This window comes from Solanum verrucosum, unplaced genomic scaffold (genome assembly GCF_900185275.1).
Source record: "Solanum verrucosum unplaced genomic scaffold, falcon-dt-bn FXZP01000251.1, whole genome shotgun sequence".
NCBI classification, from domain to species: Eukaryota; Viridiplantae; Streptophyta; class Magnoliopsida; order Solanales; family Solanaceae; genus Solanum; species Solanum verrucosum.
The window spans coordinates 778,840-923,018 of record NW_026020453.1 but is presented as its reverse complement, the minus strand read 5'-3'; the positions used below and the strand labels follow the sequence as shown (position 1 = coordinate 923,018).

General features: G+C 32.9%; 12 protein-coding genes across 13 annotated transcripts; 8 read left to right on the top strand and 4 right to left on the bottom strand.

The window, feature by feature from the left end:
• Positions 1 to 16,108: 16,108 nt before the first annotated feature.
• LOC125808623 (probable transcription factor At5g61620) lies at positions 16,109 to 19,271 on the top strand. Its single transcript, XM_049488297.1, has 6 exons — positions 16,109 to 16,409; positions 17,871 to 18,082; positions 18,340 to 18,393; positions 18,473 to 18,523; positions 18,656 to 18,760; positions 18,939 to 19,271. Exons 1-6 carry the CDS (start codon positions 16,109 to 16,111, stop codon positions 19,206 to 19,208), a joined length of 993 nt encoding a protein of 330 aa, XP_049344254.1. The 3' UTR covers positions 19,209 to 19,271.
• Positions 19,272 to 25,041: 5,770 nt separating this feature from the next.
• LOC125808617 (oleosin L-like) lies at positions 25,042 to 25,699 on the bottom strand. The gene has a single exon (XM_049488293.1). The coding sequence runs from the start codon at positions 25,693 to 25,695 to the stop codon at positions 25,249 to 25,251; it is 447 nt and encodes a 148-aa protein (XP_049344250.1). The 5' UTR covers positions 25,696 to 25,699; the 3' UTR covers positions 25,042 to 25,248.
• A 25,373-nt stretch (positions 25,700 to 51,072) lies between these two features.
• On the top strand, positions 51,073 to 68,588 carry LOC125808621 (uncharacterized). Its single transcript, XM_049488295.1, has 8 exons — positions 51,073 to 51,165; positions 53,545 to 53,728; positions 54,219 to 54,432; positions 56,864 to 57,030; positions 65,019 to 65,143; positions 66,360 to 66,420; positions 66,881 to 66,929; positions 68,255 to 68,588. The coding sequence occupies exons 2-8, from the start codon at positions 53,576 to 53,578 to the stop codon at positions 68,323 to 68,325; spliced, it is 840 nt and encodes a 279-aa protein (XP_049344252.1). The 5' UTR covers positions 51,073 to 51,165; positions 53,545 to 53,575; the 3' UTR covers positions 68,326 to 68,588.
• A 1,739-nt stretch (positions 68,589 to 70,327) lies between these two features.
• On the top strand, positions 70,328 to 73,187 carry LOC125808616 (acid phosphatase 1). Its single transcript, XM_049488292.1, has 3 exons — positions 70,328 to 70,731; positions 71,581 to 71,790; positions 72,806 to 73,187. The coding sequence occupies exons 1-3, from the start codon at positions 70,346 to 70,348 to the stop codon at positions 72,981 to 72,983; spliced, it is 774 nt and encodes a 257-aa protein (XP_049344249.1). The 5' UTR covers positions 70,328 to 70,345; the 3' UTR covers positions 72,984 to 73,187.
• An 895-nt stretch (positions 73,188 to 74,082) lies between these two features.
• LOC125808622 (uncharacterized) lies at positions 74,083 to 81,120 on the top strand. The gene is made up of 5 exons (XM_049488296.1): positions 74,083 to 74,332; positions 77,125 to 77,266; positions 78,157 to 78,383; positions 80,064 to 80,321; positions 80,700 to 81,120. The coding sequence occupies exons 1-5, from the start codon at positions 74,135 to 74,137 to the stop codon at positions 81,012 to 81,014; spliced, it is 1,140 nt and encodes a 379-aa protein (XP_049344253.1). The 5' UTR covers positions 74,083 to 74,134; the 3' UTR covers positions 81,015 to 81,120.
• A 611-nt stretch (positions 81,121 to 81,731) lies between these two features.
• Positions 81,732 to 83,182, bottom strand: LOC125808618 (uncharacterized). Its single transcript, XM_049488294.1, has 2 exons — positions 82,789 to 83,182; positions 81,732 to 82,516 (listed from the first exon to the last, which is right to left on the bottom strand). The coding sequence occupies exons 1-2, from the start codon at positions 83,180 to 83,182 to the stop codon at positions 81,732 to 81,734; spliced, it is 1,179 nt and encodes a 392-aa protein (XP_049344251.1).
• A 4,529-nt stretch (positions 83,183 to 87,711) lies between these two features.
• On the bottom strand, positions 87,712 to 89,884 carry LOC125808634 (B3 domain-containing protein Os01g0234100-like). The gene is made up of 7 exons (XM_049488308.1): positions 89,849 to 89,884; positions 89,708 to 89,761; positions 89,376 to 89,410; positions 89,134 to 89,284; positions 88,851 to 89,057; positions 88,538 to 88,628; positions 87,712 to 88,454 (listed from the first exon to the last, which is right to left on the bottom strand). The coding sequence occupies exons 1-7, from the start codon at positions 89,882 to 89,884 to the stop codon at positions 87,712 to 87,714; spliced, it is 1,317 nt and encodes a 438-aa protein (XP_049344265.1).
• A 957-nt stretch (positions 89,885 to 90,841) lies between these two features.
• Positions 90,842 to 99,100, bottom strand: LOC125808624 (8-amino-7-oxononanoate synthase). 2 transcript variants are annotated; one of them, XM_049488299.1, is made up of 11 exons: positions 98,840 to 99,100; positions 95,718 to 95,857; positions 95,512 to 95,619; positions 94,484 to 94,722; positions 94,363 to 94,404; positions 93,937 to 94,024; positions 93,478 to 93,611; positions 92,741 to 92,829; positions 92,287 to 92,437; positions 92,133 to 92,201; positions 90,842 to 91,198 (listed from the first exon to the last, which is right to left on the bottom strand). In XM_049488299.1, the coding sequence occupies exons 1-11, from the start codon at positions 99,054 to 99,056 to the stop codon at positions 91,069 to 91,071; spliced, it is 1,407 nt and encodes a 468-aa protein (XP_049344256.1). In that variant the 5' UTR covers positions 99,057 to 99,100; the 3' UTR covers positions 90,842 to 91,068. The 2 variants fall into 2 exon arrangements, with proteins under 2 accessions (XP_049344256.1, XP_049344257.1); XM_049488300.1 differs by lacking the exons at positions 95,512 to 95,619; positions 95,718 to 95,857 and having other exon boundaries at positions 94,484 to 94,700; positions 98,840 to 99,057.
• Positions 99,101 to 103,884: 4,784 nt separating this feature from the next.
• Positions 103,885 to 108,804, top strand: LOC125808633 (uncharacterized). Its single transcript, XM_049488307.1, has 3 exons — positions 103,885 to 103,947; positions 106,308 to 107,821; positions 108,108 to 108,804. Exons 1-3 carry the CDS (start codon positions 103,885 to 103,887, stop codon positions 108,802 to 108,804), a joined length of 2,274 nt encoding a protein of 757 aa, XP_049344264.1.
• A 5,563-nt stretch (positions 108,805 to 114,367) lies between these two features.
• Positions 114,368 to 123,432, top strand: LOC125808644 (autophagy-related protein 3). Its single transcript, XM_049488316.1, has 9 exons — positions 114,368 to 114,671; positions 115,124 to 115,194; positions 116,301 to 116,417; positions 116,505 to 116,671; positions 117,614 to 117,699; positions 117,810 to 117,861; positions 119,027 to 119,092; positions 120,297 to 120,424; positions 123,079 to 123,432. Exons 1-9 carry the CDS (start codon positions 114,511 to 114,513, stop codon positions 123,173 to 123,175), a joined length of 945 nt encoding a protein of 314 aa, XP_049344273.1. The 5' UTR covers positions 114,368 to 114,510; the 3' UTR covers positions 123,176 to 123,432.
• Positions 123,433 to 127,827: 4,395 nt separating this feature from the next.
• LOC125808643 (stearoyl-[acyl-carrier-protein] 9-desaturase 6, chloroplastic-like) lies at positions 127,828 to 130,175 on the top strand. The gene is made up of 2 exons (XM_049488315.1): positions 127,828 to 128,427; positions 129,624 to 130,175. Exons 1-2 carry the CDS (start codon positions 127,828 to 127,830, stop codon positions 130,173 to 130,175), a joined length of 1,152 nt encoding a protein of 383 aa, XP_049344272.1.
• A 6,494-nt stretch (positions 130,176 to 136,669) lies between these two features.
• LOC125808650 (uncharacterized) lies at positions 136,670 to 142,915 on the top strand. Its single transcript, XM_049488321.1, has 15 exons — positions 136,670 to 136,782; positions 136,890 to 136,973; positions 138,479 to 138,552; positions 138,644 to 138,677; positions 139,651 to 139,709; positions 139,815 to 139,929; positions 140,043 to 140,080; positions 140,546 to 140,643; positions 140,724 to 140,779; positions 141,107 to 141,380; positions 141,470 to 141,621; positions 141,938 to 141,994; positions 142,404 to 142,469; positions 142,560 to 142,634; positions 142,802 to 142,915. Exons 1-15 carry the CDS (start codon positions 136,726 to 136,728, stop codon positions 142,820 to 142,822), a joined length of 1,260 nt encoding a protein of 419 aa, XP_049344278.1. The 5' UTR covers positions 136,670 to 136,725; the 3' UTR covers positions 142,823 to 142,915.
• Positions 142,916 to 144,179: the final 1,264 nt, after the last annotated feature.

The window sequence follows — 144,179 nt, the reverse complement described above, 5'->3', positions numbered from 1 at the left end:
CTTTCTGGGCAGCGACGTGGGACGACAAGCTTGAGAACAACTTCAACACCGACTTCCAAACCTCGAGCAATAAATTAAAAAAAAAGATCCAAACCAATCTTAGCTGAAGACCCTTTTAGAACCTAGAACTAAAAATGCATTCAAAATTTCTTCAAGCGTAAAGTCAATTTGTTCAAGAAAAAGTTTTTCCCTCTTTTTTTTTTTTTTCACTTGTACGTAAAGAATTATTTATAGGGGAAGTTGGGGCGATTTAGGTCGATGAAAATTGGACGAGGGCAAGGGCAGAAACGAAAATTACCATCCAATCTTTGATTCAAATTTTCCCAAGGACCAAGGAACTGTTGCTTGTACAAGATTTCAATCGAAATCCCCTAAAATCCGGATGAAAAGATCAAAATCGGCGGTTGTTGCAGAGCAGGGTGTGGGAGCTGATGTTTGTTGACGCGTGAGGGAGAAGAAAACATGTCATGCTGCTGTCTGGTTCACACGAAGAAGAAGAGAAAACGCAGGGGTGGGGCATTCGGCTACTGTTTGCTGTTGTTGTATGTATTGTATTGTTTTTGGTTAATTGGGAATTGTTGTATGTATTATGCTGCTGGGAATGGGTTATTGAATTGAAGGGATTTGGGTTGGGTTTGTATTGTATGTTGGGTTGGGAATTGGGAATAAGAGTGGGCTGCTGAATGGGTCAATGTTTGGGCCCAATTTGGTTGAAAATCGGCCTAATTGTGGTCTTATATGTGGGGAAAAAAAAGAAGCTTAGATTGGAATTTAGAATTTGGTCCATTGGATTGCAATTATAGCCATTGAATTAAAGACTTAGCCAATTTGAGTTAATTAGTGAAATCGGCTAAAATTTATATAAAACGAATTAATATTAATTAATTAACGAGCTTCTTAATCTTAATCAAATAAAATAATCAATTTTTAAAAGGTTAACTATTAATTAATTAAACTAATTGGCAAAATTTAAAACAACACTAAAACCTTTTCAGACGATTTTTGAATATTTATAAAATATAATAATTATATACATAATCATGTAAAACATATATATTATCTAAAAATTATAAAATAAGTGACAAAACTATTTAAAATAACTTGCAAAACTATTTTTTAATTTGATTTAATTGTAAAACTAATTATTTTAAAACGTTTAAAATTGAATAAACTCGATGATTAATCTATATTGTGGATGTCCAAAATTGGGTGTCAACAACTGTCCCTCGTTTGACTTGGATTGATGAAAGAAATCTGAGGCAAATGAAATTGACAAATCCAATTTTGACCGACTACCTCTTCATCTTTTGGAAAAGGGATTTGGCACAGGCTTTAGGAATTATAGCTGAACCCCGAAAATATGTTTCCTACATATCTCAAGCTATACGAGAAGTCAGGTCACTTGTTGTTCGATACGCTTGATTTGACGCACAATTTTGAAAGAATCCAAGGTCATCCCGATGTCGGATTATGAAGATACCGGAATGCTTGGGAATAAGATTTGAGAGCGAATGTTGGAATACAGTCGGGTTTCAACATTGATTCTGCCTACATATCCCTCAACCTAGGGCATCAGGCTGCTTGTAGTTCAACTCAATTGGTTGAAAAGGAAATCTATTATGCAAGATAACATTTGGTTTCGGAGAAGCGACAATTTTTGAATATTCATAAAATATAATAATTATATACATAATCATGTAAAACATATATATTATCTAAAAATTATAAAATAAGTGACAAAACTATTTAAAATAACTTGCAAAACTATTTTTTAATTTGATTTAATTGTAAAACTAATTATTTTAAAACGTTTAAAATTGAAGAAACTCGATGATTAATCTATATTGTGGATGTCCAAAATTGGGTGTCAACAGGTGTGAAGTGCACCACATTCATGGCTAAGAGGTTGCAAGTTTTTTTCTTCATACTCGACTTATTTGTCACTCTTCCAGAACTAAAGGTTATCTTGCATAATAGATTTCCTTTTCAACTGATTGAGTTGAACTACAAGCAGTCTGATTCCCTAAGTTGAGAGATATGTAAACGGGCTCAATATTGAAAACTCGATTGTATTCCAACATCCTCTCTTATATCTTATTTTTGAGCGTTTCGATCTTTTCATAATTCAATATAGGGATAGCTTTTGAATTCCTTCTTAATCGTGCATCAAATCAAGCGTATCAAACTACAAGTGACCTGAATTCTCATATAGCCTTAGATATGTAGAAAACACAATTCTATGGCTCGTCCATAATTCTAAAAGTACGTACCAAAATTCTTCTCCAAAAAATGAAGACGTGGTCGGTAAAAATTGGATTAGTCAATTTCATTTTCCTCAAATTTCTAAAATCAATCCGAGTAAAATGAGGAACAGTTGTTGACACCCAATTTTGGCCCTCCACAATATAAAATCAATCAAGGAGCTTCTTAAATTTCAAGCGATTTGAAATACTTGACTTTATAAAATTCAAAATATTTTCCAAGTCATTTTAAGTGGTTTTGTAAATTTTATCATTTTTAAAATAATAAATATATTCTTTATATAATTTTAGCATATTTTATAAATATTTGAAAATCATCTCAAAAGATTTTTCCATTTTTAAGCTAAATATTTTATTAATTTAGTTTACTTTGAATTATAGTCATAATTTTGAGTTAATTAGTTTAATTATCTTATATATGAGTCAATTATTTTACTTTGCTAAAATTAAGAAGCTCGTTAATTAGTTTTTAATAATTCATCTTATTTAGATTCTAGCCGAAATCGCAAATTAAATTTAATGTGACTATACCTTATTTACGATTTTAGCCATTTTCTTTCACCTCTGTTTTTTTTAAACCTTTAAAGTACCAAATCTTGGACTCATTCACATAATCATCAGCCCATCAATACATCAATACAAAAGCAGCCCAGACAAATCAATAACAATACAACAGGAACAAAACCAGCGTACAATAATACATTGCAACACCAAACCAGCCCAACTACCCTTGACCTGGCCACTTTTCAATCCTAAAATAGACCTAATGCATTCAGCATACATACAACAGCAGTACCAAACGACTAAACCTATATACGTCTTCTTCTTTGCGTGCAAGCAAGCAGTAACTCAATACTGTTCCAGCAGTACGATTCCAGCAACCAGGCACGCATTTTTGTCCTTGTTAGTGTGAGATCTCTCCACGTCGCTCGCCAAAGACATGGGAATCGATCCTAACCGTCTGCCTACCGTTTCCTCTTCCAGAACTGGTCCGAATTTCTCAGGAAAGGGTCTCTCTCAAAAAGGGTGAAACTTTTTTCAATTTTGAATCCCTAATGGGCCTTATCCTTATGAGATTTCTTCCCTTTCCCCCAAAAAAAATTAACCTAGTTTTCTTCTATATATTCTCTCACTTTATTCATCGAAAGTGGGGGATTTTTTTTCGATTGGGAAAATTGAGAGTCAAAAAGGGCATTTCTTATGTGAACAAAAATTTTGATTTCTTCTTAGCATTTTATTTCTGGTCGCTGAAATTTTTCCAGGATCTTCGGAGTTCTCCGGAGTCGTCGGTGAATTCTCACTATCTTCTGCTCACTGTTGTCCCGATTACTGCTCCAAGAAAGGTAAACTCAACTTCCCTCTTATCTGTTCAATGTTTTTTTTGTTTGGCATCGTGTGTATCCATATTCTCGTGTCTCTGAAGACTTGTGTGCTAAAATTTTCGTTTCCCCTGTGTTGTGGCTGTTGGACAAGTGTTTTATTTCAGCTCTAGTTAGTCTGTTGTAGCTGTTATGGTTCGATGGGGGTTTCTTTCTCGTATACTCATAATGTTAACTTCAAAGGTTTGAATCGGTTCATTAGCATCCATATTTTTAGACCTAATGATTGAAGGTTTTGGGTTAGTTTGAAGTTTAGTATAGGTCAGTGATTTAGTTTGCTTAAGTTTTGAGGGTTTATTTTGTGTTGAAAGACTCTAGAGGTTTGTTTCGTTATCATTACTATATTTGTCGAGTTGAACTTGTTATCGATTTTGTATTAACCCACTTTATTCTATCTAAGCGTCAGTTCCTCTTCTATTTGTTATGAGTTGTTACTTGTTATCGAATTTTAGATATTTTAAAGGATAAAATTAGTTGACGCAGCAGCAGAATGCTGTCTTTGGGGAATGTCCGTATTTATTTTTAGCTTAAGATAGAGTCAAGTGTTCCTTCGCCTCTCCGTTTATATCGATTCAAGATGTTTATTCCCGTTTCATATTTAAATTACTTGTCTTGCTGCTACTAGTAGAGATAAGCCAACTTTAGTTGAAGATCCTAGTTTGGACAATGCTTGAGCATGTTATGTCTAGGTTTGTATTTTTGTTGATTTGTCCCTTGTAACTTTGAAACTCACCAGTTTTTTTTTTGTTGATATATCATATCATGTGGATTACGTTATAAATTTTCCAGCATGCTTCCACTTCCTAAGATTCCATTTCATGTTCCCTTTGAAAAGAGTTTTCTTATTCATTTTTGTCTTGGGATCTGGGAATTGTTGATTTTTTTATGGTTTGTAATGTTAACCGTCCATCTTCAGCATATAATATATTAAGCGAACCCCATTTCATTTCCTTACTGTATAAGATTTTGACTTTTCGTTAGAAAGTAGTAGCTTGATTGATCAACATTTAATCATCAATATGATTTAGGGCTAATTTGTGAATTTGCATTCTTTTCCAGTTTGTGAGTTTGTTGTAAAAAGTTGCCATTAGTCGCATCATTCATCTCATCGTTGCCGGCACTAATACTTTGTTATTTTTGTTCACATGTGAAATCTGTCCGAGTTCACTACGAACTCCTATCTTCTTCCCTTGCATTTCGAAAGAGCCATAAAGGCTAAATTTCCCTTTTCGAGTCAGCCAGCCCTTAAAATCGACGAACAGGTCCCGACGTCGAGAATATGCAACGGATTGGAGAATTGAAAATTTGGGCCAAAGACCCACTCTTTATTTCAAAATTATATTTTGTTACTTTTGGACCTAAGCCTACTTATTTGCTATTATATTGTTAGTTTAGAACAGGTGCAGGTGACTCAAATGGGTCTAAGGTCCAAAACGAAATGGGCCCAAGTATTGGTCCAGGCAGACAGAACACCAAACTTGGGCCCGAGTTTCTTCCCTCTTTATTTTATTGTGTTTGCGTGCTTGTTAATATTTACCGCTAACTTAAGGTCAAAAAATTCAAATCCCCGAAAGACGCTCATTTTGATTTAACAATTTAACTAAATCAGTCATCTCTTAACAAGATTTAAAGAAATAATTTTGCAAGATAGCTCACTTAGATAATATTTAAATATTCCCCCTTTTTCCCCTTTAAAAATAGTTTTAACTATAAAATAGTCAAATTCTGCAATGCAAGTTAAATTAAATTATTTTAGCCAAATAATTAATCATCGGATAACCGCGTATTAGCGGGCATTTCGGGTGCTTTAAACCCCTTTCCGAAATGCTAATAAGAACCTCGAACCCCTTGTATATTTTCAATTGATTTCTGTTTTAATCGGTTGAAAAAATCAGTTTTCTTAATTTCACCTTAAAAATTAAGTGGCGACTCTAAACCAGTCCAAAATATATTTTCCTAATAAAACATCAACATGAAGTAATTCAAAAGTGTGTGAGGTTAGTGTGATTCTTGGTTTAAAAGGTAGTCTTTCTTGTTTTGTCATAGGGCTAATGGAACACATAAGGTTGTTTGGCTGAGAACTTGACAGGGATGGTGGAAATATCTCTCATTTTGACAAAAGGGACATTCCCCAATCTATTATGCCGCATAATGTCTACATGATTTCCAACACATGGTTGAGAACTAGAAGTACAAGAGACTAGACATAAAATAGAATTAGATACATAAGAGTCAAATGTCAAATATGATTTTTCTTTATTGAGAATAGGAGTACATTGCTTGTTATCTAAAGTTTGAATAGACTGTCTGTTACTATAGTTATTGCAAGAATTATTTGGAATTACACTACTACATTTTGAAACATTGAAAGAGTTCTTCAAACAACTTGGACACAGGAAGTAGAGACCATCTTCTGCACTACCAATCACCAGAGGCCTCTTCATTGAAGGGACCTGCATGAAACAAGAAGTTTTGGTGAAGCTAACAGTGTATTTTGAGTGTGCAGTCAGAGTATGAATAGAAATCAAGTTATATTTAAAAGATGGCACATACAGAATTTTATCTAAATTGATCATGGGCCCTAATGTCACACTACCAACTTGAGTCACCTTAACTTTGTATCCATTAGGCAAGGCAACTAACAAAGGATATGGTAAAAGTGTGGTGTTGTGTAGTAGAGATATATTAAAAGTCATATAGTTTAAGGCTCCCGAGTCCAATATCCATGAGTCGGATTTGTTTTTGAAACAATTACATAACAGTTTTCCAAAATCAATAGAGGAAGTGCAGACTATGATACATGCAAAATCAGTTGCTGGTCCATTAGCAAGGTTTGGATTGTTGTTGGATCCCTCATTCTCATATTCCCTGTGGAATTGCTGAAGCATGCCTTGAACATGACCATTTTGGTCTTTGGTAAGGCTCACATTGAACATCTCTTCATCTGATCTTTTGCCAGGTGTGCAATTAGCATTTGCTACAACATTATTGCCAGATCTTTTGTCGTTCCTTTGATTTCCCTTACGAAAAGTATTAGGCCTCGGAGTTGGATTGTTTCTTTGATTTGGACTTGGGGTATTTGAATTAGTTGGATATCCATGGAGTTGATAACACTTCTCAATAAGATGACCAGTCAGGAGCATAGTTCGTCTTGTAGGATGAAGAAGGCCTGACATTTGATGAAGAAGGCCTGACGTTTCCAGCATGTAAAGTAGTAGCTTCTACATTAAAATAGTTAAATGGCTTAATTTCCCTCTGGTGTTCATCTTGGACTAACAGAGAAAAAGCCTGAGCCATAATAGGAAGCGGATTCATCATAAGTATGCTCCCACAAATAACTGTGTAGATCTCGTTCAACCCTATGAGAAATTGGATTAACCTTCTATCTTGTTCGGCTTTGTGAACAAGTGCCTTTGCTCCGCAGGTGCAGTTGCAAGTGCATTGAGCTTTGGCATTCAAAGTACTGAGCTCTTCCCAAAGCTTCTTCAATTTGGTGTAGTAACATGTGATATTAAGAGAGCCTTGCGACAAGTCGTTAATTTCTCTTTGGATCTGATACAACTTCGCACCATTTGTTTGTTCATATCGATCTTCCAATTCTCTCCATAATTTTGCAGAATCCTAGACATATTCAACACTATCAGCAATTTCCTTAGATAGAGAATTCAGGATCCAAGAGGTAACGATATCATCACATCTCTCCCATTGTCTGTACAATGAATCATTAGATTGAGGGTGTGGGCAATCCCCATTAATGAAGCCCAGCTTGTTCTTCACTGAAAATGATCTCAGAACACTACGCCTCCAGGAATGAAAACCAATTCCAGCAAATTGAACTGGTACAAGCATTGCTCCGGGATTATCAGAAGGATGCATATAGAGTGGGTGATTGGAATCAATTGTGTTGCTGGTGGAACCACCAGATTGACTAGAATTTGTATCATCCGTCATAGATGAGCAGAGAAAGAAAAAAATAGCAGGAAAAATGAACAACAAAAGAGATCTACGCAATCGCAAATCAGATCGTAAAAGGATGAGTACCTCAGAATCGAGATTGCTCTGATACCATATCAAAATTCATGCATTACCAGCACTGTTCGAGTTTGAAACAATGGAAGCTTTGATTACAATATGTAATGAAGAAGAGTAGAAAAGATAACTTGTAGAATGCAAAGCATAAATGATTCTATTTCATCAGTGAAGTATATATACACATCAAGTGAAGTATATATACACATCAACTGGAAGCTTTTAGACTATTACATTTTGAACTAACTAACTATACACATTGAATACATAGGCTAACTAACTCTCTAACCAATTCGATAACTAACTATGTGTGCTGTACAATGCAATACGTGAGTTGTGCAATATAATACTTAATAATTTTCATACTCTTTACCATTTGTCTTATATTTTTTAAACTAGATTCACATTATTGTGAGGTTAATCGTGGTTGAAATAAGTCAAGTAACTAACTTATCTGTGACCATTTTTCAAACAAATTACCATGTATCACATTTTAGCCCACTATAAGTTTAAAATTAATTGAACTAATTTCAAACAACAGAAGCATGTAAATTATTATATGAAGAACATAATAGAAGATATGATGTCCCTCAGGATCTTTTCTAGTATGCACATCCATCAGGGAACTAATCTTGGAAGAAAAATAGAAGCATGTAAATAATCATTATATGTGATCATTTTCCATCACAATCTCAAGCTTTTGCCTGCTATCCGGTTCGGGCTAATTGTTATCATCGTCCTTCATAATCTACAAACAGATAAAAACCCCAATTTGTTTACTCTTTTGAACTCTATAATAATAATAAAAAAGGAACAAAACCTAAAATGCGGAAGAGAAGGGAAAATGTTTTCAAAAATGGTAAATACCTCGCTATCGGCAACAATACGATGATATTCTTTTAGAACATCAGAGGTAAGGAAAATCTCTTTACGAATCATGGTATCACTTTTTAGTTAGAGTTGTTGGCATAACAAAGCTTTCCATTCGAACAGAACTCGAATTCTAAGAACTTGTGGCCGAACTTTCCTTTATCACCTACATAGTACCTCAGGTAGAATTCGACATTGTCTTCCGATTCCGTCATTTCTCCGATAACTGCACTCCAATTCTAAGAATTTGAATGTTTTCCACTCCTAGCCGTTTTGGATCAAAGTAAACTACAATTCCCAAACAAAAGCCCACAACTTTCCATCTAAAACAACATAAACGCCTTTCAAACAGGCAAAATATACTCAATTGTTTCAATTTATGTGACACGTGAAATTTCGAGATTCAAATTTCTAAATTAAACTGTGAATTTAAATATACGAGTCTTAATTCTTTTGAAATTAAATTTATATATTTCAAACTTATAGATCACAATAACTAATAATTTAAATATAAAAAAGTATTATGGTCAAAGGAAAACATATTTTGAATTTTGAAATTTCAATTATGCTGACATAAATTGATATAGAGATAGTACAAAATAATCTTTTCAGCCTATATAATTGAAAAATAATCATTATTACAGATTAGATAAGAGCTATCTTAGGAGAAAAAGGATTGTGTATGAACAAACTAATCTAAGTTATGAGAATCAGCAAAATGGGATACAAGCACCAACAAAACATACTATAAGAACAGATAATACACAAGTAAAATGGTGGCAAACCAAAAAAATACAAGATTCGGTAACAACAAAAGAAATAAGGAGATTGGTATTAAATATATTAAATTTTACATTTACAATTGAAGTAATAAAAACTGATAAGAATGTTATTGCAGATTACATATCACGACAAAGCTACTCAGACTGAGATTGAGGAAGAAGATATAATTGAAAAGATACTCAAAGTCATTACTACACTTTGTACAAAAGTGGATAGTATGGACAATGAGATACAAAAGCTAAAGACTAATGAAGATAATCTGAAGTCTAAAGCTAGTCAGCAGCATAACTATAAAAATGCAGAGCTACGTCGATCGAAAGACGGAAAAAACCCAGAGCTAAAAGGAGACAATGGGAAACTCCTTAAAACCCATAATGTTTGTTTAAATACAGTTGCAGGTACAAGCAAACAAGTTAGTGATAAACAACATAAAAATGCGAACTTAAACCAGCTATTCGAAAAGCCATTTACCAAAAGGACACTTAGACACATGTTTATGGAACCACAAACATCTACATACGCAGATAGTTTACAAAACCAAAATGAGAAAAAGACATATAACTACATCACACGAACCTATATTGAAAATATACACAAAATCCAAACTTATTTAAACCTTAACCCCAGATCAACTATAAAAGAACCAAATCAGGATTATTTGACACAAAAGTTACAAGGATATAACAAGCTAATTGCACGGCCAAAAACTAACGCTAATTTAGTAAGAGCATGTTACAACTATGGACTGTTGAATATCGTATACACATACGACGGAGAAGAAGTTAGTGGAATACCAGAACTACACAAGGCATTCATCATATACAAAAGAGTTACAAAAGGAAATTTATTTTATATAAAATTCTATACAACACCAGCGGAGATATTATACGAGGAAATAAAACCTCCAATACAGGTTATCAAGATAGGACTAACTAAAGATATGATTATACCCGAGGACATCGGACAACAAGAAGAGATATGCAAAATAGAGATACCAAGTTTTTATGCCAACAAAAGAATAATTGGTATATCAACTATTATACAAGAATTAGCAAACAATTATTTAAACGGAAATGTTATATGGAGTTATTACTCGAGAGATCAATTAATGATATATTCAAATTCAAGAGAACTATGAAGAACAGATATGGATGAAGTTCAGCGATGGATCTTATCATTATTAAAACCAGAGGAACGACCTACGACAAGAGCACTAAAAGCAGGATTTATTTCAACAGAGTTATTAACCAGATATTGCAAACTAATTGGACACAAATACCCTGATCACATATGTTCAAAGTGTAATGGATAAGATAACATAATCCAGATGTCCAGCTGGAATAATCAACGAGGAAAAGAAGAAGAAAACAAGAAGGAGAAGATAAAAAGACAAGAATGGAAAAACTTATGTAAGTAAAATAATGTAAAATAGTTGCAAAGTTGTAAAGTAGTCAAATAAGTACGTAGATAAGATGTAAAAAGTCAAAAAGTCATAAAAAGAATAGTGTATAGTTTGGTGTGTGTGTCATAAAGTAGGTATGTGTCTTAAAAATAGTGTGCAAATAATGACAAGTGTATATGTACATTATTAATATGTCGTAAATAGGATAGTGGTAGACAAAATAAGAACTATTCATGAATAGTAGTAAATAGTAGTCATGAATAGTAGTAAATAGTAGTGGACAGATGTAAAAAGCGTATTAGAGTGTGTATGTCTATATATAGACTCAGTTGTAAACATTGTAAGACAGGCAATGCCTGATATATAAAACACTATTTTCAAAAACCTCTCTACAAAAATTTAGTATTTAGATAAATGGAGCAACAATTTGAAATCCAATCAGATATTTCAGATAGCATGAATAAGCAAGAAGCAAAAGTATATTGTTCAAAAAATATGCAGAACTAATTTCATATATTCCTGAATATCATATATATGATTGAATAAATTTATGTTAGTTATTATGTATTAGAATTATTTGAATCATGATTTCTAGTTTATTAGCACACTGGAAACAGGGAGAAAACTTCTATATTATGTCATCATAATGTTGAAACCGGTAGGCGAGGAAGCCGTTTAGGGGAGTAAACAAAGTTGAGGCGCTGATAAGAAGGAAGTATCCGCTAAAGTATGATGCTAGTAGTGACAGGAAAACATGATAAACAAATAATCTGGTTCATAATGATCTAATATGAATTTAATCAATTATGAATATGGTAGGAAAGAATAATTTGAAATAAAAAACCTGCATGATAAAGAACATGACTACATACGTTCATGATGAAATGATAAAAAACTATGAAACTTTAATCTTATATATACTTAAAGATATAAAAATAATTGAATTAAGAAGAATCATATGGGGAAAAATATTTAATGATGACGAATCAGAAGTTATATTGAACCAACAATGGTATGAAATAGACTTACATGATTTAGACTACGAAAGAATAGAATGGTACGATTTAGAAATAAATTCAGACTAAAATGAACTACGAATATTAACAATATTGGGCAGAATCTATGGAAGATATCAAACTGTTAGAACAATTAATTGAAGAAAATTTATATATGTACCAAAGAACCCAAGATATGTTATACCTAGAATATATCATAAATAATATTAATGAAATACTCAGATTAAACCAACTATCGGAAGAATATTACAATAAATATTATAACATTTTACCATAATTCCGCAAATACAAAAAATAATATTAAAGAAATATCAAGATTAAGACACTTAGCAAAAGAATATTATAATAAAATTTTTAAAATAAATTACTCACCTACCACACTACCACTTCCATGAATCCCTCAACTACCAGTTCCGCACCGAAAAATGGTATCACCAAGGAACCGAATTTGCAATATTAACGAGCATCGAACTAAGAGACCAAGAGAATGAAACGCGGGAGCATGTCACCTCCTTTTCGTCTTCAACTAAGGAAAAGCAGGGAATTAGAAATCAATCACCACCACAAGGTAGGAGGAAAGAAGAGTACTCACAAAGATCCTCACAGTTGGAGTACTGAGTGAGGTATCTTCCTAAACTCATACATCCATATCGGGTAGTACACCTTCAAAGAAAATGGAAAATTCAGCAGGGAATTGAAAAACATGAAGGATCAGAGAAGAGCGGTACAAACCTTTACAAGTTGCTTGATAATGTGATTGGAGAAGCTCACCTATGGAGAATGTTAATCACCCAAAGGAGGAAAAGGAGAAGAATATTGTTAGAGGTCACAAAGAGAAGCATCTTCCAAGGGGTGTTGGTCTTAAGACAATGTAGAGTTGGAAGTATCAAATTAGGAAATCAATACTTAGGGAATTGTTGTTTTATATCTGAATGGTCACTTTTGGGCCATTTAGATTGGATTGTCTTGATTCACTAATGGACTTTCTTGGATCCATTAGTTGATTTTAATAAAGGACTACGAGTCCAAATTTGCTTTTAAAAAAATTGAAAATTTCAAAAATATTATCCTGAAATTCATTTATAAAGTATGAAATTCCATAATAATAACTTTTTTCAAGACGAATCGAAAAATTATTCCTACATCTTAAACAGGTTAGAATCCTAAATTGTTCCTATCTATTTCCCAAATTGTTCATACATCTTAAGTTGTTCCTATCTATTTCCCAAAAGAGTAGTTGTTGTTCCATTTAAAATCACCTTTATTATTCTTTCCTCTTCGATATTTTTTACTGGGGTTGAATATTGGAATGTTAGCCATCATAAGTTGGTTTTTAAGCATGGAGATGGCGGGAAATGTAATGCTTTAAATAAGTTGCTCCACATTTCATATTTTCATTTTCTAAAAATATAAAGTTGGTATTTTTAACCATAGGACAATCTTAATAAAAATCCAGTCATTTGATTTGCAATCTAGAGAAGGACACCAAAATGTGTCAATCAAGTGAAGAATGAAATAATCGGGATTTTCATCACAAAAGTTGTGTTTTTTATAAAGTAAATGAGAGTATAAAACTTCAATAACAAGGAAAAAGAAGGGCATCGAGTTAGGTATTTGTTGCAATTCTTCTAATTGAACTTTTGGTTATTATAGAACCTTAATTGTCAATTATTCTTATAGCTATCTTTTATATCTTTTATCATTTTTTTGCATTAGATATTGCATCAAGTATTTCCATACTATTTTTTTCTTTCAATTTCTGTCATTACATGTTTGGCCATTAATTTACTTTGTTTATTTTTGTATTTTTTTAGTCATTGTTTTCTTTTCTATCCTAATGTAATTACACTTCTTTAGAGCTTAGTGTCATGGACTTAGATTTTCACTAATGCTCTGTGCAGCACTTGACAATTCAAGAGGTTCTTAGTACATTCAAAGATATTTTAGTAATAGACGCAATAAATTAGTGCGCTAAAATATTTTCTACTCGCATTGGCTGCTAATGTCTATTTCTTGTTTAGTTGCAATCTGTGGATATTTCTAGACCCAAAAATGCCAATTCGGAGCTTGTGGACTTGTTGAAGGTAATTAGAGTTTTCCCAACTTCAGAAATCATTTCCCTGATTCAAATATTTTGGGCTTGGTTCCTGATGTACTGCAAAAGTTCACCGAAAATAGTTATGGTGATGTGGTGAAGCCAGAAATCTAATTAAGAATGTTCAAAATTAAATAAAATATATTAATAAAAAGTGATATTTGATTTTTAGTTAATTTTTTTTGTAATTCTGTTTCAATCAACTATACATCTTTATATAAAATCACACGGAGAGAGAATACGCTATATTTCATAAAAGTTCACTTATATGTGCGTTTGTTATGAAAAGAATTAAGGGGTTTTCATGGCAATGAAATGAGCGGAAATCATAGGAGATAAGAATTGAATTTCACTAAAAATAGAAAATATCACATAAGTTTTTCTAAGTACATGTGTTTGTGATCTTGTAACCTTAAGTAACTAAGAGAATGAAGAAAGACATTGTAACCTTAAGTAACTAAGAGAATGAAGAAAGACATTGTAACCTTAAGTAGAATGAAGAAAGACAAAGAGAGCTTTTAAAGAAGGTTTTTTGTAATGCTTGGAAAATGTTTTACAGCAAATGAGAGTTCTTCTATTTATACTACTCTCCTAGGAGCTAAAGTATAAATAAAAACTACTATGCAAGCCCCTAGTTATTTACAAGATAGTCTCCGTTCTAGAATTTTTAGTAAGTCTAGAGAATTCTAAAGTCTTTCAAGACATTTTGCTAGGATATTCTAGAGTCTTCCACAAATATCTCCAAAACTCTAGATTTCCCCCCTTTAGGCTAGCTCACTTATGCTTTAGTTTTAATATAAGTTTTATGCCTAAGTGAGATGAAAAAGTGGCGGGTCCCCATAAACATAGCTCTATTTCTTTCTAGACTCCAGTTATAAAATTACATCATCTATGTTGATGTTGTTCGTAAATATTTATTATAGAAAATACTTTTTAAAACTCATGTCTATCCTATATTTCCACTTAAAAGGTGGGGGGAAAATCATGAATTTTACTTTATATCCTCACGATTTGGCAAAAGATTTAATTTATTATTTGAATTTTATTAATTAATTCAAGTTAAATTATAATTTATTTAAAGATACGATTATTTATTTTTCTAAAAAAAATATTTATCTTTTGAAAATTAACTTTTACTATAATATATTGACAATCCCTTCAATTTACCAGTAAATTTCTTTTAGACATTCGAACTATGACTTGATTCAATTGACAAAAATGTTTTTATTAGACGTTCTCGATTTGAATTTTGGGGAAAAGATTTATGTGTGTTTTCAAATTATATATATCTATAAATATAACTACACTCGTGCCGTTAAACAAACACTACGAATTATAATTATATAATGACAAATAAACAATTTTTTGTAATAATTAGTTTGAATTTATTTAGGTTATGTATTACCATCCTAATAATTACCTAACATAGGATGATCGATATTTTTATGGATGACGCTATGCCTTCTAATTTTATATCCATTAATCATGTTCCGATCCCAATTTATTAAGGAATAATCTTAACCTTATTTAATACAAACATGGTTTAAAAAAGAAACTAAAAATTACTAGTTTGCCATCAAGAATATTTAAACAATATAAGGTAAGTAGTAATTTCTTTCTTCATACGCAAGTAACACTTAAAAATGTATTAATAATTCTTTATTTCAACAGAGTCCACGATTATCCATATATAAATATATTTAGCCTAGATTTTTTTCCTTTTATTTCCCTAACCTAAATTACAAATTTTCCTTAGATGCATGTTTCTTCTTGATTGTGTTAACACAATTATTAATATATTTTCTAAATATATCTTAAACCAAGATTCAAAAAACTTTAAACTAGATTATAAAACTTGGATTACGGACTAAAACTAAAAGTCGGCAATTTTTTTTAACTAACTATGATAAATAAGGAGTTTTACTTCAGCAGTATCCTATAGGATTTGGTTACATGTATATATCCGATAGAATGATAATTATGAAACTCCTAAAGAAGTTTAAATAATAAAAGAACCAAAAATCTATTTATGCTAAATAGAATACTACTTATATATGTAAAGAAAATAAAAAGGTAAGGGTACAAATTATTTTTTGTGAAAAGTCAAAGTTAATAACTTACACGGCAAAATCAGTGGTGTAACCTATAAATATGCACTTTCTCTAGTTTTATATCCTCTTGTATTGCCAAGAATTCGAGAAAACCTCGTCTACTATGCTTTTTTTGTAAATGAAAAAAACACAAGACATAAAAAAAAATAAAAAATGGTGAGTATGGCGAAAGATGCAAGGAAGTGTTCACATTGTGGACACAATGGACATAATTCGAGAACATGTAATTCGAAAGGAATTAAATTGTTTGGGGTTCGAATCGACGATAATATTACTAGTAATAATAAAAATCGTCATAGCTTTGTTGATACAAAGATGAAGATGGGAGATTATGAATCTATAAGGAGGAGCAAAAGTCTGGGAAATCTAGAACATGCCGCCGTGAATTATGATCATAACGGCGGTGTTGAGTCGGGATATCTTTCCGATGGGCCAATTCTTTCCATCAGACATAGAAAAAAGGGTTAGTCAATCTTCACAATTGAATTAGGTTACTTGTTGTTATTTTTTTTCACAATTATGTTACTTGTTGTTATTAACTTCCGGTGGGTAAATTGATCATTCACACACACAAAAAAAGGGTTGGGTTAGTCAATCTTCACAATCTTATGTCGTATAATCTAATTCAGTACTATCTCTAAAGTTTGGCTTTAAACTTTCTTTTCTTTTGATTGATATATATAAATTGAATAGTTATAAGTCTAGGGCCATTCAAAATCGAATCAAAAAAAAGTTATTGGTTTATCAGTATTTTGATAACGGTTTTGATTTTTTTGTTATCGAGTTATGTGTTAACCGATAACCCGATAGTAAATTAAATAATTATATTTATACCATTTTGTATATAAAATCCTTGACTTAGAGTTTGGTTTCGTTCTTTTATTTTTGGTTGTCTCAGACACTTGGTTATTCTACAATGTAAAAGTGTTTGCCTTTTAAGCAAGATGTAACTTGCAAACTCATGTGCATGGTTCATTTGGTTTGTCACCTTGTTTCTAAGTGATTTTCAATATTATTTTTTTTGTTAAATCTTAACGGTTAAACCGATAACTATCAAAAACCAATAAACTGATAAGTCAATATCTTAATGGTTCTATAACGGTTTAGCATCTCTACAAACCGATAATCAATAAGCTAAACTGATAAACTTCAAAACTGAACCGAACTGACCAATACGCATATACAATGTGGGAGCGGTAGGATATATGTGGATACAATGTGGGAGAGGTAGGATAAATGAGGATACAATGAGGGAGAGATAGGATATATGCTAACATGTGAATTGAAACAATATAAATTTTCAAATGAAAAAATTATAGTAATAATAAAGTTAGAATAATAAAACTTAAGTTTATATAATGATATCGAAATAGTGATATTTGATATTTTAATATAATTATATTAAAATAGTCTTTATAAATTTTTATACCTAAAAATAATGCTACAATTAACTCAATACTGTTTCAATTCTATTATTAGCATGATCTCATATAAAAATTAATATATTTTATATCCAAGAATAACATATATACATAGTAGTGATCTTATGCTTGTGCATATAACTAAGTATACTTCGAGTCTTTAGGTAGCGCTTTACCTCACTGTGTGACTTCTCGGAGCGAATCTGAATTTAATCAGACTCTGATATTGATATTGGCGCAAATCTAAATTTAATTGGACTCCAATATTAATATCACACGATAAAACCAAAAATAGATAATCTTATGCTAGTACATAACTAACTAACTATACATGTTAGGTGTTAGGTGTTAGGTGTTATGTGTAATTGAAGTTCTTATTGTTCTATTTTCTTGTATATTTTGTTCATGTTTTGGTTATTTTGATTTTTGTTTTTGATTATTCATGTCAAATAGATCAATTATTCTATTTTGTGTGAATCAGTATTCTATATAAATTTGTTCAGGAACATGTTGGACTGAAGAAGAACATCGTTATTTCTTAATTGGATTAGAAAAGCTTGGAAAAGGCGATTGGAGAGGAATATCCAAACATTATGTACCTTCCAGAACTCCAACACAAGTAGCTAGCCATGCTCAAAAATATTTCATTAGAATGGCATCAATTGAGAAGAAGAAACGTCGCCCTAGTGTGTTTGATGTGCACTTAAAAGAACCGGTAATAGTTTTTTCTTTCTTTTTGCATTAACTGTAATTTAAAATGTGTATTAATATGAAATTTGATTAATTTAATTTAAAATTCTAAAATATTTCTATATATACTTTCTTTCTTCTTTTATATAATATAAAGATGTTGTACTCAGTTTTACAAATATCAATATTTTTAAAACAAAAATAAAATTATAATATCCATTATGAAAATTGTTGCCCCCTTGAGTTCCTGTTCCTATTTTGATAGTATTTGTAAATTTGCAGAATTCACAGATTCCCTCCAAATCTTCATCTTATATTCCTGAAATCTTTAAGGAGGTAAGTTTTTATTAACTTAAGTAACAAATATTACCTATGATTAGCTTATTAATTTGAAATTATAAATATTAATGCACAGACAAGTTCCCCGTTGGAGCAACTATTTGACACCTGCCAAATTAAAGGACAGGTACGTATATATATATTATTATATGCTGTTGGAGTAATTGATTTCCACATTAATTATCGAATTTGAATTATATACACTGTAATTTTATATGTATATAAGTTAAACTCAGAGTTATAACGATACTATTTGCAGGCTAGCAAAGGCATTCCTAGTGCAACCCGAGAAAGGCCCCCACTTTCACCGTCACCAATTAGTAGACCTTTTGGAGTCCCTAATTTACCCCACATGCCTTACGTGGTAACATATTATTTCCTTACAAAATTCTTAGTCTATATCACTATAATGTCATTTGGCATTGCTTCATCAAAACGTCGTTTTACATATTTTTATGTATAAAGCTCATATATAGTCCTAAATTTAGTTTTGTTTACAAGTCAAATTGTGACAATATGATACTGATATAGTACGTATGTAGGTGGGAGTTCCTCGGAATATCCAAGGCGTTTCATCATCCAAAGTAGGACCAACAATCTCATGGATTCCGGTAGTGAATTTTCAGAATCAAAGTCGTGTTCATCTTAGAAATTATTCACAAGGTCCTCCTCCTTTTGCACCTTTTGTGGCACGGCCACCTATTGGTGTATTACCTTCACGGCCACCACCTCAAGTTCAATCTCAAGCAGGCCATTCTACTCCAATGACAACAAATAAAGATGGTGTTAACATAAGTATTGGAGCTCTTTGATTTTGAAATCATATTTTTTGATACAAGAAAATAAATATCTTATTGTTTATATGACAATAAATATTAGTTAGGCAATTTTGGGTCGTTATTCTGCCTAGCTAGCTACTTTTTGTTTTAATTTGTTGAGGTAAAGAGAGTGTGAATTTTGCAGCGATTTAATTAATTATTTGAAATCATGTTCGTAATCTTTCCAATGTTTCAATATAATATTTGTATCGTTTTCGTTTTGTTTATATTTTCCATTTCTATGATGCAAACACAAATAAAAACTAAATGGATAAAGTCAAAAGATTCTCTTTTTATTTTGTCCGTATCTTTTATTTTGACACTTAAAGTTGGATATGTTACTATCGAACATTTAAACAACTCAAAATATGTATTTATTAGATATTTTATTTAACTAACAGTGATAATTTTTAACCATAGGTTAATGTGTTATACATTTGTGTATTTTGATCCAAAAATGATTAAAATATTATTTATAAGAAGAAGGAAAAAGAAAAACTAATTTAAACCTATTTAACTAATTCAAAAAACTATTTCAACAATTTTTTTTCTTTTTTACTATTTTCTAAAGAAACGATCATTTTCCCACGATTCTTGAAGACAACTCAACCCCAAATCTTCAACATCATTATAATATTCACTACAACATTTTAGGCTTTTAGTCTCGCCGCTAAAGTGTGGCCTAAACTAGCGAAAAGTGTGATCTTTAATAAAAGGCTATGTCTTTTTACTTTTGGCAACACTTTTTCGGAGGTGGCCTAAAGAGGTGTAACCTTTGACTTTAGGCCACACTTTTCAAGTGTTGCCATATAAGTGTAGCCGATAAGGTACAATGACCACGCTTGTAAAATATCATTAGCAACACTTATAAGGTGTAACCTTTTCTTATATATATACTCCAATTTATAACTAATAAGCCACACTATTGACATTCCTATAGCCACACTTTTGAAGTGTGGTAATATTGTCTAGAATTCTTATAATAGCTGTAGTTTTTAATCGGAAAATAATCATTCTGGTTTGCATTTATTTATTAATCACATAATTATATATAAATGATCTTAAGAAACAAAATTAGCTAATAAATAATTTAAATGTATAGATTTGCAATTAACTTCGAAAAACATGTCTTGTACTACACATACTTAGAGATAGGTACTAGCAATAAATTCTACACAATCAAATTTATTTAAACATATATCACAATAGTTCAAAAACTCTTTATCGTTTACTTCAATAAATATAGTTGACTTGTGGCCACTATTCAGATTTGATCACCGACATTTCCCTACACATTCAAAATAAAATTGAAAGTTAGAAAAAAAAAATCATGCTCAACACTAGTCGTGGTTAATCCCATGAGAACTTTAAAAGAGGAAGAAAAACATAAATTATGATGGAAGAATCAATTTTAATAGACTAGTACATCATGTAAATACCAGCACATGACAGTTGTTTAAAATCAAATATCACATCATAGTAGCTGAGAGAATCATACCAATCAAGTAAATTAGAATTATTGATCTTTCTGTCAATTACATAAGCATGCATTCTTGAAGACTACTCTACCCCAAATAGAATGTTCAAGAATACTATTCAACCCCAAATGAAAAGACATCTCAAAAATCCCATAAATTCTTAAATATTTACAAAAAAATATGAAAATATCAAATCTCAAAAAAGAATATTGAAATACGCTAATAGGATTTGAGAAATTTCTTTTCTCAGAAATATTAATTTCTCAAAAGTATTTCATTAGAATGACATCAATAGATTAAAGACGAAACGACGGCCTAGTGTTTTTGACGTGCACTAAAAGATTTGATAATAATTTTTTTCTTTCTTTTTTGCAATAATTGTTTGATAAAATTAGTCAAAATTGAATAAAAGAACTTAAAATATCTTATAGTAATATTATTGTTTATAGTAATATTATTTTTTATAGCAATATCATTCTTATAATGATAATAATTAATTTGTCTCAATAAGATTTTTGTCATGTATTCCTGATATATTTACCTTAGATCTATTGTAAAAAACTTTATTTACTCATATGAAGATTTGATTATTTTAATTTAAAGTATTTTTATGTTTAAAAAATAGACATTCATTTTTTTATGAAGATTTTGTACTTTTTTTTTTTTTTTTTTTTTACAAACATCATTATTTCTACATAAAAATAAAATTACAATATATCTTGTGAAAATTTGTTGGCTTGTGATTGCCTCTTTGATCTGTTGGGTTGTATTTTGATAGGATTTGTGAATTGCAGAATTCACAATTCCTCCAAAACTTCACCTTCTATTCCTGAAGTCTCTAAGGAGGTAAGTTTATCATCTTGATGTCACAATATTTAATAACATACCATTAGTTGCTTATTACTCCCTCTATTCACTTTTAATTATCACTTATTTTTAAAATAAATTTTTATTTTTACTTGTTACTTTTGACTTATCAAAAAAGAATAATAATTTTTTTCGCGTTTTATTTTCCTTTTCTATGATGCAAAGACATGTAAAAGCTAAATGGGTAAAGTCGCAAGGGGTCCTTTAAATTTGTCAAACATTTTTCATTTTGACATTTGAAGAATTTCTCAACATTTTTCATTTTGACATTTGAAGTTGGATATGTTCATATCGAACATTTAAGTAACTCAAAATATGTGTCTATTAGAAATTCTTTTGACGAACTAGAGATATTTTTTAACAACTAGCTAAAAGTATAAAATGTGTATAATGTATTTGTAAATGATATGTCAAAAATAACGAATTAAATGAAAACCTATGATATTTTGATCGAAAAATAATTTACAATTATAAGAAGGAAAAAGAAAAACTAATTTAAACGTATTTGACTAATTCAAATAAATATTTCAACAATTAATTTTTCTTTTTTACTATTTTCTAAAAAAAAATCAGCCTCCAACCACCCAAACCCCGTCCCATTTAAGAAGCAAGAATAGGTTTAGATTGAGAATATTAATGATTCATATTAGGAAAAGGTATTACAAGGATGCCTTCAAGTGAAATCTGAAATGTAACAAAAACAGCAAGTGAGAAGCCAAAACCTTGAAAGAAACATAATTAATTAAATATATATTTTCTTTAATTAGTACACATAATTATTAATATTAAAAAATTTATATATTTAATTTTTTCCTTTTTAAAAAAAATATTTATTTCCTTTTTACTTACTTTTTATTTATTTTTCTCATTCATTAATGTAAATATCGAAATTTTATGGGGCTATGCAAGACGTATTCAATTTCAATTGGGACTCTACAAGACGTTTTCAATTTCAGTTAGATTCAACCCTACTTCATGTCTATATAAAAGTATTATATTCAATTGAAAAACAACTGAGTATCCATAAATAATTTTTTTAATATTTATATTTTTTGGTATTCATAAAGAGATCAATAAGACATTAAATATGTCTTTCTCAAAGAAATCTCAAAAACTCCATAAATTCATGAGATATTCCTAAAGAGATCAAAATATGGTCTCTTACGTTCGAGAAATACGCTACTAATGGCCATCGAATTACGAAAAAATCTTAGGAGATAAGAATCAAGAGATAAAAAAAATTGTACCCACTTTATTTTATTAACGGAAAAGGGCCAAAAACACCTTACTATTTGTAAAGGTTTAAATTCACCCTTCATCCATCTATTGGACTAAAAATACCCCTTAGTCCACCTTTTTGGCTCACGTTTGTCCTTAAATCCCTTAAAACTAACGACCCTTTTCCTTTTTTTTTTCTTTTTTTTTAAATTATTATTATCATTATTATTATTAAATGGTGTTTTTCTATTAGATAAAATTAAATTCCCAATTCATCATACTTTTTTCAACCCTCCGTGACTCAATTCTAATTAGCATTATAAAATTTATCCTAAATCTCTATCACCAGCCGAACACCATCTTCTAATCCAGACAAAAATATTCACTATAATTCATTCCATCAGAAAATTTTGATCCCGTTTCAGCCGAGTTTCTCATGTTTGCCATTTTTCATGTTTCACTTCCCCTAAATGATTGCTATTTTTTGAATTGGATCAATCATCAGAAAATAGCATAACGTTTGCTATTTTTCATTCTATATGACTTTTTCCATTAATTTGTATTTGCATTGTCATGGAGTATCAACTTCAAATTTTATTTAAATATTACAATAAAAGAATGGGTGGCTGTCCAAGTAAGTAGGTATGGCAGAAACCTTGAGTAAGAAAGTTCTGCAAAATGGGTACGGGTGGATTGGATTTTTTTAATGTGTTGGGGATTTAATTTTATCCAATAAATATAAATATATGTCATGTAATAATAATAAGAAGAAAAGGAAGGAGGGCCATTAGTTTTAAAGGATTTAAGGGTAAAATTAACCAAAAAGATGAAGTGAGGGGTATTTTTAACCCAATAGATGAATGAGGGGTAAATTTAAATTATTTCAAATACTCCAAGTGTATTTTTGACCTTTTTCATTTTATTAATGAAGTCATGTCTCATATTTTATTTGTAATTGTAATTTATTTTCTCACTTTAAAAATTGTTGCAAATGATTAATTTTTTTTATCTTAGCACTTTTAGTTAATTTATAAAAATAAATAGTAATTAAAAGAATTAAAAGCAGAAAAAAATAAATCAAAACGGTATAAGAATATTTACAAAAAAGTTGCAAGATTGTCGCACCAATAATTCATTTATTTAACAAGATAATGCTTCAACTTCTAAGACTCCTAGATATAAGAATTGTTATTCACAAATTAGAGAACTATTCAACTTTCTATATGGTTTAAAATATTTTAAATTATTAATTATTATAATTTATAGACTTTTTATATAATTTTCAAATAATAAATATTACTCCCTCTTTTTCTATTTACGTGTCCTTCAAATATTTTAAGTTGTCTAGCCAGTAAAAATAAATTGCACCCTGTCTAATTATTTAAAAAAAAACTTATTTAAGTTATACAACTTAAACCCTCACCTCTTTATTATCTTGCAAAATAATGAAACCACTTGTGTTAAATTAGTGAGGGAAAAATTAAAAAACAAATAATAAAAAAGAAAATGGCACAAAACAAAAATGGTTAAATATGTAGCACATTAATGTTCTCATTAATTAATTAATTGTGTCGTATTCAACTTGTTATGATTTTATATATATGCAGCCATTTAATGTTCTCATATACATAAATGGACCTAATACTGAATGCCTTTTTTGCACATGAAATCGTTGGAAATGGATATGAAAATCACGAAAGTGGCCTTCTTTTTATCGAGTTTCTTTCCTTATACTTCGTTTCAATATTATTTTTTTTCATGTATGTTCCAACTTTGCCCTTGTTAAATTTGAGAAAAAATGCGAGTTCATTATATCTTGCAAGAGAAAATAAAGAGGATAGGCTGTTTTTTTAGGCTGTGAATCATAAATAAATAAATAAATTTACAGTAGAAAAAACATTTTATTATCGGTTGTGTTTAAAATTAAAAATCATAAATCAAACACGCAATACAGACAAAAACGAAATGACCGCCCTACTTCAGATAAACATTAATTTATTTACTCCCTCTGTCCCGTATATTTAGATGGGGAACTTCTAATTTGGGAAGATAATTAAAGAATCATTAATAGTTTAATTAAACTCTACTGTAATTTGTTATTTCAATATTAATTGATTATAAGGGTGAAATAGAAAAAGTATACGTAACTAATTTTATCTTAATTTAATAAATAATTTAAGTAATATTAGTAAGATGTGATATTAGAAAAATATTTTTTAGTTATCCATCTAAGATGGGACGGGGAGTATTAAGTTTCTTAGATATACAACTAAGTGCAACATTTATTTCAAATTTTTAAAAGAGAAACTTTTACAAAATATATATTAATGCCGACTCAGTCATGAAGACGAGCCTCATAGCAACAGTAGGTACAACACAAAAATTAACAAAACACAAAAGCTGAAAGAGCTTACAAACAAAAACATACACAACGCATTGAATAAACAAATTTAAGTACAACTTATAGTAGCTCAAGTCTGATGGGTTCCAGTGATGTGCTGCTGCCCAAACTCCTGAGCCTTATCTTTCATCTCCCCAGCTTTAGCAGCCAACTTATGCCTTGCTTGCTCCAACTGATCTGCACCAGGTGGTCGCTTTCCTGTCACGTATCGATAAATCCACGACAACACACTTATCGCCGCTACGCCAAATCCGCCGGAAGCCAAAAACCCTGAGAACAACAAAAAGAGAGTAATAACAGCAGGTACAATCACCGGGCTAAAAATCACCAGCACGGGAGTCGCAATAGTGAGCGCAATCACCGTTGCAGCTAAAGTTAACCCGGAAAGAAGAAGAAGCGATCCACCGGCGGTAACAGCAGTAGCTGCCTTCACCATCTGGTGAGAACGAGGCTGCTGCCCAGCTCCGTGGAGGAACTGGTGTTGAGTATGTTGGGGTTGCCCATAGTAATCAGCCATAATTGATGAGATTTTTTTTGAGTTATGAACAAAATAGGTATGAATTGAATTGTGAGGATTTGGGGGAGATGGATTATATAGAAGGGTGGAAGGGGCACGTGTTTTGTCAAGTGTTATAAAAGCTAAACAGGCGGCCATTGCATGCAATGAGAATGCCTCATTTTGGGACACGTATAATTTTTGCTCTACTATAACCGTTGCGGAATTGGACAAAAGCATTCAAAAAACACTTTAATTTGCATGTATACAGTAAAGTAATTTTGTTATGCTTTTTGGACTACTTTTTCTGTTTTTACCGATTCCTTTTCGAGTTGGCATGGTACGGTGTATATTGAAATTGAAATTTTTGATATTGCGATTTGAATATTATAATATTTAGTATACATTTTTATTAGGCTATACTATCATAAATAATTTTTTTAGTGATAATATTATAATTTTTCCGTCCCATTTTATATGAGATACTTTGACTCGGTACGAAGTTTAAAAAAAAAAAGAAGACTTTTAAAATTTGTGGTCCAAAATGAATGAATAATGATAGAAATTTGTGTGGCTGTAAATCATTTCATTAAGATAGACATTTTATAATTAAATTGTTACTTAATATAAAAATGTGTCATTCTTTTTGGGACTAACTAAAAAGAAAAATAAGTCAAATAAATTGGGACAGAGGGAGTATTATATTTAGTGATATTAATAAATATGATTATGTGAATTTTAATAACCACACAGTCTTATAAATGTCACTCCTATTGAAAAATTTAATATCTCTGAATATAATGAATTAATTCAATTATCGCTAATTATTATTATTATAATAGTAATAAATATATTAGTATAAAAAGAAATCTATTACCCGTAAATGTTTTTTTTTTGTATTGTAATGCTACTAGACAGCTAATCTATTCTAATGTAATGCCAATATTAGTAACAAACAATTATTTTCATCACTCCAATTCGTAATTTATTATAGATAATATAAAAATAATTTTCGTGTTTCATAATTTATATTTAAATCTTTTCGTTTTGTTTGTCGGGAGAAACCTATTTACATGTTAATTCAAATGGAGATGCGTAGATCCATATGATTTATCAATATATATACGCCAAACAGAGATCAAATTGAAGACGGTAATCTAGTATCTAGTTTGAAGTAATTTGGTATTATGAAAATACTGATTTAAATATCCAACTAGTTGTGAAATCATAAATTTATCCTTTTTCATTGGGGTGTTCTCTTTCTTTTTTTATTTTTTATTTTTTCAGTGTAATAACTTTTTTATAAATTAGCAAGGACTTTTATTATTTTCTACGTTTCTATTTATATGTCGTTCTTACCTAAAAATAAATGGTTCTTAATATTTATCATTTCATAAAGATGATGCATAAACGATACTACTATTTTCTTATTTTACCCTTAAGAGTTATTAGCCTTGAAAGTATGATTTTTGATTAATATTGAAAAATTAAATATTAATTCATGTTTATTGGTCAATTTAAATAATCAAAATAAATTAATTATGTTCATTTATTGAAATTTTGACTTCAAGAGAATATTAAATAAGGATACAATAATAAATTTTACATAATCTTTTAAGGAACATGAAATCTAAAATTATGACATATAAATATGAATGAGTAATTATAAGCCGCAGACAAATTTCGTACGTGTCTAATGAGGAGTTCTCGATCGGTCACCCTTTATCTTTTGCCTATTACATTTCTTAGTTGACGTTTGATTTCGTGTTTTTTTTTGGTTAGTTTTGTATATTGGCAAGAAGGATGAGTCCTGCGTGTTCAAGCCTTCCACGTATGATTTAGCGGTCAAATAAAGTAAATAAATAATTATAAAATTTTAAATTTAAATTTTTAATAAAGATAATATTATTAGGTGATTTATTTTTATTTGTTTAAAAAGTGGTAAGAAGCAAAATTATTTGATAAATATAAAGATAAAAATATAATGAGTACATAATAAAATTAATTGAAATGAACACAAGCTAATTTGAATACTATGCTTATAATTTTGTATTTTTGGCCAAAATACGAAACAATTCCAATAACACGATGTTTGATCTAACAGTTGAATGTGCAGCAGTGATAGAAAGCAGTGGTGGAGCTAGAATTTGTCTAAGGGGTATCAAAATATAAAGAAATAAAATTGTGAAGAATCCAATGAGTGTTGATATGTAATATATATACATAAAATAATATTTTTATTTTAACTACACAATGTAATTTTCCGACGAAGGGGTGTCGGTCGACACCCCTTAACTATATGTGGCTCGGCCACTGATGGAAAGTAACAAAGTAATAAATCCAGGTTGGTTCGGGTTTCTCAAATATCAAATCAAAGTGCTTGTGTCGAATTTTTAAATTTATGAACCAAACCAAACTAATAAAACTCAGGTTTTTCAACCTTGGCTTTTTTCGGATTGGTTCGGATTTTTCAAATACCAAACAAAACCATTGTGTCGAATTTTTAAATTTTTAAATCAAACCAAAGTAATAAACCTCAGATTTTTTCGAGTTTTTGGATTTTTCTGATAAAGTATTCATACAACTATGTAATTAACTTGTACTTCAAATATTTTTTTTAGTCTAACCAAAATACACCCATCTAAGGTGTTTCTTAACAAAATAACACAAATATGATATGGGTGATGACACTAAAATATTCAATAAAAAATAATAATGAAATCGTATAAAATAAATATTGCAAATTGATAAGTCATAATGAAAATGATTATAATTTAGAAGTACTAAATCATGCTAAAATAAGTCTAATAAGTATTAATTACATAATTAAACATTAAAGAAAAATTAAAATTAGGTTATGTATTTTAAATGTCTAAACCAATGTAAAACTAAAGAACAATTAGTCATCAGTATTGTAATTCTTAATGTTGAATTAATATATTTTGTTAGCATTAGTATTTATTTGATTTTGAATTGAGTTTTATTAGAATTACTAATATCTATAGACTATAACTTTTACTGGACCATTCAAAATTCTAAGTCTAAAAAAAACTTGAAAAAATATGTTAAAAGATAAAAATTATGAAAATGTATAAGTAATATTTAGAAATTACATCAAAATAAATACTTTAATGTATAAAATAAATTTTAAAAATTATATATAATATCGGGTTGGTTTGGTCTCAGGTTGACTTTTTTTAGTTAAAACCAAACCAACCCAAATATAATCGATTTTTTTTCCAATACCAAACCAAGTCAAACTAAATCATTAGTCCGATTTTTTTCCAGTTTAACTCGATTTGTAATTTGACTTAATTTTCTATTCAATTTTGTACACCCCTAAAAGTGATAACAAGCAATTACAAGGAAGAAATGACCCTTCTATGATTAAAATTTAAAAATAGTAATCATTGATCATAATTAGGCTGAAAAACACTATATAAGAATACCTTTTCATGGGCAAAGTTGTTCATCTCCATGTTTGGAGTTCACGGAGACAATTTCTTACCTCCTTTCGATGGCGGGGATAAACTCTTAGCCTCTATCTTATGGGTGTTCGAAAAACAATAATAGGCACTATAATTGAAGAAAAAAATAGCTTTGAGGCGTGTAGTCACTTTTTTTAAAGAGAAATTGCCCATATACATATTGGAGAAATACGAACAATTTTCTTTGGATACAATATAGTCTTTTGTTTATACATGCAAATTTTTCTTAGGCTACTTCTACAGAGTCTTTATATTTATAGATATTAAGAGATGACTCTTCATAAGAGTCATGTTCTTTCATAAACAAATGACTTTTCATAAGATTCATGTTTTTTCATGAACAAATGACTTTTCATAAAGGTCATGTTCTTTTCATGAACAAATTACTTTTCAAAATAGTAATGTTCTTTCACGAATATATATATGTGTCTGTTTAATTTAAGACCTATTTATATTACAAATTAAAATAACCAATAATGCCCCATTAGTTTGTAATATTTCTCATAATATCATGCACAACAGAGAGTATCTATAATAGATTTGAACTTTCCGTTAGTGCAAATACTTTAAAGTTCTGACGAAGCAATTGATATCTTAAAAGCTTTGCATCACAACTTCATTTGTCAAAATTGAAAATATCACACACACATAATATTATTGTAGCTTAGAAACTTCAGTATTTGCTTTAGCACGTTTATGACAATGTATTGATTGATTTCATGAATATTTACAAGACCAACCCTTTAGATCTTGCTTGAAGCGGCACAACTTCAATATACATATAGGTGAAATTAGCTACTATATCTCTGTTACGGTAGACATTTATTGATCTCATTAAGAATTAATTCAACCTCTGTGTAACAGTCTGCATTATAGAGTTGTCACTATGCCCTATTATTTCAAGCATTTAACAACTCATCAACTTCTCACATAACATTGTGTAGTATACTTGAATCAAGGCTCTAATAGAGAATGTTTTTTAGCAACACAAAGTAACTTGTTATTACCCGTTGAACTTGTATTGTTAGAGTGTATACTAACTTAAAATTGGGTTCCTATCACTAATTGTGTTTAGTTTAAGAATTTTAGCCTTATTTCTTCACAGATTTATCATACTACATCTTCTTAAACTAATATTACCAGATTAATATAAATCATAAGAAAGTCTTTCACATAAGGGTATCACCAATACATATGGCTAGATTTTTTTTAATTGTATATTCATTTAATGGCTACTCTTAAAGAAACGTCATTATCTCAATAACTTAGAATAGTTGCATCAATTGTGATCACAATATTTCAAAATCATATTTTTTTTCAGCCTTTTCATTTCTTTTCAAGCATTTATATGTTAAATATAATCTTATTCCACTATGAAATTCAGGTCTATTTTGATGCAAAACTTATGACATCTTCTTACATGTTACAAATTCAATTTATATGAATTTTATCATTATCATTAGAAGATTTACTATTTATAGACCAACACGCCAATTCATCTATGTATGAATGGTCATATCTATATAAAAGGTATCTTCTATTCGAAACTTTTTTTTCATGAAAAGTCACAATATTTGGGTATATTTTCATCTATTAAATCCCAAAGAAAATCTTATTCTTCAGTTAATTAAATTCAACACAAATTACATATTTCAATCTTTTTTTATGAATAGCTTATGAACACATGTTTTTTACCTTAAATTTAACATTTTTATATGGTTATTTTCGTAAGTCCAAAATAGAAAAAAATTATGTCTTTGAAATTATGTTGCTTAAATTACATGCTTTATTCAAGATGACAGAATTTGTTATGATCAATTGCACCTTTAATCTTTTGGTTCCACATATATATGATGCTTTCAGATAAATCATTTATTATTTCAGTCTCAGATTTCAGTATTATTGAGTTATCCAGTATTATATAGTTTACCCTATGATTCAGCTAGGAATATTATTTGACACCGAGTAGAGATAGGGATGAAGGTTCACCTGTCAGTTAGGACTGAGTCCTTTAGCATCAATTTTGAAGTCTCAGAAGTATGTATCAACGTAGGTTTTAAGGGTCACCCGTCAGACTAGGACTGACACCTTAATTCCTTTTGGACATCAGCTTAGTGAATTCACGTTAGATATTGTTCGTATCCTGGCAAAGTACATAACACTCTTCCAGCTTGGGTACATATTGGAATCCATTTAGCTCATGGAGTATGTCGGTTAATAGTATCTCCCACGGTTCAGTCGCACGTATTTGATGACCTTGAATTTTAGTTTACTTAACACATTGTTGAATAGTTACATGCTTATTACTTGATTATTGCATCAACTCATTTATTTCAGTTTTATATTTCGTTCAACATCTTAGATTTATCATATTCGGCTTGTTAGATTATTCTATTTAACTCACATATTCATTACGTTCAAAGTACTGACCGCATACTCTTTAATATATTATTTTATAATATGAGTTCAGACACCCAATATCCATCTCACGGTTAATATAATTTTCTATCATCTCAGCAACTGAACTTGGTGAGTCCTCCTCTTTCAAGGACAAGAGCTACTGTTATTTTTTTATGTTAATAATTTAGTTTCAGATAGTTAGAGTTAGTTGGGGGCTTGTCCTAACAACTCATCTTCGTAAAGGATTTCAGACAATCAGAAAGTAGTTTCAGGTTTATGGTTTGTTCAAACAAATTTTATTTTGACTATTCAATTATTTTGGATTTATCTTAATTTAATTTTCACAACAATTATATTTAGTTAATATTTTAGTGTCAAGTCTAGACCATGCATTAACTTGGGTTCATCTATGACTCTACGCACCGTATTATGGCTATAGATAGTCTCGAATCATAACACTTGAGTAGTCGCGACCCAATTTGTTTGATTATGATAATTATTTCATGTTTCTCTTGTTATGTAGCATTTACATTATTATTGTAACATATAATTAACAAGCTTGCAGAGTGGAGAAATAAGAGGAAATAAAATCTCATATAATAGAGTTAATTTCTTGGAATGTTATACCTAATATCAATCCGAAAAATTCAAGCTTCATCGCACAAGCATATAATTATACACTATTTATTTGAGGATACAATAAATTACAAGCAAGATTATATTTGACTTTGGTGAATCATTTTTATACCCACTCCTTTTTTCAAAATTTCTGTATGAGATAAATAGTATCACCTTTTTTATTCCTACCAAATTCTACTATGAGCACAACATGAGTTCCTATCGCTTTTCCTATGTTAATATTTATTTTTCTTCTTCCATTTCTTCATCAGTTGATCCTATGTAAATTTCCTAAATTTTAAATAAGATCCTAATTGACGGAAAAGGATAAATGTAAAATGTCCATTTATGCTTGAATAAACTAAAATAAACAAGAACATAACAAGCAACAAGTACTTTTCTAATATATCATTCTATGCTCCTCTTGTCGAAATCTTTGTGTCCATCTATTTTGATAATCATCTACATCAAAAAATGATTTTCTTGGTACAAAATTTTCAAATCAACAAAGTAATAAAAAAAGAAAATCATTAAACAGAAAGTAAGATTATTCTAAATTTCTGAAATTCTTCCCTGAATTCCTAGCAAACTTCCCGCCATCTTTTTACACTATTGTATGTGTGATTTTGTTTCTGAAATCTTTAAAATTATTGCTAAAATTAATTAAAAAAAACTGCCACGAGCAGTAAAAAAAGAAGGAAAAATACCATAAAGATGATTTTTTTTTTAGATTCAACAATCCTAACAATTACATTTATCACATCAGCACATAGACATTTGCAATTACATTTTTTCATTTTGTAGTGATACTTATTTTCTTTCACAATTTTGTGTTCTTTGACAAATATGTATGTTATTTGAATGTAAGATAGAAATCATTTATTTTTTTCTAACTTTGTCTTATTAATAGCAAATCTTGATTAGTGGTGAAACATAGAATTCAGTAATTATTGTTTCAACGGAAAATGGTCAAAATTGCCCCTGAACTATATGAAATAGACCATTTATACCCTTCGTTACATTTTGGGATCAAAAATGCCCCTGTTGTTATCCTAAGAGACCACAAATACCCTCAAGAGTTAACACCCCAATTTTTTGTTGACGTGGCAAGCCACGTGGGACTAATCCTTCCACCTAAGCGTTGCCAACTAGGATTTACTACAAAAGAACTAGACCTTTAGCGGCAACAATAGTCGCCACAAAAGCCCAGAAAATCGTCACTAAAAGTTTTTAACATTAAATTCTAATTTTGTGTTTTTTTCTTCATTATTTTTAAAAAACCAAATATGATATCGATTAAGTAGGAGTTTGAAGACACTATATGTTTTATTTTTATGTCATATGTAAATGTATAAAATGTACAATGATGCATTATATATATATAGTAGGAGATTTGAATCGAGAAGTAATTTTGATTATTTTTCGTAATAATATTGGATGTTTTTAATATGGATATTGCAAGTTATTTATTTTAGAAAATTAGGTCACAATCGAAAATTAATTATCATATTTTTTTGTTGAAAAAATAGGTTTTACTAGCGAATGGTTGTTGGAGCCTTAGTCGCCACTAAAAATCACTCATAACCTTTAGTGGCAATATTTTGGGATTTTGAGGCGACTTTGTCGTCACTAAAAGTCAAGTTCTTTTGTAGTGAATCTTAGTTGGCAATGCTTAGGTGGAGGGATTAGTCCCATGTGGCTTGCCACGTCACTAAAAAATTGGGTGTTAACTCTTGAGAGTATTTGTGGTCTCCTGGGATAACTGCGGGGGTATTTTTGATCCCAAAATGTAATGGAGGGTTTAAGTGGTCTATTTCGCATAGTTCAGGGGCAATTTTAACCCTTTTCCGTTGTTTCAATAGTGATATAACTTTCGTTTGTCGTTTAAAAGCATAAAAGACATTTATTGCAACGATAGCATCGTATACTCGACAATATTTTTTGATTATGTAATACAAGCTTTAATTATTAATAGATATCAATAATAAGCAATGCTACGTTTGATTTTTATTAAATTATTTGCATCTCCACTTCTTTCCCCAATTATTCTACATAAGATAAAATTGAGTTTCTACTTATTTTTCTTTCTTAATATTTTTTTCTCTTCTTCAATGTTTTTAGTCATAAGTTGATTTCATCCAATAATCTTTATTTTAGACCAACTCAGTTTAACTTGTCTAGTTACTATCGTCGTAGTCTACTCAATCGATTGATATAATAGAATTTTATCGCAATTTATATTCTAATTTTTATTTTTATTTTACACTACTGCTTCGTCAAATTTATTTGGTTGCGATAGTTATTTTTTATTTTTCTTACATAATTGTCCTATTATATTTGAGTAGTGATCTGATTGTCATTTATTTTCTTTTGTAATCTTGAAATTAAGATAAATAATTAAAAAAATAATCAAATAAGCAATAAAATTTTGCATTAAATATCAGTTCTAATAAGTTGCACATCTGAACAACGATGTAAATTTCAGAAATTCAAATTCTACACCACAAAAAAGATATCTGAAATTAGTAATTCTATAAGGGGTCGTTTGGTTTGAGTACAAGTTATGTTGGGATAAGTTATATTGGGATTAGTTATACTGGGATTAGTTATCCTGACATTATTTCTTATTGATTGTTTAGTTTGTTGTAGTAAAAATAATAACCATTACATACTTCCTAAAAATAAGTGGTTTGATTACAAAAATATCCTCTTATTTAGCTTTTTGTATATTTTTTTTGGTAGAATTTTAGTTAAAATCAAATTTAACTACTCAATCCATCCAACATAGAAAATCCACCAGTAACCCATTTTAAAACTAAATCCAACCTATTCACATGGTCCTACCATTCTTGTCTTCCTTGATCCTCTTCAGTCTTTTTACATATGAGAAATCAAGATTGCTTGAAAATAGAACATGAAGGCAATTGCACCTTTTGAATATATGGAAGCAGTATTTTTCTCATAGAAGTAGAAAGACATCCCAAATAATGAACAAAAATTACACTAGGGACTATCAAAGAAATTCACATCAGAATTTGTTAGGAACCAGAAATGATCTTATTATCCTGCAGCAGAAACATGCCATAATTAGAGATCATATATTTAGCTATACATTTATCGATCGATTCCTTCAATCTTGTCTTCGACTTCTGAGTATAAGCGCTTGAGTTTCTCAATGTTTGAAGCGACTTCCTAAAAGAATTTGGATTCGTGTTCATTAGCCTGTTCAACATCTCTTCATCTTTGATGAATGTTGTGTTGGCTTCTTCATACACCCAATTGTTAACTTGGCCTGAAGTTGCACTCCACCCCCACTGTGTTGGTCAATCGCTTCTCAATCTCACAAACACCCTCGTAGCCAGTGGACAACATGCCTTCATACCACTTGGGGTTCAACAACTTTGTCCTTGCATCTAGCCTCACAGTCTCAAACAACATACGTACCCGAATCATCACAGATAGAGGCATTAGACATGAAATAAAACAATCTCTATCAACTTAACGAGTTAACATTTTTCAAGTTATCCATCAAGTGATAACTCACCTGAGCATTAGCAGTAGTGGCAGCAATGTATGCACTAGGCTTAATTCCATCCTTCCTGAGGTTCTAAACGAAGTTGGTTGGGTCTGAATCGAAGTAGTGACTAACATCTGTGAGTAAAGTTTCTGATAAGTCGAGGTTCTGGAACATGGCATCAGTTGTGCTTAAATCCATCTAAAAAACTTTCCTCTTCTTCATCATGCCAGCACCAGGAGCATCAATGTCAAATGCACGTACATAAATATGTCAAGAAAACCAATTTTGGCACATATTATAAATGACATAAATAAAAAAAAAATGGAATCTTGATAAGTTCCTACATACATAAATGTGTTTAAATAATATTTTCTACACACATTATGGAAGACAATGGATCATATTAAAAGACAATTTCATTAGTTTGACTTCCAGACAGTAGAAGTAATTATAATAGGAATTTGTGTTAACTCATAATCAAATGAGATTCTATGAAAGTTACATTCTTAAAATTTGATGAGTCAAAGTACTTGTAGTAAGAAGGTGACTCCCTTGCAAAATCTGCCTTATGATGATCCAAAAGCTCGTCGAATCGGACCTAAAATAGAATAACATAAATAAATGATAACTCTTAACGGGTTAACAATTAAATCAATAAAGAAAATAAGTAAATCTTCTAACCCAAGAAGATTTGCGCAACAATGAAATGACATCATTAAGATATCCATAACAACAATTATGACAACACCTATTTAGTCAAAGTGCATCAGCAATGTCAATTTTGTATACAAGCGTTGAGCCACTGGACTATAGCAGTGTTTGAAAACATGAAGTTGTGACATTTTCTAGCATTAAACAGAGGCACAATCAGGATATACTTCTGTTTGGAGAACCCTCTAATTGTGCAAGATCTCTAAACAACTATGCTTAATCAGTAAAAACACTCTAAAAAATGTTCAACTCGTGAAGTAAGAGAACTACTACAGGTAGCCCAACTAAATTGGATTTGTGCTCAAAAAGTTTTACTTTTGAAAATAAAGTGCTTCCGATAAAAAACAATTCCATAACAAAGCTTGTATAAATTCAGTTATGAGGGAAGACATGATAAGTTCATAAAGCTAGGCTAAAGGATATAAGTTACATATCTACCCCGAATGGGTATGTGCATCACAATCTCTTCACAGACTCGTACAACATTGAAATTTCCTCTTCAGAACCTCAAGGAGTACTTTTTTCACCAATTACAGTAAGCCCTGCATCAAAGCAACAGAAAAAACTAGCTCATTTATCAAAACTGAAACAAAAGCCCTGCATCAAAGAAACAGAAAAAACTAACTCATGTGGCAAAGGAACAATAGGCCTAGACTAATAGAAACTTGTATCTTCATAGTAACCGAGAAACTTGATCAAAATTGCAGCAATCCCTACAACAAATCAACCAAAACTACAACTAAAACAACAGCTAAAGCGAGAGTAAAATTTTAGAAATTATTCACCAAAATATTTGTTAAAACTGAAACAAAAGCCCTGCATCAAAGCAACATAAAAAACTAGCTCATCTGGCAAAGAAACAATAGGCCTAGACTAATAGAAACTTGTATCTTCATACTAACGGAGAAACTTGACCAAAATTGCAACAATCCCTACAACAAACCAATCAAAACTACAGCTAAAACAACAGCTAAAGCGAAGGTAAAATTCAAAATTGAAACAAAAGCTCTGCATCAAAGCAACAGAAAAAACTAGCTCATCTGGCAAATGACCAATAGGCCTAGACTAACATAAACTTGTATTTTCATGCTAATCGAGAAACTTAACCAAAATTGCAGCATACAACAAACCAACCAAGAGTACAACTAAAACAACAGCTAAAACGGGAGTAAAATTTCAGTAAATATTTCACCAAAACACCTGTCAAAACTGAAACAAAAGCTCTGCATCAAAGCAACAAAAAAAACAAGACCAAAAACTAGTCTACCATAGCAGAAAAAATGAGACCAAACCTGTAGGGAAGCAACATAAGTAGCTGCACAAAAATTGATAACTGGTAACAAACTTACAATAAACTTAACTTTTACATGAGAGTTAATCTATTTAATAGATTTTACATATACAAAAGATTCTAGCATCCCCGTGACCTACATTAGTCATACACAAAAGAGTGTGAACATAACTAGAGGATCAAAAAATGGCACTCCAATCAAAGTTTGAAACTGTTAGTTAAGCAGAAACTATCACACTAGTGCCACCACTTATATACACAAGCTTATCATACTTTAAAGTTTATCATTGATGACCATGAACATCATTGTCTGGCGCTCAAGCTCACCCATACGTAAAACGATTTCCATATTTTTGACATCTCCACAGATAACCTTTTTAGCTTTGATACGTTGCTCTATGGTGTACAAATCAAATGTAGAAAATTCAATGATGGAATAAATTTGACCACGCATATCATAGTGGTCACAATTTCCAATCTTGTCGATCAAGGAATCAATTCTTTTATCTTGGCTTTAATTAAAGTTTTTCATAACTTCCGCCATACTCTTGAGAAATTTTTTATTAACATCTTCCACAACCCTTTTTTTTTTCTTGCCTTTTTCTTTTTCATTGGCACTAGAAGAAGATTTTTTAGAGTGGTAGTAATCTTAGTTTTGTATTCAACCTATTGAAATTTATATCTAAGAAAAGCAACGGATTTCAACTTACTTGAGGTCAAAATGAAGAATTATCAACAATACTACAAAAACTACATGAGGCTGAATCCACATCGAATCTATGAGAAGAAAGTTGAGCAAAAAGGTTGAAGTAATTATCAGGATAAATTGAGATAAACTGAGACGATGTCGAAATAAAAGTTTTTTGACACAACATCAAGGTGTTTTAAGTTTGGAGAATAGTTACATCTAACTAAATCGAACTTCAAATCCAATATGGTAGAGGAAGATGATCAAAAGAGCTTGGACAAGAGGATTCACTTCAACAGTAGTGTTCTTCAACTTTTCACTTTCTGTTTTTTTTTCTTGTTTTTGTCTTTATAAATCTCCGTGTAGATATTTTTAGTTTATTTTTTTATTTTTTTGGTGGATTATGCACTTTGAGAAAACTCACATGTCTTATACATTTTATTCAATTTTTAATATATTTTGACCTATGTGATCTTTAATTTAAAAAAAAAAGATATGAAAAATGATATTTTAATTTTTATTTAATATTTTAAATATTTGTTCGTTCTAAAGCTCGATACGATTCTACTTGAGTTTCAAGAGATATTGATAAAATTATTAAAAGTAAATTTTAATATCGTGAACTGAATGTAGGAAGTAACTTTGATAAAATATAACAAGTATATATACATATAGTCAATCACTTGAAAATTTGATACAAATATATATAACTTTTTCTATATGCTTTAAAAGACTATTGTAGACAAGAATAAAATATGTAATAGGTTGCAATCCTTTATCTCCTCCATCTTCATCTTTTTGAGGTCAATGTGTCGAATGAGTCAATATTAATAGTTTTTTGCATTAAAAATGATTTTCGTAGGAGAATATATACAACAAATTAATTAATTAGAAAAAATAGACAATTAAACACAAACTAAAATTGTAAAGAATTATAATACTAAACAATTTATCGATGCTGCAATCACTTTTTTACATTTTGTAGAAAAATTTACCGCATTAAACCTTGAATCTAACACATAAAAAGCAACAGATAAATTTTCGCAAGTATTCACATACAACAAGTAATAATTAAACTCAATACCTATATTTTGTCGCAACTGTAACACAAAAGCCAACAACTTTGAAAATGAGAAAACTTTAAGAGAAAAAAAAAAACTTGAAAATGAAAGAACTTAAACAAAAATTACAAAGATAAAAACTTGAAAAGGGAAGACTTTTACAAGAAAAAATAAGATAAAAAGTTGAAGAAAAAACAAACAGAGAAAGAAAAATGAGAATACGTTGTTACTTGAGAGATAAATTACGACAATGGTGAAAAAGACATTTTGTTTGCTTATTACAAAACATATATTATTTTTTGTTTTGTCCTTTTGTTTTCTTGTCTCGGTGTCCTTTATTTTCATATAAGTTGTCTAAATTTTAAACAAGAAAGTTGATTCTATTACAAAAATATAGATTTAAATCAGTATGCTTTAGAAGACTGTTGTAAGCAAGAATATAGAATGCAATAGGTTGCAATTGAATATGATCTTTTATGTAACATCTTGCACCTAGAAACGACTATAAAGAGTTTAAAATATGAAAATATTGATTTTTGGAAAGAATAAGGAAATCTGGAAATTTTGTCTAAGTTAAGAAAGTGAGTTTTGGCCATTTTCAAACGGCCATAACTCCTAGTTTAGGAGGAGTTAGGAGCAAATCTTGATATGGTTGGAAGCCCTTGGAGAAATATTTCCAACGCCGCCGAGATTGCACGATTTCGACATCGTATGATTGAGATATGCCTTTCGAAAGTTGGGTTGTTGGATTGAGGAAAGTCCCAATCCGGATTTAGGGAAGGGCAAAGTAATCTTTTCTCTAATTAATTTCCTAATTTGATTTTAGGGATTTATTGGGGTAAAAACATGACTTAGTCAGTTTGGAGAATTGAGAAATACGCTTAGGGCTTGGAGAAGAGAGAAATGAAGAAAGAAAGCGAGAAAAAGGCAAGAATTCGTCAAGATCATCCAAGCTTGCGAGTGGAATTCGTCGGGGGTGATCCCTATTAAGGTATGTGAGATCTTTTTGTGTTGGGTTAGTTCACCCACACACCAACTTGTTTCAATCCAATTGTTTTGAGTTGGTTACATGTTGAAGTAGAATTCTTGTTGGTTGAGTTGTTGATGCTTGGGGGTGAGTTGATTCATATTTCTGAGTTGTTTTTCGAGTTAGATTGGTTGTATATTGAGGGTACAATTGATCCTAAGTGTTTGGGTAAGGAACTATGGAAGTTAGGAAAGTTAAGAGAGGAAGAACGGAAGAGAAAAATCGGAAGTCGCTGGGCAAAAGGGCTGGGGAGCCGCGCCTGCCAGAGAGCCACAAAAACTTCTCTGAAGTTTGGCCTCTGGAGTGTCGCACCAGCCAGAGCGCCAGCCAGACCTCTTTGAAGTTTGAGGGCTGGCGTCCCGCGCCTCTCAGAGCGCCAGGGACGCCAATTCTCCCCATTCGTTCCCCACTTTTCGTACTTGTTCCTAAGCAATGTACCTACGTTTTCTAGTTGATTCCAACACTCTAAGGTACATCTAAACATCATAAAATCATCCATAAACATGAGATCATGAGCCTTGAATCCATAATTCAATTCAAGGAAAGTTAAGATCAAAGTTAAAGAAGTTCAGAGTCAAGTCTAGAAGTTTAAGAAGCAAGTCAAAGCAAAGTTCTTAAAGTTTTCAAGGGTCTTTATTAAACGTTTTAAATTCGTTTTAAGGCTCAAGTTTCAAGTTAAGCAAAGAGTAAATAGTTGAGTTCATTTCTCAGAAAACTATTAGGGAACTAAGTATTCCCAAAGAGTCTATAAATGTTTTCACATTTGAGTAAGAAAAAGGGAACATCGATTCCAAGAGAGCTTTTAAGCAAAGTTTTGAGTAATTATCTCAAACCAAAGAAAGAAGTTATGTTTTTAAAAACATATGAGCTAAAGTATATTTTGGGAGTAGTATTGAGCACCGATATGGGAATGCGAGTTCATATTGACTCAAATATCCATAAACCATATAGTCATCATGGGTAGTAAATGATCATACTTTTTAGATGAATCCTTAAGATGCTTTTAGCATAGACTAGTGGATCCACTAAGTGAAGCGTTCTATATGATGGCAAAGTATAGGACAGTTCTGGTAGAATGGGCAAGACGTTGTATCACCACTTAGGCTTATAGTGGTGGTTATCGGTTAGAGAATCTCCCACAAAAGTTATATTACTTTCATATACAAGTAAAGTTTATATATATATATTGCATATGCCTTATTGCTTTATATTGAGTTCAGTTATTCATGAGTTGTACAGAGCCAAGGTAAGTGTTCCTTCTTACTCTTTTCAAGCTTAAGTTATGGCTTAGCATTCTAACTCGCATGCTCGTACATTCAATGTACTGATGCCAGTTGGCCTGCATCTTATTATGATGCAGAGACAGGTAACCAGGACCAGCATCCCGCATGCCGTTGATCCAGTTGAACACTCCATAGTCAGTGGTGAGCCTCCTTGCATTCCGGAGGACTCTGTTATTTTGCTTTCCTAGTTTTGTTTTATTAGGATGTTGTGGGGTCTGTCCCAACATCCATCTCAGTATTATAGAGGCTTCATAGACAGTCAGACAGTTACTATTGAGTCTTTCATCTATGTATTTGCAGATACTTTGTTTTGAGACATAAGTTGTCATTTTGGCTAAGATGTTATCATTTAAACTACTACATGAGTTTATTTTGTTGAGTTAAGTCTTCCGCTGAGTTAAGTAAACCAGACCAAGGGTTCGCTTGGGGCCAGCAATGATCTCCGAGTGCCAGCACGTCCAGGGTGTAGGCTCAGGGCGTGACATTTTATCTCCTTTATTTTCATCTTTTTGAGGTCTGGCATGACGAATGAATCAATATAAACAGTTCTGTTCATTATAAAATAATTTTCTTAGGAGAAAAATTCTATCAACAAATTAATTAGGAAAAAGAAAACAAAGTGAAAATGTAAAGAATTACATAATAAACAATTTACCGCATTAGATAGTGAGAGATTGCAATTACTTCTTTGATTTCGTAGAAAAGCTTACTGCATTAGACCTTGAATCAAACAAATAAAAAGACAATAAATAAATCTTCACAAGTACTCATATACAATATATAACATTTAAATTCAATACAATATTGTTTTGCAGCTGTAACACAAACTACAACAAACTTGAGAATAAGAAAACTTTAAGAGAAACAAAAAAGATAAACTTGAAAAGGAAGAACTTTAACATATGTTACAAAGTAAAAAACTTGGAAATGGTGAATTTTTACAAGAAAAAAAAAACAAAGACAAAAACTTGAAGAAAAAAAAAGAGAGAGAGGAATACAGTGTTATAGATGCATTTTTAGTAACAATTGGCTAGTTTATTTCCCTAACGTCTCTATTATTCATCTTCCCAAAACTCATTCGGATCATAACCCCTTCCTAGTCAAATTATCCTCTCATAATCACCCCCTTAGGCATCAATCCTTTAGACTAGAAAAGTACTGGTTAGACCACCCCAATTTTAAGGATATTATTCAATCTAGTTGGCAGAATAGGAACCTAAGCGAAGCAATTAATCATTTTAAAGATAAGGTTACCTCTTGGAGTAATATCACTTTTGGTGACTTCCCCCGCAAAGAGAAAAGGATTTTAGCTAGACTCGGTGGCATTCAAAAATCTCATGCTTACCCTTATAGTGTTTTCCTTCAGGAACTAGAGAAAGACCTTCTTAATGATTATAGTTACATCCTTAGAATCGAGGAAGATCACTGGAAAATGCGTTCTAGAATCAATTGGCTCACAGATGGGGATGCCAATACGAAATTTTTCCAACTTTCTGTCATTAATAGACGTAGACGGAATAAGATCTCTTTCTTTAAAGATGAGCAGGGAAATTGGTTTGATGATCACAATCAAATTCTCAGCCATACTTCCATCTACTTTCAACAAATTTATCAATCCGATCACTTGAGTTCTAACTGGAAAGATATTTGCTACTCTCCAAAGAGTTTCCATAATATGGATCTTACCACGCTTGACAGACCTCTTCATAATCTTGAAGTCACTCAAGTCATCTTTTCCTTCAAACCCTTTAAATCTCCAGACCCCGACGGGATTCATCCCTTTCTTTATTAAAAACATTGGCACATAGTTGGCAATTCTGTTCTCAAATACTGCCAATCAATCAGACCATTCTGACTCCTCTAAATGATACTTTGCTTTGCTTAATCCCTAAAATAAAAAATGCTAACCGGCTAAATTTTTTTAGACCTATTAGGTTATGTAACACCATTTATAAGGTCATCACTAAAATTATTGCTAATCGTATTAAACCCTTCTAGGACAAACTCATTGGCCCTCAGCAAACTAGCTTCCTTAAAGGTAGAAGAGCTTGTGATAACGTCATTCTTGTGCAAGAAATCATTCGATACACGTCTAATAGCAAATGCTCAAAAGTTAATCTTGTCCTTAAAATAGACTTGGAAAAAGCCTTTGATCGCATTGAATGGTCTTTTGTTTAGCGTACTCTCTTATTCTTTAAGTTTCCTCCGAAAATTACTACTCTTATCATGAGCTGCATTAGTACTCGTAGGATTGCCATTCTTGTTAATGGCACAAGAACAAAATACTTCTCCCCCTCCAGAGGTATACGTCAAGGAGATCCAATGTCTCCTTATATATTTATTTTATGTATGGAGACACTATCTAACTACATAAATCATCAGGTCGACCTCCTAAAATGGGGCCCTATCACACTCTCAAGAAAGGGTCCACCTCTTTCGCATCTCTTTTTCGCTGATGATCTAACTCTCACGGCCAAAGCTAACTCTAAATCTATCGATACTATTCATCGTACTCTCTCTATTTTTTGTCAGCTTTCTGGCCAAAAAATAAATACTCTTAAATCTAAAGCTTTGTTCTCTAAATCCTGCCCCACTTCCACTCGTGATCAAGTTAAACTATTGCTCCAAATAAATCAATCTGAAAATTTTGGTAAGTATCTAGGATTCCCAATCCTTCAGAAAAAACCGAAGCCTCAGGATTTCCAATAAATCCTGGACAATTTGCGAGGTAAGTTTACTACTTGGAAACTTAATTTCCTAAGTCAGGCAGGTCGCCTAACTCTCATTAAATCAACGCTAGATGCTATTCCTGTCCATATTATGCAATATTTTATCCTTCCTAAGCGTATATGTAATGACATAGATAAGATTCAACGGGAATGCCTCTGGGGCTCTTCTACCCAAAAAAAGAAATTACACTACATTAATTGGGATTTAGTCACGAAACCTAAACGCAACAGAGGACTGGGCATCTCGAAATCCTTGGATAGAAACCTCGCCAGTATAGCTAGCCTATCCTGGAGACTCCTCCCCAATTATAAATCCTTGTGGGCTTGCACTCTGATTAACAAATATGGTTCGAGGACCTCTCAGACTAGTACATCATTCATTTGGCGTAACATTTTGGTTGGAAGTAAGTTGTGCTCTAAAGGTGTAGCTTGGTCCCCAGGCTCAGGGAAAATCATTGATTTCTGGAAACATAGTTGGATTCCTGATACTCCCACAATTCGAACTTTAGTTCAAGGACTCTTAAACTATAAAGAGAATGTCGTCAAACTTTCTAATATCTGAAATAATGGCATTTGGAATTGGGATAACCTCTCTTTAGCTATTCCTAATGAAATTAATTAAGAATAGAGCCAACACTATCTCCCTGCGCGAAAATGCGTGTGACACTCCCTACTGGGCCCTCAACTCCAATGGTATTTTTACTACTAAATCTATTCGGAAATTGCTCGCGTCAAATAACGAAACTGACTACTCTTTCCAATGGATTTGGTCATTAAATACCCTCCATAAAATCAAGCACTTCTTATGGTTATGTTCCCACACCAGAACCCCTACTAATTCATATCTGCACCATTTAGGAATCATTACGGAATTCCAATGGTAGCTGGGTTTTTGGCTTCTGTAAGAAGATAAATGCCTTTAGTCACACTCTAGTGGAATTCCAGGCCTTCGAACTTGGGTTACAGTTGGCCCTTGATAGAGGAATGATACCTTTAGAAATCGAAACTGACGCCACTGAGGTAATTGAATTTCTGCACCATTCTCACCCCATTTATCTATCTATGTTGGATTCGTGCAGGTCACTATTGAGTAGGTTGGGGAATCTCATAATTTTTGCCAAGCCAATAAATTAGCAGACTTTTTGGCAAAAGAGGGTTGCAATATAAGCGTTATTAGTCATCTTGCTGTTTTGGTAGCTCCTCCGGAAAAAGCTAATATCATTTTGCGTGCTAATAAGGACGGAGTAGCATCTACTAGATCTATATCATTATCTACTTGTACTAAATTAGCAACCCAGGGTAACCTTAGTGTGATGGAGTATACCAATTATAATAATAGAGATGTTACTAATATAGTTACTACTACTAATGCTTCTCACAGCAGTGCTACTAGAGACGCTAATAGTATTATTTCAATTCCTCTTGTAATATCTTAAGTTTATCTAATAATATTATCCATGGTTACCAAAAAAATAGGGGAGAAAATTTATGAAAATGGGGGAAAGAACTGATTATTTGCTTACTACATAACACATATCATTTCTTTTATCTTTTGAATACGTCCTTGCATGAGCAAAATACAATTTGTTGTCTTTTCACATATCTCAATCTTCTCTTTTTTTTCTTCCGTAGATCCCATGTAAGTTCCCTAAATTTTAAATAATTTTTATTTGTTTTTTTTAAAAAATCTTAATACAAAAATATAAATATAATTTTTTGTCAGTATATGCTTATAAGACTTATATAGTTAAAAATACAACTTGTAATAGATTACAATCGAATACAATATTCTATCTTTTTAGTCTTCATTTTTTTAAGGTCTAACATCTCGAGTGAATCAACATAAACAGTTCTCTATATAAAAAATTGATTTGCTTAGGAAAAAAAATATCAACCAATAAATTAACTAAAAAAACAATTGAACACAAATGAAAAATGTAATCAATTACAATATTAAATAATTTATCTCATCAAATGGTGCAATCATTTGTTAGCATTTACTAGGGACATTTAGATTATTCAACAATCTTGTATTTCATAGCACATTTTTTTAATACTAAACGCAAAACATATCTTTTTTCCTATAATTTTCTCAAGTTCATAATTCCTATAATGAACAAGGAGACAATTTAAAAGAATAAGGAAATATTGCATTGAATATTCGTTTTAAAAGCTTAAAAATGATATTTTCATCTTTATTTAATAAATTAAATAGTTGTTTGTGCTAAAGTCCAATCCGACCCACTTGAGCTACATGAGAAATGTTGATAAAATAATCAAATTTGAACTTAAATATCTAGAACTGAATGCAGAAAAATAAAAATATGAGATTCCACAATACTAACAACTATACTTACTACATCCACACGTGGATACTTGCAATTACCAATTTTCATTTTGAAGCTATATTTATCTTCTTCCACTATTATGTGTTCCTTGGCAAATATGTATGTCATTTGAGTGCAAAACAAAAATAATTTATTTTTCTCTGACTCCACCTTATTAATGACAAATTTTGAATAGTGATGACACATACAATCAACTAATTGTTGATTTGATAATGGTTTAACATTTGTTTGTCGTCTAATAGAACTAATGACAGTTATTGCATCAATAGTGGCACATACTTAGCAATAATTTTTACTTACATAATAGAGAATATAAGAATAAGAAATATCAATAAGAGGTAATGCTATGCTAGAATTTTGTAAATTCTATGTATTTCCCACATTTCCTTTCCCATACTATTATGCATGATATAAATTAACTTATTATTGATTTTCTTTTTATCAATCTTCTTTTTTTTCCCTCAATTTTTTAATAATCGATTTCATGTGATAGATTTTTTTTCATTTAATCTTTAACTTAGACTGATTCTACTTAAACTGTCTTATAGCTAATATCGACTCAAGATACTCAATTGATTGATATAATAGAGTTTTGTTACATTTTACTTTCTATCATGTTTTATTTTTGCAATAGAGCACATATTTGTGATAATTGATTTTTATTTTTCTTACATAATCATCGTATTATATTTGAGTCGTCAACGGATCCGCTTGAGAAATCGTATTGTTCTTTATTTTCTTTTATTATTTTTGAAACTAAGACAAGAACAATAAAAAAAAATATTTAGATAGAAAATAAAATTTTGGATTGATATTTTAACATATTAAAAGTGCTAAAATCTGATCTGATTCCACTTGAATTGCAAGAGAAATGTTGATAAAAATCAACTTTGAAAATAGTCAAATGCCCCCCTAATCTATTAGTCAACTTTCAACTATACATTTACACTTTATGGGGGTCTTCTTACCCTCACTAAACATTTTAAAAGTGGAATATATACCCCTTAAAATGTCACACCCAAATTTGTGTTATGTAGTGATCTGCACACACCCCAGCCACCTAATATATATTATTTTTTTAGGTGAGTGTGTAGTTCAGAATTGACTTATAGATTTGGGGGGGGGGGGGGGGAGGGGGGGACATTTGGCTAGTTTCTCAACTCATTTGTGATACCTAAGTCTAAACAAGTAAAATTGACAAAAATGGTACTCCCTCCAACCCAAATTAAAGGCGGCGTTTTGGTGTTTATGAGTAAATGATATACACTTTGGATTATCTAAACTGTTCAGATTCATATCTCAAATAGGCGTATTCAAAATTTCGAGAGGTTGAGTTCACTGTTACAAAAAGGTGGATCTAATACATAAATTGGATAGGTTCACCTTTAGGTTTGGACACATTAATTATTAAAATAAAATATTTTTTATTTATTTATAGTAATTAATCATTTAAAAAATACATTTAAAAAATATGCTATTTTCTCAACTCTTTTGTGATACCTAAGTCTAAACAAGTAAAATTGACAAAAGTGGTACTCCCTCCAATCCAAATTAAAGGCGACGTTTTGGTGTTTATGAGAAAATGATACAAACTTTGGATTATCTAAACTATTTAGATTCATATCTCAAATAGGTGTATTCAAAATTTCGAGAGATTGAGTTCACTGTTACTAAAATGTCGATCTAATACATAAATTGGATAGATTCACCTTTAGGCTTAGACTCATAATTATTAAAATATTTTTATTTATTTATAGTAATTAATTATTTAAAATATATTTAAAAATATACTAAAACATTAAGCTCAAATTCACAAAATATCTGAAATAGACATATAATATCTCTCTCTCTATATATATATATATTTAATTAATCAAACAGATTCAACATATACTACAACATCATCATCATTATTGCAAGCCTTAGTAGATAGTTGTCATATATCTTTTAAATATAACAAATAATTAATAAAGTTCTAGAAAAGGACTGTTGCAATAGATATATAATATGTGAATAACCTATAACAAAATGGTATTTATTTTGCTATACGATAAATATATTATTATTTAAAAAAATTTGATACATATTATGATATAATTATAATAAATTGATAATTTAGAGTAAACCGTATATAATATGAATAGAAAAAAGTCATTGGTCCATTGGAAGCAGTGTTTTAAAAAACTCTGTTGGGACTCGCCTCGGGGCTCGCCCTAGGGCGGGACTCTAGCAAAACGCCCCGAGACTCAAGTGTGGGGCTTAGTTCTGTAAGACTTACGCCCTAAGCCGCTCGACTGTACGCCTTATGCACACCCAACGCCCAACGCCCAATGCTCGAGGCTCGCCTAACAGATCTTACACAAATTATGTATTAAAATCTTTAGTTAACATTATTGACTCTCACAATTCTTGAATAATTGTATGATACATAATAATTTTTAATCTATAGAGATAAGAAGATTGAGAATAACTCAAATAACAAGTTTTAGTATCACATATTTTCTATTTGGTAACACTGTGAAATTAATTATATATTACGTAACGTTTCTTTTATAAATACGTCACGAAATTTTAGTTTTTCACTTATCATTGGTCTTCATGGTTTTGTCATATGTCTAAAAATTATTATATTTTATTTGGCTATTTGAAAGTAATTTTATTTTTATTCATAATGGAGTGGTGTTTTTATTATAATACTAGTAAGACTATTAGGGGTCGTTTGGTAGAGTGTATTGGAGAAAATAATGCTTGCATTAGCTTGATGTATTATTAGTAACTTGTTTGGTACACTTTTCTAACCTATGCATACTAATGCTTGTATTAGTAATACACTCTATTGTGTATTGAAGAGTGTATTACTAATACCATCTATTTCTATGCATTAGTAATGCAATGGGTTCTAATGCATGCATTAACATTATTAAAGACACAATTGCCCTCAAAGAATTTTTTACATCCTTTCCACTATATTTGTGGACGGTATTTTTGTAAACAAATATTTTGTTTAAAAAAATTATGTAATGCATAATATTTTTAATACACCAAACCAAACATTGCACAAAAAAAATCTCATCATAACTAATGCAAGCATAACTAATACAAGCATTACTAATACACTATATTTTGCCTTTTAAAACACTGATTGGAAGACATCAATAGCTCTTGCCGATGTATATTGTTATACAGAAAAATGTAAAACAAGTATTAGTGGAGTAAGTTTGGTTACCCAATATTACTTCACTTTATTTTATTTTTATTATTTCTTATAGGGAAAATGGTCAAAAATGTCCTTAAATTATGCGAAAGGAACAAAAATACCTTCCATTTGTAGTTTGGTCCAAAAATGCTCTTACCGTCAATACTTTGGTCCAAAAATTCCCTTATGGTTACTTAATGGGTCAAAAATACTTATTTTTCAAATAATTATATTGTTTATTTTAGTTTTAACACATTTTTTTTCTAATAGTATTTTTTAAAATTAGCAAATGTTTATCTTACTTCAATTCAGAAAATAAAATAAAAAATGAAAATATTTCTTATTTTATTATAATTACTTTTTTTCGTTATGTAAATATAAATTAATGATGGATATACTATGATCTTATATATATGACATATATTATCTGTCGCAAGGGTACATGATGTTATTCTATTTTAATTGATAAAATGAGATTAAGAAGAAAAAAAAGATTTTTTACATTTTTATTTGTTAAAGTGATTTTAAAAGAAAGAAAACAAGAACATAGTTCTTTAATAATATTTTAATTACAAAGAAAATGTGTTGAAAAAGAAAAATAATAATATATGTATTCGAAAAATGACATTTTTGACCCATTTAGTAACTATAAGGACATTTATAGATCAAAATATTGACTGCAAGAGCATTTTTGAACCAAAGAATTGACGACAAGGGCATTTTTAAGCCAAATTATAAATGAAGGACATTTTTATTCCTTTTACATAGTTTAAAGATATTTTTGACTCTGTTTGTTTACTGTTAGGGGTATTTAAGGGCTTTCCATTATTTTTATCAATGTTATTCTTGTACAATGATGCTTTTTAGGTTGTACCTTTTTTTTAAAAGTAAAAAAAACCATAGCTAAACCAGATACTTTAAGGATATTTTTGGCATTTACATATTTTTATCTGTTATTGCCTTGTGTACTTTGTGAATAAAAGGTTGAACTATCTCATTTAACTTATTTATGACCCTCACTTCTGCTACTTATTTCACATTGCTGTGGTTAGAATCAGTCTCCTTCACATCACAAGTCTACAAGACTACTCTTTTCTCCATAAACTATATTGCTCTTTCTTGCCCAGTTTACAGGTAAGTTTCCCCTCTGTTTTTTCGGCCTTTTTATGTTATCTTGTGTTAATTTCTAATTCGAGATGTTTTGAATTTTCCATGAAATATTTGCTTTCTATTTTCATGGTTTAATCTTAAATTTCATCGGTTTCAGCTCTTTGAAGATATGATTTAATCTTAAATTTCATCTGTTTTAACTCTTTCAAGAGTTTGTTATATTAGGTACAACATCCGTACTTGCATAGCAGGTGTTTGTGAAATTGCCCAAAAGAAAGTAAAGCTATTTCTGGACTATAATAGAAAGTCTTAACCCAGTTAATTTTGTTTATGGATTTGAATATTGCCACGAGTTTCAATATTAGAATTCGAAGCCAAATAGGGAATTTAGGGGATGACGGAGGGTTCTGAAAGACGAGTAATGATGATGGTGTAGGCTGATGTTATCACTTTAGGCCTGTAAGCATTTCATTTGTTTGATTTTACGAGATGTACAACTTTAATGTTGTGCTGGCCTTTTTCTGCTTGAATTTTATTTGCAGTTGTTCCTACTATTAAGTTTTTCCCCTGTCTCCAAATTCCTTGTACTCAAGAAATAAATTTACTTTTTGTTTTGGTGAGATGGATTATTATATTTCTTGAAAGTTAAGCGCTTTAGACTAAAGCATTATCTTTTGGTTTTTACCTAGAAAGAAGACAGGATCTTCTTAATTGTGAAGATGAGAAGATATTTAGATGGTATGAGTTCGTTATGCTAAGCATGTATTTACTGAAACCTTTTGAATTACAATTTTAGTCTCCAATTTTAATCAAAGACCTTCTTGTACACGTCCTCGAGGGCGGTATTCATGTCAAAGAATTCTTGGTATAATATAGATACAAAATAATTATACAATGTTGAATTAATACTCAATAAAGTTAGAGTGTTCGTTGTTATTTACTGTGCTGGCGGGAGGTAACAATACTTAATGAAATAGTCGAGGTGTGTGCAAGTTGGTCCGAACACCACCATCAATTCCTCATATAAAAAGAAGTTAGAAACTTTACGTTTATAGAAACACAACCCAGAAGGTGATCTTCTCATATTTTCATGTAGGACAAATCTCTGATTATTTCCATTTCTTTGTGTAGATGTGGATAAATCATATGTATTCTCACTGTTGTATTACTACCCAAAAAATTAGTGAATTTACCATTTCATGTATTTTAGTTTAGTATATGGAATAATATGGATCATGTTAGTAAAGATTCTCAAGATACCACTGCCAAGTTCATATAAATAGTCAAGACATGCATAGGTATCAAGGTTGTGGTTAATGGTTCTGCACAGTTGCAGATGCAAAATAACCATTGAAGGAAGGGGTGGTTCCCTCCTCTCTTAACCAAAATCTGGAGTTCGAATTTGGTAATGAAGTCCCCTTCAGCTGGGAGCATTTTACCGATTTATGAGTTGATTTCCGTTACTAAATGCTAAAAAAGGTCTATCTTATTCCCTAGGAAAGCGTCACTCTTATTTTCATCTTTAAACTCCATCCGATTCTGCTTCTTTTCTCTTATTATTCTAATCCCACAATTGTAAACATTCTAAGTGGGTGCTTCTTTGTGATGACCCTCAACTAAGCGTTCATCGCTACTTTATAAAGTATGTACGCTGACATGAAAGAAAGTAGTCCTAAAGATAGACTGCTCTATTGATAGTTTTTGGGTCATCAAGATAGACTGCTCCTTTTGGTCAAGTACAGAATTAACCTCTTGTTCCTGAATTCTTCTGCTATAGCTTCAGTGGCATATCTTTACAAATTTCTGGTTATATGTGACTTGTGAAGGTGTATAGTGACTCCTTTGTATAAAAGATAATTCAATGGATTGTGTCAATAAGATAATGAGAAGAACATATAAATTGATCTTTGTGAAATGGCTGGAGGAGGCGGAGGAAGAGGAATGAATTTCTCATGAAGTATCATCTCCGTTTAGCTGACCGTTTCTGAAAACTGTTTTCCCTGGAGAGTAGTAATTATATTCCCCTTTCGAGGATTGAAAAGAATATGAAAGACTTTATGAATATTCTCACAATTTGACAGTTTGTTATGATGCTTCTTCACGTTTTAAACATAGTTTGTGTGGATTTGCTTCCCTTGGATCTTTATACTCGCGTGCATCAGTCATATTTTTGTGACTAATTTTGCTGGGTTTTGAAAAATGATCACAACTTCTTTTAAGGCATTTCCAAGGATAATCATTCCATCATTAATCAAGCTTTGCATTAGTAAGAAAAAATGTTAGTAGGAAGAGGATGAAATTGAGTTGATCTGCTTAGTTGTTTGATCATGTGTCTCAAGCTCATTTGGGAAAAAAGTACTCCCTCTGTAATGCCAAATAAAAAGAGCAGTGTCTAAACCTCAGGAAATCAACTATTGCAGCAGAGTTCCAAAGGATGTTGACGAGATGGAGCAGAGCGATTTCCCAGTTTGGTAGAGTCAACTCCGAATTGGGAAGACAATTGTGTTCTTTACACTGTCGAGATTATTCCAAGGTTGCCGCCGTTGCCGAGCCGCCTGCTGATAAACTATACAATGTTAATGACCAGGTTTTGACTACAGATTACATTTCTTGGCTGTGTTTGGTTTATTTGCGGCATTAATTTGATTCTTAAGAAGATTGAATCTCAAGTTTTGAGTACCTTATGAGTTATGACCATTCAAGCTTCATGCTACATTTGCTTGTTGTATACTTGACTAATATACTGTATAAAATTAAATGTGAATGGAGATAGTACATGAATTAGTTCTGTAACTGTTCCCTTTAGGTTGATGTTGTGTAAAATGATGTGGCTATCCCGCATGAATCTGGTGCTTGGAGTTTTAATCTTTTAGTTGTGATGCTTGCGTGATATATATAATTTCACTAATTGACTTTGATGTGCGAAATGAAAGAAGATACCTTCACTTAATTAAATTGTTGGCATTTATATTGAACAGAAATTTGTTGGATGTAATTTGTGCCAACTCTTATTTTTTTGGTAAGTTAATTTGTCCAACTTTTGAAGTGCTGCTAATTGACTTCGGTCACTTGAATAGGTAAATTTGAACAAGATGTTCTGGTCTAAGCCTCATTCACTGGCACTAGCACCTGATTCACAATTCAGAGTTGAAGATCCACAATACGAGGGCTTTAAGCGCGCTATATTTAAGCTAATGCTGTTTTATAGTAAGCAAAGCAAGTCCATTCGAGGGGCAAATGTTATTTATCGTCGTGTTGTTCACCAAGTTGATAGACCTGCTATTTACGATGGTTAGTATTCTCCTTGATCATCATTAGCTTTTGCCTTTTTCTATGTGTCCATGAATCACTATGCTTAACTTTATATTATCTTATAAAAAATGATAACAATGGTTCACATCTTGTGCTTTTTATTTTATTTTATAAAAAGAACAGTATGATTTTATAGTTAGCCTATATCTGAAGTGAAAGATGCAGTTTAGGGGAATAGTACACAAGCTGGTTGCAGATGGTTCTTAGCCTAAGTTTATTGACAGTGTCTTTCCTTTTTTGATGAAGTATTGTCAGTGTCTTTCCTTCCTCTAAGTGAATTCAAGTAGTTATTGTTCTTCAGGTGCTCTGGTCTTGAGGTGTGAGTTATTGCATTGAATTTTCAAACTGTTGCGCGTTAAATACCTCCTTATTCTTATTTTTTGACAAAGGTAACAATTTTGTGTATTAATATTTAGCACTAAAGGCTGTGGGATCCCAAATTTACATCATGGAGCTACATACAATTGCGTGTACTTAAAACAAAACTAAACTAGATCCTACTTCATCTTACAAAGGACCAAGGATATCTCTAACCGCTATAGGATCATCTACATACTCCGAACTACACCAATAGCAAAAAGTGATTATGCAGTTCATTTTAATCCTGTGTAAAGGACTACTACTACTCTCAAACCATCTCATATTTCTCTCCTTCCATATGGTCCACCAAATCACTGCTGGGACAATCCTCCATTTGCTTTGATCTGTACTGCCACTGCCTTCATTGTTCCAGCTTTCTATAGCCTGACTTGCTCTTTGTGGCATGGTCCAGTTTGTGCCCCTGAAGCTGGTAAATAAGTGCCACAGTTGTCTAACCACCTTGCAATGAAGAAACAGATGGTTGATTGTCTCTGCCTGTTGCTCACAAAAAAAACATCTAGGACACATATGTATTCCCCTCTTCATTAGATTCTTCTGTGTTAGTACCGCCTCTTTAACTACCAACCAAGTAAAGACTGTCACCTTATATGGAATTTTGACTTTCTAGATAAGCTTCCAAGGCAAAAATCTGAGTTGAGTCCCCATTTGATTCAGGTTCTTGTAGGCAGAGCTAACTGTGAAGATACCTTTGTTGTGATGAATCCACCTAAGAGAGTCTTCTCCCTCTTTCAATCCTCCAAAATGGTCCAGGGTGCCATAAAATTCAGCCAGTCTATCCACCTCCCAGTCTTGTATCCTCCTTCTGTATGTTAAGTTCCATCCATGGATGGACAAAACTTATTGCACAGTGGCCTCATGTTGCTGATTCAACAGATAGATGTCTGGAAAGAGCTGTTTGAGGCTGCCATTTCCTAACCATTTATCGTCCCAAAACAAAATCTTTCTTCCATTGTTTACATTGAATCTAATTCTTTGAAAGAAACAATGCCACAAATTTCTGATTGATCTCCATAGGCTAATACCATAGGTAGAAGTCACTTCCTTAGTTTTCCAGTGATCTATCTTCTCATACTTGGCCTGAATCACTCTAACCCAAAGGGCCTGCTCCTCTTTAGGAAATCTCCACAACCACTTCATCATAAGGCTTTTGTTCTGTTTCTTCAAATTTCTAATGCCTAAACCACCTTGTTTCTTTGAAAGAATTACAGTCTTCCATTTGACCAAATGAAATCCTTTGTATTCTTTCTCTCCATTCCACAAAAAATTCCTCCTTAATGCATCAATTCTTTCCTCCACCTTAGGGGGGAGAGGAAAAACTGACATCAAATATGTTGGCAAAGCATCTAAGACTGAGTTGATCAGGGTCAATCTTCCACCTCTAGACAAATATTGTGCTTTCCATCTAGATAGTCTTTCACATCTCTCCAGCACCCCATTCCAGATTTCATTGGATTTGCTTTTGTCTCCCAAAGGCATCCCCAAGTATACTGTTGGTAGTTTACCTATTTCTCCTCCTCCTTATTCACATTGACGATCGACAACCTTTTCACAGTATCTGGTTAATCCTTGCTATCATTTAAGTACGCCCACTCGTATCTCTTAAGACTTCACCCAGCCTGTTTACAGCATTCTTGCTCATGTTAATACTAGAGCCCGACTTCTTGAATATTCATTTTCCATGTGATATTTCAGGAAAATAAGCTGTTTGGGATCAAATATGTCTAATATTATATCTCTTTCCCCTGAAAATACTGTCATTTAATTAATTTGGATAACAACAACATGCCTAGTGTAATCCCACATGTGGGTCTGGGGATGGAAGGATGTAAGCAGACCGTATCCCTACCTTTGGACAAGCAAACAAATTGAAAATTGGTTATTAAATGTGACAGTCTGTGGTATTTCATTTTCATCTACAACCTTACTTTTCTTCTCCATCTTTAGAAAGTATAATTACCTTTTGTTCCCAGATTAGCTATGCTAATTAATTTTTTTGAGTTGTCTGATTGTGTATATATGTTGAATGCAGTATTTAGCTTGGAGAAAACATTTAAGACCACATTTTCCTTACTAGTTATCCATATGTGGCTTTGCTTGCGACGATTGAAACAGGAGGGTAAGGAAGGTGTTGAACTGGGACAGTACTTGTATGAGATTTATAATCATGATGTGGAGCTGAGAGTTTCTAAAGCTGGGGTAAGTTACAGAACCCTGATACAGAAAATCAACTCTATAAGCAAATAGTTCTTCTCGGCATTCTCTTTGTTTTTCACTTAGCAGTTTCTACGTGAAACATGATTCATATTTGAACTACTAATCTTGTTGGATATAGCTTGAATTTCTGGTTTTGCCTTTGCCATTCAATCAGAAAAGTCTGGGTAGTTATAAAGTTGTCAACTCTAAGATTTGGTGTTTCTTCAGAAAATTCTGGTTTGGAAGTTGAAATATATCTAAGCATAAAGAACGACTGTATGCCCTCCATAAAAAAAAGAAAATGATAGGAGAAATGAAACAAAGGAGGGGAAGAATGACGAACAGGATTTTATTTATGGGCTGTTGTGCTTATCCAAAAGAACTGTTGTAAGCTGTTGTATAACAAGCCTGCAGTGCTAAGCTGGGGACATCCATGATATAACAAGGCTGTTGTATAAAAAATTTAGTGCTTAAGCTGGGGCATCTGTGATCTTTCCAGACATAAGCTTCTTTCATATTAGTCTTACATTTGAGATTTTGGATGGTTATAAATCTAACAGATCACTTTCCTTGGTGAGGAGCTTTGATATCCTCAAAATGCTTTTACTTTTCATCTCTACTTTTTCCCTTTTTTCTGATGGGTGTTTCATTCAAAAAGACTGCATCAAGAAGATGGAATAGTTCATCTCCACTTTTTCTGTTTTCATCTACACATTTGATATGACAATTCTGGAGGGTTTTCTTACCTTTTTGTCTTTCAAGTGTTAAATTTATCTCAGGTTACTTCTCCCGCGCTGTAGACTTGTCTTGTCTTGAGTTTGATATAAAGCAAAACTTGATTCTATGTTTAAACAGAATTTCCATGGTCTGGCATGTTTCTTGCATTGCCCAACAAGCAGTTTTTTAAATTTCTTCAGTATAAGGCAGCCCCTTTTAATTCTTTTCTTCTTTGGAATAACTTAAATCACCACACCGTATCTGCTTCCAGAAGACAATAGCTTTAAAAGTTGATACTTTCAGTAAAATCTTGCCACCATATGTTAAATGTAACTGAATGATCCTCCATCACTGTCTCCCACTTGTGCTCCGTATTGTTGATAACTTTACGATGGTTGATTCTCCAATCTAAATCATCAAATTCACTTACCTAGGAGTTCTATGTTGAATACCCTCAAATCTCTATCCCGAGTCCCCCTCTCTTTCATAGAAGAAGTTACTAATTCCCATTTTAAAGGTTTGTTTCCACCTCACTGTTGTCGCACAGAAAATTTCATGAGATTATTCCAATCTTTCAACCACAATTCTCGGGCATTATGGACGTATAGTAAGTTGGGATACCAGACATAGTACCCTTGATAATGTCTCTTTTTCCCTTCTCGAATAATTTTTGTGACCTTCTCCTTTCAACTTTCTCAATCATTGGATTCTGTTCGACGTGTTTTTTATGATTTTATTCCTGTGTATTTCCAAGATGGAATTCTGTAAGTGTGATCTTTCTTAGTGGAAGAAATCTGCAAGGAATGGGGAGTAGGAAAACTATGAGATCTAGATTTTTGCAGAAACTTACAAAATTGGAAGATGAAGAGCTTAATAGTTTGTACTGTGATTATTGCTTCAATCCCTTTCTCGTTCTCACCACAACTCCAATTTGTTCATTACAATGGCAGACAACATAATTTATTTTAACACAGACGTCAAGTCCTTCGATATTACAAGATGGAACTCCAGTAACACAACTTGGTTTGATTGGGTAGAAAGAAGTAGAAAGAGAATGTATAGGATTACATTGAGCAGAAAGACAATGGAATGGATCTGTCACATTCTCAAGGAAGTAAGAAGATGGAGGACAAAAGACCAATGTTGGACTATTATGGTACCAAAAAGTGCAATGTACGCGAAAGGTACATGAGCTTTTTGTCCCTCAAAGGAGAAGCCAGAGAAGTTATTATTGTTCCTGAACTTACCATTAATGCAGGATGGAGAGACATGGCTTTCAAGATTGAAGGCTTCATGTACCACTCCATAGCGTATAGTCAAACAAAATTCAAAGCCAGTTATTCTGAAATATAGGGTGGTTAAGAGCAGCAAATGGCAGCATCAAAGTCACAAGGAAGCCATTGATAACATAGAGGGCTCACTAGGCAGAATCATTGCAGGATTATTTCGAGGAACTGAGATACCCACTTTGACTGATGTAATAAGATGGGCCTCTTCGATATGGAAGGAAGCATTTGGAGTCAATATCTTTGAAATGGCAGGGCATATCTTCCTCTTCGAATTCTCAAATAAGCACATGTTGGAGAAGATATTGCAAGGAGAATGGGCCTAGAAAAAGCTGAAGGTACAAGTAGAATGGTGGAACCCACTAGTTGGTTATGCACCTTCCCAACAAAGACGAGAAATGACCTGGATCAGAGCAATAGGATTACCTTGCATTTGTGGTTGAAAGACACCTTTAAAGAAATAGGTGATAAGTGTAGAGGATGTCACATAACAGAGGAGGAATGTGAGCTGAGAAACCATCTCAAATGGGCTCGAATTGAGGTCAAGAGTGAAGGACGAAGAATACCCAATGAGGTTGCCATAACTAAAAAGGGTTACACCTTCAGAGTCCCGATCTGGGTTGAGAAAGCCACAACCTTCAAGAAGGCTTCGGTGAAAATCATGGCGGAGACGGCGAAGACCAGAGGATCCCTAGGAGAGGCTTTTGCACAAAAATCTGATATCTATGCTCAGTGAAGAAGACGGGTAATACACAGAGGATAAAAGCCTCTTTTGACGTTATCAATCAAAAAGCTATCTTGACTACTGTTGATTGGAATGTGCATGTGGGGAGTGAACATTTTTTTTAAAATCGATCCATGTGAGGGAACGTGAGGTCTCCAAGTCAGGAGATAGTGGGTCAATCTAAAATTGGGGCCCAAACCCAGACACCATTCCAATAGAAGTTAATTAATCCACAAGTCCAACCCAGTTGAGAGTTACAAATTGATGAACTCTGGGAAAGATGTTGAGAACATCTTTCCCAGAGTTCACCATCGTGATAGAAACAGAGGACCTTTGACTCAGTGCTACAACTCCAGTCACAGAAACACTAGCAAAAAATTCGAAAAAAGGCAGAGATAAGTCTAGAAGAGATAGAGGGGGAATTAATGGTGAGGGAGGCACGGGGGACCGAGAATTGCAAAGAGCAACATATTGTGATTGGCAATTCAAGTTCAGATGGAGAGAGTTGGGAAGTGGAAGAAACGATACCATTAGCTACAGAATCAGCTGTAGCGGTCATCGAGAAGGGGAAAATCTCATCAGCATGAGTTTGACAAATCGTAATTAAACTTTGTAAAATGTTTGGAAATGATTTCAAAGGCCATGAAGAGGAAACGTTGGAGATCCTCATGCAAATTGATGCATGCAGGCAGATTAGGAGGATGGAGCCATCTATACAGAAATTAGGAAAAATAAATTCAAAGGCACCAATAAATTAAAGAACTTAATTTCTTTTGATGTCAAGTTCAAAACCAGTGAGGGCAGAAACAAGGGGAAATGGTGTGTACAGTCTGAATCATGAAGCTCAACTTGGTGTCTTGGAATGTTAGGGGACTAAATGATGGGGGGAAAGGAGGGTGGTGAAGAACTGTATAGAACAATGGAGGGACTAGGCTACTTGGAGACATCTAAGAGATAGTGAAACAAATATGAGGAGGGAGATGGGTTAAGTATGCTTGCTAAGAAGCAAGTGGTACTAAGGGTGGAATCATCATGTTACGGGATAGTAGAGTATGGAAGGGAGAGGTGCTGCAAATAGGGGTTCATACATTAACTTGCAGTCTTGAAGCCATGCTCCAAATCTTCAACTATTACATTTCAAGGGTGTATGCACCAAATTGTAAAGTGAAAAGAAGAGAGGTATGAGATGAGTTGTGGGCTGTTAACGGTTTTAATGGAGGGTCCTTGGGCAGTCTGTGGGGACTTCAATGTGTGCAGGTTCCCCACAGAGAAGCGGAACTGTCAAAGGAGGTCCTCTGCCATGGTAGAATTTTTACACTTTAAAAGACTTGGAACTTATTAATTTGCCACTAGAAGGAGGAACACATGCATGGTTCAAGGGAGACACTAGCATTTATGCATCAAGGATAGATAAAATTTTATTCTCATCTGAGTGGAGTGAACAATTCACCAAAGTGAAGCAGATTGCTCTCCAGAGATTAGCATTAGATCATGTGCCTATAGCCTTACACTATGGACCTTGGGATCAAACAAATCATATTTTAAATTCAAAAATTGGTGGCTAAACATAGAGGGATTTTCAGACAAAATCATGTCTTGGTGGAATTCTCTTGCATTTTTAGGGAAACCAGACTACATATTAGCCTATAAATTTAAAGCTTTGAAAGGTAAGCTTAAGGAGTTGGAGTATGGAAGAAAAAAGGAATCTTGTCTTTCCAAAATTTCAATTTGCTAAACAAAATGACAACTTTGGACTCTATAATTGATAGAAGAGCTCTAACAATGGAAGAGGCTGCTTTGAATTCAACAACCTTCTTGAAGTATGAAGAGCTACTGAAGAATGAAGAGACTTTGGTCATTAAAAAAAAGAGTGAAAGACTGCATGGAAGCAAAGATCCAGAATTTTCTGGCTAAAAGAAGGTGACAACAACACTAAGTTTTTCCACAATTCAGCTAGTGCCCATAAAAGAAGCAACTATATTGGCTACCTAGAAGTACAAGGGGAAACAGTGAAGAAACCAGGCAGAGCAAAGGAGAAGACATACAGCTCTGTAAGAAATTGTACACAGAAACAGAAAGGTGGAGACCAACATGGATCATGATAAACTGTCCTACAATATCAGAAGCAGAAAAAGTACCGTTACAAGTTAAATTTGAGGAACAAGAGGTGCTTAGTTGCCTAAAGAAGTGTGTTGTGGACAAAACTTGTGGCCCTGATGGGATACACCATGGGATTCTCCATCAAATATTGGGAAGTTCTAAATTATGACATCATGACTGCTTTTCACATTTTCCATGAGCATGAGATGTTTGGAAAGAGCTTCAATGCACATATGTTGCTCTGATTCCCAAGAAGGGGCTAATGAGTTAAAAGATTCCAGGCCAATTAACTTGATAGGTAGATTCTATAAGCTTTTGTCTAAATTGTTGACTAAAAGGATTAAAGGGGTGATGTATAAGTTGGTAGATTCCCAACAAATGACTTTCATCCAAGGTAAACAGATTATGGATGCAGTATTGATAGCAAATGAAGCAGTAGACTAAGTGGGCGTTTGACCATGAAAATAAAAATAAAAATCATTTATTTGGAATTTTGAAGTTGGAGTTTTGTTTAGCCATACTTTTGGCAAAGAATGTTTAGAATTTGAATTTACTTTTTTTTTAGATATTGTTTATACCTTCAATATATAAAATCTAGCAAAAATCACCCAACTCAACTACTTTACCTCAAATATACAATCAAATTTGCTCTAAAAGAGTAATATCTAAAAATAAATTGTCACATATTCCGTATACGAGCTACCACATATTATTACAAATATTTTTGAAACTTTATTTGAAATTTTTGAAGTTGGAGTTGACAATGAGTTGTGTTTGGTTATTATTTTTGTAAATAATACTAGTTGGTTATTTGCATGTACTTTTCATAAAAAAAACATGAAATATGATTTACATATGAAACATAAATTAATGGGGTTCTTTTTATAAAAATAAAAATTCGGGTAAATTTGAAAAAGAAAAATATAATGAAAGTGAAAGTAAGTTTTTGGGTGTTCTCCAAATTCCAAATACAACTTCAAGTTGTATTTGGAATTTTCTTGGCCAAACAGTGATTTTCAAATGAAGGGAAAAAAATTCGGAAAAAAGTGAGATTCTCACAGCCAAATGGATCCTAACACAAAAGATGCCTGAAATCTTATGCAAACTGGATATAGAAAAGGCTTATGACCATGTGAATTGGGGGTTTCTACTCAACACTCTCGTGAAAATGGGATTTGTGGAGAAGTGGATCAGATTCGGCATCTCCACTGTAAAGTGTAAAGTTCTCAGTACTGATTAATGGAGCTCCTAAAGGTTTCTTTGCTGCCCAAAGAGAATAAGGCGAGGGACCCTTTGTCCCCATTTCTGTTCATCCTAGCCATGGAGGGGCTAAACAATATGATTAAAGTCAACAAAGGTCAATGGTTGGATTTCAGGTTTTGAAGTGGCTACAAACAGTGGAGACAATCTGGAGGTGATACAACTCCAATATGCAGATGATACATTGATTTTCTGTGGTGCAGAAGAGGGGCAGTTAAGATATCTAAGAGTAATCACTCTTTGAAGGTATCTCAGGATTGCACATTAATTAGGAAAAAGAGCCACATTTACCCCATTAACACAGTCCCAAACATAGGCCTTTTGGCTTCAATCTGGGAGAAGTGGGAATCCTACCCTCTTTATATTTAGGGATGCCATTGGGGGGCAAATCAAGGTCAAAAGAAATATGGGACAATGTTCTAGAAAAATGTGAAAGGAAGCTATCAAGATGGAAAGCCCAGTACTTGCTATGGGGGCAGACTCACTTTGATCAATGTTGTACTAGATGCCCTCCCGACCTGATGCTAACTCTTTTCCCCATCCCAGCAGGGGTTGTGCAGAGGTTAGACAAGATCAGGAGATCCTTTTTCTGGCAAGGAAATAAAACCAGTAAAGGCTATTATCACCTATTGAAGTGAAATTGCCCATAACAAGCTAGAAACAGGGAGGTCTTGGCATTAAAAACCTGAAGAACCAATGTAAAGCTGTGGAAATGAAGTGGTTGTTGAGATATGTCTATGAGTCACATTCTCTATGGAGAAATGTGATCAGAATAAGATATAGCAAGAAAATAAAGAACTCCTAATCCTAGCATGACTCAACTTCTAGGATATCTTCTGCATCTATAGGATAGTTCTTTGTACAACAAAAACACAAAAGCATAAAAAATCTGTTTTTATCTTCTGAACTATTCCTGTCTTCAAAAAATTTATCATTCCTCTCCTTCCAAATGATCCACCATATACAGGCTGGAATAGTTCTCCAATAGCTCCTGTACTTAGCTTCCTTCCCAGCATCTTCCCAATTAGATAGTGTCAACAATCTTGCTAGGCATTGTACATTGCATGCCGCTGAGATTGATGAAATTCTTCCATAGCTGGTCAGTGACTCTGCAATGCAAGAACAAATGTCCCACTGTCTCAGCTGCTTCTCCACACAAACAGCAGTCAGTGACTAAAATGATGCTTCTTCCTTAGGTTTTCATGTCTCCAAACTGCCTCTTTTGCTAATAACCATGAGAAACATGGCACCTTCAAAGGTGTTTTGGCTTTCTAGATTTGTTTGCATGGCCATAGGGAATTCTAGGGAGGATGTAGGCAATCTATTGCATCATTGCTTGCTAGAACCATACATAATGGCGTATGGTGTGAAAGCTTGAAATTCAGAAGGAAGCAGCAGAGAAATAGAGCATGGGAAGTTGTTCTGTTGTTACTAATATGAACAATATAGAAAGAGTGAAGCATAAGAGCATTTGGAAGAATATTTCATTGGTAAAGATTTTTGGAATGTTTTTTTTTTTTTTTTTTGTATTTTGTGTATGAGGACTAAATTCTCTTTGTACAGAATCATGCTTTTGTGTAAGAGTACACCCCGCCCACACACAAGCCAACCAAATAGAGAGCCCAATCTTGAGTGGAATAAATACTGTGACTTCCTTGTTCAACAAAATCATTATGTAGAAAATGCTTCTAATCTTTGTTTTGGTTTTGCACAATTTGTACTCACTTACATGGAGAAGGGGAAGGGGAAGTTTAGTAGTATATGACTGGACAAGCAGCTCCATATGACGACCATAATTTAATTTTCCAATTGTGATTTATATCGGCATTACAGTTTTATATGGTAAAATAACAATATTAAGAAACTTGTGTTTATGTGTATCTTTTGTTCTATCAAAATTGCAGGTTAACTTATTGTTGATTAAATGGATGAAGGATTTAGAAAAGATATTTTATGGTAATATTGTCGCCTATGATGCTGCGATGCTTCCTGAAGCTAAGCAGGATGAGTTGCAGAATGTAATTTGGAGGTAAGGCATCAAAATATTGATTCAGGCTCCACAACTTATCTGAACTATGCAGGTCTCTTTTGTTTGTTTGTTTGTTAAGAAGTATTTCAACAAATGAAGTTTATAATCCGAACATTTTTACAACAACAACAACATACCCAGTGTAGTCCCACAATATGAACATTTTTACATGGTAATTATATAGATTATAGGACTCTGCTCAATTAGGATAAGCCAAAGGATGCGTAAGTTTGAAAATACTTATTTAGTGTATATGCGCTGAAGTTTTCAGACCTTAATCACATATAATAAAGAAAAATAGTCCCAGTCCTTAATTTGGCTGCAATATTGTAACAATCATTGGGTTCATCCGAAACATTTCTAAGCATAGTCCTAAACTATATGTGAATGAAGATCGTAAAAGTTGGTATCTGCATATCAAACTAGAAATAAGTGTGCTTGATAAATATGCCCTAGATTGTGTCTTCAAGAGATACTAATGAGAAAATTTGTAATGCATCTCTTTTTTCCTTCCTTTTCGTTTCCTGGTAAAGAGTTTATATTGAATCTCTTATGGAAAATAATAAAAAACTCTACAAAATTCTTTTAAGCTTGCAGCAACTGATGATGGAAAAAGTCAATTTAATGCATCACTCATATGTCCTACATCAAGTTATTTTCAGCTACAAGCAAGCTAAGACCATTAAAGAGTTAATAATCAAACTAAGCATCTAAAATCAATTCCTTCTTCCTTGTGTTGAAGCATAGCTGAAGTGTTATTCTACAATCTGCTTCTCTCCTAAGAGTAATTTTACATAAGTTTAAGCCATCACCTTTTTTCCTTGGAGTTCATTGACAATACTATTGCTAGCTAACTTTCTTTTTAATCTTTATATTTCCCATCTACACAAATTCCACCTAAAAGTTGGAGAGTTTTCGACACTGGCATTGGCCAAGGACACTTCGGAATTGTAGATGGGACTTGGAACAAGCTGTTGGTTGTTATTGCAGTTGCATTTTTTGAAGTATGATGTTACTGTGGTGTTATAATAAACTACGATTTGATGTGGCATAGGAGAAGGGTATACATAAAGATAGTGTTATATTTGGTAATCTGAAATGAGTGAAGCTCTCTTCAAAATGCCCTATTTTAAGCTTAAATAGATGTCCATTTGTTTACTGTTGACAATTGTATGTGTATTTTGTTTTATAGGCCTTCTGATGTTTTATGTTGTAGGAATGTCTTCTCTGATGATGGTACCTCTACGCCAAGTGATGCTGCTTTACTTCCTGTCCAGGCAAGTACATTTTTGTACATATACTTTAGAAGCTCTTCTTGATGCAACGGTCAGAAGTAAATACTTGTACTGGAAGATTCTTGTTGTAGATAAAAAGGTCCAAGATTGCATGGAAAATGGGTTGCTGGAAATCCTTGTGTTCTTTATGAAAGAAAATTTATTCTCTTTTCCCCTTCAGTTGCTGTTAACTTTCTCCTGGTATTTTCTGCAAGAAACTAGTAGTTTTGAGCCTAGCCTATATCGTTTTTGATGCTATATGTTTTTCAAGTTATTGTCCTTGCATTTAATTTTCTTTTTATTGGGCTGTGTTCCTAAGGTATGGACTCTGCATACTGTTCTTGTTTTTCTTTGCTTGTGTTGCATTTAATTTCTTTTTGGCTGACCTCTGTACCTAAGATGTAGCGCGTTTGAACTTTTGGCATGCCATGCTTATTATTTTCTATGTATTGTGTGATTTCAGGCTATGTCAAGGTATGTTCGCAGGGAATCCAACTGTCTGTCATTTACAGGTACTAATTTCTGCCTCAGACAAATACGTATAATTTCAATTTATGTGAGAAGGATGTTAGAACTTGTTTACTGAGGGTTTTCATGCTCTTAATATCCCCTTTCAAAGAGATGCGGAAAAGTCTTGAACAATGCGAGGCACCATAAGTTACTGTTTTTTCTCATTATCTATATTTGTGATGTAACGTTTCACATCTGCAAACCACCCACCATTCAAAAGGAAAGATAGAGGAAATAGGATAAGAAAATCTTTTACAAGATACCCCGTTGCTTTCAAATCGCCAGTTTGGGGGTTGAAAGATGCTTATCCTGGTTTCGGGATGACTCAATTGTTGAAAATATAATTAACTAATAAGAAGTGTGATTTCTCTAACAACTTAAGCACTTCAACATGGTATCAGTGCAGGCAGAGCTCCTGGGATCGAATCTCACCGCCACCCATATCAAAAAGAATTTCCACGTGCTTGGCCCATGAAAAAATATCAGGCCCGCACGTCGGGGGCGTGTTGAGATTATAATTAACTAATAAAAAGTGTGCTCTCTCTAACAACTTAATTTTTAGATGAGATGGTCACACACTTCAGCATCAATGCTATATATACTCTTTTTTTTTTTTGAGAAGGTAACAGTGCTATATATACTCTTGAATACAATAAAATAGTTTCGGTACTCTTGAATACCTTACCAGTCCCAAATAGATATTTTTTCTGCATTTCAAATGTTTCCATGAGTATTTTCTATGAACCTCGATAGAGTTAAGTTGCGCGGACTTCACTTTTGATGCTGCACTCGTGTCGGATTCTCCAATACTTTTGGAGAATCCGACATGCACCTGTTGACATTCTTGATGAGTCCGAGCAACATAGCTAATTAGCAACAGGCATTAGGATGCTTGATTGTGATTTTAGTTGTTATTTCTGTGTACATGGTAGTCGTTGAAGTGGATCTTTGCTTATGTCCAATTATTTGTGACGATGTTTTGCATGAGGCCGCCTACCTTAGAGTTGGTTGAATTCAATCCAACCATTCAATTTGCATGCTTCACTTAAACAAAATGGGGCAAGGTCTTGTTTGGACACTGTATTTATTTGCATTTATTTCTGTGTTTTCATTCCCATATCCGTGATGCATGGTTGATCCTAGCCTTTTATCATCTGAAGCAGCCCAATTTTCATATGAACCATGTTATGGGCACAAAAATACCAAGAATACGCAGGAAATTTTGCTACTTCCTTTTTCCTAATCGAATCCTTATTGTTCCTGTAATAAGATAATATTACGAATTTCAAGGACTACGTTAACATTGATGTTGCTTTTGGTTTGACAGATAAGGAAGCTATGTTTTCAGGGAACTTCATGTTCACCTCATTGGGCAGCACAGCAGCTGGTACAGTGTAACGAGTAACGATGAGAGAGATGAAAACCAAACATACTCATCAAGCGCACCAAAATGCATGGAGAGATCCAGGCCTTCTGTCAATGATATTATAGAAGAAATTGCTGATTGTTTAATTAAGCAAGAGATGTGACGTCCACTATTATCCATCTTTGGTTAACTTGGTATAAATCTGAAGCTGCTGGTTTTTTGTTCCCCAGCATGAAACTTGGATAAAAATATCTTACTCTCATTTGTTAATTGCTTTGATTTTAAATCATACAAAGTAATATAGGAGAGTTCAAGATTTGGAATTATGGAAGTGTGGTATATTTCTGTTTTTTACTTTGTGGGAAATGTAGAAGGGGTGAGTTTACAGCTTAAATTGATCTTGTTTGCTGTGGAAAGATCGTGGTTAACTAGCACACAATTATACACAAAATAAATAGAGAAAAAACGCATACAAGGAAACGAGTTTTGGTTAAGCCTAATCCTTCGAACAAAAGAAGTGTACAATGTTCATGAATCCCTCACTACAACCCTTAATATAGATTCTAAATAGTCCTAAACTTGTGAGCAGTCTAAACTTAAGAAATTATTCTTGTTAAGACAATGTTTTTTTTCCGTATTCTCATCACATGATGATGACTAAACAAAAAAATTTTAAAAAATCATATACTTTGAATAGTTCAAATCTATTCTTTAGAAAATATATATACTTTTTACTTATAAGTACTCAATATATTTATTTTTTAAATTATTTATAAACTTATTCTTAGTAAAAAGATTGGGCCTATATGTTGGGGGACTAAAGTCATTGCCTTGCTCCACGCAAGAGACGGCACAGCCACAAATGTGTACAATTTAACACCCCCAACCCCTTTTTCCACGACCAAGCCTACTAATTGAAGCGTGAATAAAATAATAATATGAAATTTCTTACTAATATGATTCATACAATTGACATTACCTATATGTAATTTCTTTTTGAGAGATTAAAAAAAACTGATCCACATCTTATACTTTTGAATCCATAAATTTCAAGTTCATTTTGTTATCTCACAAAAAGAAATTTCATATAATTAGTATCACTGGTGTGCCTAATAAGTTTTTTGAGGAGGATCAACATCCGCGGAAAAAAAAAAGGCGAATTTGACTTTGAATACCATGATAACAATAATGTTAAAGTAAAAAGTCTCACATCAGTGGTTAATGAGATGGGTAGATTCCTTATAAAGCTTGACAATCCTCTTCCCTTTGAGCTAACTTTTGGGGTGTGAGTTAGACCTAAAATCTAATTTAATATGGTATCAGAGCAGGTCCATCTCACCCAATTCCGGAGCCCAAAAAATCAAAAATCGCCCACACACCAAATGTTAAGTACTGGGCTGAGCGTAAAAGGTCTCACATTGGTGTGCGGTTAATGAGATGAGTGAACTCCTTATAAGACTTGGACAATTCTTTGACCTAACTTTTGAGGTGTGAAGGTAGGCCTAAAACCTAAATTAACAAATAAGAGTCAATTCAACTGAAAATAAATAATTCATAAAGTAAAAATTGTTCAAAATAATGTAGTGTCCAAAATAATGTGTTTTCTTTGTTTCAATTTATATGATGTAAATTTACAAAATATAATAACATTTTAATAATAAAAATATATCTTACGAACTTTTTACCAAATCCCATATAAATTAGGAGTGTGAGTGAGTATTAAAAATTATCATTACCCTCCCCAATGCGGACACAATTTAAGGGTAGCAGATCGATTTGGAAATTTTTATTGGTTAGATTATATGCAATAATATTCTTTTCCTTTTACCACGTGGTAAAGGAAACGCACGAATCACGATACTTAGAAAAGGAAATATATAGCCAATGAAGCAATCCCATTAGCCTTACCAATCCACCTACCCTTGCTTCTCTCACCACAATATCCTGTCTATATATACTATATAAGTATTCTTTATTCAAGTATTTCATTGACTCCATTACTTCGCTAACAAGTTTATAATAAAATTTGAAGAATTTTACTGCATACCCACAATGAGAATTTTGAGGATTTTCGTTTTCTTGATGTTGTTGACTGTTGCAATTGGAAGTGAAAATCTTAACTCTCATGTGTTTCCGAGGCCATTGATTATTGAGTATCCTGAAAATAATGAAAACCAATTGAAGTGTACGAGTTGGAGGTTTGCTGTTGAAACGAATAATTTAAGTCCATGGAAGACGATTCCAGAGGAATGTGCTGATTATGTGAGGGAATATATTGTGGGTCCGGGTTATAAGATGGACATTGATAGGGTTTCGAATGAGGCGGGAGAATATGCGAAAAGTGTTGATTTGGGAGATGATGGAAGTGATGTGTGGGTTTTTGATGTTGACGAAACTTTGCTTTCTAATCTTCCGTACTATTCTGATCATGGTTATGGGTATGATTCTTCACTAATTTTCTTTGTATTTTTGTTAAATTTACTTCATTATTGCACTCTTAAACGCTGTAAAATTGTCTTGTTGGGTAACGCCAATGTTGGGGTGGGTGGCCCGGGGTTAAGAGCCATAATTGAACATGACTCTTGTTTGTTGGGCTTAGTTCAAGAAATAAAGGCTATAGCTTTTGGCATAAGCGCTTAATCCTAACATGTCTAGTAATGAAATGTCCCCGTTGAGTCTGTCCAATAAGGTTTTGGCGTAATTCACACCCCAAAAGATAAGCGGAGGAAGATTGCCCAAACCATGTAAGGAGCCTCATCGCCCCCTCGAGTCCAGATCGAGACATTCTTTATCCGGGGTTTCACTGTTTGATTTGGTGTGCAACTGTCTGGGATCCTGAGGACACATTGGATTGAGTGTGGATTTGATACCACTGATAGGAAAAACAGATTAGAGAAGAAAAGTAAAAATAGAGTAGACAAAGAGGTGGTGAACGAGAAAAGAAATTGCTTGACTAATTTCAACTATGCTGCAACTGCAGTAGTTTTTTATAAGCAAAAACATAGCAAACTAAAGCTAAAAATTTAGCAATTACCCCACAACGTTTTCTCCTATAGACTAGATAACAAACCACATTAAACTACAGTTTCTAAAGACTAGGAAAAACCTAATCATAGTCTTAATCCATTATGTAAAAGGAGACAGATTGAGCATCATTTTTGCTAATTTCCATTTTGAAGGGGATTTTCTCTATTTTACTTGGAATTATGGTTCTGCTTCGAATTTCTTTTAGGCATCTATGTGTAATAGTAAGCTAATGGTGATTTGTGTTAATCTCAATATTGTAGAATGGAGGTTTTTGATAGTGTGGAATTTGATAAATGGGTTGAGAAGGGAACGGCGCCAGCCTTAGGGTCCAGTTTGAAGCTTTATCAAGAAGTTCTGAGTTTGGGATTCAAAGTTTTCTTGCTGACTGGGCGCAGCGAAAGACACAAAAGTGTTACAGTTGAGAATTTGATGAACGCTGGATTCCACGATTGGCACAAGCTCATTCTTAGGTGAGTAAATGAGTATGGTTTTATGAATAAAGTTTGTTGATTTCATTCCTGGTGATAAAAATGGAAAACATATATGAGATATGAAACATTTCAGAATGAAATTTGTCTAAATGTATGCTCCGAGTATGCTGCTCGCTTACTTGTATGTGCATATATTTGCTGCAAAATCATACTTCATTCAGTAGTTGCCAATGTTTTTTAATGTGTTTCCCCAATCACAATGTGATTTCACATTGATGAACATTGGCAAGTAGATGTAGTTGATGCATTTTCATGTTGAATTGAACTTTCCTGTACATATTGTTTTTGTAAAGTTCATTTTTTTAATTTGCTCGGGCACATTTTACTTATCTCACCTACCCATGACATGATCTGAGCCAGATGATGATTTATTAGTGTTGGCAGAGCATTATTCTTTATCGTTTTCTTCTTGCTGAAGAATAACACATAATCAACTCATTTTGTCTGGATCCATAGTTTTGTACAGAATGGAGGTTGAATGTGTGGGATATACATTATTATTGATGCTTAGTTATAGAATGGGACATGTAACTCAGAGAAGGGAATGTTTGTGGACTCTGTAAATCTCCATGGTTGTGCTTAGTATTTGAGCACATCTTTTGTTTTTTCCTAATCTGGACACAGATCCGTGCTAATATAACTACTATATCATGCTGGGGAAAGACACAAGAACCCCTCAAACTATGATCGAATTCTCAACTACATGATTATTCTTTGTGGGGTCCTACTACCCCAGAACTATCTTAAAGTAGAATTATTGCCAACCTGAAAAGCCACAACCAGATGTGTGTTGTGTGGGTGAAATACACACACCTTACACGTGTATTTTACCACTTTAAATTTTTTTTGACATTTGTTGTGCTTCCTTATGTTTCTTTTCCTTATCTATCTTCCAGTGTGTCTAGAAAATTCGATCATAGTTTGAAGGGGGTACTTGTGTCTTTTCCCTAAATACCAGAGTGAAATTTTGACTAACGATTCTGATTCTATGCAGAGGGTCGGGCAACCATGGCAAAACAGCAACAACCTTTAAATCAGAGAGACGAAATGAGATTGTAGAAGAAGGGTTCCGAATAGTGGGCAACTCAGGAGACCAATGGAGTGATCTTCTAGGTTCTTCTATGTCTAATCGCTCATTCAAGCTTCCAAATCCCATCTACTACATTCCCTAAAGTAGAACTTGTAACTAATAGGTTTGGTAGCCCATGTTGATGCAAGATGCCGATGATTTTTTTTTTCACTGGCTAATGGCTACCTTATAAATAATGTAACTGTAATTCTTGTAATCCCTTAAACTGAATTATTGATGATTCAATTAATGTATGCCATAGCAGCAACAATTGTGCATAACCACCATTTCCGTCTGTGACATCTCTCACTCTCTCTCTCTCTTTTGTTTTCAAACCACTCCTTATTGTTTTGTTTAGTCCTACTGCCATATCATAGCAAAGTTATGAAGTTGGCGCGTTTCAGAAGTTTGCTGCTTAATTTACTATGTTCTTTTGCAGTATTGGTAGTATATGACAACTAAACTAAATTGCTTTTGATCCTACAAAATAATGAGGTATAAAACTGAATGATGGTCCTTTGTCAGATAAGATCACTGTGTAAGACACAATATAGTGTGTAGCATCCAAGTATATTTGGTATAAAACTGAATGTTGGTAAATGAAATACCTTTGTCAGATAAGATCACTTTGCAAGACATGTGTAGTATTTGTTGTGTATGAATGTAAAGGGCCACCATATTTATTGTTTGCACATACATATGCCTCATATAGGAAGGGACTAGTAACATTCTTGCAGCTTCATTCTTCTTGGATATATACCCAGAGCCAAAATACATGCCATGTATTTATTGTCATCAGATTTTGATCTCTTGGCTCTTGCACACATTTGGAAATCGATCCTTCCCTGCAGGCCTCAATTTCACAGTGAAGAACACCACTCTTCGACTCATTGTTTTGTTATTACTCCTTTTGTTTCCTTTTCGATGAAAAAAAATCTGGTCGATTCTCTTGCTCCCTTAACATCAACTCTTAACCCCATTGATGATGCTTTATGTTTGTAAATATTTTCAAGTATGCAAATTTTATAATAACTAATGGGATAATTAGGTGTCTTTAGAAACTAATAGAGTACCGAAAATAGATAATAAACCAATTTTTATGATTTTTTAAATATTGATATATATATAAAGAAAATAAGGACAAAAATTAAACACTTTTTTTTAATTTGATTTTTCATGCTGTGGACCTCAATACCTAATTGTTTTGGTATTTGGGAGTGCGCATATCTGTCTGTCTCTGTTGAGTGACAAATAATGCGATTAACATGTCACAATCTTCTTCTACCTAATTCTTTCATTTCTCGCTTCCCAAGAGCTATACCTAGTAATCAAAAAAGCCGCAAGTGTGTTCCTTTACAAACATCCACTATCAGATTAGCAGTAAGAGCTCACTCTGTATCACCAACAACAATGGTCAAAGCCATTAGGGTTCATGAACTTGGTGGTCCTGAGGTCTATTTCTTATCACACTCTCTTCTTTTATTAACTTTGTTATATTATCAAAATAAAAAGAAATATCAAATGCTAATGGTTTTTAATCTGGAGGATCATGATTACATTCTGCTGAAAAATGCTGTAATTTTTGTTTTGGTAAATTTTAACACATCTCCTTCAGGCATTGAGATTACTTATACCCAAATTAGTGGAGGTGCCGAAAGCAGGCCCGGTCATAAGAAAAAATGAAAGGTTGCATGTACAATACATTTTATATAATTAGAATTAAAGAGTATTAACTCTCAAAGAAGAAGTTACTTTTGTTGTAGCTTCTTTTAATACTACGGAGTTGCCTTCTATCTAGTTGAAATAATCCTTTCACCTCTTTAGGAAGATGTTGAAAAGAGTAGAAGGTCTCATTTCCACTTGAAAAGGCTTGTTTGAATAAGAACTGGGACACTTGATTGGCTTCCCTAAAACAGTGTGAAATCTTCATATCAGCACCATTGATACCTTTGATGATGTCTCTGATAATACCTTTGAGCTTGTGATAATTAGTGACCTTGTTATTGATCATGTGATAATTAGTGACCTTGTTATTGATCATGTCAGTAATCACTAAGGAGTCCAATTCCAGGTCATGAGTTTTGAATCTAGCCTGTTTGTACCAGTTAGCATCATACATAGTGACCATTATTGTTACTTTTACATTGAATGGGGACTGAAATGGGCATGATCAGGTTGTCAGAATCATTCCTCACCATGCCACCAATACCCGATATGTTATTTTGCTGGATGTAGCTTCCATCACCATCAGTGTTAACTTCAATCCTTCCAAGCATTGGTTTGGTCCAAGTATAGACACCTGATGACTGATCTGAATATTTCAATTCTCTGACATAGTTGCTTTTTTGTTTTTTGATAAAGTAACTTTGTATTCATATGAAAACAATCATCCAAATGTTAGTTACAATCCTCACTGGGCATTGCAAAAAAGAAACAGCCCTCAAAACACCTTGCATTTCTTTCCTTCCATAAGGTCCACCAAATACAATCTGGAATTAGTTTCCACCGGTCTTCCTCAGAAATTCTTCTTCCAATTGTCTCCCAGCTCCTCAGCAAATCAAAAGTGTTCTTAGGAATTGTCCAGCTTAACTCCAAGCATATGTAAGAACATGCTCCGCAGATTTACAATTGTTATGCAATGTAGGAACTAGGAAGAGGTGGTTGTTTACCTCTGCTTCCTTGTCACAAAGAAAACACCTTGAGCAAATCTGCAAACCTTTTCTTTGTAGTGCTTCATGGGTTAGGCAACCTCTTCTATGTCAATTCTTTGACATAGTTGAGTTCAGTTGCCTGAAAAATATCACAGCTAGGAAATGCCACTGATATGTCTATCTTTATGTTCCATAGGTTATGCACTTCCATAATGGAAGTAACAAATCTTTTCTGGTTACCATATTCACAAGAAGTCCAGCTCCTCCAAATTTCCCAACAACATACCCACTGAAATCCCACCTCCTCCAAATTTCCCAACAACTACAAATAGGAACTATTTGTTGAATCAGTTTATGTATGTTATTGTTAGTCTTAACATCCCACCACATATTGAAAATTGTTTTTATAGAACAAGAGTGATGTCTAACTCCCAGAGGGTTACCAAAGAAGTTCCAAACATAACAAGCAGCCTCACCATCAATAAAAACATGATTCATTGTATCACAAGAAGGTGTAGCACAACAAAGCATCTAGAGACTAATTGTTTATCAACATTATGGAGAATCCCATCGAAAGGTAAATTTTTAAGAATCAATCTCCAAGTAAGAAATGACATTTTAGAAGGAAAGCATTTATGACATACCTTGTCAAGAGTGGTGTCCTTCTGCCTATGTTGTCTGATGATTTGCCATGATGAAGAGCTGGTGTAATGCAATCTTGGGTAACATCCCAGATGACAAAGTCATGACTTTCTTGATCTCCAATGGGAATGTTGTTAATATGTTGAGTCATGTAAGCTGGGAGCACCTCATAAAGCTTCTCCAAATTACGCTTACCCAGCATAAGGGAGTCCTGCGCTTGCGTACATAGAGTGCCTCAAAAGGTGGCATGCCTATATTCACCTGATAACTCTTGTTATAGGTGAACTCCACCTGCTTGCAACTCGATGTATTGTATATACATGTCAATTGTCATTGTCAATATAGTCACTGACATTAACCTCCAATGTTATCAATATACCAGGATAAAGGACTGCCAAAGCATCCTTCTCAGTCCAATTACCCCCCGCATTCTGCAACAACCATCATTAATATTCCAAAGAATGTTTATTTCAGTGTCCTCCCTAGCTTTAATTAGAGATTTACATGCTTGAGAGTTTCCACTTGTCCATGCCTTGGACACTGAATGAACCCTATTGCAATATTTGGCCCTCGTGAAATCAGCCCATAAAGAAGGTTGAGTCCTGAACTTCCACCATCTTTTGATGGCTAAGGTGTGGAAGATTTCATTCATGTATCTGATAACAATACCACCCTCATCTTTAGGAACACATAAGTTATTCTAAGATCTCCAGGGATATTTTGCTTTGTTATCATTGGATCTGCTGTCACATTCATGTTCTTAACTTAATTGATGGATCTTTCAATTCTTGGGACATAAAACTAAATTTTAGTGTGATAAATTCTATGTTCGCCTTTTTATGTGTTTAGAGGAAGCAGGAGAATAAATATTAATGACAAGGCCTTCTTTTTTAATTTGCATCCACAGAAATTTATCAACCAATTATTTACAACAAGGCTATTGTTTTGTAGGTCCTCAAATGGGAGGATGTTGAACTGGGAGACCCAAAAGATGGAGAGATCAGGGTGAAAAATAAGGCCATTGGCCTCAACTTCATTGACATATATTTCCGGAAAGGAGTTTACAAAGCTGCTGCATTTCCCTTTACACCAGGTGCTTTCAATCCCCCTTTGTCAATTATTTTCTCTTCTTCTATATGTTTACGAACATTTTACGTATAATATGATCCTATTTTTAAAGAAGATTCTATTGGAACCCGCTGGTTTGAGGCATCCTGTAATTTGAATATCTTCTGCTGGTTATGATTAGCTTTGGAACTGCATCATATGCAAAAAGAAAAGCCTGCATCTGCTTCGGCATGAATATCTCCACCAAACATGGGATGCTCTATTGTTTGAAAGTTAAATGTGTTTTCTCCATGTGGAGGACTGGAGGTTTGCCCTATCCAGGAATCTCCAGATCTATGTTTAGTTTCAACACCCTAAAGCTCATCGTTGATTACTATCTCCTACCACTCAAACCTAACTCGTTGTTATCCACTTTAAAACTAGTTTTTAAGTACTGAAAATCTGCCATTTAGCAATGATTCACAGGCAGTAAAGACTAAAGAGGTGAAGTAAATTAGATGCATAAAGATTCTGCTTTACCACAAGTCTGATCCATATACTTATCCAACAAAAAAGAAAGACAGGGGACCATGTACATCTCATCATCACAATCGACACTTAAATAGTGAGGTTCTTGTTTTGTCTAGAGAGGATATTTTTTTTGTGTATCAAGTTATCAACTGTGTGTATTTGTACGGTTCAACCTCTTTTCTCATCTCTTCATGCTAGATTCTAAAATATGGAGTTACCAACTTTGTTTTTGTTTTGTTTGGGGACAAACGATATCCAGTCAGGCCTATAGCTGGATCCTTTTTGATCTAGAGGCTGGCAGAACATGATAGAAGCATTTCATTTGTAAGGTATCGAAGATCATAGAAGCATTATTTAGGTGGCATTCAGTTGGAATTGAAGCTAGAATTAAATTCTTTATGCCAGGTATGGAGGCTGTAGGGGTTGTAACAGCTGTTGGTCCCGGATTGACTGGGAGGAAAGTTGGTGATATTGTTGCATATGCTGGCAGTCCAATGGGTGCATATGCTGAGGAACAGATCCTTCCTGCTGATAAAGTTGTGCCTGTTCCTCCCTCAATTGACCCCATTGTTGTAGCATCCATACTTCTCAAGGGCATGACTGCTCAGTTCCTACTGCGCCGCTGCTTCAAAGTATGTACATCATAGTCTTACAGCAGCCGAGTTTCCTCTATTCTTTTTTTTTTCCATCTGTTCCTTCTTTAGTTAAAGTTGACATGCTAATATTACAAACTAGATGATTTAGATTATCTAGTGCGGAAGAAGTCCTCAACTCTTACAAAATTACCAGTTTAAAAAAAGAAGTCCTCAACTCTGACATGGGCATGATTGAGTGTTTGTTTTATGATTTAGATGTTTTTCCCTACATGTTAATCAATGTGATCATATATAGGACAATTAAGGGAAGATACAAAATACTATTTGATTATCTCTTATTACTGGAAATTCAATCTTTAGATATTGACTGGAGTACTAATGCATGATTAGCAATTAGATGCATATCCCATGATTGAAGTTCCTTTATCCATATTCTCCTTTTTTAAGTAAATTAATCTATTTCTTGGTGATCCAGCAGGTTGCTAGGTCCTATTGCTTTTGACTACTGCATCATGTGTTTCTCATAGTTATTGCATGAGTAATTACAACTTGAAGAAGTAAAAGTCATAGTCCCCAGTGGTATGTCTTGAGAAAACCAATATCGTTGCTTGTGATATTAGGTGTGTAATTTAGAAGTTGAAGGCTAGTAATCTGGATGGGCATATGGATCTTTTCCTCTCCTTCGTTTTGAAGATTTCCAGCTTTTAAATTTCATATGATTTTTTTTTTTTTTTTTGGATAATGGAAGACTATGTGTCCTATCAGTGTTACAAAGACGTAAGCACCATCCTTACTCCATTTTTTACTCCAGGTATCGGGCTGATCTGTGTTCTGGATGGCAATGGCCCTAAAATCCTGATATTCTCTGTACCAAAGCAACTTTAGAAAACTGTGAAATGGCCGATATTCTTTAATTTCCTGCTGGTTTAATTGGTTGTTTGCAGCTAGTTAGTGAAGCAGATAAAACATCAGAAAATTTAAAATATGAATAAATTGAATGCTTGAAAGTGCGAAGATCATGGAATACATTTTATTATGAGTGCATTGTTTTCCAGTTAATACAAGGTTAAGCAGTTATCATAAAGTATCTCCGCTCTCTCCTGATCAGAATCAGGTACCCCATAAATTGGATTCCTAGAGATTTACAGAATTACTTGGGAGTTCCAAATTATGGGAAGGGGGACCAAATGCTTCTAAACTAAATTTGGAGGTTGATGCAGTCCAGTTTGTAGAATAGTGTGCTATGACAAATACAACATGCTGAACATGAACCAGCTCTGCTTCCCAGATTGGTAATTTTAAGAGAGCTGAAAGGAAAAGAGATGACCTTTCTAGCCTCATTTTTTCTCAAAAAAAGAAGTGACCTTTCAATGGTTTTGGCATGTGATATTTGTGCAACAAATTGGAATTTGCTGTCTTCTTGGAATTTTATCCATCCATTTCCTTTTCATTCAAAACTTTATTCTTTTAAAATTCTTTTTAATTGAATAGCTTTTTCTCTCATTTGCATAATTGCAAACTAAGATATAGATTCTACAACTCATTATAGACATAGGATCATAGAATCATAGATGTAGGTAGTACTTTGTAAATATGGGGCTACTACAACTCTTGTAAGATTCAGATTCTAGCATATATAGACAAAGTTACCAGTTTCAAAAAAAGATATAGCTTCTTACTTTCATCAAATTTATACTGTCTTGCATTGTGTTACAGGTTGAACGTGGGCACACAGTACTTGTTCATGCTGCAGCAGGTGGAGTTGGCTCCCTATTGTGCCAATGGGCAAATGCCCTTGGTGCTACAGTCATTGGGACTGTTTCAACTAAAGAGAAGGCAGACCAAGCTAAAGATGATGGGTGTCATCATGTCATAATCTATAAGGAAGAGGATTTCGTCAATCGTGTCAATGAGATCACATCAGGCCAAGGAGTTGAAGTTGTATATGATTCTGTTGGAAAAGATACTTTTCAGGTATTGGCATTTACATTCATTCTTTATCAACCAAGTTAGCCTAAATTCACACAAGAGCTTTCAGAAAAGCAACGCTTTCATCAGAATGGTGAAGTTTGTTCATGTAGGTTTGGGTTTGGATTTAACAGAATCTCTTTTGACTGTTGGAGATTGAAATTTATTTTAAGACAATCATAACTTGCCAAATCATTAATGATTAACAGCAAACTAGCAATAAACCAACTATCCAGGGGAAATTTAATTCAACAACTTTAGCCTGTAGGAATATGAACAAGAAAACTATGATGGGCCAAGACTTGGGTGACCAGGATTAGAAAGAATTTATTGTGCTTATGTCCTGTTCCTGAGTAGCCTTTGATTAGAAATTTTTTTGATCAGGGATCATTAGACTGCTTAAAAACTCGTGGATACATGGTGAGTTTTGGGCAGTCATCTGGCTCACCAGATCCAGTACCTTTATCAGCTCTTGCAGTGAAATCGCTATTTCTGACGAGGCCTAGCATGATGCATTACACAATAACGAGGGATGAACTACTAGCAACTGCCGGAGAGGTATTTGCAAATGTGGCATCAGGTGTCTTACGCGTCCGTATGAATCATACTTATCCCCTGTCTCAGGTGGCACAAGCACATGCTGACCTTGAGAGTAGGAAAACATCTGGATCAGTTGTACTGATTCCAGATGGTGCTTAGTAGTAGTTTACTTTGTGTACTGCCAACATGAAATATATTAAAAGGCATAGTGTACTTCAAGTCTGTGCTGAACCATAATAAATGCATAATGTACATTCTTTGCCGATTTGTACTTCTCAGTGTGTTGTATTTGCCCGTTGTTGTACTGTTGTGTTCAATTTCTAGCCTTGTGCAAATGAATGAGCATCATAATATTAGTTCCTTCAGGTTCTTCCTAGCTTACTCTGAGCGTGATAGCTTATTTTGTCTCATAATCGTAGGAGCATCTGTCCGTGTTAGTTAGATAATTGATTGAAGGTCCTTAACAAATAGTTTTGTTGATTACTGTTTTTTAACCAAAGTCCGGTATTCAATCTTTGACGTTTACAATTACATATCTTAACTATTCAATCTTCCCATTACTAAACTATTGAAAAGAGAGTTCTTCTTGCTCGTAGCTTAATTTATTATAAGTTGAGAGATATGATTATTTGACGTTGGAACATTTTCAATCCTTGAACAATTTGAGTTTATCCCAACTTTCTTCTCCCCACTACCTTCAAAACATAAGATTTTGGTATCACATACCTCTACATCACTTTACAAATTATTTATAGATTGCTACGAATTCTTACACCTTAAATCTCCATTGCTATTGGTATCTAACCTTATTTCAACGATGTATTGATCATGATTCCTAGAGCTTATAAATTTCATAAGTAATTAGTAATCAATATTCTATCGCTTGCAAACAACTCCACTTCCATAAATCCCACTAGTGCACCTCAAGCTTGGCAGCTCCAAAGCAAAACCGGATTCATTATCAGATTCTTCTTCATTTGTTTGAAACTTAGTCACATAACAATCAGCATCATAGAGTCCTGATGTTAAAAACTCTTTGTCACCTCCCATTACAGGCATCAAAACACCCATCTTAAGTTTTCTCACATACTTCTTCTTATACGTTTGTCCTAGAACACCATCTACTTCGTCGTTTAAAGAGAAAAACTTGAACCCAAGTTCAAGATGAGCAAAGCAGTCATCTTTTGGTATACCATAGTTATGAACTCGAGATTCTTGTTTTGTAATAGGTACAACCTTAGCAGTGATCTTGAAAACATTTTCAACTTCTACGACAACGTCGTTTGTGTTGCTAATTCTAGTAATGGAGGCCATAGGCACAGTTTCATCAGATTGCCACCTTGCTCCTTCCTCATCACGAAGAAGTATGATTGTATCGTTGAAGTGGAGGGAAAGGCGATCAATGTAATCATCCCATGTTGATGTTTTTAGTGCACCAATTGAGATCTTGTGAGAACCATAAAGGATACCAATGGATTGTATCCAAGTGAAGTCTCTCTTCATGTTCCTGTTTCGTCTTCCTATGAAATGAGCATTGATGTGGAATTTAGGGTCTGAAACTAAGCAAAAATCTTTGTCCTTCTTGCCATGGAAGTAGAAGGTAATTCCATCTCCACCGATGAAACGAGGATCTTGGCAAACTGCTCCAGGTATGTCACACTCTGCATCAGATAAATGTACAACATTTAGTTGAACAAAGGCTTGAAGAATTATATATGTTCTCTGTTTCATTATAGAAGTATTGTATTTGACACTTAAGCTAAGTATATAACATACCAAAATGACCTATGGTATTTTTGGTAGCCTAGTAGATGTTAAACATTTCGTGAAATTATATATGGCTGAAGAGCGGTATGAAGTTAAAATTAAAGAGTTTTCAAATATAGAAATGTCGTTGTATAAAATAGAATAGAGAAGTAAGGAAATAACTTACTACAAACAGGTTTGCAAGAGACACAATCAACATGACAACCACTAGGACAAGAGGTAGGGCATGAAAATTCGAGATTATAACAATTATGGTAGTACTTGTTCTTGCACTTAGCCTTCTTCGGGGTTGGTGAGGGTGGATGAGGAGGAGACACGGGTGACAAAGTTGGTGGCATTGGGCCATTGATACAAATAGGCTTGCAAGAACGACACTCCGTTGTGCAACCAATAGGACAGAACTTGGGACATACATGAGGAAGATTTTTACATTGCTTGATTTCATCATCTGAGCAATGAGAATTGCTAGGATGGTTAGCTATTCCAGGGGGAATAGCCTCTACCTTTGCTATAAACATTAGCAAGACCATGCCTAGATCCACAACAATAGTGAGGGCCATTAGTAGCTATTGAGAGAAATATAAGTGATGGGATTATCAATGTTATATAGATATCATAGTAAAATGCTCATGTCAATTATAATTTCTTAAGAGACGTGCAAAGTTCAAACTGAACAAGTAAAAGTGGACAGAGCTCGGGACTATAATGGTATGTTTGTTTGATAAGTTTCCTTTCATGTGCTCCTTTTCCCAAGTTCAGTATTCTATTCAATATTTGGGCTCTTTATAGGAGTATTAAACTTCAACACACATGTGGCATCACTTTGTCTTGGCCATAAATTTAGATACAACACTTTCCTTAAAATCTTATCTTCTTCATATACACGTATCTTTCTTGAAGTAGCTTTCAAATGAAATGAACAGTGATTACAATTTCTCTGCCAGGAGAAACAATATGTCGTCGAGAAATTTTGTTAAGGGTGTCGATTATGATTACTTTTTTTGAAATTGAGAGTTATTTATAAATATGTTCTTTCATCCATAGGATAAAACTAACATATCTTACAAAAAGAAAAAAAAGAAAGGCTCCTAACCAAAAGTTCATTGTAACAGCAAATTAGTTATCATTTTACCAGATTACAAATTAATGTTTATAAAAAAAATTGCATCTTATTATGTTACAATTGATTTGATTGCACAACTACTTTTTATACCATGAGTTGAAAAATCTTTACACTCTAATCAACATGTATGACTACTAAAAATCTTTTTTTTTTCTCGCTGAAAAAGTTCATGTTTCCACTAATATTTTGATCAAGTCGGTGTAAAAGAAAAAAGTAATAGTAAATTTCATATGGAAATGTTCACTAGTTGTTTCCACTGATATTTTGATTAAATCAGTGTAAAAAAATAAAGTAATATACTACTAGTAAATTTCATATGAAAAAATTAGAAAGCTTTCTACTATTTCAGTAAGAATCTGTTCCACCATACATTTTCTCAATAAGCTGATTTCAGTGAGAAGTAAGTAGAAAAATTATGTTTTATAGCACAAACTTCTCATTGATCCGCAATGAAAAAAGTCTTTAATTCTAGTAGTATATATATCCTTAGCAACTAGAATTACAAGATCATATGTTATTTATTTTCTGCATCCCTCTTTTATAACTTTGCTTTATGAATAGTAGTTTATTATTATTATAATAATCTTAATAATGTTTTCGCTACTGAAGTTGACATAATTGTAAGATCTTGTTTTAGTACACTCATAAAAAGGTTATTTTTTTTGTCCGGGCATATATTTATCCTTGGATAGTTAAGCATCATGTTTCTACTTTTATTATTTATTCTTCGTACATGTATATATTTTTATTACAATTAAAAATCTACTCCCTATTTATATTGGGAGAATTAGCAAAGTACAAAGTCTACCAGGTCATTCCGCCTTAAATAATTGTATTCTTGTAAATCAAACAAATATAAAATACATAAATTAGATACATACAACAACAACAACAACATACCCAGTGAAATCTCACTAGGTGAGGTCTGGGGAGGGTAGTGTGTACACAGACCTTGCCACTACCTCGTGGAGGTAGAGAGGCTGTTTCCGAGAGACCCTCAACTCAAGTACATCAAATCCAAGTACAAGGAGAGGAAAACAGTGTATAAAATATAACATCCAATAAGGAAGAAAGTAAATAGTCAACAAAGGAGACAATAACATCAATAAAAAATGTGAGAAGTGAAACACAGTACACAACATAAGGCTATAGGTATCACAGACAAGAACTGCAAGTGCAAGGCTAGGACTACTACAAACGCTAACAACCCATACCCTCGCAAGGAAAGACAACACGCTAACCCTACTAACCTTCAACCTTAATACGCGACCTCCACTCCTTCCTATCTAGAGTCATGTCCTCAATAATGTGAAGTTGAGCCAAGTCCTGTCTAATCACCTCTCCCCAATACTTCTTAGGCCTACCTCTACCCCCTCCGCATACCCTCTACAACTAGCCTCTTACACCTCCTCACTGGGGCGTCTGCGCACCGTCTCTTCACATGACCAAACCATCTCAGTCTCGCTTCCCTCAGCTTGTCCACCACAGAGGCCACTCCCATCTTCTCCCGGATAACTTCATTCCTAATCTTATCGCTCTTAGTGTGCCCACACATCCATCTCAACATCCTCATCTCTGCAACATGCATTTTTTGAACATGTAAGTTCTTGACTGGCCAACACTCCGCTCCATACAACAAGGCCGGTCTAACTACCACTCTGTAGAACTTACCCTTAAGTCTAGGAGGAATTTTCTTATCACACAAGACTCCAGAGGCAAGCCTCCATTTCATCCAAGCAACCCCAATGCGATGTGTGACATCATCGTCGATGTCGCCACTTCCTTGGATTACAGACCCAAGATACTTAAAACTTTCTTTCTTAGGAATGATCTGTGTGGCAAGTCTCACTTCCACATCTGCCTCATCCAACGCATCACTGAATTTGCACCCCAAATACTCTGTTTTGGTCCTACTCAACCTGAACCCTTTGGATTCCAGCATTTGTCTCCACACCTCCAACCTCGCATTAACTCTGTCCCGCGTCTCATCAATCAGTACTATGTCATCCGCAAATAACATACACCATGGGACCTTCTCCTGAATAGATCGCGTCAACTCATCCATCACCAAAGCAAATAGAAGAGGGCTAAGGACTGATCCTTGGTGCAACCCCATCTCAACTGGGAAATGTTCCGAGTCTCCTCCAATCGTTCTAACAAACTAAAATATTGACATTTAAATAAATATTGAAAGTGTGGCTAAAGGGTCCTATTAAATGTCAAAATATTGACATTTTGAAAACTTTCCCTATAATATTCTACGTCTACCCGACCCAAGTATTTAAACCCGATCCACCCAATTGTGAAGACCCATTAAACTTAACTCCTATACGTATCCTCTCGCGTCACTTTACATATCAAAACATTGATACGGAGAAAAGAGTGTCATTAATGTTTGTGTATTGTCAAAACATTGTGTATTTTTTCGAGAGTATAAAGGACAAATATGACCATTTTTCGTTGTAAGATTAAAACATGCAGTGAGGACAACAAATTATATACCTTTTCAATGCAGCCCTCTATCACGGATCATGATGGCGCCTACCATAAACCCCAGTAGGCAAGTCAAAACACAAATAAATAAACAATAAATAAATCTAGAATATAACTACGCGGAAGCAAAATAGACATACATAGAGTAGGGCCATAACATAGATATCTACATGATGGTACAAAATATACATTAAAAGCCCACAAATGACCAAGAAAGACGAATATGCATAAGAATCAAACTCCGAACATGGTGTCATCGATACAAGAGTGTTTAAGCACAAAAAGGGACTATATACAACAGATCTATCTACTCAAAATACAAAATATATAGATAATACAAAAGAGGGAAATCAGTAAGTCTCCAAACGTCAAGAGTTCACCATGATCCAATTAGCAAAGGTCACGGGAGATCGTCAACGAGGGTGACTCGTACTAGTTTTTGCATCAAAAAAAGAAATGCAGAATTACAATATGAGTACCAAACACAGGATATTTTATGATTGTATTGGTTCATTGGATCTTTCTATATGTCTTCTAAATGCTAACTACTTTCATGTATTTTATGAGGTTGTACTAATCGAATACATGTACAATGACACGAGTATGAAGTAGAGTATGGTAAATATACACTCACATTTCGTGTCTAAACTAAATAATCATGTTAATCTACTATATTTAAGTGATTTAATGAGGTGAGAGTGTGTGATGAATACTATTGATCAAGTGCTAGGGTTTATATATAAATACATGTTATACATTTATTGATTTGATGTAAATACCGATACAAATAGATTTTTATAGTGGAGTATCAATATCAAGATGTTGTCAAAATATAAAACAATACGAATATGACAATTGCTAACTATAATATATATGATCAAATATCCACATTGCCAACTTATCGATGATAATCCATTTTGTTATAGGGCTAGAGAGTTGAAATCAAAATATGTTTGCAACATCCAACTCTTCTACCTGATTTTAAAAGGGTTTAGAATCACCATCTAATTTTTAAAAAATATTTATATGTAAATTCTATTTTGATTTGTGAAAACAAGTGAAATTCTAGGTAAGGGTCTTATTTTCTTTGATGAGAAAGTATTAAACATTCCTCGAAGCTTATTTGGAGATAGTTTTTAAACTTAATTTGGTTAACAAGGGAATAACTTTTTCCATTATTACATGAAAATGGAAATGTTATGATACACTTGTAGGTCTTCTCGACTCGTAACAGCTAGTCAGACCCTGAACTGATGAACATCTAATACAAATAAATATTTAATTTCGTACTAGATAGTGTGCTTGTCGAACATTTACAAAAAGTTTAGCCAATTACACTAAAAAAGGATATGATGGCTCATGTAACCTCACAAAAAATAGCAGAAAGAGTTGAATATTCCTGCAAGGAACCTCAAAAGGCTTCTTCACTAACTAATTATACACTAATAATACTAATCAGGACCATTTTTTTTTCTACCATGGAGAAGCAGCCAATGCCTTGAACATTAGCTCAAAGTTTGCATCTTTCTTTGTTAAAACCTCAATTTCAGATTCTACATTCTTTATCACTTCTTTCACTTTCAAAACCTTTTCTTCAAGAATCCTCATTTCCTCTTTTGCTTCAGCTAGATCAACTTTCTTTGATGCAAGAACGTTTTTCGATTCGCTTGACAAACTATCAAGCTTATTTATCCTTGTGCGTAAAAATCCAACGTTCATGCCTAAACACTCGAACCCTTTCAATGTACCGTCCCAAGTCTCAAGAAACTCATGAGGAGTCGAACTCGTACAGGCTCTAATGGCATCAGCAATGTTCACAGTTTCAGTAATCATCCCAGCAGCTAGCTTGACATTTAGGCCACCAAGTAAATGGTCATGGAGAAATGAATTTTGGGTGCGACAAAGATCATAGTATTTGGTCCGAATGTGTAATGCAGGAACCTCGGAGTCGATGATCAGGCCATCAACAAGAATGCTGAAACCAGAATAGTCCTTCACATCTTTGAATTCGACTTGTGATTGTGAAAATCTAATGCCTTCTAAAACTTCAGAGCCATTATCGCTGTCATTTCCACATTGATCGGCTACAGGGTCGTGGTCCGAGTTTGGTAACAACATGGTTTCCCCAATTTTGTCATCTTGATTAATATCTCGGACAGGAGGCTCCAAGTATTTCTCCTCTTTTGCTTCACAGATTTTCATTTCTTCATCATGATCTATCGAGATAATAATATCAGTAAATCGGCAGATTGTACATCTTGTTTGCGATAGAAATTAAATATACTGCTTGTAACCATACCAGATTTGATTGGTCTAGCACGAAAATCCAGATTTAGAAGAGTTATAGCCCCATCAATTTCTGCCAAGCAATTTTCTCTAATTATGTATACCTAAAACAGGGGAAACAACAATAAGGCCATTGCTTTACTGTCCCTTTGGGGCATCATCATAAAACTGCAACATACAAAGAATATTAACATTGTCACTTTTGGATAAAATATTAACATTGTTACTGTCCAATACACTAACTCGGTCTGGAAAATGATCGAGTCACATTGTGTCTATGGTACGCGATAGATGTTGTAAAAATGACAACAAATATAAGGTGTTACCTTAAATTTGGAGGGTTGGATCAATTGGAAGACCAAGACATCCCCTTCGAGAAGGTTATGAGCAATGGAGAATCCTCTCCAACCCCCACTCAATCCGTTTTTATCAACAAGGTACTTGGTAGGAGATTCTTCGTCATTTTCATCCACTAAAACAACAATGTCGTCATGTTTTGGCAAATGACAATCACAAAATTTCTTCGGGAAACCCTGTTGTATTCACAAAAAATAATAAGACTATAGCACAAACAAAATTTCTAATTTTTTCAAGAAAAATTTGACTTACCAACCAAAATCCCCCAGTGACATGTGAAGGGAGCATATACTTGACAAAACTAGGAAATTGACAAGGCAAATTTGCTTGTACTTCTGCAGCTCGCAACATCGCGGATGAATTTACATCAACAGAGCTGTATTTCAGTGTCTTTTTTTCAGGGCTAGTAAAATCAAGAATCAAAAGCATTATCAGAAAGACAACAAAACCATAAAATTAAATTAACAGTAAGTTTTTGCATTTTTGACACTGACCATATTTGAACCTTCTTTTTACCTCCATTTACCACCTGGCAAAAGAATTTTACAGGTACATTTATTAGTGCTAATAGAAGAACAAGGGGCATGACCAAGAACTCAATATTTACAATATACATTCAAGAAATGACACCTAATGACCTTGGAAATGGACGGTCTTGAACTTTTGACCTTTGCTTGCCCCATGGCAAAACTTGAAGATCAAAAGTCAAAACTTGAAGTTAGTGGGACAAAAGTTTAAGATCACCCACCTCGAAGAACATAGAAGCAAAAATGAACATAAAAAGATGCTTATTTATCAACAAAAAGAGTAAAAAAATGGTTGTCACCTTGTTGGTTTTACTAGGAGGCAAGGCCTTTTTCTTGATTTGCAGTGCCTTTTTCTGATTAAGCCATCAAATGGTAGAACAAATTAGAAACATGGGCTAATCATTATAAGTAAATACTATTAATAGAAGGAGATTGAGTACCTTTGAGGAAGAAAGAGCAGGGCTTTTCTTGGCCATTTCAAAAAATGGTTCACTGGAAAATTTTCTTACAACTTTTGTATTGTACTTTGTTAGTAATTAAAAAATTATGTTTATTTTAAGTGGAGAGGAGAAGTGAGAAAGGGCAAAATTGGAGGCAAAATTTGAATTGGTTGGCAGAGTACTAGATACTAGTATGGAATGATTTGTTTCCTTTTCCCAATGCTCTTTTTTACCGTTTCATTTTATGGGTTTCGACTCTTTTTTTAAAAGAAAAAATGGCATTGGGGAAAGTTTAAATCTTTTTTCACTTTTTATATATCAAAAAGAGTAAAAAATGGTCTTAAACTATTTGAAATGAATAAAAATGTCTTTGTTTGTAATTTAGTCCAAAAATATCTTTACAGTTGATAGTTTGGTTCAGAAATACTCCTATTGTTTGGGTTAGAATGCCTTTTTTTCAAATAAATTTATTGTTTTTTTCTTTTAAAACAAATTTTGTTCATAATAAAAATATTACTTTTGAATAATTCTATTCTTGTTTTCTTTCTTTTAAAATCACTTTAACTAATAAAAATGTAGGAATCTTTTTCTTTCTTAATCTCATTTTATCAATTAAAATAGAATAACTTTACGTACATTTTTAACGAATAATATATAGAAGAACATTATAAATTCATCATTAATTCTTATTTAAATAAGAATAAAAATAATATAATAAAACAGGAAATATATTTAAGTAGGGAAAAGGAAAATGGGGAGGGGGATTTGACTTTGTTCATTTGTTGTCAACTTGCGATTTTAAATGCTGAGACGGGCTAAGGTCCTCTCTTGTAAATATGTAAGTTCAACAACCAGAATTGTTAATGAATAGAAGAAGAGGCTTTCAGCTGCGCGTCTTCTAAAAATAACCAATTTACCTTCTGAAAATAACGATACAAACTTCTTCTTTTTTTTTTGGTAGGATAGAACTGTTGACCCACTGATTCTATTTTAGTTTTCTATGCAGATTGGATAGAATTTAGACATGTATAATTCAAGAGTCAAGAGTCGATCCATCCAAAGTTTGTTTGGTTTGGACTTAAACAATGAATCATAACTCAACCAATTCGATTAAAAACTGCTAAATTGCATCGACTGTGGGTACACACCATGCAAGAATACACTATGTTTGATCAATTGAGTTCTAAAAGACAGCACTACAATTCTTATCACTGCACTAGCTAAAGGCGCGCAGCATTCCAGCTTGTGCAGTAGAATCCTATCTCGCTGAAGTTGATACATTGAGACAGTGCAGCTGTGAGATTTTTTACATCATCTAATGTGTGAGCTGCGCTCAGAGCTATCCTTAACCTGAAAGAAAGGAGCACTGAATTAAACTTATGTGAATATATATATATACATATGTTCCAACCATGTTTGATTAAACATGAGCAGACCTTCATAGCTGCTTTGAATTACCCACATTATTGATGTACTAACTTGCAGGCAAACAAATGGAAGTCATTGCTATACATTATTAGGTCGAAATTTTCAAGAAAGGGACATGGGGAGTGCCTTCACATACTAACTATCCATTTTACAAGTACTTCAGACCACTCAAAAATAACTGTTATGGGTGGCTCATGGAAGGTGCGCAGCAGTAGGAGAAGTGATAAGCCCTTCAATCTACTCCTCAAAGTAGGAATGGAGGGCCGCTTTCTTAATAATTGAAACAGATAGTTCTGCTCACATCAAGGGAAGCTCTTCATTAACTGAGAAGCTCATTGGCTCGCCTTTGACTCTAGCCTCTCATTTAACTCGCTACTTCGTCAACTTCTTAGACCCTAGTGAGTGTGGGACGCACCTCTACATCTTTTCCTATCTATAGTCAGGGGAATGGTGCTCGTAACTACTAGCTATCTATCTAGCCCACGATAGCGAAGGCTCTAAATAAAGGTTGAATGAGGTCATTAACATTGAATCATCATAAAGATTTGTCACTCATAGCCAAGGTTGCCCTCTATTTTGTTAAGTTTATCTCCTCCGCTAGGAGGTGATGACAAGGTAAAATGAACCACCCAAAAATCTTATATCATATGTATAAGCTAGGATAGCAGATGGCTGCATCAGAAGTTCCTTAAGCAGACTAACTAATGCAAGAAAAGAGCCCAAAGTTCCACATGAAGAAATAAGGAGGGCAAATTGACAGAAAATGATGCAACAAAAATTGCCCTAATAGGATGCTATTACAAAAAACAACAGCAATCACTACAAAACTCCAGAAAGTGATACGAAAGAGACAAACCTGCAAGAGTTAGGGGCCACTGTTGGAGGTCTTATTGCAGTTATGTGGAAGCCAAATTCCAAAAGATGTCTGCTAAATAGAGATGCTACATTTAGGAAAAGATTAAAATAGAGAGACAAACGAACTGACAGATGCTCAAAAGACAGAGGGAAACCTGCTAGCTTGCAAGGCTTTCGCTTCACTTCCCACTATAAGGGAAATGATTGGACTTGTAATGGGAATTCCTGTCAGATCACGGAAATCCTGAACCCTATTCCAAATAGCTCTTCTACGCCACATCTCTTTTTTTGCCACAATAACAGCAGCTGCATAAGTCATACCATTAACAGTGTACAGGTTAGCCACATTTTTTTTATAAGAGAAAAAACAGTAAAGCCACATAAAATGCAAAGGACGAAAACTGTGTGCCAGTCTCAGTTTCTACCTGGTTCTGGTTTTCTGCTCCTCATATTTCTTAATATATCTTATTCTCTGTTTTTACTTTATTTTTTCCAATTAGTAAAAGAAAAGAAAGGAACTTGTATAACTCTGGGAACTAGAAACACTAAAATTTTGTTTAAAGTGATAAGAGCAATAATGAAAATCACTATTCAACTTAGTAGATTTACCATGTGCAGCAGCAGCTATGGGCACTGGGGTAGATGTTGAAAATATGAAAGAGCGGCCCCTGGACTGTATCAATTGCTTCCATTTCTTGCTGTTCATTTAGCATTTCAACCCCAAAAAGAGAAGAAGAGTAAACAACATTTTTTATTGAAAATAACAGAAAATTCACTAGCTAAGTCGTGCATCAAGATCAAATATTTCAGTACTATTAAGGAATTTGACTTTCATAAAAGAGAGAGGGTTGATCTATAATTGACATGTTTAATACTACTTCATGTTCTGCTGGTTGTTGAAAGAACTCCATGTCTAACTAAACAAGCAGAAAGCAAAAAAGGAAAAGAAAGTACTTATATGGATAAGAAATTCAACTTGAACTTAAGAGGTATAGAGCTCAAAATCCATAACCCAAAGAACTTCTGTGTGATCCACATAAAGAAAGGTAAGTGAAATCGGTCTCGTTACAAGTCTACTTCAAGTTTCTGATTAATGAAAGGAGACTGGCTCCAAATGCTGTTCAACTGCCAAGTGGTTTCAACCTAAAACTCGCAGCAGTAGATAAAAAAGTAGTGCTCCTAAACTGAAGATTTGTGTCCTAAAGATTAATCAAAAGAGGACTGGACTTAAGACCTCATGCAGTCTTCAGTGAAGTAAGATATAAAAGAATCTGTCTGTGTATACACATAATATACACGCGGGGATGCACACAGAGACATACAATTTACTATTACTTTTGGAGTACCTGCATGCTATGTATCCACCATGACAACCTCCTGCCTTACTCAGAGTACCAATGCAAATGTCCACATCACTTATGCAGTTGAACAACTCTGCTGCACCACCACCGGTTTTGCCACAAACAAATGTTGCATGAGCCTAGAAAGTTGAAGGAAAAAAAAAAGAACAAAAGTTCTCATAATAATTACACATATCATAATCGAATCAGTTCAGCAATAAGTAAAAATAAACTTCGTAAGCAATAAACTATTACATTAAGGACGAAATATCAAGAGATGGAAGAACTCAAGGAAAGTAAATGAACATGAATACTATAGTTCTTTGGAACCACTTCACTAGTGCTTCCAAATGAAGATACGCAATGGATATCATCGAAGGGGAAAAATTAGTAGGACCAAAGCAAGATTCTGAGGAACAAAATAAGATAAATATGGCTTTCTTTACTAGAAGTTTAAAGACTTACATCGTCAATTGCCAACAAAAAGCCATGCTTCTTACGGAGTTTCACAAGCTCAACCAGTGGTGCAAAGTCTCCATCCATACTAAACAAGCTGGCAAAAGAAGGAAAAAATCAAGTGCTTGCAAAAAAATTACTCAATTATAGTAAATGCTCCCCCGATTGCTGTTTATACACCACTTATCCATCTTTGTACAGCTAAAAGATCATAAAAGTAACTACATTTAAATAATGCATTTAGGTATGGCCACTATAAAATTGATTGATGCCACTCATTTGTTCTTTTTCGTACTTTTTCCTTCTTTTTTGTTTTTTTGAAACTGGTATTAAAGTTACACCATACTACTTTCTCTTCCTTCTGCTTCACGATTTTTGGGGTCATGACAGTGCAGATGAAGTTGATAACAAGTGAAACTTTCAATCATGACTAACCTGTCAGTAATGACAACTTTTTTCTTCATTGGGCAATTTGTTCTGTTAAAACACAAATAATATACAAATGAGAACAGAATAACATCCACCGTAAGTAGAAATCAAATGAAGAATAACATACAATAACTCATTAAGATGGTGCATATCACAGTGCTGATAGACAAAAGCAGCTACGCTTTTCTGTTTCTCAGCTAGACGTATACCATCAATGATTGATGCGTGATTCAGGGCATCGGAAAAAACAGCAACTCTTTCATCTATTGAAGGTTGACTGTCTTTGGCTAGGAGCAGACTAACATTGCCTACAGCTGTCATAAAGGCCATATTGGCTGAAAAGCCTGTGGGACAAAGAAGGCAATCCTAATATGTAAAATCAGAGAGAGTAAGCATCAGTTTGGATCAGTCATTCACTGAAAGTGTGTCAGTTTTTGGATAATAATCCCAATTAGAACCATTGCTAGTTAAAACATTCCATGAATTTGAAAGATGCATCCACTCATCTTAATACTATGCAGAGTCCTAGATGATGATTATGGAACTTTGAAATATTTACTCCAGCATCCAGGTGGTATAAGAATAGAAGAAACACAAATCAGATGATATGATTTAATAGTTAATTATCATCAAGCAAGTGGCAATCGGTTCCTTATTTGACGAGATTTGCAGCTAAGTGTGAGAACCTAGTTTAATAAACATAAAATTGTCTTTATCAAATAAATAATAAACACGCAGTTTCTTTTTGTGGTGTACAAGACATCAGAAGCAATTGGTAAAAAGGTAACTCTTTTTTATGCATCTTTGTGTGTGTGTTGGTGGTGGTGGGGTGTGTGTGTGTGCGGGGGGGGGGAGAACATAAGCCGGAGGAAAATCGAAAATAACATGTAATAATTTTTCTATTACAAAGTCTTCTGAGAGTAGTCCTCCTTCATGTCCAAACACAAGGTATAGAGTTAACTTGCTCATTATTAAAATCCCAAGTTATTTCCCTAATTCTAGAAGGAAAAGATAAAATGGAGAATAAGTGAGGTCCTAACACATTACAGGCTCCTGCATTTTACTATCTCCTTACGGATAGATAATCTCCCAACTAAGCAAGTTCACCAAATCAAATTATAACCTCGAAGAGTTAACTAATTAAAAAGATAATACCTCCTTGCTTTTCAACTCTGCCAGTGATGACTCTAATAATCTATGATAATTCGTATAACCACATATTAGTGCAGAACCTCTTGGACCCATTCCATGCTTTTGGACTGCCTGAATACAACAGTCAGAACAAATTTACCCAACGGGACATGATAGCATTACAAGAATTCATTAATAAACAAAATGCTGAAGAGGAGTTAATAGAATGCCTGTGTTGCAGCTTTGATAACTGAGGGATGGGAACTCAAGCCCAGATAATCATTTCCAGAAAATAGAATTAACTTTCTGAATCCTCCAGCACTTGTCCCTGCTTCAGTATAAGCAACGCCACTACCACCAAGGTCATCTCCTATAATTGATTAAAAGTATGTGATGAGTGCAACATCTCAGCCTGTTATGATAATTCATACAAGGGACTGTAGCGATACATATCGCAAAGTATTTCATTTTTGTAAAACTTGTAGCTTTTCTTAAGGTAGCATCCTTCAGCCTTTTTATTAGAACTAACATAGCTTGTACGAGTAATGCAACTAGGAGGTAAATGAAGCTACCACTCTCTCCATACCAATTTATGAGGCAATTATTCTTCTTTTTTTTACGTTCTTAAACATTTAGACACAATTCCATTTCTGCATGACTATCACAATTGTCCAGTAAGTTTCTCAACTGATTACTCAACTTGATGAATTTATATACTAAAGTCACTTTTCTTTGTTTTGTATAAAAAAAAGTCACTAAATGATTCATTTGTTTCTTTAAAAGCCACACTCGCCAAAAATTTACATAAAACCACCAGAAAATTCACTGTATTCTGTTGAAGGTGAAATTCAGTGTTACCGGAGATAATGGCTCATGTAACAGAGTGCAAATAAAGAGGTGCATTTCTCTTGAGAATGAAGTAGAAGAGAGATCGTTATAACACGTTATTCAACAATAACAACAACAACAACATACCCAGTGTAATCTTACAAGTGGAGACTGGGGAGGGTGGGGTGTATGCAGACCTTACCCCTACCTTGTGTGAGGTAGAGAGGTTGTTTTCAATAGACCCCCGGCCCAAGAAAAATTCTTTCAAAAACAAGTTTGGCAAAAGCAAGAGTAAAAGCTATGGTGAAAATACCGTAGAAAAGAGAAGTACTGACAGCAAAAACAGTAAACATAACCCAAGTAAAAGAAACAACGGTAGTAATACAATTTGAAAAATAAGATAGTAATATAAAAATAATAATGATACGGGTAAGTAGGGAGCAGACAGGGTGCTCAGAACTAGAACTGTGCTCTCCTATAAGAAAGAGAGAAATTGCTCGACTACCTACTAACCATCTACCCTAATCCTCCACCTCCATACTTTCCTATCTAGGATCATATCCTCAGTAAGCCAAAGATATGACATGACATGTCATGTATAATCACCTCTTTTCCTTGATCTACCTATACTTCTCCTTAGACCTATCACTCTCAACTTATCGCACCTTCTGACTAGGATCTTGTGCTCCTCCTCTTTACATGCCCAAACCATCTCAGTTCTATTTCCCGCATCTTGTCTATCACTGAGGTCATTCCCACCTTACCCCGTATATTTTTGTTCCTAATCTTATCTCTCCTAGTGCACAAACACATTCATCTAAGCATCCTCATATCCACTATATTCATTATATTCATCTTCTGAACATGTGAATTCTTGACCAACCAATATTGTGCCCCATACAATAGCTGGTCTAACAACCACTCTGTAGAACTTACCATTGTGTCTCGGTGGCACATTCTATCACATAATACACCAAATGCAAGCCTCCATTTAATCCACCCCACTCCAATTTGATGTGTGACATTGATTAACCAAGATACTTGAGCTTCATCTCTTAGGGATGGTTTGTGTATCAATCCTTGATCCATATCCACCTCATGTGATATGTCATTGAACTTACATTCCATGTACTATGTCTTATTCATGTTCAACCTTGAAACTTTTAGGCTCTAGGGTCTGTCTACAAACCACCGTCTATCATTAACTCTGCCGTGTGTCTCATCAATCAATACTTTGTCATCTTCAAATAACATACACCATAGTACCTCTCCTTGAATATGCCGTGTCAATTCATCCATCACCAAGACAAATAAAAATAGGCTAAGAGTTGATCCCTGGTACAACCCCATTTTGACTGAAAAGTGCTTCAAGTCTCCTTCCACAGTTCTCACTTGGGTTTTGGCTCAATGGTACATGTTCGTTGGTCACCCCGACATGAATCAGAATTGGTTCTTTGAAATAGACACAGGCCTCCTCATCCTCATCTCTACCACCCTCTCTCGAACTTTCATAGTATGGCTTAGAAGTTTAATACTCCTACCGTTGTTATAATTTTGAATATCACTCTTATTCTTGCACAATAGGATCACTATATTGCGCCTTCATTCTACGGGCATTTTAGTCATCCTAAAAATGACATTTAAATAATACAAGAACTCAGTTAGCCACCTAATACCTACTTTGCATGCATTCCAAAAATCCATAGGAATATCATCAGGCCCGGTCGCTCTTCCCCCTCTCATCTTATGAATCCCCCCTTGACCTCCTTATACTTCTGCAATACCCAAAATCTCGACAGCTCCCAGCGTGTTCTAAATCAACCAGCATAATATTCTTTTCCTCCTTATACTATGCTCGTCATCTTTGCTTAATTTGTGCTCTTTCACCAATACTTCGCCACCAATAACGTTATAACACGTTATTCATTGCAATTTAAAGAATTCATACAAAGAGATTGAATAACACACGATAATCAGATACTCCAACTTGCATTCAAATAAATAGGTTAAAATAAGCAAGAATCAAGTTCAGCTCAAGTACAATTACAGACACAAAATAATTGTTGCAGACTCGTAGGCTACCAAACATGCATCACGGTGAAGCTACAACTTAGACAAACTTAAGGCATCTTAGAGCAGCAAATTCTGCCAACTTGTCCGACTCAATTATGGGAGGTACCTAATTGAGATGTTACAACAATGTAAAAGGAGCTAGGAGCTGCCAGCCGACCCTTTTACACAAGTAAAACCAGTACGGGTAGATCACACTCAATGGATTTTCCGGCGAGTGTGACTTTTAAATAAATGAATGAATAGTTCCATGACTTCTTTTAGTAGATAAAATTCATCAAGTTGAGTGAACATTTGACAGCTTTACTCCACAACTTTCAATATAAACTAGTCAAATTTTAAAGATTTTTGATCCTATGAAACTAAACTTTCCACACATTACATTTATATCTTGTTTCATCAAATTTGAAATTAGAAAAAGAATGGAGAAAAGGGGAAAAAGGAGAAAGTATACCAGGAGAAGGAATATCTTGGAGCCATTTCTGGAATGTGGTCTCTAAAATCTCTACTTCGACTGAGGCTCTATCCCATTGGCGCAATCCATCAAAACATTCAAACTCATCAGTATGTGAATTATCGTCGGAGAGATGAATTGGCCTAAGTGAACGGAGGAGTTTACGGGACTCCAGTTTCTCAAGTGTCTGCTCAACCCATTCGTTCCAAGAGTCCATTTCTGAGCAATGGAATGGCGGGCGTGAAGAACGAAGTGAAGGTTCAGTACTGTAGTATACACACACTTTTTGGAAGGAGATAAAGGAAATCAAATTTAATTTCGTTATGTTGTTAACCTACTTTTCTGACGGGCCCTCCTTATTCTTGTCCTTTAGTTAACTAAAACTCAATTATACCAAACATCACGCTGGAAAATTTTAATGGAAAACAAAGAGTTCTTTTGTCAAAAATATTCTTAAACTATATCCTTAACTTAAATTATATAGGGATCGTTTGATTTGAATTCAAGTTCTAATGAGATTAATTATGATAGGATAAATTATGATGAAATTAGTTATGATAAGATTATTTTTTATTGAGTGTTTGATTTGTTGTATTCAAAATAATAAATTTTAAGAACACTTTATTTGTTTACAAACATGTCCTTCATGAATGTAAAAAGTGACATAACAAAAGGGTTGAAAGAGATTTTTGTCATTTACTTATTTTATCTCGGGATAAGTTATCTCGGGATTACTATACCACCCAAGGGAAGGGATAACTTATCTCAGTACTAATTATTAATCCCGGGATAAGTTATCCCGGACTTGCCAACCAAACAACAAATTAAGTGGTACTATAATTTAATCCCAGGACTATTTGGTATTATCATTCACACCAAACGACCCCTTAAATTATTTTTCTTTGATAGGGAACATCCTTCAATTATTTAAAATTTGACAACTTTCATCCTTTTGTTAAAAATTGGCAAAAATCAACATATTCTTCACAAAAACATGTACGGTTCACACTACTCTCAATGAAACTCCCTAAATCACCCCAATAAACCAATTGTGTTCATTCTACGTACATCTAAAATAGTATTATAATTTTGTTTAGCAACAACGTTTTGCATTGTCTTCCTTTTAATTAACAATTTTTTTTATTTACTTTTCATTTTATTTGATGTTAAAGAATTATCAATGGAAATGTTTTCTTTTCATTGAATCTACAAAAAGTGGTGTCAATCGGAGACTTTTACTTCTAATAATGGAAAACGAAACTTGAGTACTAGAGATCAAAATTAGATGAGTTTTGGTATCTAGTTTGGAGAGAAACTAAACTACTCTTGAAATTAGAGGTGATTTCGTGAAGAATTGAAGAAGATGAAAATTTGATGTTCATGTGTTCTTGGTGTTCTTGAGGAAGAAGAAGCAAAATGAGTACATTTGATTTAAAACCCCAATTGAAAAATGTTGAAAGTTGTTAAGGGTTTTGTTGAAGTAAAAATAATAATTTTACAAAATTAAAGTTAAAAAATAATGGCATGAATGAGCATTTTCTCAAATGACAACTGCATATATAAACCAAACTTTTAGCAGATGATATAAATAAGCCTTTTTTTAAAGTTCAATGGAATATTTGAGTCTTTTCCCTCAGTTCCATGAGATATGTCAATGATACAATTGAATATGGTATTATATACAAGAAATGTGGAGATTGTAAGTTAGTTGATTATTGTTATGATGACTATACATGAGATCATGATATTCCACACTCAACTTCCAGATATGTATTTATGCTTGCATTAGTAGTAGTCTCATGATTTAGCAAAAGGCAATCCGTTGTGTCTTTATCAGCAACAAAAACGGAGTATTGAGTACCAACGTAACGATGACAACTCGAAAGCGAATACTTGACTAATGTAGTTATTGATAAATCTAAATCAACCAACGATTTATGTTGTTCACTATATTGTGATTATTAGTCGATAATATGTCTTGCAGAAAAATCAGTTTTTATTCAAGAACAAAACACATGAAGGTGCATTATTATCTTATTAGAAAAAAAAAATTGCAAGAGGAAATTAGGTTGAAGTACATCAACACAAGAACTAAATTGTAGATTTGTTCAGGAACAACTTGAGTATCAACAAGTTCGGAAGAATTTATATACAACTTGATAAAGTTTGAAATGAAAGTTGGTGTTGAGGGAGGTATTGAAAATAGTAATATTAATGATAGATTTTGGTCATTTAGCTTTATTGGGTCCGTAGCTTTTTGCTTATCTTTTAATTATGGTTGTGAACTTACAGTAAGAAGTGAAAAAGTTGTCACTGTAATGCCTATAAAAGACATAAATAACACAAATATTTGTAATAGCTTTCTTCCTTAGAGTATTGATGTGCATCATGGTGAGACATCTGATGATTATGTCGAAGGAAAATGATATCGGTAAGTGATATTCTATAAAGTCGAAGAGAAATAGTTTCGACTAGTGATATTGTGCTGCAGGAAAATGGTTCCAACAAGTGACATGTTATAAAGACGAAGGAAAATGGTTCTGGCTAGAGATATTGTGTCGAAGGAAAATGATTCTGATAAGTGATACTATATAAAGTCGGTGGAAACAAGTAGTGATATCGTGCCGATGGAAAATGGTCCCAGCAAGTGTTTGTCTATTGTGATTTGATGAACTTGATACTTGAGATTGATCTATCTGATACTTGTGATTGATCTACTTGATATTTATTGATTGTTGAACTGTGATTGTCAAGCCTTGTGAACTGTGTATTGTAAAATTATTATGTTGGGTTGATTTTTATGCAGGTTGTAGTTGATGCGGTTCAGTTGTGATGAAAGAAGTACTCGTATTCTAGCCTAGTTTTGCCTTGTTTAGTAGTTTACTTGTTGAGTATCGTGTTGTATGGTACTCACTCCTTACTTCTACACTTGTGTAGGTTCTGAGCCCAGATCCGTGTGGCCCTTCTCTTTCATCTATTTTCGAGGTTTTCTGAGGATATATTGAGAGGTTGCTGCTGTCATCCCAACGGGCCCTCTTGTTCCTTACTTTATGTTTTGTTCTATTCGAAAGACAAAGACATTGAGACTTGTATTATCTTTCAAATTCTGTATTATTAGACTAATGACTTGTACATGTGACAACCAAGTTTTGGGGTTATTCTAGAATGACTAAGTTTTCCACTCTTATGCTATTATTGCTTTACTTTCCACATTTCTTTCGTGTTGATGGGTGAGGCTGGCTTGTCGTGGTAGGATTAGACGAGTGTCATCACTTTCATTTTCGGATCGTGGCAATTAATAATCCAAATGTCTAAAGTAGGGATGGGCATGGTATGGTATAGGGGTGTTCACGGTTTGGATAAAAACTGATTCAAACCGAAAAATCGAACCAAACCGATTAAATTAACCGATTTTATTTAGGGTTTGATTTGGTTTGGTTTTAGATTTTTTAAAAATCAATAGTATTTGGTTTGGTTATGGTTTTGTTCAAAAAAACCCGAAGAAATAACCGAACCAAACCGATAAATAATACACAAAAATTTTATTATTATACATACATAATATACTATTTTATAAACAATTTAAAAAATCTTATGTATGTATTCATCAAAATTTATTTATAATTTACTTATGAAAGTAAAAATGTCCAAGGTAAGAACATCTATCTTATTGGTTTCATGTATATGAGTGTCTATGACAATTCTTTGTGGGACTAAAAACGTCAATGTCTCTTCCTTCTAGGACAAAACTAGTGAATTTTGAAGTTTTATTCATAGTAAATTCAATGATCGAAAGTTTTGTCATATCAGTCATTCTAACTATTTTTCATTTTGGATGGATTATTGTCACTTTTTTCACATTTTGAATAAATTATTTCTTTTAATTTTATGTATATGGTTAATAACCGAATAACCAAACCAAACCAAACCAAACCGAAACCGATAAATATATATTATATTAGGTTTGGTTTGGTTTTGATAATTTTAAAACCGATTAAGTTGGTTTGGTTTTGATTTTGACCAATAACCGACCCAAACCAACCCATGAACACCCCTAGTATGGTATATACCGAATTGTCATATCATATTGAAATTTTTGATACTGTAATTTTGATATTATGATATTTAATATGGTATATGATATACATTTTTTTGGTATTCGATATGGTATTTGGTATTCAAAAATAACATATCGAAATCCAAATACCATATTGAAGTATATAGTTACATAATTAACCTATATATTATTATTATTATTATTATTAAAATATTAACAAATATGCAACCTAGTATTAGTACAAACTAAATGTTTAGAAGTTAAAACTTTTACTATTCTATTTTGATAGGAAATGTATTTATATGTAATTGATTAACAAAATAAGTTGTTTGTACTTTCTTTTGAATATATATTTCTACATGTGTAATATATTAGTATGATACAATTGAGACCTTTTTTTGAATTGTTGAAATCATAATACTCCATAAAATGAGTATATATTAAATCGAAGTTGAACAAACTATAGTTATCAATTTACCATACTGCAAAATATCAAAATCAAACTTTAAAATATCAAACCAAACCAAATTAAATTGGTATGATAACAATATAATATTTTAAAAATTCAACTATCAAAATTATGCTACCAAAATTTCAAATACCATATCATATCCACCCCTAGTCTCTAAGTATCAGAAGTCAGGAAACAAAGTACTAAAAAGGACAATATGGGTTCACATATATGAACCAAACAATATGTTTCTAACACAATGTATTTTTTGACTTGAAAATCATTACAAGTCGGGGATGCAGAAATCCAAAATAGTCATAAACTCAAGAACTTGTTATATTTACTCTTTTCAAAGATTACAAATTTTTCATTTAAAAAAAAAAACAAATTCAAAAGAGGTCATTACAATCTCATAAATCTTACTCCATATTTTAAAAAATCAACAAATCTTTTTTTAAACAGATAAAATCCCAACCTTGAGAAACAAGAAAAGAGTTAATCTTAGAAAATCATAAATCGAACTTAAGGAGGTAGATAATGACGATGAAGGTAACAATAATGGAGATTGAAGTTAAAGCAAGAGACGGTGGTGAAATAAAGGTAAGAGGTGAGAGTTGATTTTTGATTTTTTGAAAGAGAATTAGTTATTTGAGAGAGAAAAAGTTAGAGTGAAATAACCAAGACTTAGGGCCCGTTTGACCATGTGATATGAAATTATGAGATAAAATCATGAGACGAAGTTGAAGTTTTGTTTGAACATGCGATTTGAACTTTTTATGTTGTATGTTTTTTCATAAACATAAAAACCTCATAAGTTGTAAAATTATTAAAACTGTCTCAATTCTTTATACAATCTTACCAAATAAGCAAACGTTTATTAAATCGTATAATACACTGTCACAAAAATATTCTTAAAAAATACAATATTTATTGATCAAGCTTTAATTCAATAAAAAAAAATGAAATATTAATTGTGGTGTACTAGTTTTTAATATAATCCCCCTCATAGTACAAACAATCTTCTCACGTTGAGCTTGCATTTCTCGTTCATATGACCGAGAAGACAAACCAACATTGTTACTTTGAGCTATTTGTTGGTCAATTTGATTGGTAAATAAATTTGATAAAGAATAATGAATTTGGCGAATAGAAATGGTAAAACAGAAATTGATTTGAAATAATAAATTTTTTTATGTTAGTGAGAATAATTATTATATAAGATATAAATGGTATTAAAAGTAGGGATATGAATTATAAATTTTATTACATATGAGATAAATGGTTAGAAGATATAAATGTGGAGTTGTTTTTTCACAAAATATAACCTTGTGGATCAAATTTTGTATTTGAAAAATCTCAAATCATGATTTTTGGAGAATTTAAGATTTCATCTCATGATATGAAATTATGAGATAAAATCAACGTGAAATCACATGTCCAAACGTTGATTTCATCTCATGATTTCATATCGCGATATAAAATTACATGTCCAAACGCTTACTTAAAATTATTTGAGTATATTTAAAAATTATATTTCACATCTCAATTGCTTTAATCTTTAACTAAAAAAAGATTTTGACTCGAGTAGATCAAGCTTGCCACTAATTTTTATTTTAACACTTTAATTGTCGTCTTATACTAAATTCTCTCAAGTTTTTATAAAAAAGAAAATAATTTTTTAATTCACTTTTATTTGTCATAATTAAATTTGATAAATTCATTAAATAAATGAAGAAAGAAGTATTGAAAACTGTGCTAAACTCAATTCAAATTATTAGTTTATCCTCAAATTATTGACAATCTTAAAATTATTTTTTTCTTCACTCATATTGCAAAATCAAGATGCATTTAAGCTAAGTTAATCAAATAAAGGGGTGTTTCAATAATTTGATAATGAAATTAATAATTTAAGCAAATTCAAAATTATTTTCAATAGTTGTCTAGTAAATAAAGAAGGAATATAATATAATCCCAAAAAAACTAAGGATAGCACTAATCGGGATAGTGTATTAAAAGTGACAAAGTAGTTTGTTAATTAGGTAGGAGTCCTCCAACTTTTAAATATTAGGTAGAAGTGACAAATATATAATTAACATTAATGAAATTAAAAAATCTTTCCTCAACAGCCCCAAACTTTTAACTTTTACACTTTTACCCTATATTTTTTACCTCAAAATACCTAAAATTTCACTAAAATATATGAGAAGAAATTTTTCTCACCTGCAGCGTCTTCAACACGAGCTTGAAGGACAACTACCAAATCTTCAACGAGGCTGAAGTATGCTTCTCAATTCCCTTCTTCTTCTTTTTCTTCATCTTCATCATTCTTAATTTGTAAGCATATATGTGGTTTATGAGAAGATCTATCAAGAAAATTTTATGAAAATGGATACCAAAATTTTTTGAACTTTTTGCATTGCATTGGTTCCGTTTTATCTTGAAATTAACTCAAAAGAGAATTATTGATAAGTATAAAAATTACTTTGTGTCCATTCTTCAGCTAGGTTTATTAAATCTAATTTGATTATTTCAGCCAACAACTTTCGTAGTTGTCTGGACAACTGCTGAAGTTGTTTGTAGAAATAAATAAACATCTCTGTCAGATATAGAAATTGTCTAACAACAGTCTGTAGCTATCGGACGATTATAGAAGTTGTCCAACAACAGTCTGTAGTTATCGGACGATTATAGAAGTTGTCCCAACAACTACTGCAGTTGTTTGACAGTTGTGTTCAGTTATTGGTCAACGGATTAGTTTTTAGGACAAGTAATATAATTGTGGACAAAGTATTAATTGTTGAAATAAATAATTGAAGAATTATAGCAGTCTCCAAAGCTACTAAACTTTTATGCCAATTGTTGATAGTTGTGAGGTAACTAAATAGATGTAAAACAAGCAATCAATGTTCTTTTGCAATTTTGCAGTTCTTTGATGAATGTCTTACCTGTGATGTCTCCAGGTATTGTTTCCCTCTATGGAAGACCATATAATAATAGGAGTTGATTTACATGGTGAATGGGTGGAGAATCCTACTCGTTATACTTGGCGTTCGAAGGGCCGAGAGACAGTACCGATAAAGATAAGCGAGAATGTTACGTACGATGAATTGGTTGACATCATTGTTTCTAGGTTTGAATTAGATTGTGATAAAAATGATCTCTCTATTAGTTACATGCTTGGCTTTATTGAAAAGCAAAAAGGAGCTCCTTCTAGGATAAGAAACGATCTTGATTTGCGATTTTTTTTGGATGATCAAAGTAGGCCAATTTTAAGGATATCTGTGGTTGAGAAGATTATAGAGACTACAAATTCAGTTGTAAATGATGAAGAGCATTCTGTTACAATGGATATTCCTATAAATGAGGAAGCTTCACTACATTCGATATCAACACAAGGTAGCCGCTACACAGATGATGACGGCACAGATTTTTATAAGGATAAAATTTTCAAGGACAAGCAAGAATTAACTAAATTGTTGAAGCTTGCTTCCGTGAAGAAAGATCAAACATTCAAAGCTGTGAAGAGTTCTAAAGATGTGTATTGTGCTAGATGTGTAGATCAGAATTGTGATTGGTGGTTGCGAGCTACAAAACTTAAAAGTTGTAATAGATTTGAAATTACAAAGTATCGCAACATTCACTCATGTGGGGCACAACACCTTACAAGTCATCATTCACATGCCTCAGCAGATGTCATTGCAGAATACATACAACCTAATTACTTGAATGGAAAAGGTCCCTCCACAAAAGACATAAAAAATATAGTGCAAGCAGATTTGGGCTGCAAGATTAGTTACTGGAAGTGTTGGAAAAGCAGTGAGATAGCAAATGCTATGATAAGAGGGACACCGGAGCACGGATATGCAGTTCTAGATGGTTATCGTCATATGCTTATGACTATAAATGAAGGAAGCAAGACATCGTTAAAGCTTGATGACAAGGGAAGGTTCAAATATTTTTTTGCATCTTATGGAGCTTGGATTAGGGGGTTTGTGCATATGAGAAAAGTTTTAGCCGTTGATGGAACATTCTTAAGAGGTCGTTACGATGGAGTTTTGTTGTCTGCTGTCGCACAGGATACAGAAAATCATGTTTTTCCTGTTGCATTTTGTGTAGTAGATAAGGAATGTGATGCCGCATATGAGTACTTTTTTGAGAAATTGTTGGACATAGTCCCTGATACTTCAGAGTTGTGCATTATTTCTGATAGGCATCCAAGCATAGAAAAAACACTATCAAAATTTTACTCTGAAGCATACCATGGATGTTGCACGAGGCATCTTGGTGAAAATGCCCGTAAAAATTTTCATTGTGGAACTTTTCTTGGACATTATTACCATGCAACAAAAGCATATCGGAGAGATGTGTTCCATGACCATTTTGAACAAATTCGAATTATCAATGCGGAGGTCGCTGATTATCTTGAGAATGTTGGGTTTCACAAATGGAGTAGAGCATATTTTCCAGGAAACAGGTAAACTTTCTTACTAGTTCAAACATAAATATTGCAGGTCTCTAACAATTGTTGTAGTTGTTGAAATAATTAGTATAGTTGTTCGAACAATTATTGTAGTTGTTGGGACAATTATTATAATCGTTGGAACAATTATTATAGTTTTTGGACAACTTTCATAGTTGTTTCAACAGCTGCAGAAGTTGTGCGACATTAGAAACAGTTCTTTTCAAAACTACAATAGTTATTAAAAATCTGCAATAGTTTGTATTTTAATTTTTGATATTTTTGAATTTTTATATTTCAGATATGATGTATTGACCTCAAATATTGCTGAGTCTGTTAATGCAATGTTCAATGAAGCAAGAGAATATCCCATTATTGCCTTGTTCAATGATATAAGCAAGAGATGGTCGGAAAAATTTCATGAGAGAAGAATGGCATACGCCAAGTTAAAAACCACCTTCGTTCCTTCAGCTGAAACTAAAATAATGGCTAATAAGAATCTGGGAAATAAATTATTGGTCCATCAAATTGATGAAGACACCTTCAGCGTCACCGCGGACAATGGAATCGCAATGGTCCATCTTCGAAGTAAAATATGTTCGTGTCGAGAGTTTGACTTGGATAAGATACCCTGTCAACATGCTATGGCTGCGCTCAGACACAAATTTGGAGATGAATATGGCAAGATGATTTATGAGTACTCTTCTCCGTATTATAAGGTAGAGTCATATATACTTGCATATGCAGATCCCATCTATCCAGTGCCAGCTGAAGAATTTTGGAATCTTCCTCTGGAAATTTTAGAGAGAGTAATACCTCCACCTGAAAAGAAAACTAAACTGGGAAGGAAGCGGCTGAAACGAGTACCTACTATAGGAGAAGTGGTTTCAAAGAAAAGAAATAAATGCTCTCTATGTAAAAGATTTGGCCACAAAAAAACTTCATGTCCTACGAGATCGAATGAAGTTGCAGGAACAAGTAATGGTGTAGTTTCATGAGTTATTATCGTATGCATAACATGTATTTACAGATGCTATGATTAGTTCAAACAATTATGTAGTTAAGATTTTTATTAGATGTATACCAACAACTTCAAAAGTTGTTGGACAACGGATACAGTTGAAGGGGTCAAGTTTTTCAATTAACTGCACATTATTAAACAACTGCTTTAGTTTTTCCAACAACTTTTTAATTGTCCAACGTCTTCTCACAGTTGTCCAACAACTTCGCATAGTTGTCTAACAACTCTAATAGTTGTTGGGACAATTTTTATAATTATTAAAATTACTTCGCATTGATATTGAAGATCAATAGAGTTATTTTGTGAATTATTAAGTATAAACTAAGTCGTTTAACAATAATTGAAGATCGAACGAGTTATTTTGTGAATTATTAAGTATAAACTAAGTCGTTTAACAATAATTGAAGATCGATCGAGTTGTTTTGTGAATTATTAGTATAAACTAAGTCGTTTAGTAAAAATTAAAGATCAATCGAGTTATTTTGTGAATTATTAAGTATAAACTAAGTAATTTAATAACAATTGAAGATCGATCGAGTTATTTTGTGAATTATTAAGTATAAACTAAGTAATTTAACAATAATTGAAGATCGATCGAGTTATTTTGTGAATTATTAAGTATAAACTAAGTCGTTTAACAATAATTGAAGATCGATTGAGTTATTTTGTGAATTATTAGTATAAACTAAGTTTTAGTAAAATTAAGATCAATCGAGTTATTTTGTGAATTATTAAGTATAAACTAAGTAATTTAACAATAATTGAAGATCGATCGAGTTATTTTGTGAATTATTAAGTATAAACTAAGTCGTTTAACAATAATTGAAGATCGATCGAGTTATTTTATGAATTATTAGTATAAACTAAGTCGTTGAACAATAATTGAAGATCGATCGAGTTATTTTGTGAATTATTAGTATAAACTAAGTCGTTTAGTAAAAATTAAAGATCAACCGAGTTATTTTGTGAATTATTAAGTATAAACTAAGTAATTTAACAATAATTGAAGATCGATTGAGTTATTTTGTGGATTATTAAGTATAAACTAAGTCGTTTAGTAAAAATTAAAAATCGATCGAGTTATTTTGTGGATTATTAAGTATAAACTAAGTCGTTTAGTAAAAATTAAAAATCGATCGAGTTATTTTGTGGATTATTAAGTATAAACTAAGTCGTTTAGTAAAAATTAAAGATCGATCAAGTTATTTTGTGAATTATTAAGTATAAACTACGTAATTTTGTGCAAAACAACTAAAGAATTAGAGGAACAACTAAACCAGTTGCAGGAACAACTAAACTAGTTGTAGAAACAATTGAACCAGTTGTACGAACAACTGAAGTAGTTGTAGGAACAATTGAACCAGTTGTACGAACAACTGAAGCACTTACAGGGACGATTGAAGCAGTTGTAGAGACAATAAAAGTAGTAATTAATAACAAAAACACAAAATACTGAAATAATTACATAAAAAACTAACACAATAATTTCATTGATCCAAATGTTTTGTCAATGAAGTGCAAAAATCAACTTTGTACACAACTACTCTCTCAAGGAATTAATTCCTTCTCAAGCACAGCAACAACATATTTCATCCTAAAATTATCCACCTCATTGTCATTAAGGCAACTCATATCTATCCCAATAAGCAAGTGATCAATAAAAACACAGGCATATGGTCCACATGCCGCATGAGAATTGTTACTTGGCACATTCTTTAGACGCTCATATGACCATGCATCATTCAAAAAAAATTCAGACAAATGATTGAACATCCCGCTCTGCTTGAGTAGTTTGGGCCACAATTCGAGAATGGGCTGAATCAATGTAAGAAAAGTTGGCTCATCACACATATGAATATTGCAATCATAAACTTGAATCAAGCCCTTCTCCATAAAAAATTCAAGTGCAATAAAGTGTGTATTCTTTATGTTCATCACGGTGTAAATTCTTTTTGCTCCATTCCACTTTCGGCCATATGGATAGGGAATTTCACCCTTACAGTACTTGAGTATGTCACCGTCCATCTCAAACGATGTGAGTGCCTCATGCATTGGTGGAGCACCATCCACTAAACTCTTCTCTCTCAAGTTGTTGTACTGATCATACAAGGTGTTGTAGAAATTTAGATCTAAAATAAGATCTGTTTGGTCATAGTGCTTGGGATACCAAATCTGTCTCTTGCGCATAAGGGACAAGATCTCATCAACATGCTGCCAAAATAAAGTTGAGAGTCAATTCAATATCAATAAATTATTGTATAAATTAAAAATATAGTAGTATTTACCTTGCACTCGAACAAAAAATATGGATCAGTCATGCTCACCAAGTCCTGATAATTAAATCTACCATTCAAATACATTTTTCTTTCCTCTTCCTTTTTGCTAATGAAGACACTAAAAATCTCTCTTTTCTCCACATCAAGAGGTTTGTACAAATTCACTTCCAATCTACTCTTCATTGCATTTTTGGCTTTGGAAATCATGGCCAACCTTCTTTTTAACGCAGGAGTATAAGGAGATTTTCTTGCATAGCTCGGATATATAGTCCTCTTTGATTGCTGCCCATCTAACTTTGTTGACAAAGATTTTACTTCATTCAAAGTAGTTTCATACTTATCACAACATGTTTCACATTTACAGCAACAATCAATATTGAAGGCATTCACATTTGTTGTTTTTATCACACCAGGGGTATCTTCTCCCCTACCAAGATTAGCTAAATATGATTCATCTCTTCCTACTCCACCAAAAGATCTACAAGTATCTAAAGCAATCTGGCCATCACCATCTCTCTCAACTCCATAATTTCTCGCAACACTATTCTCTCCACCAGTTATCTCAAGACGTTCTTCAACAACAGTTATATTAAGTTTTATAGCTGTTACAAGTGCCAACTCTTCTTTTAAAGCATCAATTTTTGGATCCGAACTATCTTCATATGACTCAATATCTTGAACATAAATTTGTTTCTTCTCTATGTTTGTTGGAAAAAGAAAAGGGTGAACAACCTGATTTTGCATCTGCATTTAAAAAAAAAAGTTATTCATAATTTAAAAACAACTGAATCAGTTGTCCAATTACAACTTCAGTAATATGTGATTGTGGAAATCACTTTATTGTTGTTGGACAACTAAAGTAGTTGTGGAAACAAGTTTAGTTGTCTTATAATACAGTAGTATTTCAATATTGCATAACACAATTAATATTATATAGATATATAATATTTTTGAAATAACTAATTTAGTTGTACAATAATAGCTAAGTTGTATGTTTACAACTTTTACTGTTGTTGGACAACTCGAATAGTTGACGGAACAACAAGTTCAGTTGTCCAATAATTACACTACTTGTTTAACTTTTGCATAACACAACTACTAATATTATGTAGATATAATCTTACTTGTTCTTTTGTCTGATAAATAGGATCAATATTTGTCTTGTAAGCAGGTGTTCCAGCCATCCATTTAATCATTCTTGGAATTGATTTTTCAGGTGAAAAATCCTTGGCCAATCGTTGAAGTGCCGGAATAGCTTCAAACGCCCAAGCCTACAATATAATATTAAAAATAGCTTAGTATAGATAATAAAGTCAAATAATAATTTAACTAAAAATTATAAAATAAAAACATCAATTTAATTACTTACGGCGAACGCCCACGGACATCCATGAAGATTATACTGAGATTTGGTTGAATCTAGCTCTTTCAAAAGATAGCTAATGATAAGATCAAAGCTAACTCGACCCCATGGATATGAATTGAACACACTTTTTTTGGAAGCCATCTTTAGCCAATGAGTTTCTATCTTCTTTTCTGCACTTTTTGAACACAATACACAATGCAAAAACCAAACCATACTAATAGCAAACTTTTGCTTTTTGGTTAAGCATGGATCACTCATCTTTTCTATGAGTACATCAGCATTTGCAGATTGACCCACCATATCAACCAAAATTTCACCTTCTTTTCCAATTTTCGCTAATTGTTGACTTAGAGGAGGTAGGGAATGACACCGAAGTCCAGTCATAATAGCGAATTCATTAATGCCAAAACAAAGAGGCAAACCATTATAATCAATCCAAACCTCTTTCTTCTTTTCAGAAAATATACGACGAAGACAAAGGCCATGTACTAACTTCATTGGAAGTTGTACTGCTACAGATTGATCCAACTTCAAAAAGTGACCAAAACAAGATTTTTTAAAATCATTTTCAATTTTTTGTGCGATTAAAATCTTTCTAAACTCAACAAATTGAGCTCCAAAACCAACTCTTGCATTGATGCTTGAATCATAAGACCCAGACACACTCAAGTGGGTCTTAAACTTATACTTATCATTGGAAATGATTTTAACATAATTTGGAGAGGATTCAATACCTTCTTCTTCTTTTTCATCCGATTGTTCACTTTCACTTTCTTCACTTTGTTCCTCTCTACCTGATTCATCTCCATGACTCTCACCATCTTTTTTCTCTTCACTTGAATTTTCGTTGCTATTTTCATCACTTTTTTCTTCACCTGATAGGTCACTGTTATTCTTACTATTTTTTTCATCACTTTTTTCTTCTCCAGCTGGTTGTCCACCGATACTTTGAAGTGTTGTGGTACCTCTTTTTCTAGCAGCAGTTAAGCTCTCAACATTTTCTTTAGCATTTGGATTGGATGAAGATGTTCCAGTTCTCTTCCTCTTATATTGAAGCATTATAACTACACTAAAATAGTTAAAAGTTAGTAAATAGTAAGAAATTAACTGAATATGATCAACAAAAAAGGAGCAATAGTGGTACATTATAGATCAATAATTAAATTATTTGTCCTACAACTAATCAGTTGACCAACAATTAAACACAATTGTCTAGCAACTGCAGTAGTTGTTGGGACAACTGCAGTAGTTGTTGGGACAACTTCTGAATCGTCGGACAACTACAGGAAGTTGTTGGACAATTTCTGTATTAACAAAAATATAAAGTTATTTCTATAAACAACTAAATTGAATTCACTAAACCCAGCTGAAGAATGGACACAAAATATTTTTTATACTTATCAAAAATGCTCTTTTGAGTTAATTTCAAGTTCAAACGGAATAAATATAATGTAAAAATAAAAAAAACATATAATAGCAAGATGAGGGATGATGATGATTTTCTTCTTTATTAAACCCTAATCTTATCCTTTGAAATAGAAAAGAGAAGAAAATTTACCTTGTATTAGAAGCTACTGATTGAAAAGAAAAACACAACAAACTCAAAGAAGATTTGATGATTTTGAAGATGATGAAGAAATTTTTTTTTTGAAAAAAAAAGTCCCGTTCTTGGAGAATCTGTAACTTCAGTTTTGAAAAGAAAATTGAATAAGTTAAAAGGTTTTCTCCATTCTTAATATGCTTCACAATTTAAAATAAAGCCTCCTAAGTTTTAAAAAATACTAATTTGGTCCAATATATTAATTAAGAGTTAATTAAATTGAGGAAGAGATGAAGAGGCCCCACCTGTCCCTTTTTTTTAATTGGAGACTTGTGAGACATTCTTACCTCATTTTTCCGCACTAATCATCCCAAATCTAGTCTACAAGAAAGAAGCTCAACAGGTCGTCTTTTCTGTGAACTCCGGGAAAGTGTAGAAAAGACGGAAGCTGTTTGTGTATAACGCTTGGATCGATCATCAAAACTGATTCTCCTACAATATATGATGGTGTTGTCACATCTTCACGGAGCATTCAAGGATACGGTGGAGAGAATCACTAGCCCTCGTACCGTCTCTGCTTTCAAAGAAAAAGGCGTTCTCAGCGTCAGCGAATTCGTCATAGCTGGCGATAATCTTGTCTCCAAATGCCCTACCTGGTCTTGGTAAGTTTGCTGCTTTCCGAATTAGATCTAATTTGAAAAAAGTTGTCTTCTCCGATGGAATTAGAATAGTATTGATTTTTCCAAGGGTACAACTAGTAATAGTAACACTGGGTTTATTATGTTGTATTTTGCTCCCGATTGACATATGATCCAACGTGTTGGTCAATGATGCATTATCTCATATAGTAGATTTAGAGTTTGTTTTGATGCTAAAGTGAAAATTGATTTCTCAAATCTTTGAAGTTTTATGCACTTTCACTTGATATGTTGATCAATTTTGATTTTCTCTTGTAAGTTTTTTTTAGCTTCCCTCTTAGAACATGAAAAGAAAAAAAAAGAGTGCTTTCCAGGATTTTATTTATGCAGTGGTCAACCTAATGTTACGTTTTTCTGCTGCTTGTATGTTGCTGTTGCATCTAATTCTTATGTCATGGTTCATTGTTCATTAACAGGGAATCAGGTGAGTCTAGTAAGAGGAAGTCTTATTTACCATCCGACAAGCAATTCTTGATAACTAGAAATGGTACGTATCTACAACCATCACTCTGCTAGTAGTTTTCATAGAATTAAATGTGTTTGGGGGATATATGAGGTAGCCAAGTGATATGTGCATGATGAATTCATTCTTTAACTTAATTGCTGATAAATTTACACTTTTTAATAGAATAACTTGATTTAATTTAAGCTAAACTAATCCTTAAAATAAACAAAAAAAACTAAGACGTTCTGGTCAATAGTTGAATGTTGATAGTCTTAACACATTTGATGTATCCATGTAGCTTTTGGGGATGTTTTCCTGATGTCAGATATCCATCATCACCAGAATCCAGAACTGATAATCTGTAATACTAACTTGTTAAACCTTTCTATGCAATTTCAAGAGCTTACTGAGGAAGAGAGGTTTGATAATCTAATAGGAAGAACAATATTGATGCGTATGGATGTAGCCATGAGGTAAGGGAACAGGAGGACTCATAACTTTATTGTCCAACACATGTTATGCTCAGTGTCTTATTGTTTCAAGTGAGATCATGATGACCTTGAGAAAGTAACTATGAGGTTAGGAAATAGGATTAAGAACTGTATTGTCTAAGATATGTTATGCGCTGAATCTATGCATTTCAGTCTGCTCCTTGTATATCAATTTAAGCATATTGCTAAGGATACTTCTATTGCCTAGTGCTATATCCTCTTCCTCCCTTGCTCACTAATCTTCTCTTTGGAATTGGTAATTTTTATTTTATTTTGAGTTTTCCAATCTTCAACAACTTCTTAAGAATTTTAGCACCTCATACGACTGAAAGAAGGTGGAACTATGTATGTTGTAGTTCTCTTGACCATTCTTTCAGAGATTTCTTTATTCATAGGTGTTCTCTACTTGCCTCATACTCTCATTTAAAAAAAAGCTGCCTGGTGCACAAAGCAGCCTCATTAGCTGGGTCGCACCCCAAGGGTTGTGATGTAGAAAGCCTACCCTAATGCAAACATTTGGCTGCCTCTATGACTCAAACCCGTGACCTATAGGTCCCATGGAGACAACTTTACCGTTGCTCTAGGGCTCCGCTTTAAACTTTTGTTATGTGCCACAGTGCCAGCATAGGTGATGTGCCACTTTAACTTTGTACACAGTTCCTTGTCTGAGAAGAGCTGCATCAATAGAGGAAGAATATGAGGCTGCTGGAGGTGAAGTTCTTCTTGATAATGAGGACAATGATGGCTGGCTGGCAACTCATGGCAAACCAAAAGGTATCTAGTATATCAATACTTCCAGTAACAAATTGAGTTTTATTTATCAATTTTGCGTTGTGACATTTTATCCCATTTATTTCTTAGAAAACAATGGTGCTGAGGATGATAATTTGCCATCTATAGACGCATCAGAAATCAACAAAAAGAACACTATCCAGTCAATCCCATCATACTTTGGAGGCGAGGAAGAGGAGGACATACCTGACATGGGAGAGTATGAGGAAGCTGACAATCTTATAGAAACAGACCCTGTAAGAACTGTCTCTCGCTGAATGCATTGTTGTTTTAAATCTGTATAATTCATAATTAATCTTAACAGCGTACTGTTTCACCTTGTATTTGATCTTAAAAGTCCTACGACAATGGTTTCGTGCAGAGTCATGATCCAATCTGTTGGCTTCTTGTCTCTAGTGGTTCATGCCCATAATCTAAAACTCCTGATGCTATTTCTTCATGGTCTTTGATGATGATTTTCCTGGTGCTCTGATTTAGAGTTTATGTAAAAAAAAAACTCATTTCATTTGGTGAATTGTTCCTACAAGTGTCACAATGAATACTAGTATAATCAGCTTAACAACCAAACGGCTCTCCTTATAGTGTCCATGATGTTTATAGTTAAATGTGTATCTGTTCTACTAATAATGTATTTTCGAAAAAGAGCTGTTTAAAACTGACCGTTTGATATTTGTAGTTTTTAAACAGCTAAAGGTAGATACTGAATAGTTTAGAAGTGTAATGACTGTTCACGCAATTCCTCATTAGTGAGAAATTGTTAGCATCTCATTGCCCGAACATTGACCTGAGCAGGTGTACAGGATTTTAGAATAACTTCATGGCTTGAGGGATCCTTTTGGAATCTTTCTTGATAAACAAGAAAAAGAATCCTCATTTCTTTTCCTTTTTGTACCCAATAGTTGCCTTCAATTTGACCTTTTTCCTGGTATAATTTAAATAAGAAAAATTCTATTTGATACTGTTATATGCAAGGAACTCTTTTCAAATTTTCTGGAAGCTGTCTTTCAGTTCAATGACTACTGGCTACATTCACATTCTTTTCCAAAATAAAAGAGAGAGAATGCTGCTCTGATCTTTGTTTGGGCTCAAAATTCAGTTTGTTGGATCTTTGTAAATTATCAGCTTTGAGATTATTCCATGTAGTACCAAAATGGTTAACTTCTCGTGATTTACTGCAGGCTACCCTTCAGACTACATATCTTGTGGCCAATGAGCCTGATGATGACAACATTCTAAGAACACGAACCTATGATGTCAGCATCACGTAAGTCAATTTCATTCATTAGCTTTTGTAATGTTGGCTATTTCATGCACTTCTGATTAATGAGAAGTGCTAATAACTGTTATGCCAACTGTCCATCTGTACTTTTGTAGGTATGACAAATATTATCAAACACCTCGTGTGTGGCTCACTGGATATGATGAGGTCAGTCAAACTAAAACTTGTTATTGCCTTGAAGACTACATTTTTTCACTTTTGTCTTATAATGGAAAGAGTTGCAAGATGGTCCCGACACATTCATGAAATAAATAACTTAGTAACCATACATTTGAAGAAATGGATGATACAACAAGAGCTCACCTGGATTTATGGGTGTCCCTTTTTTGTGGGGGGGGGGGGGGTAGTGGAAATTGTTTTTTTCCTGTTGCCTCAGGTGGATCTCTGTAAGCTCGAATAATTTAAGAGTGCTACTTTATGTTTTCTTTCTGATATCACTTTCTTTATATGCTCAGTAAACACAGACCTTCTCATTATGCTATATTATACATTATTCATAGTCTTATCCAAATATGGGAATGCAATATTTTGGCAATGTAAGTAAATGTGATACCTTAACATGAGGTTATTTTTTTCTTTATATTACACACTATAATTTGTGCTCATTTCTGCAGAATTTCTAAGCAAAGCATGCTTTACTCTTCTTAGTCCTAATTCTATTTTTACACTATACATCTGCACAAAGATGAAATTTTGAACCAATGTGGTTCTCCTTGTTGAATTTTGTTAAGAAGTCCCACATCGGTAGAGGGATGGGAATTTGATCTCCTTATATGAACTTGGACAAACCTCCCCTCATGAGCTAGCTTTTGGGGTTGAGTTAGGCCCCGATGTCATATCTTTACATGGTATCTGAGAGCCAGGACCATCCCAATTTGTTGTTCACCGATGTTGGGCCCCCATTTAGAAGTGTTCACGCTCCAGTTGAGGTCTGGGCGTGCGGGGGAGTGTTAAGAAGTCCCATTTCGGTAGAGGGATGGGAATTTGGTCTCCTTATATGGACTTGGACAAACCTCCCATCATGAGCTAGCATTTGGGGTTGAGTTAGACTTAGGTGCCATATCTTTACAAAATTCACTGAAGTTTCTATTCCTAAGATACGTGAAAATATCCTTGTACAATGTATATCCATTAAATGTTGCTTTCAGAAAAAGTTCCTCTTTTGATTAGACATGCATCGTGGTCTTTTGGGGAACTTCAGGTCTGATTGCAATACAGTGAACTATAAGTTTATGCAACTGTGAGGGGTGATCTTTTTCCGTAATAATATTCATCATGTGTAGTAAGCACTATTTTTTATTTTATGTGACAGTCAAGGATGCTTTTGCAACCAGAACTCGTACTTGAAGATGTCAGTCAAGACCATGCACGCAAGACGGTGAGATACATCTTTTAAGTCTTGATGTATTTGGGGACAAACTTAAATGGGTTTCTCCTTGCTGTTGTTAGTTTGTAAATGAAATTGCAGTAGTTCGGTCCAAGCAATGTAGAACATTGCTCCTCATCTAATTTCTTGAGAAGTTCTAACCTAGATGGTATTGTTGTTTGCTTGGCTCAGGGCTGTGCATTATTCAGTTACAAGGAAGAAACTCACCTAGTGAATCGGTTTCAGCTTACCTGTTTTTAGTTATTTCAAACATCCATTCCAACCTTTAAATAAAAAATTGCACATGATGGTGTGGTGAAGGTTTTTGGAAGTTATCCACGAACTGTATGAAAAAGTGATGAATATAATATCCTGCAAACCTATATCAAACATGGTCTAGTAGTTTGGTCATATGTGGTTGGATTCTTTCTTGCTAATTGGCATCTGGAAATCAAGTCCAAGTGCATGCATTCAACTTATCAACTTTCTTCCATGTTATTTTCTTTATCATTGTCGTTCTTTTATTTAAATTTAAATTTTGAAGTGAAAACTAAATGTGGCATAGTTTGTCAAAAGTTTGTTGCTTATACCTTTACTTCCTTCCCCACTACAACCACTTGCCTCCTCTGAACTCGGAGCCTTGCCACCTAATTGGATTGACAATCAAACATTCCTAAAGACACTCTCTATCCCTTCCTTCCCCCTCTCTTCTCTCCTACAAGCTTCCAATTGAACCATATTCTAAGAAATTCAACTAAATGAGGCAATGATTTGTTTTACACATTTGACCACTATAACTCTTTCCAAGGCTCTCATGTTCCTTATACACAATAGAGCTTGAATGCTTGCTTTGAGGTTATGTAGCTTATGTGTGAACAACATTCAAACTTCTGCTTGACGTTTTCTAATCTTAACCCTAGCTTTTACTTGATTTATGAGAAATGCCAAAACTTATTTGCGAAACAGAAATTGCCATATCCATTCAGTACAAAACCAAAGCCACCAAGGACTATTTCGGTTGACGAACAATATCCATTTTAGCTGACCAAAACTTTTGTTCTTGAACCAAATTGTAGATGGCAACTAAGCAACTGAATGAACTGTCGCACTGATTATCAACTTCCTTTCCTTTATAGCCCTTTCTCTTATTTAACTACTACAACTTTTCTGTCGTTGAATTCATTTTAATCTTTCGTTCTCAACATTGTTAACTCAGGTGACCATTGAAGACCATCCACATCTTCCAGGGAAACATGCTTCTGTGCATCCTTGCCGACACGGGGCTGTGATGAAGAAAATTATTGATGTTTTGATGTTGAGAGGAGTTGAACCCGAAGTTGACAAGTACACTCTAATTTCTTTTCTAGTATCCTTGTGTTTTCCATTAAGCATTATATATAATCGCACTTACATAAGACACATATGATTTGGTTACATGGGGATACTTGCTACTTGTAGATGTATGTATATTTGATAAAGCATGGCTAGGGAACATTTATTTCTGTTAGTATGTTGCATTAAAAGAGCCATACTATGTAGTGATGAACCAGAGGGAGGTTCTGTTCATTGTGGCATTTGTTTTTCAAGAAAGTTGATGCTTTGGCATTTAATTTTTAGGGATTCACTGGTGTCTTACCTACCTTGCATGTTGTTCTTCACATCTGAAAACCATGAGAAGTTTCCTGCTGCTGCAGCAGCATATTTTAGCAGTGGTAGACATGGTAGCAGTATCAGTAATAATGACTGAGACATTGTTTCAATCCTACCCTCCTCCATCTAGCTTTTACCAATGACCTCAAGTTATTAATTTGACAAATGGAGGAGTATACTTTTGACATCAATGGAATAGTTCGGACCAAGAATCTAAGTTGTGCGGACTCTTCACTTTCGATGCCGTACCCGTGTCAGATTCTCCAAAAATACTCTACTTTTGGAGAATCAGTCACGCCACATTGACATTTTGAAGAGTCTGAGCAACATAGACAGGAATCATTATTGATACTTCTATTCAAGTGAATTTAATTCCAATACTTATTTTAAGACAAGTCAGGATTTCTCCAAATCTAAGTTACCCCTGTGTGGTTAATTGATTTAATCTCAACTAGTTTGTATCGCCTACATGGGATACTGTGTTTTTATTGCGTTATGTTTTTGTAAAGTCTACTGATGCAAAATGATATTTTATCTTTCTCATTCCTTTTATGAGCTTAAATCATCATTTGTCACACGCACTTATGGTGCATTGGGAGGTTCATGTAGGACACGGCTAACTATCTAAGCCGATCTCTATTTTATCCTCTATGTTTGCTACTTGCACCATCTGTCTGATGTAATTATTTCAAATCTTGTCATATTTTGTACGGTCGTACATCCAATTTGGTATTCACATTCTACAACAGTCATCTTATGGTCCTGTTGGGCCTTGAAGGGCAAGTCTCCCATATAACATTATAGGTCTCACAAAAACTTGCTTTCCATCTTGTTAGGTATCTTTTTATAGTGTAACAACACTTTTGTGACACTCCTATATCGTTGTTTGATAATTGAGAATCTCCTTATGGTTTAGATTGCCCAGCTACAGTTGGCTGTATAGGTTCGAAACTCAGGGGAGTATGTGCAGCTCCTCTATCATCCTCCCATTTAAATACCGGGCTTTGGTCCTCATGGGTTCAAATTTGTGATGTGTGTTTAACCACACCCCCCAATATACTGACTTTACTGTTGAGCCAAAGCCCTGGGATGTAAGATATTACACACATAATCAAAATTGGATGGTTAAAATGGAGAAGTGCTCCGGGTATTATGTAATAGCTAAAAATGTGAATGGTAAGTCCTATAGAACAGTTGTAAGACTAGCAATGTTGAGTGAATATTGGACTGCCTCAAGATGAGTGTTGCAGAGATGCAAATGGTTAGATGGATGTGCGGTATATGAGATTAGACAAGATAAAAAATGACCACATTGGCCTGAAGGTGCATGCACACACATTTGAGGTAAAATGAGGGGTCGTTTGAGATGGTTTGGTCATGTCCTAAGTCGACCTCTAGATGCACCGGTCCGCAGATGTGAAGTCATGTAAAGTGAAGATGCTTGGGTGGATCTAAAATCACATGGAAGGAGGTTGTCTCGAAAGACTTACCATCTCTTGAAATCAATGCAGACTTAACGAAAAATAGAGCATAATAGAAGGATATGGTTTCTATAAGCAAAGACCAATTAAATGAGAATATATTTTAGTCATATGTAAGTAGCACACATTTAAGTCTTACGCTTTCTAGGAATCTCTTAGTGCTATTAGAGAATATTATGCCAATAGGAAATATAGAAACTTATATTACTTTTCATATATTTTTAAAAATTTCATATAATGTTGGTCTGTGATGAATTTAAATGGAAAATATGATTGGTGAGATTCATATAGCCAATCCGAACTTGTTTAGGACTAAAGCGTAGTGTTGTTGTATATCATATCATTCTGTTATAAACCCAAGCCTATATCTGATTATTGCATTTAGACACCATAGTCCATCTAATCTCACTTTATTTTCATTATTATGGGAGGTACACTTGGAGTCATATGCTCAATTTTATTTCTACTTATTCTAAGAAGTAGATGCAGTGTTCCTCGACAGTTTCAAGTCCTGGTTGACTTTCCTGCTATAGTCATATGTTGTAGCCACTTAAAGAAAGAAAATAAGAGGGTTTGTACCCAATGATAGTGATTACAATGATTCTTACTGTAGCCACTGATTCTTTCATAGTGATTACGATGATTCTTACTGTAGCCACTGATTCTTTCATTATCATCAAAGGTAATTCGAGCAGGTTTCCTGGAGTAAAATGTGCTTGTTTTAGACTGAAGATTTGAGACATATGTGGCCCAACAACTTAAATGCACGAACTTCCTAAATTTGAATCTCCTTTTAGTTTCTCTACTTGCATCAGGTTTTTGTCTCCGACTCTCCTCTTGAGTGTTGATCTCAATCACCATTTGCAGGTATCTTTTCCTGTTCTTGAAGTTTGTGGCTTCGGTTATTCCAACGATTGAATATGATTACACCATGGACTTTGATCTTGGTAGCAGTAGCACCTGATTTGCAGTCAACTTCCTTCGGTCAGTAACAATGGTGTTCATTTTTTTTCCCTTAATGTGGATGTTGTATTTTTTTCAGAATATAACATGTCAACCAGTCAAATACTCTAATGACAATACCTATTTATAAATTGTACAGTGTTTATAAACGATCTTCTAGAAATGTGGAGCATGCATGATGAATTGTCAGCATGGCTTGTTTATTTTGTATATTAACAAAGAATTAAGGTTATTCAAGTTTGCACTTTGCACGATCCACTTGGAAGGCTGAAATTGTTTATTTAATAAAAGTTAACAGGATGAAAACTACAAAAATAGTAAGTGATGGTGTTTGTTTTCTGTATCAAATGTCTAGAGATTAGCATTAAATCTCCATTTTACTATTTCTCTTCATGATTCAAATATTAATAAGACTGTAAATATAGATGCATTTACACAATTTCAGTTTCATTTTTTCTTCTTACCTATCACTTGTTTTTAGTACAGTATTTTAAATGATGTAAAAGCTTTAAACTTCATATTGTATTATTATTTATAGAACTATGGATTAGTTCTAGTTGATAAGATGTTAGTAATTTGTTTGCCATACATTACTTTAGATGTTAATATTTTTTAATCATTTATTAATATGAAAAATTGAGTAGTTTAATTTAAAATTTTGAAATATTTCTTGTAAGAAGTAACTTGTTTTAAAAATATAATTTTTGTACTTTTTTCTTTATTTACAATCTTTAATATTGTTTTAAGTGAAGTAAAAAGGGAAAATTGTATGAAATAACACACTATTAATTAAACTAGTAATAGGTGGAATTTATAATTTGATAAGATATGAATGTAAAATTATAGTGATATTATCGAAGTTGTGAATGGATTAAAGTTGAATCCTTGCCTAAATATAACACCATTTTGTTAATGGGTAATCTCCCTTAGATTTCCTACCAAATTCCACCTTTGTAATAATTTGTAGAATTCAGATAACGAGACCCCTTTTCCAATGCATGCCTGAAGTCTTTTTTTTCGTGCTTTTAAGCTAAAATAGCTTTTAAATATTTTTAAGTGTTTAAATAAATTATGAGCATTTAGTTTTAAGCTAAATGATAAAAATAAATAAAAAATTATAAGTTAGAAATTCAAACTTATAGCTTTAGGATCATAAGTCAAAAGCCAATCCAAACAAAACCTTAGTTGAGAAACTTTTGGGCTATGAAATAAAGTAGAGTGACTTTCTATAAAAAGACTTTTCATAGCTGAGTGATTTTGGATTATAAAACAAAGTTAACTTTCTAGAGATGAGATCGAACCATTCATAATTGAGTGATCATCTTTGATATGATCTCTTTCTTTTTGTTTTGTCTTTGTCATTATCCAAATTGCGTGATATATGATCTTTTTTTCTTTCTGTTTTATCTTTGTCATTCTCCAAATTGCGTGATATATGATCTCTCTCTCTCAATTTTTTGTTTCTCCAGAAAACTGATGCATTAGAAAAAAGTGCAACTTTTATTGTCTATCACAATTGCTTATTGGGGTTTTGTTGTCACATTCTACACAAAAAAAAATCAAGGGGAAATTAATATCTAGAAAAGAACGTGTCATATTTTGTCCTTAATTTAAAGAAGAGATAGTGTCAAATAGCGGTGTCAATGGTATGGTTCGATCAGTTATTTTAAAAAAAAATTCTTTCGTATAAATATGTTCTTGAAGAAACACTTTAATTCTTCATCAAGAAGACAAGAATGTAAAACCTTGTTGCCGTATTGTTTGATCTTAACATTTAATAGGTTTGTTTGCATAAGTTTTGTTGTATTGTTTGATAGAGTATCTATTACAATATCTTTTAATTTTAAACCTAATTAAGTAAAGGTTAATTAAAAAGTAAAGACCCAAAGTTGTCTAGTCACTAGAGGCCTAGTAGGTTATATTTATATTTAAAAATTATTATAAAATATATTTATATGTTAAATTTAACATATTGTTAATATATAAAATATATTTATATACATGTAAGGTTATTCCGTTAGGGTAAGATATTTTTCATTTTTTTATAAATTAAAAAGACAATCCCAGTTATTCGGGACAGTTATACACTTAAATAAAAACCTACAATTTATTGAAAAAATAACATAAATCGATTCGATTCGATCGATTTTTTGTATTCTTTTGACACCCGTCACACATTTGTTAGGAAGAACAAGAAAAAGAGAGAACCATAGGAAACATGAAAAACTAAAGAAAAAGAGATAAACCAAGTACATGAAAAACTAAAGAAAAACTAAAGAAGTGAAAAAAGGATAATTTAAGTTTGTACTAAAGAGTTTGGCTTCAAAACATATATTTTTTAGGCACAACATATTAAAAGGGACCCTCTTTAAAAATACAGATTAAAACAGATACTGCGCTTACAAATGAGCGAACAGTCCCTTACACGTCCGTCTACTTTCACTATAAAATAAAGAGATAAGTATTGAAAATACCCTTAAACTTAGAGGGAATTATTACCTTAGTCCTTTTCAACTATTAACAGACTTAAAAATACCTTTATACTTGATTAAGTAATTTTAAAACACCCCTCTTGGACGTACTTGGGTAGGGTTGGATGGGGTAATAAAAAAAATATTTTTTAAAAAAAGAAAAAAAACATTCTTTTTTTCCTCGTTAATTATTAATTTCTTAGCATTTAATTATTTAAATGCTTTAAATATTTATTTTATTATATATCTATTTGTATGTCATATCAATAAAATATTCCACATATATGCTTATGTGGATGACAAGTGGCATAAGAGATGTTTTTAAATTACTTAATCAAGTAGATGAGTATTTTTGAGGCTGTCAATAGTTGGAGAACTAAAGTAATAATTCACGCCAAGTTAAAGGGTGTTTTCAATACTTATCTCGATAACACAATTTTTTTAAGGGGTTTGTCCATAAATGAATGAACTACAATTTTTTTTTTAGATTTCACGTGAAGAAATCTTTGTTCAAAATTTTAAGACTTTGTCACGTCTAGTTTGATACATAGAATCGTGAGCTTCTTTAATAATAGTATGTGTTACATTTTCTCATTCATCCTTTATCTTCTTCTACTAATATAATATTTTGATCTTTAAAAATTGATAGTCATGTCTGAACATTCGGAAGGTTTGTATATTCAATTGAACTAGATGTATGTAAACAATGGCGGACCCAGGATTTTCGTTCAGTGGGTTCAAAAAATAAAAGTATAAACGTGTAAATAAGCCAACAAAATAAAATTTCAAGAAAGTAGTAGTATATAGTTTTAGTGGTGGACCCTTGAATTCTTTTGGATTTAACACCACATTTTAGCATGTTTTATAATTTTTTTTTAAAAAAAAAACGTGAAAACCTGAACTGGAACTAAAAAAAAGAAAAAAAAGAAAGAAAACTGAAACTAAAAAGGTAATAAATAAAATGCTAATCCAGGGATTCGAACCCTCGACGTTACACTTAATTTTGAAGGAAGCTACGCTGGGCTATATCTTTCACCTTGTCATTGAGGAGGTTCAAAATATATATATCTACATTATAAATCCAGAAAATTTACCTTATATATACAGTGTAATTTTTTATCGAGGGGGTTCGGGTGAACCCCTGGACGACATGTGGGTCCGCCCCTGTATGTAAATGCAAATAGTATTGTATAATGAAAACCTCAAGCATGCCATCATTCTCGGGCTATTTGGAATTCAAATCTGAAAACAAATTAACAATACTCTAAAAACAATGACCTGCTCGATGCTTTCATTTTACAATACTCTTCGCATTTACATACATCCGCTTCAATTGAAATATATACCTTTTAAATTGTTGAGACATGAATATCAATTTTCGAAGATCAAAATATTATATTAGTAGAAGAAGATAAAAGATGAAAAAAAATGTGTAATGAATAAGAGCACATATTTGTGTTTGTATTTGATATTATTGTGTAAGTAGACAGACGTTAACTAATAAGGGACAATTCACTCATTCGTGGGAGAAATTAATGTCCATTTTGATCAATATTTTTAGTGATAATCCCTTTTAATACTCATTCTGTCTAATAATAGTTGTCCACTATACTATTTTGGGATATTCAATAATAATTGTCTACTTTATAAATTCAGTGGATAATTTTTCACTCAATTCCTAATTTACTCTTATAATTAATTATAATTATTTCCCTATTACATTTTTTAAGACATTGTATTTACTACACTCTATAGCCCTAATTATTTGTCCACTTTTGAATTGACACACTCATTAAGAAAACAATGATTAACATAATAAATTTACCATTTTTTCCCTATTAATTATGAAGTGGATGAATTAAAAACTTAAGATTTTTAAGTTCTTTTTTCAAAGTAATTAATTGAGTGTATAATATGTAAATTTTTTTGTCCTTTCTTGATTTGTCAAAATAGACAAATAATTAGGGACAACTAATAAAAGGAAAAGTGAACAAGTAATTAGGGACCGAGGGAGTATATTTAAAGATTGATATAGTAAAGTTTCTCTTCTATTTATAATTTCTTAAAAATGTGCAAAGTCAATAGTTGATAAATATTATTGGACAAAAGGAATATTGTACTAATTACTATAAAGTAGCTGAGCATCTCATCCTCAAAATAAAAGAATCAAAATTATTTAGTCATGCAGACTACAAGTCTCTCCCAATTCAACATTCCATCACCTCCCCCTAAAACCACCATACTCCATCGCAAAACCACCTCATCACGGAGGTTATCTCCGATCTTTGCAGTGGCTTCAACCACAGCTCCTCCATCACGCCACCAGGTTACTCACTCAATGCCACCGGAAAAAATTGAAATCTTTAAGTCATTAGAATCTTGGGTTTCCGAAAATATCCTCCCACTCCGCAAGCCCGTAGAGAAATGTTGGCAGCCAATTGAATTTCTTCCCGATCCATCTCAAGGGCCCGATGTATTCGTGGAAGAAGTTCGGGCCCTAAGGCAGCGTGTTTTAGGGCTTTCGGATGAGTATTTGGTTATGCTTGTGGGTAATATGCTAACTGAGGATGCCTTGCCTACCTATCAGACTTTCATTAATACGTTTGATGGAGTACGCGATGAGACTGCATCGAGCCCATGTCCATGGGCAATTTGGACTCGAGCATGGTCCGCTGAGGAAAATCGACATGGTGATTTGCTACGGACGTACCTTTATCTTTCAGGGAGAGTCGATATGTTGATGGTTGAGAAAACACTTCAGTACTCTATTGGAGCTGGAAGTGTAAGTGTTGCTTTGTGCATTTTTATAAAGATGTCCTTATAAAATGAAATAACCTAAGTCTATATACTGAGAATGTGATATATTTCATTGCACTCTTAGTGAGAGGCGGAATCAAAATTTCAGTTTTATTGGTTCAGAATGTTTAAAAATGGATACTTCAAGCGTTAATAACTGAATTCGAAATTAAAACTTATACATATTTAATGAATTTGTTAACACAAATATACTATTTGAGGAAAAGCTAATAGGTTTGGTCGAACCCGCATCCAGGTGTAGACATTGAAATTTTGTTGGACTCTACAAGACGTGTTCAATTCTAGTTGGGAGTTTAATATGTGTTCAATTCCAATTAGGATTCTTGGAGACTAAACCATAAACCCTAGTTCATGTCTATATAAAGGGTACTATATTCTCTTGAAAAGACATCTCGAATATTCCACAAAAGTCATGGAATAATCATATAGAGGTCAAATCTAAATTATCCTAGTTCAAGAAATACGCCACTAACGACCCTTGAATCATGGATAAATCTTAGGAGAGTAGAATCAAGGGAGGAACAGAATTGTACTCGCAATCTTTATCAATAAAATTATGTTTCTTCTTATTTTATTGTGGTTACAATTTATTGTCTGTCACTTTAAAATTTGTTGCAAACACCAGATTTCTAGCTCCGCCCCTGCTATCTGTGTATATAAATATTTAATAATTTAGATAGTCGTCATTCATTTTTTAAATTCTTTTAAAAGAAGTAAAAACCATTAATTAAATGTTCTTTGCCTCTTTACCAGAAGTAAAAAATATTAATTAAATTTTTAATTGACTATTTTTTTTGATTCCAAAACCAGTGATGTTTTTAGTTTGGCACATTCTAAAGAAATTATTCTTTTAAAAAAAAATGAAATTGGCATCCCCAAAAGGTTGGGGACCTTGTCGTTAGGGGGCTGGCTTGACCCTTGGCTTGCTCATTCAATCAACTCAAATCTTAAGAAATTACATATTCCTAAGAAAATAAGGAATGTATTTATTTACTCCTAAATAACAAGTATTTGTACCCCTAATTAATTCAAAGACTACTTATTCCAATAATTCATTTTAACCATGTAATACATGGTCTTTGAATTTGTAATATTAAAGTTGTGTATGAAATCTACTTTTTGAAATTTACATAGTATATATAAGTTGATCATCGATCTTAGGATGTTGGAGCAGAGAACAATGCATATATGGGCTTTGTGTACATCATTTCAAGAGCGAGCAACATTTCTAACACAGGTAATATGGCTAGGCTAGCTATAAAAGATGGAGATCCCGTGCTAGCGCGTATATGTGGAACCATTGCAGCGGATGAGAAGCGACATGAGAATGCCTACACAAGAATTATTGAGAAGTTACTAGAAGTAGACCCAAATACGACTATGCAAGCTATTGCGAGTATGATGAGGAAGAGAATTACTATGCCACTGCACCTCATGTATGATGGGCAAGATCCCAATTTATTTGAACACTTCTCCGCTATTTTTCAAAAACAAGACGTTTATACATCTCGTCATTATGCTGAAATATTAGAATTTTTCATAACAAGATGGGAATTGGAAAAGCTTGAAGGATTGACGGAGGAGGCGAAACGTGCACAAGATTTTGTGTGCCAGCTTCCACGTAAGATTAGGAGGTTGGAATATCGAGCTAAGAAATTAGAGTCACGTCAGGTGAAGTTTAGTTGGATTTTTAATAAGTCATTGAGTGTTTAGATGTATTGATTTGTAATAAGGATGTTAAACTTTTTTTTTTGATAAACTAATAATAAAAAAAGACGTTAAGTAAAATGTATTCTTTCACTAATAATAGTCTTTCTGGCTCAGATACTAAAATAAACTTGTTTCGAGTGAATGCGGTATTTAACTAATTAAATCATTTTAAGAAATATTGTTGTTATTAGTTTGTGTTTGGTCAATATTTTCAAAGTGCTATGAAATTTCAAATTATGAAAAAATATAGTTGCTACCGATTAATTTGAAAAATATAAAATTTTGATATGAGTAATCTTGTTCTAAAGAAATTAAAAGCACTTATATTTGGAAGAACCTATGTTTGTTAACTTAACTTTACTTCAAAGAGTAATCTTGTTCTAAAGAAATTAAAAGCACTTATATTTGGAAGAACCTATGTTTGTTAACTTAACTTTACTTCAAAGCTTCACTGAAACAATTTTTACTATTACTTAAAATAACTTAATTTTATTAATAACATGGCGAAACACTTCTATTCTCTAAAATAAAAGATCTTTTTACCCTTTTAAAAAAATAAATAAATACTTTGAACGTTTCAAAAACTTGAAAAAATATCTATAATTAAGCAAGGAAAAAAAGAAATTGATGGTAATAAAAGGGCCAAATTCGTCAAATCACGCAAATTATTTTTATAGAGAGCTACTGTATTTGTATGTCTATACCATACATACTTTGTCAGACAAAAATGCCCCAAAGCATCAGTAGCAGAGCCAGGAATTTCGCCAAGGGTGTTCAAACTTTAAAAGAGTCGATAATTTTTTTTTAGCGGAGCAGCTACACAAAACATTTTATTTTACTGATGAGTGGGTGCACCCAAATTTAAAAATTAAATTACATATCACTTAATAACTAAATCATACAAAAACTTAAAATTATAAAACTATCAATGGTATAAAACAAAACTAATGGACAAAAGTCAACAAAAACAATTTTAGCTACTAGTTGAATATACTCCCTCTAGTTCATATTAAATAAATTATTGAGACTTTTTTCGTGATTCAAATAACTGAATGTTTCAAAGTTTGAGAGAATTATCGAAACGTTTTTCCATATTTACCTTTTGTTTTAGTAAGATTCTTAACTATTTTACATTTTCTAAAAAAATAGTTTAGAAATAATCAAAAGTATAATAGTGGATAATAATCTTTAATTTTATCTTTAAATTTTTTTTCTTGAAAATGTGTATACCTAATAATTCACTTAATACAAGTAAAAAATATATAGAAAAAAACAAAATCTTAATTATTAGATTAATCAATTTAAGGCTAGAAGATACGGGGCAACTATTTCTGTATTTTTTTTTTTGTTTAAAAAGAGATTGTTAAAAAAACGCAGCAAGTGAGGATTTGTTTTTTTTTTTTTGGTTTAAAAAGAGAGTGTGTTTAAAAAAGCGCTGCAAGTGAGGATCGAACCTCAAACCTCTTACACATAAATGAAAAGAGTGTATTTTAAAAAAAAACGCTACAAGTGAGGATCGAACCTCAGACCTCTTACACATAAATGAAAAGAGTGTGTTTAAAAAAAATGCTACAAATGAGGATTGAACCGCTGACCTCTTACTCATAAATGAACACGCTTACCACCAGACCACTAACCTTTGTAATATTTTAGGGTGTTCAATTAATTATATATCCAGTTATTACACAGTATTTTACCTATATACACGGTATAATTTTCCGGTGAAGGGTGTTCGGCTGATCACCCTTTCATACCTGTAGCTCTACCCCTGCAAAGTATAGGACATGTGTGGCGTTTTAATAAAAGATGCTTAGTTATCAATACGTTATCCTATTTCAGATCATTTTCTATCATTACGTAACACATTATGACAACTCTTAGTTTATGATACTCTTATTTTTAGCTACTTAAATCATCAAGATCAGTAAACAACTTTTTCATTGTCATGATTATTATCTCATTCAATGCTACAATTCTATAGTTAAATCATAAAATCAACAACAATCTATAATAGTTGGCTTAGGATATTTTTAAGATCAACACCCGAATTATATGTTCGTATTCGTAGGCCTAATTATGTTATCTCTCTCGACCCCGCGATGTAGAACATGTCACTTACCAAGTCTAAAGAGAAGAGTAAATCATAAACTACCTCGAAGATGAATAATTGCCCCAATGATTTAAAAAAAAATAAAAACTTTTTTTTTGTTCCTCCTATTTATTTGGTTGGTGTTATGTTAAATTTGTGTATGAAATTTGCTACTATATCAGAATTTGTTCGCATTATACATAACTCTTTAGAAAAGCCTACTATGTTTAAGACAATAAAATGATGTGAATGATCACATTCAAACATTATATAATCATTTTGTCTCTCTAGTTGACAATGTTGTACTTACTCATACAATTCCTTTATCTCGTCCTTCGGATGATGCATAACTGACACAAGGTATATATATATATTCATTATGTAATTAATTTATCTGTTTGAAATAAAATACAACCTATAACACAAAGACATGTAAATTAAGATGAACTTAATTATTATTTGAGATAGATCCTAGAATCCTCTCAAAATAATATAAGAACACTGAATGAGTGGAAGAACAACGACAATTACCAGACTTAAAAACCAGGCAAGTAATTAATGTTCTTTATACACAATAAATTGTGGATGTCCATATAATATTTCAATAATTTTATGAAAAAGCTTGCAAATAAATAAGTGGCTTCAAGTACGTAATTGCATGCAAACAACTTACATTTAGCTTTGAAAGACTTGCAATTAGATAAGTAGCTCATACAGGGAGGTAGCTTAAAAGTATTGATAGAGACATGAAATTTAAAATTTGTGAATTTTAAATTGCCATCACATTCATAGCTTATCTTAATTATTTCTTTTCACAATTAGATATTTATACATATATATTTTAAAAAAAATATAAATACAAAATTTAAATAAACTATTGAGTTTCAAATCCCCAAGTATCTTTCAAAGATTTACAATTAAATAAGTAGCTCGCAAGTAATTTATACATATATCTCGAAAACAATCTCTAAAAAAACGTGCAACAAAAACACTTTTATTTAACTATCAAATTAGTAGTTTTGGAGTAAGTTCAATCTACACATAAAATAGATGGTATTTTACCAGATTAGGTGCGAAAGAAACAAATAACATTGGGGGTAAAGCGCTCCCCGACAAAGGTGACCCTGTACCCAAGAGGGCTCAAACCTGAGACCTCTTGGTTAAGGATGAAGGAGTACTTACCACTCCACCACAATCCTTGTTGGTTTCACATTTTCTCTACTTGAACCTCTTTACTTTCAACTTTGAGATTCAAATTACCAAATTTTGCCCATGAATACGGACATAGAAACTAACTTTTCTAAAATAAAATTTATATATTTAAAAATAACGTAAAAAGTATGTATATGTTATAAATGTTGGAAAACTATATGCACAACGTAATCATATCTTAATCTTATTGCTTACATGAATAATAGATAACCAAATCGTTTATGCTAGAACACATAATCATGCTAGAACACATAAACTTGCTGAAATTTAGTTCAAGAATTACCTCTTGAAGCGTGAGCATCTACCTTCAAGTGAATCCCCTAGTTAGACAGTCCTTCAAGCGAATCCACAAAACAGACACCAGCTATGCGGTCTTCTACAATGATCCCAAGTTCACATCCGAACTCTCTCAATACTTGGGTGGATAGGTATCGAATTGAAAACCTTCAATCTCTTTTCTAGGTTAGGAGAATCCCTACTTATAGAGATTTCTTCAAATCAAAAGAAGAGAACAAAACACAGTCTTTTTTAAAAGACACGCTTGTTTTCTTTTAAAACCAAACTCACGCCTGATTCTTCTTCTCCCTTAGAAATAGGATTCTGAGTTCTAGTTAATTATGAGCACGGTAGGAACCACAAAATTAATTACTGAGGCTTCCTATTATGAAAATAATTCTAAATTATTAATTTGAATTATTCTTACCATAATAAATTACAAATCATTCCACTAGAAATTCGTAATTGCACTCCTCTATTTATATTTCGAAATTCCCCATTAAACACTTATGTAATTCCCCACGTTAAGATTGCAGATATTAATCAATAAATTAAATTACTGACTAATTTAATTCAATGATTAATTTCCTTTAGAGCACTACTTAACTTATTTCATGTGTCAGATTCATAAATCCACTTGCAAGGTTTGACACGATGAAAACTTATAAGTTTCTCAAAAAGGCATATCAATCAATCTCTATAACGAGACATGGATTCCATCAACTAACTTATTATTTCACCAATATATATTATTATCATCCAATCTATCAGGCATATTGACCCATCTCAGAATCTCACCTTTTAATAAATCAAAACGATAATTAATATATACATATCATAATAGTTATATCAGGATTAAGAATATAAGTACATTTAACAGTTTAGAGAATATGTTTTTGTCAGCCAATCTAAAACAACTATCTCTACTCGGTCCCGTTCAATACATTAAAATGCACTAGCACAAGAAGTTGGAACTATATCATTTCCATAATCAAGATAAATTACATATAATCTTGTGCTACAATTGTACCGATGACATGTCCAATTTCCATCCTAGATTGTGAACAAAAAATTTTATACTTATAAGAACCGATGATTTAACCCTCTGTGCATAAGCTAAAACTCTACACACTAAATCATCTACTATATAAGTAAACAGACACCATAAACGAATATATGGTCTATTAAAACTGAGCAAATATTTATTCTATAATAAATATTATATCTTAACATATGGTTATAATAGTATATATCCCAACAATCTCCCACTTAGACTTTCAACCATCACAATTGTTATAATGTACTATATCTAAATGCATGGTTAATAGTATATACCCTAACAATCTCCCACTTAGATATTTAATCTTGAAAATTGTTAGAATACTATGTCTAAACATATGATTAATAGTATATACCCTAACAATAAATCCATTGAATGAGTGGATTGTCCATTACTCAATAAATAAACGACTTACATTCATGTATGTATATTCCCTAGGTTCTATAAACCATTTTGGATGATAATGTACTCATTAATTTGGGCATTTAATATATTAATTTTTGGAGTGATTTATCAACCTATAAATAGGGTTGTCATTCACCATTGTATTAAACACTTGAAGACATTTGAATAAGATGATCTCTACATTATTCTCGACATTTGAATAAGATGATCTCTACATTATTCTCTCAATATCTCGTCTATATTTAATTTCTTGTAGTATATTTCTCATATTTTATAACACAATAAATTACAGTAATTACCAACTTAAAATTTTTAACAGACATATAAAAATATTTCGATCAAAAGAAAATTTTAATTTGACTCTCAAAATTTCAATTGTATTATATCAATGAAAATCATTTACAACCCCAAATTTTGGGTTAAAAATCAAACTGCCCCTCAACTTTGAGAAACAATCATTCTCCCCCTTTTATCCTATGCAAAGTCTGTTCTACCCTTGCCATTTTTAAATCTTTGTATTTTTAGATTTTTATTAAGTTCATTAACTTTATAAGCAGGATAATTCTTTTATAAGTTTGTGTAATAAAATCTAATGTTATTAATTTCTTTATGATTATTATTTTGATTTATATATATATATATATTAAGTTCGTATGTATGAATGTATTATGTGTATGCATATTTAATTTTGGCATAAAATCAGCTTCGGTGTATCTCATGTTAATTATCATGCAGAACGTGCGTGTTTACTTGTTCAACTTTATATATAAGTTTAAGTATCTACTTATACACACCTAAATTTGAAAGGCGTAGATGACAGCTAAAGCCAAATTAAAAGGGCATGTTTATGTAATTATGCTTACCTCTTATAATTCTCTATTATCTCTGTAGTTCTTTGGATTTTGATTGTCATTAATGAAATATTTTCTAATTATAATTTTAAATCTATTTGCAATATACATAGATAATCTTTTAAAAATTGTTATGAAATTTATCTTTATTTTTATTAATTATTTTCTGCTACTTGTATATATCACATTATAGATTCCGTTAAAATTAATAACAATAATTTTTTAGTCCTGTTCATTTGTTTCATTATAGAACGACATTATATTATATACTCAATCAATATTTTCTCTTTCTTTTGGACAAAAATAATATTTTTTTATAGAAAATTTGTTATATAGATTAAAGTATAAAAATATTATGATTTTAAAAAGTATAAAAAAAAAGAAGAAGAATAAAATAAAGGTTGATAATGTAAGGGTAGAGCAGATATTTAAAAAAGTTAATTAGGAAAAGGGAGGGGTAGAGAATGATTATTTATTGAAGTTGGGGGAGGAGTTTGATTTTTAAGGTAAAGTTCGGTGTGGAAATGATTTTCACCACTCACTTTTACTATATAATTTATGTTATGCATATATATATTGTGCCTTGTTGTTAACGAGATGACACCACAACACATGGGAGTGTAACGCCTGCTCTTGTCACTCTAAGAAGAATCAGTTGTAATGGCAACTCCTGTCATCTTCAAACGTAATGATTCTTCCAAATACGACTTTGTTAAGGTACATCCCTTCAACTTCAACTAATTAAATCAGTTTGTTTCTTGTTTAATAGACTAATTAAACTAATACTTTTGCTAATCTTTTTTTTTTTAAATTGTTATTTTAAGGTGAAAGTATGGCTAGGTGATAATGATGATCATTACTATGTTCTCTCCAGATTTTTGCTAACCAGAATGCTAGCCGTCACTAAGGTCCAGTCCACCCCTAATCTACTTAATTAATTCATTTTTCTTCTACATATAATAATTAATTACCTTTTGTTTTTGAATTTCTATAATATTTGTTATACTAATACACTTCACATGTAAGTTAGTTATATCGATCGATAGGTCTATTATAGTAGTATATATTATATTATGTGACTCTACATTGATCTACGATTAGGTACACCTCATACAATAACTTTATTCTTAATTTTATAACAATCACAAACACTTCTTTTAATAAATAAATAAATAAATAAATTATGGATCTACCTCCAAATTAAAGTCAGTGCGTTATAATATCATTTCAATTATTCACCCATTTCATTTTATCAAGTTCGGTGTTAGCACAAATGATTGACATTTATCTTTTTCAATGCAATAACAAAATCTTATTTGAAACAAGTGACGTACAATTAATTTAATTAGTAATGTGTTGTGTATTATCTACGATTTCTACATGACAATTACATATCCAAGACCCCTAAGGCCATAACACAAATAAATACTTAGTACTTAACAAGTTCCATATAGATTACTTCGTTAAATAGAATTGCTCTGAAAATTCATGTGAGGATTCTTGGATACCTGTTATGGTAGAATATATACGTGGGACTTTCTTAGATTTTTAAACATGATTTACACATGCCATACATGTTCTTTCTATTTCTTAAAGCTTTTTGCATCACAATGCCTATTATGTTGGCGTGACTTTTCATAAGTGGAGACAAAAAAAAAGAAGATATTTAATCAATCCTTGTTTATCTATTAATTTTTAGTTGCTATCCTTGATGAGGGGTAAAACAATTTGGTAGCTCTCAAGGCTCATAACCTAGAGGTAACGGGTTCAAATCATGTCTGCATCACATGATTTATATAAATATCGAATAGGAGTCGATAACTACTAGTTATAACAACAAGCACAACAACAAAAACACTTTTTAGCGATAATAAATATACATATTAACAAAGAGTATTAAAACTTTTATCAGCATTAGTTAATTGTCATTGGATTCAATGTCAACATTAGTTAATTGTCATTGGATTCAATGTCGCTAAAGACTTTAAAGACATTTACAAAGAGTGTTAATTGCCGCTAAAAGTACATATTTCGTGACAATTAAGCTATTTAAAATAATCAATGGTTTGTTATTTGACAGATCAAATTTTGAAACAGATATCATCATTGATGTACATTATAAGTATTCTAATTATACAGACAAATTCATATACATATTGTTCTACCTATTGAGATAATTTTTCTCAGTACTTGCTCTAAGTTGATATATATTATCTACTCTGTTGGCGAAACAGGTATTGCCATTGTAACTAGAAAATAAGATGACTGTTAAATTACAAGTTCTTGCTAGTCGTCATGGTCGTAGTTTGATTTGTTGAAATGAATGGCCTTACTACCTAATCACTTTTTTCGTATAACTAACTTTATAGTAATATGCAATTTGGAGTTAATATGCATTTTGGCATGTTTGCAGATACCAAATCACGTGTCAGTTAAAATTGCCCTTGATCTTAAAAAGCTTCTTGTTGACAACAGCCTTCTTGATGTGTACGTATGACGTTGTAACTTATATATTCTTCTCAATTCGATGTTTTATGTACTTATCTGTAAAACTAATTGTTTACCACTTCTTGTGAAGCTCACAAGCAGATTTAGAGGCAAACTTGTTTAAGGTACCACTTTTTGTTGTGTGTGTATTGCCTTTGGTTCCTCTTTCACTCAGTTTTTTTATGCTCAAATAACGTCTGCATGATTGCTTCTGATCATTCCATCTCTTTGATCTTGAGATGCGAAGTTTTCATTGATGAATTCGGTATTGCAAATGCAAAGAGAACATGCCTCTCATTTTGCTAGAATGTTGGATATATAGAGTCTTTTGGCTATTTAAGTCTGTTGGTTATTCTCAGGAGCATCTCTTTCATATACCGACTAATAAACAAATACTATGAACAAGTACATAAGACTAATTCACTGCCCTGCTTTAGCTTATAATGACTCAAAAAATAAGCAATATAGCTTCATGATTTCCTCAAATTGCTAGGCATTAGAAGAAACTTGTTGTTTTCTTGGTACTAACTTGAAAATGCAGTTAGAACGGTTAAATCAGAAGAGAACTTCGGATGAGGATCATACGTAAGCTGAGATGTCCTCAATGTCTTTAATTAGGCATGTCATGGTCCTTTCAGGTGATGTTGAATAATCATGTTTGACACAAAAATGTGCATGTCCCTAATAAAAAAGCTTTTGAAGTGTTACTAATGTACATGATCTTGCAATCTAACAAAAGAAAAAGTGGTCAATTTTTCTTTCTCCCATGCCAACCACTTCCACAAGATATTACCGCAGAACCTATTGCCTCAACCAATTTTTTTTAACAAGGATAGATCATGCAGAAAAGATTTAGGTCCAGTTTCCGCAGTTTGCTTTATCAGAACTAGGTAAACATCTCATTCTAGTTCATGTTGATTTAACAAAGACAGATCAAATGCAAAATATATTTAGATACAATTCTGTGTTTTCTTATTCATAACTATATAAACATCTCATTATAGTTCATGTTCAACCTGCCTTAGCTTTCTTTCTGGATTGAAGTTTTCAAAGTTTAAGTGGGAGACCTACACTGAATTTCATTGAATCCTCCTGCAGCTTATGAAGCGGAGAGGTTTTGGAGACGAGTATATAAAACGTTATAAAATGATGACAAGGTGAGTGATATATTCTTTCTCGCCTGGTAATTCTTGTATATGGTATACGTATTTTGCAAAGTGTATTTTTAATCACATCCATCTCCTTTTCGTATATGTTCCTAGATTTCACCATCAGAGAGTTCCTCTTGTAATTCTTGTTTGTGGTACTGCCTGTGTTGGGAAGTCTACTATTGCTACCCAACTCGCACAACGCCTGAACTTGCCAAATGTCTTGCAGGTATCTATTCCTTATAAATTTCTTGGATTTGCTTCCATATTTCTTATTTGGACTTAGAAGCATGTACTCCACTGCTTTCTTATCCATTCACGAGCATTTTATTTTTTTAACAGACAGAGATGGTGTATGAATTGCTGCGCACATCAACAGAGTACGTACTATCTCTGCAGATTAAATTCTTCAGTTTTGATACATTTTAGGCATAACTACATAAATATATACTCAAACTTGGCCTCGGCTGGTAAGTAAGCACTCCAATTTTGAGTATGCATATCTAGATACCTCAGTCGTTCTCCATTGTGTCAGTTGAACACTCCAACATACAAAATGATCATCTAGACACCTTTAAAATTTATGTGTCATGTCAGCTTCGGGTGTCCACGAGACACAATGGGAATGAGCTGGAGTGTTTAGTTGCCAATTGAGATCACGTTGATGTGTCTAGATGTGCACTCTCAAAGTTGGAGTGATTACTAATTTCTTGAGGCCAAGTTTGAGTGTTTGTTGTGTATTATGCCTACATTTTATGGGCAGTTATTTTAGTGTCATGTCTGTTAGAGTTTTTGCTGAGAATTCAGTTCCGTTGATATTTACGCACCTTGTAAATTTATGTCAGTGCACCTTTAACGTGTTCTCCAGTATGGACACGTGATTTCAACTCACCAGAGGAGCTAATGACTGAATTTTGCAGAGAATGCAGAATAATATGGAAAGGTAATTTGAGACATATCCGTATAAGTATCTGATTCAGAGCATATCAAGGAAATTGATCTATATTTTCCTCATTTATGTAGGTTTGGCTGGTGATTTGAGAAAAGCAACAAAAGATGGCAAACCGATTATAATTGAGGTATCACAGTCCCCCAGGTTTAATTGTTTATTAAAGTTCACTTTCTGTTTTTCTTTTTTCAAATTTGTTTGAACTCTTTAATTGGTAAAGATGGAATGTGAGTAGCATACAGTATTACAGTTGTTGATAGCAGCTGATTTGTATAGCATCAGCTTATTCAACAATTAAAAGCCGATATGAAGTTTACTTTCACTGATATATGCAATTTTCGAATAATATATAACATCAACTTGTTCAATAATGAAGTTCCCTTTGGCCTCTACCTTCATTTTTCCAATTAAGATTTGACCATCCAATGATCCCTCTTTCATGGTAAAACAATGGCAGGGCATACATTTAGATCCTAGAATATTCCTGATGGAAGAACATAAATTACTACCACCGCCCACCGCAGACTACGAAGAACCAAACTTTTCCAAGGTCAAAGACCACAAGGAAATACAAAGGGGAAGTAATCACAGTATTGGACTTGGCAGTCAGAGTAACGGTAAAGATCTCTATCCTGAGAATGTTAGTTCGGATGGAGCATCTTCTGAGTCAGACAAGCTAGCAGATTCTCTGAAATCAATGGATATTGTCGAGAAAATTTCTGAAAATACAGGTACGTCTTGCTGCACTATTTCCATGTTCATTTTCAAAAATATGATCCGCTCAACTTCTCCTTTTTTTTTCCTTTTAAAATATTGGCAGAACCGGTGTCTCGTAACAAATTTTCTGGCCATGCTGGCGAAACAGTTAATGATTCAGGAGCAGATCAAAATCCTGCTCACAGAAAGCAAACTTCGGGTGATCTGCCAATATTTGTTCCTATAGTTCTAAGGATGGCGGACTTTGATCATAAGGTTTTTCTCTTCTAGATAAACAATTATGGCCAAGTGAATTAGAGTTCTTTACTACTGAGTTTATGTTTGCTTCGCAATTTTCTTATACTTGAAGTTAAGAAGAATATGTCGTTGTCTTACATTTCAATTGTTCCCAATGATTTTTTCCATCTCTACATATTCTTTTTCTTGTTATTAATGTAATATGCAAGTAAAATAAGTTTTTTATATAATCTTATATTGAAATGTGTGACACAAAGGAATAGGACTGCTCCTCGATATTCTATTTCGGTGCTTAACATATTGAGAAAGTTTTCTACTTTTAATCAATAACCAGGCATTTCTGGAGGAGTGGGTAGCTACTCGTACATTCACGGAGAAGCATCCTGCCCAGGTTTCAAATGCTTTTATGCTTTCGATATTTGGTGAATGATTTTTTCAGTCTTTGATACATGTCCATGTCGCAGATTCTCTCTGTTCAAACTTTTATTGATGTCTACTCTTTCTGTTTTTGCGTATGAGCATTTGATTTTGTAATTGATATTAACACATATTTATGGGGCATGTTCCCTCGATTTTCATTTAAAAGCGGTAGATTCTTCTTTCCTGAAAAAAAGTAAGACTAATAAACAAAAACGAAAACAAAAATAACAGCAAAGATGGAGAACGGTTATCCTACATTTATATATTTATGATGAAAATATGCATTCACATCGGGCATAGTGTATTTGTATGCTTGTGAACGTTTTCCCATTTTGTGTTTCTTGTTTAGCTGTTAATTCACTTATGAAACTTTTATCCAGGTTAAAGACAAAGTGATAACTAACTTGATGACTATTCAGGACTACCTGTGTTCCTTTACATCACAGGTATGATGTGCTCGCTTTCTATTTGCTTCTGTTTGATATTCTTTATAATGAAGATTCAATTATTAGTCACAAATTTCATCCTGTGAACAGGGTTTGACTGTTGTTGACGTATCAGCTGCAACATTTCCACAGACAATGGATTGGCTGCATAATTATCTTCTTCAGGTAATTTTGTGCGGTATTACCTTTCTACAATGGTGTGTTTTGTTGGTTATATTACTGGTTGATTGTTGATTTCATTTGGAAAAGTTGCTCATTTTATGCCTGAGGCGTAGAACCGGCTGGCAAATGAATTGATTGTTCACAATAAATTTTCTTCTTCCTACTTTCAGTGTCTCGAGCATGGTTTCTAGGGAAAATCATGAGCAAAAATCTAGAGAGTTAACTACTAACCATATTCTTGACGAATAAGGTACCTATTTAACTATTGTGTCTACTGCCTTCGAAGATATGTATGCTTTTATTTTTTTTACCTCACACCAATGGTACTCTTTTAGCTTCCTTGATTAGAAGCCATCTCTACTATGTTCTGCATTTACCAAAGGCAATATCATCATCTATTAGTAAAACTTTAGGCATGCTAGAAGTCCGAGGTGCTATATTTGAGGTGTATAGTAACATCATTTTGCATATTTTTTGGTTAGCCAGATTATCTATGTATATGTTTGGACATGCATATTCATGTACGACAGCTTTAAACAGTATAAAAGAAGATCGACATGAATTATTCCAAGGAAGTAATTGGACAACTATTGACCAAGTTAAACCTCCATAGGCTATGTATTGTTTGTTATGACCCGTGCAAATGCCTTGATAATTATATGTTTGAATGCGACAAACGACTAAGTTTGGCTAAAGTTTGCCTGCCATGGTCCATGGATACTTTTATACAGGGTGAAAATCTAGAGGGGAGTGAGAGTGTTCACCCAAACCCCCTCAACAAAAAAATATATTATGTATATATAAGGTAACTTTTTTTTTATAGAAGAGTGATTGCGCAAGTGTAAAGTTAGCCATGTCACAGATAAAAGAAACCACTATTCACTTTTCACCATAAAAGTACAATATCCTATTTGGTCCAGGGGCGTAGGCACATGTATGTCAGGGTGTCCAATTTGGACACCCTTCGTCGAAAAAAAATACCGTACTTACAAGTAAAATGATACACGAAGTGATTAAATAACATATTTTGGACATTCTTAACATACTAGGTTGTTATAGCCTAGTGGTTTTAGATGTCTTGAATGTGTGTTTAGACATCTTTAATGAGCCAGTGCTCGCGTGTTAAAATCTCACTTAAACTTTAAAAAAAAGATTTAATTTTTGAACCCTCTTGGTGAAATTTCTGGCTCTGCCACTGATTTGGTCACCATCACCTACATAGGAGTGAGATGGTTACAATATTATTTGGTCATCTTCACCGATAAAGGAGTGAGATGACACCCATAATCACCGATAAAAGGAGTGTGATGGATTCTAACGGTCATCATCAGGATAAAGGAGTGAGATGAAAATCATATATTTTTGGGAAAAGGTTCTTTGAAAAATACTTCAACTTTGGCCGAATTTGATGTTACGATACCAAACTTTATGGAGGATCTTTTACCCTCTGCACTTTTTTTTTTTTTTGTGTTGAATTATTGACCAAACCACCTTGAGAAATAAGAAGGATGAACAACTCATCCTTGTACAAAAAAGTCCCAATACAAT

Excerpts from the sequence above, each read along its gene's own strand:
- LOC125808634 (XM_049488308.1), bottom strand. The coding sequence starts at position 89,884 with ATGGCCAAGAAAAGCCCTGCTCTTTCTTCCTCAAAG. Across the intron at positions 89,411-89,707 it reads CTCCTAGTAAAACCAACAAG|GTGGTAAATGGAGGTAAAAA; the intron begins GTGACAACCATT and ends TTCTTTTGCCAG. Across the intron at positions 89,285-89,375 it reads AAAAAGAAGGTTCAAATATG|CCCTGAAAAAAAGACACTGA; the intron begins GTCAGTGTCAAA and ends TGATTTTACTAG.
- LOC125808643 (XM_049488315.1), top strand. The coding sequence starts at position 127,828 with ATGCAGACTACAAGTCTCTCCCAATTCAACATTCCATCACCTCCCCCT. Across the intron at positions 128,428-129,623 it reads ACTCTATTGGAGCTGGAAGT|GATGTTGGAGCAGAGAACAA; the intron begins GTAAGTGTTGCT and ends CATCGATCTTAG.
- LOC125808624 (XM_049488299.1), bottom strand. The coding sequence starts at position 99,056 with ATGGACTCTTGGAACGAATGGGTTGAGCAGACACTTGAGAAACTGGAG. Across the intron at positions 94,723-95,511 it reads CAGAGTTGAAAAGCAAGGAG|GATTGCCTTCTTTGTCCCAC; the intron begins GTATTATCTTTT and ends TTTACATATTAG. Across the intron at positions 94,405-94,483 it reads CACCATCTTAATGAGTTATT|AACAAATTGCCCAATGAAGA; the intron begins GTATGTTATTCT and ends GTGTTTTAACAG.
- LOC125808623 (XM_049488297.1), top strand. The coding sequence starts at position 16,109 with ATGGCGAAAGATGCAAGGAAGTGTTCACATTGTGGACACAATGGACAT. Across the intron at positions 16,410-17,870 it reads CATCAGACATAGAAAAAAGG|GAACATGTTGGACTGAAGAA; the intron begins GTTAGTCAATCT and ends AAATTTGTTCAG. Across the intron at positions 18,083-18,339 it reads ATGTGCACTTAAAAGAACCG|AATTCACAGATTCCCTCCAA; the intron begins GTAATAGTTTTT and ends GTAAATTTGCAG.
- LOC125808616 (XM_049488292.1), top strand. The coding sequence starts at position 70,346 with ATGAGAATTTTGAGGATTTTCGTTTTCTTGATGTTGTTGACTGTTGCA. Across the intron at positions 70,732-71,580 it reads TATTCTGATCATGGTTATGG|AATGGAGGTTTTTGATAGTG; the intron begins GTATGATTCTTC and ends TCAATATTGTAG. Across the intron at positions 71,791-72,805 it reads TGGCACAAGCTCATTCTTAG|AGGGTCGGGCAACCATGGCA; the intron begins GTGAGTAAATGA and ends GATTCTATGCAG.
- LOC125808650 (XM_049488321.1), top strand. The coding sequence starts at position 136,726 with ATGGCAACTCCTGTCATCTTCAAACGTAATGATTCTTCCAAATACGAC. Across the intron at positions 140,780-141,106 it reads GCAAACCGATTATAATTGAG|GGCATACATTTAGATCCTAG; the intron begins GTATCACAGTCC and ends AAACAATGGCAG. Across the intron at positions 141,622-141,937 it reads TGGCGGACTTTGATCATAAG|GCATTTCTGGAGGAGTGGGT; the intron begins GTTTTTCTCTTC and ends ATCAATAACCAG.
- LOC125808644 (XM_049488316.1), top strand. The coding sequence starts at position 114,511 with ATGATGGTGTTGTCACATCTTCACGGAGCATTCAAGGATACGGTGGAG. Across the intron at positions 114,672-115,123 it reads AAATGCCCTACCTGGTCTTG|GGAATCAGGTGAGTCTAGTA; the intron begins GTAAGTTTGCTG and ends GTTCATTAACAG. Across the intron at positions 116,418-116,504 it reads AACTCATGGCAAACCAAAAG|AAAACAATGGTGCTGAGGAT; the intron begins GTATCTAGTATA and ends TTTATTTCTTAG.
- LOC125808622 (XM_049488296.1), top strand. The coding sequence starts at position 74,135 with ATGCGATTAACATGTCACAATCTTCTTCTACCTAATTCTTTCATTTCT. Across the intron at positions 78,384-80,063 it reads TACTGCGCCGCTGCTTCAAA|GTTGAACGTGGGCACACAGT; the intron begins GTATGTACATCA and ends ATTGTGTTACAG. Across the intron at positions 80,322-80,699 it reads TTGGAAAAGATACTTTTCAG|GGATCATTAGACTGCTTAAA; the intron begins GTATTGGCATTT and ends TTTTTTGATCAG.
- LOC125808617 (XM_049488293.1), bottom strand. The coding sequence starts at position 25,695 with ATGGCTGATTACTATGGGCAACCCCAACATACTCAACACCAGTTCCTC.
- LOC125808633 (XM_049488307.1), top strand. The coding sequence starts at position 103,885 with ATGACGATGAAGGTAACAATAATGGAGATTGAAGTTAAAGCAAGAGAC. Across the intron at positions 103,948-106,307 it reads GAGACGGTGGTGAAATAAAG|GTATTGTTTCCCTCTATGGA; the intron begins GTAAGAGGTGAG and ends TGATGTCTCCAG. Across the intron at positions 107,822-108,107 it reads GCATATTTTCCAGGAAACAG|ATATGATGTATTGACCTCAA; the intron begins GTAAACTTTCTT and ends TTTATATTTCAG.
- LOC125808621 (XM_049488295.1), top strand. The coding sequence starts at position 53,576 with ATGTTGACGAGATGGAGCAGAGCGATTTCCCAGTTTGGTAGAGTCAAC. Across the intron at positions 54,433-56,863 it reads TAGACCTGCTATTTACGATG|TATTTAGCTTGGAGAAAACA; the intron begins GTTAGTATTCTC and ends TGTTGAATGCAG. Across the intron at positions 66,421-66,880 it reads CTGCTTTACTTCCTGTCCAG|GCTATGTCAAGGTATGTTCG; the intron begins GCAAGTACATTT and ends GTGTGATTTCAG.
- LOC125808618 (XM_049488294.1), bottom strand. The coding sequence starts at position 83,182 with ATGGCCCTCACTATTGTTGTGGATCTAGGCATGGTCTTGCTAATGTTT. Across the intron at positions 82,517-82,788 it reads CTCTTGCAAACCTGTTTGTA|AGTGTGACATACCTGGAGCA; the intron begins GTAAGTTATTTC and ends TATCTGATGCAG.